A 121,934-nucleotide genomic window follows, 5' to 3' on the forward strand; every position below is an offset into this window, starting at 1 on the left:
CACAATTAAGATCATGCCGTTAAAATCGCAAGTTTCCATTTAGGTTCCTCCCAAAATTATCCACCTCTATTGCTTAATATCAACATTTAAAAGTCAAAATTATTTATTGAGTTATTATAACAATGTACAATGATCAGACTGCACAGCATTCATTAGAAAAGATGCCTTCATATTCCAGAGTTTATTTATCTGTTGATTATTCATGGTTTTGTTTTTGAAGATCAGAAGAGAATGATTAGCATGGAAACAGGACATTGGCCAAACATGTCCACACTGACCACCCTCTGAAGAGTAACCCACCCAGAGCCATTCCACTAACCTATATTTAACCCTGATTAATGCACTTAACACTATGGGCAATTTAGCATGGCCAATTCGCCTGCACATCTTTGGACTGTGGGAGGAAACCACAGCACCCAGAGGAAACCCACACGGACACGGAGAGAATGTCCACACAGATAGTCACTCAAGACTGGAATCGAACCCGAGTCCCTGGCACTGTGAGGCTAACAATTGAGTCACTGTGCCACCAATGGTTTAGACAAAGGTTATAAGGTATTAACAAAAACAGAAATAGCTGGAGAAGCTCAGCAGGTCTGGCAGCACTTATGATAAGAAAGCAGAGTTAACATTTTAAGTGTTCATCAGAACTTTTAACAACTAAAAATATTGGTATTTATGCTAAAGCTGAAGTTGGGGGAAGGAGGGGAAAGGGGAGAGTTATGAAAGGGGTAGTTAAACAGGGAGATAATGGATAACAGGGAAAAATAGGAAGAAAAGCTGAAGAAGTGATCATAAGATCTCAGAGTAGGAGACAATGGATGAGCTGCACTGAAAGAAGCCCATATAATGTGATCAGTAAACAAAAAATACTGGAGATCCAGCGTGTCAGACAGCATTCATGACCCACTGTGATCCCCACGATTTTTTTGTTTCAGTTCAGATTCCAGCAGATTCCAGTAATTTGCTCCTATATAATGTGACAATGGGCCCAGAGTAGGTGGGAATGGTGATTGTGTTAAAAGCAACCCATGTCAACATAGAACCAGGCGTGGGATAAGTAAAAAGCATAAGAAGGCTCCAAAGTTATTGAACTTGATGTTGAGTTCTACAGAATATTGCAGCAGGCCTGTGACAGAAATATTGGTATGGGAGCACATTGGTGTGTTGAAGTGGCAGGCAACTGGAAGCTTGGGGCTATTTTGTTTGGCAGAATATAGGTGTTCTGCGAAGCTATCATCCAGTCTGTGTATCATCTCCCCAGTGTTAAGGAGACGCATTACAAATTCAAGTGCTACATTGAATGAAGTACAGATAAATTGCTGCTTCATAAAGAAGGTATGTCTGGGACCTTAGATGGTGAGGAGGGAGGAGGTAAAGAGGTAACAATTTCATCTTCCGTGATTGCATGGAGAAATGAAGAGATGTTGGGAATGGAGGAAGAGTGGACCACCTGTAATAAAGTCATGCAGCATGGAAAGAGACTCTTCAGCCCAACTCGCCCATGCCAACCCAGCCCGTTCCTGTGATTGAGCTGAAAATAATGTCCTTAGTTACTCAAAAGAAACTTAGATTTAATATTATTAATTGGCATAATATCTAGAAAATAGAATATAGCATATTACAGTGTAGTACAGGCCCCTCAGCTCTCGATGTTGTGCCAAATAGAGAGTTAGGCACGAATTTAAAAATGAGGTCCTCAAGAACAGTAATATCTGGATTACTCCTGAGGCTATGAGCTAGTGAGGGCAGGAATAGGAGGATAGAGCAGATGAATGCATGGCGGAGGAGTTGGTGTATGGGAGAAGGGTTCACATTTTTGGATCATTGGAATCTCTTCTGGGATAAAGGTGGCCTGTACAAGAAGGACAGATTGTACCTGAATTGGAAGGGGACTAATATACTGGCAGGGAGATTTGCTAGAGCTGCTCGGGAGGACTTAAACTAGCAAGGTGGGGGTGGGGTGTGGGACCCAGGGAGATAGTGAGGAAAGAGATCAATCTGAGACTGGTACAGCTGAGAAAAGAAGTGAGTTAAAAAGTCAGGGCAGGCAGGGACAAACCAGAGAACAAGGTAGGACTGATAAATTAAACTGCATTTATTTCAATGCAAGAGGCCTAACAGGGAAGGGAGATGAATTCTGGGCATGGTTAGGAACATGGGACTGGGATGTCATAGCAATTACTGAAACATGGCTCAGGAATGCACCAGACTGGCAGCTTAATATTTTAGGATGCAAATGTGACAGGAAGGACAGAAAGGGAGGCATGAGAAGAGGGAGAGCGGCGTTTTTGATAAGGGATAGCATTACAGCTGTACTGAGGGAGGATATTCCTGGAAATACATCTAGGGAAGTTATTTGGGGGGAACTGAGAAATAAGAAAAGGATGATCACCTCATTGGGATTGTATTATGGATTCCCCCAATAGTCAGCGGGAAATTGAGAAACAAATTTGTAAGGAGATCTCAACTATCCGTAAGAATAATAGAGTGGTTATGGTAGGGGATTTTAACTTTCCAAACATAGACTGGGACTGCCATAATGTTTAGGGTTTAAATGGAGAGGAATTTGTTAAGTGTGTACAAGAAAATTTTTTTGTACTAGAGAAGGTGCAAAACTTAACCTATTCTTGGGAAATAAGGCAGGGCAGGTGACTGAGGTGTCAGTGGGGAAGCACTTGGGGGCCAGCGACCATAATTCTATTTGTTTTAAAATAGTGATGGAAAAGGACAGACCAGATATAACAGTTGAAGTTTAAACTGGAGGAAGGCCATTTTTAGGCAAGAACTTTCAAAAACTGTTTGTAGGCAGCTGTTCGCAGGTAAAGGGATAGCTGGAAAATGGGAAGCCTTCAGAAATGAGATAATGAGAGTCCAGAGAAAGTATATTCCTGTTAGGTGAAAGGAAAGACTGGTAGGTATAGGGAATGCTGGATGACTAAAGAAATTGAGGTTTTGGTTAAGAAAAAGAGGGAAGCTTATGTCAGGTATAGACAGGATAGATCAAATGAATCCTTAGAAGAGTATAAAGGCAGTAGGAGTATACTTAAGAGAGAAATAAGGAGGGCAAAAAAGGGGACATGAGATAGCTTTGGCAAATAGAGTTAAGGAGAATCCAAAGCGTTTTTACGAATACATTGAGAACAAAAACGTAACTAGGGAGAGAATAGGGCCCCTCAAAGATCAACAAGACGGCCTTTGTGTGGAGCCGCAGGAGATGGGGGAGATACTAAACGAATATTTTGCATTAGTATTTACTGTGGAAAAGGGCTTGGAAGATATAGAATATAGGGAAATAGATGGTGACATCTTGCAAAATGTCCAGATTACAGAGGAGGAAGTGCTGGATGTCGTGAAACACATAAAAGTGGATAAGTCCCCAGGATCTGATCAGGTGTACCCGAGAACTCTGTGGGAAGCTAGGGAAGTGATTGCTGGGCCTCTTACTGAGATAGTTGTATCATTGATAGTCAAAGGTGAGGTGCCTGAAGACTAGAGGTTGGCTAACGTGACGCCACTATTTAAGAAAGGTGGTAAGGACAAGCCAGGGAACTATAGACTGGTGAGCCTGACATTGGTGGTGGGCAAGTTATTGGAGGGAATCCTGAGGGACAGGATGTAAATGTATTTGGAAAGGCAAAGACTGATTAGGGATAGTCAACATGTCTTTGTATGTGGGAAATCATATCTCACAAACTTGATTGAGTTTTTTGAAGAAGTAACAAAGAGGATTGATGAGGGCAGAATGGTGGATCTGATCTATGTAGACTTCAGTAAGGCAGTCGACAAGGTTCCCCATGGGAGGCTGGTTAGCAAGGTTATATCTCCTGGAATACAGGGAGAACTAGCCATTTGGATACAGAACTGGCTCAAAGGTAGAAGACAGAAGGTGGTGGTGGAGGGTTGTTTTTCAGACTGGAGGCCTGTGACTAGTGGAGTGCCACAAGGATTGGTGCTGGGTCCACTACTTTCTATCATTTATATAAATGATTTGGATATGAGCATAAGATTAGTAAATTTGCAGATGATACCAAAATTGGCAGTGTAATGGACAGCGAAGAAGGTTATCTCAGATTACAATGGGATCTTGATCAGATGTGACAATGGGCTGAGAAGTGGCAGATGGAGTTTAATTTAGACAAATGTGAGGTGCTACATTTTGGGAAAGCAAATCTTAGCAGGACTTATACACTTATACACTTAATGGTAAGGTCCCCGGGAGTATTGCTGAACAAAGAGACTTTGGAGTGCAGGTTCATAGCTCCTTGAAAGTGGAGTTGCAGGTAGATAGGATAGTGAAGAAGGTGTTTGGTATGCTTTCCTTTATTGGTCAGAGTATTGAGTACAGGATTTGGCAGGTCATGTTGCGGCTGTATAGAACATTGGTTAAACCACTGTTGGAATATTGTGTGCAATTCTGGTCTCCTTCCTATTGGAAAGATGTTGTGAAACTTGAAAGGATTCAGAAAAGATTTACAAGGATGTTGCCAAGGTTGGAGGATTTGAGCTATAGGGAGAGGTTGAATAGGCTGTGGCTGTTTTCCCTTGAGCTTCGGATGCTGAGGGGTGATGTTGTAGAGGTTTACAAAATCGTGAGGGGCATGGATAAGGTAAATAGACAAAGTTTTTTTCCTTGGGTGGGAGAGTCCAGAACCAGAGGATATAGTTTTAAGGTGAGAGGGGAAAGATATAAAAGAGACCTAGGGGGCAACATTTTCACGCAGAGGGGGGTATATGTATGGAATGAGCTCACAGAGGAAGTGGTGGAGGCTAGTCCAATTGCAATATTTAAAGGCATCTGGATGGGTATATGAATAGGAAGGGATATGGGCCAGGTGCTGTCAGGTGGGAGTAGATCGCGGTGGGGTATCTGGTCAGCATGGATGAGTTGGACCGAAGGGTCTGTTTCCGTACTCTACATCTCTATAACTCTATGACTCTATAACTAGCCATTTGGATACAGATGTGGCTCAAAGATAAAAGACAGAGGATGGTGGTGGACAGTTGCTTTTCAGAGTGGAGGCCTGTGACCAGTGGAGTGGTCCAATACTTTTCGTCATTCATATAAATGATTTGGATGTGAGCATAAGAGGTATAGTTAGTAAATTTGCAGAAGACACCAAAATTGGAGGTATAGTGCACAGCGAAGAATGTTACCTCAGATTGCAACGAGATTTTGATCAAATGGGCCAATGTGCTGAGAAATGGCATATGGTGTTTAATTTAGATAAATGCAAGGTGCTCCATTTTACGATATCAAATCTTAGCAGGACTTATACACTTAATGGTAAGGTTCTAGGGAACAAAGAGACCATGGAGTACAGATTCATAGCTCCTTGAAAGTTGAGTTGCAGGTAGATAGGATAGTGAAGAACGTATTTGGTATGGTTTCCTTTATTGGTCAGAGTATTGAGTACAGGATTTGGGAGGTCATGTTGTGGCTGTACAGGATGTTGGTTAGGCCACTTTTGGAATATTGCTGGTGTCCTTCCTATCGGAACAATGTTGTAAAATGTGAAAGGGTTCAGAAAGGATTAACAAGAATGTTGACATATAGGGAGAGGTTGAGTAGGCTGGGGCTATTTTCCCTGGAGCGTTGGAGGCTGAGGGGTGACCTTATAGAGGTCTATAAAATCATTAGGGGCATGGATAGGGTAAATAGAAAAGGTTTTCTCTGTGGGGTGGGGGAGTCTGGAACTAGAAGGTATAGGTATAGGGTGAGAGGGGTAAGGGGCAACTTTTTCATGCAGAGGATGGTGCGTGTATGGAATGAGCTGCCAGAGGAAGTGATGGAGGTTAGTACAATTGCAACATTTAAAAGGCATCTAGGTGGGTATATGAACAGGAAGGGATTGGAGAGATATGGGCCGGGTGCTCGCAGGTGGGACTAGATTGGTTTGGGATATCTGGTCGGCATGGACGAGTTGGACCAAAAGGTCTGCTTCTGTGCTGTACATCTCTATGACTCTAATTATTACATACTAATAATCTGTAATAACCATCTGTTGGACTCTTCAAAAACCGTTTCTCATATCATGAGGGATAATATAAGCATTGCTTTAATGGGTAAAACATGCTACAAAAGGCAAAATCCACATCACTGAATAAGCACAATTTTAAAAGTTTATAACCTTTGTAAACTGTTAGCAGCAAACAAAATTGACATTTCTAAGACACTTAAACAAATGAAAATATTTTAGTGACGTGAAGATGCCCAACAATTAGGAGGATCACTGCAGTTTGTTAGTCTTGTCTGCTCTCCAATTTATTCACCTCTACCTTTCAACTAATTTTACTTTTTTTGACATTGTAAGATTCCTCGCCGAATATGTCATCCATGAGAACAAGTCATTTTTAAATTTCTGGATTTGTTTGACTCAAAGTTTCACGATATTAATTTTAGAAAATCAAGAAAAATGGAGAACTTCCCATAATGCCAAAATATGTTGGAGCTAAGCAAATAGCCGAAAGCAAAGACAGGCACTATCAAAGCATGATCTTGTCTTTCAACCATCTTTCTCAATACTTTGAAACATACCTTTGAGATCATGAGATAAATTGTTTTGCGTGATGCAAATGGTATAAATACACATTCCCAACATTTGTACATAATTATTGTGGGATTTTAGCTTGACAGAGGTGTCTGAAATGCATTCACATAATGCTTTCTTTGTAAAGTCAATTGTATAAAGCTGTTGAACCGGTTTCTTCTGAGTTTCTTTCATTAGTTTGGAGTCAGTTCACTAAATCAGTGAAATGCTGAAAGGTTGTCTCTGCGATATTGGATTTAATTTACCTTCCTTCCGCCACTATCTGCATAAAACTGAACATGACCTCAGACCAAAAGGTGTGTAATAAAGAAATAAAACCTCTTTCATTTTGCATTTTGTAGATTTGGCAATGATTTTATCAGTCAACTATAATGCATAGTAAATATTAGAAAATGATCGTGGATAAGGTAGTAGATAACCAAAGAGAGATTCAACTTGGGACACAAAATCATTTTCTCACTGATAAGGGGGAGACTTTCCTGAAAATAAACTTGTTGTTATGTGTGCAAATATGAACATAATGTAGTGAAAATGGCAGCAGAAAGCCCTTTTAGCAATGGAGAATATGAAAGGAATCAGGAAACAGGAAACAAAAGATAAAATGGTTCATAAGATTTTTCAGATCAATCAAAATGTAAATTATGATTTGGACTATCATGGGCTGTCATGCAAAACAAAGTACAGATGGTTGGAGGATACAGAATCTATTAGTACACGTTTGGTAGGAATCTTTAAGTTCCAATAACAATTAGATTACTTACAGTGTGGAAACAGGCCCTTTGGCCCAAATGTCCACACCGGCCCACAACATTTACCCCTTCACCTGACACTATGGGCAATTTCACATGGCCAATTCACCTAACCTGCACATTTTTGGACTGTGGGAGGAAACTGGAGCAAACCCATGGAGAATGTGCAAACTCCACACAGTCAGTCACCTGAGGCAGGAATTGAACCCAGGTCTCTGGCGTTGTGAGGCAGCAGTGCTAACTATTGTGCCACCATGCCACCTTAGTAAATGCTTACACTTCGTTCTTCTTTCTCAGAGCATTCAAATGCATAGGCAGAAGGTCTTTCATTAAAGCCAGGGTCTCAGAAAGAGTTCAATGAAACTTAAGATGTAAAGTAAGACCATCAGAAGGAGGAGATGAGGACTGCAGAAACTGGAGCTCAGAATCGAAGAGAGTGGTGCTGGAAAAGCACAGTTGGCCAGGCAGCATCCGAGGAGCAGGAGACTCAATGTTTTGAGCATAAGCTCTTCATCAGGAATTAAGCTTGTGGCCCAAGGCGACTGAGAGATAAATGGGAGGGGGCTTGGAGCTGAGGGGAAGGTAGCTGGGAATGTGATAGGTAGATGAAGGTGAAGGTGATAGGTTGGGGATGAGGGTGGAGGGGATAGGCGGCATGGAAAATGGACAAGTACAACAGTTCAAGTGGGTGGTATGGAGTTGGAAGATTGGATCTGGGAAGGGGGAAGGAGAAAGGAGGAAACTGTTGAAATCCACATTGACCCCATGGAGTTGGAGGGTCCCAAGGTGAAAGATGAGGCATTCTTCTTCCAGATGTCGGGTGGTTAGAGTTTGGTGGTGGAGGAGACACAGGACTTGCATGTCCTTGGTCGAGTGGGAGCGGGAGTTAAAGTGTTTGGCCATAGGGTGGTGGGGTTGTTTAGAGAATGTGTCCCAGAGATGTTTCTGAAACTTTCTGCAAGTTGGCGGGCTGTCTCCCCAATGTAGAGGAGACCACATGGGAGCAACGAACACAGCAGATGACGTGTGTTAGTACAGGTAAGTCTCTGTTGAATGTGGAAGGATCCTTTGGGGCCTCAGACGGATGTAAGGGGAGAGGGTTGCAGGTTTTGCATATCTTGCGGTGGCAGGGAAAGGTGGCAGGAGTGGAGGGTGGGTTGGTGGGGAGCATGATCCTAACAAGGGAATGGCAGAGGGAATGGTCTCCCTGGAATGCAGATAGGGGTGGGGAGGGAAACATATTCCTGGTGGTGGGGTCTGTTTGGCAGAATGGCAGAGGATGATGTGACGTATCTGGAGGTTGGTGGAGTGGAAGGTGAGGACGAGGGGGGTTCTGTCCTTGTTGTGATTGGAGAGGTGGTGTTCAAGGGCAGAGGTGCAGGAAGTGGAGGAGATGAGCTGGAGGACATCATCGGAGGGGAAATTGTGACCTTTGAAGAAGGAGGCCATCTGGGATGTTCTATGGTGGAATTAATCCTCCTGGGAGAAGATGTGGCGGAGGTGGAGGAATTGGGAATAAGGGATAGCATTTTTACAGGAGGCAGGGTGGGAGGGGTTGTAGTCCAAGCAGCTGTGGGAGTCGGTTTGTAGTAGATGTCCGTGTTGAGTCTGTCACCGTTTAAGAGAGATGGAGAGATTCAGGAAGGGGAAGGAGGTGTCCAAAATGATCAGGTGAACTTGAGATCAAGGTGGAAGGTATTAGTGAAGTTGATGAAGTGTTTAACCTTCTCTTGGGAGCACGAAGTGGCGTCGATACCGTCATCGATGTATTAGCGGAAAAGGTGGGGAATGGTACCAGTGAAGATGAAGCGTTGTTGGCCAGGGAAACAAAAGTCATGGAGGAAATGAAGGGCATGGGTGGTGTTCAGAACATAGATGGGAAGTTCCTGGACCAAGGGGGACAGGACGTGTCAAGGTATGCAGAGATAAGTTCCGTGGGGCAGGTGCAGGCCGAGACTATGAGTTGACCGGGCAGTCAGGTTTGTGAATTTTGGGTGGGAGGTAGAACCAGGCAGTGTGGGGTTCCCGGACTATAAGGTTGAAGGCTGTCAGAAACTAGTTTCAATCAAGGAAATATACTTTATTATAAGACAGAGGGGCTTAAAGAATGAAGAGACCAGGAAGGTTATTGGTAAAGATGGAATAAAAGTTGTATAGCATGGGAGTCAGATTGTCTAGGTAGACTCTTCAAGGTTGCTTAGAATGGATTACAAACTTACAGATGTTAATGGAATTACAGAAATTATTAAGAAACCACATACCTGTCATACTGAAATGCTGTACATATAACAAACTATCTGATGACAGGATGATCAGATGTCATGATAAAAACAAAGTCATTAGTCCCAAAGGAAATCTGCCAAAGTTTTGAAATGAAGTCAAAATTTACTAGTAGGGGACAGTCAATGGAGAAAAGTGACTACTAAAAGTAGAGCAAGGAAGACCACTGGAAAAATATAAAAGCTGTTTTCATATGCAGGATAAGGGGCAGGAGGTTAAGCTAATAGAGTGGGAATGTGAAGCACTTGATACTTCATGAGATCAGGTCATGATTGCATGGTGTGAGCTATGTAGACATGCTGATTATGTGGGAATTGAAGGACAATGTTAAATATTGACTAATCACTGGATTCTTGATCATTGAAATAGTCCTTCTGTTGGCCAGACATAATCGAATGGTGAATCACATCTGATATTAGACATTGAGTTGAGAATTTTGCAAGCATAATTGGTTGAATATGGTCAGTCACTCGTTGATTGTGAATAGTTGAAGGGAAATGCTGTTTGCTTTGATCTGTCAGTCGTTTGAGATATACGGCCTACATCCCTAGCATCTCACTGATACTGAAATTCATATGTACCATTACTCATTTGACTGATTGGTAGAATATCTTTTTGGCTTGACAGCAGCATCGTTAGTGGTGAAACTTATTCATGTTGTTACTGCAGAGTGAGAACCAACTTTGGATAGTTAGCTGGGCTCGCAGCTTGATACTCTTGTGTATATCAGAAGCTACATATATGAATACACAGAACCTGTTCTTTGCAGACAGAAAATGCATGCACTGCATCTGTTTCAACTCAACAAAAGGATGACAGCTTTCACTGATTAATTTCTCAAGGCAATTTCCCAACTGGTTTAAAATGCAAACAAAATCTGGCTATTAACCTGGCTTTACTAGCAAATAACTAATATTACACAAACCTTTGTTGTGCCTGAACATAAAGGTGCACATTAACTTCCTCACATGTTATAATAGCCTACATTGTCTCTCCCTTTCAATTCTGTCAAAATGCATCACCCTACACCTCTCCTATCACTTGCCTGTGCATTCTGCTTGTCTATGTCCCATTGCATCATTTGGATCATCCACATGTTTGCCATTTGATATGGAAAGTTTGGGATCATTAGCAATCTTTGAAATTTTAATCTGCATACCAATATCCAAATCTTTTATACAAAGCAATAAGGTGTCGTCCAAATGCATGTCTGAATTCATACAAAGTGCTGTTCAACCAGTATCTCATGCTCACTCACCTTCAGTGGCATCTGGTTCAGCAACATCTTACAAAATCTCTACTAATGTTTGCAAATTACTCCATGGCTTTGCTCATCCCTATCTTTGCAAACTCTGCCAGCCCAGCAACTACTGTTGTTCTGAAATGTTCCTTGTTGGGCACAATATGTTTATTTCAATGTGAAGTACATATACACTGTTTGTGCAGCTACACAAAGGGAGGATCTCATGTGTAGTGTGAGACCTGCCTGTAATATTCCAGACTGGTGCATATCCACATATGAACACTGCTTTAAGGAGCATTGTTTTCAATTCTCCACATCGCTTCTGATTTCACTAATCCCAGTCTTATACCCAACTTTCACTCTGGCTATTTAGCCACAGCAGCCTGCACCACCCTACACTGTGATTCAATAGCTGTGAGATCCAGTAACACATGACCAGGCTACCACAAATCAATCCATTTAGCCTGACTTAGGAGATGCAACTAACTTTGTCAGCTGCCCCAGACCTCGTGGCATCCAGCACTGCTGACCTCTTGAGGATGATGGCTGATGTCTCTTCTCAACTAATCCTTCCTTACCCGCACCATGCTAACTGTCATGCAATGAAAGATAAAGAAGCATGAGGTGACCATGAGCCTTGTGCCTTCTTTCCCCAAACCAATCTCTCAACCCAAGCCTTACCTTCTTATGTTTTTATGCTTCCAGATATCTAACAGTTAAAATGGATTATGAAAGGAAACTTGAAAGGAACATCAAAGTCAATAAGAAGAAATTTTATAGTTACAAAAAGAGAAAATAGGTGGTCAGAACTAATGTTAGCCCACTAAAGACTGGACGTGGGGTTATTGTTAATGACTATGGTGAAATGGCAGGCATGTTGAATAATTATTTTCCCTCAGTATTTACAGCAGAAATGGAGAATAGCTTACCAGATGTCCTTTTGGAGAGAGGAACTGAATAAAGTTAACTTAAGTAAACCATTGATAATGAGGAAATTAATGGAACCATAGAGTGACAAATCTCTAGGATCTGATTGTTTCCATTCAAGGGTGTTAAAGGAAATAGGGGACCATATTGTAGATGCCCTAAGCATAATCGTTCAGAAATTCCTAGATTCAAGAATTGCCCCTCTGGATCAGAAAATTTCATGTCTTTCCACTTTTTAAGAAGTGCAGAGACGAAAACTAGAGAATTGCAGACCATTTGACCTAAAATCTATGGAGGAGAGGTTGTTGGAGACTATGATCAAGAATAGGGTCACTGAACACCTTGAAATTTTTCAGTTAATTTTCAGAAAGCTTGTAGGGGCTTGCATGCATTCATGGCAGGACATGCCTGAAAATCCTCATTGATTTTTTTGAAAAGGTAATAAGGTAGTGGACAGGGTAATGTCTATAAATGCTGTTTATATGGACTTCCATTAGGTACTTGATAAAGTCCCATATAAAAGTCTATTATCTAAGATAAAAACTGGCAGAGTTGAGGGCACATTACTGACAGGGTCAAGAAAATGGTTGAGTGACAGGCAACAAGAAGTAGGGATAATGGATAGGGAATTGAAATTGACAGAATGTGACCAGTGGTGTCCCAAAATAATCTGTTGGATTTATTTATTTATTAACTTTTTGGACAAAGGCACAGAAAACCATATCTCCAAATTTTCTGATGATACGAAGTTATACAGCATTGTGGACAGTGTAGATGAGAGGGAAAAAATAAAAAGTGATGTTGATAGATGAAGTGAATAGAAAACGCTGTGGCAGGTAGAGTTCAATATAAGCAATTGTGAAGTTGTATATTTTGGAAGGAAAGGGTAGGTCATTGTACTTTTTTGATAGTATAAAGTTAAATACAGTAAATGTCCATAGAGACTTGAGGCTTCAGGTACATAGTTTTTATATATATATGTTATCATATTTAAAAAAAATTGACTCTTTTACAAAAAGAAAAAGATATAAAAATACAAAGATACAGAAAAATAGAAATAATATGACATTAATATATTACAATAATTTTAACAATAAACTACCTACTACTCCACAGGATACATTCGTCTCATACTTACTTAACTCAAGTTAAATTAAAATGAAATGAAATCGCAATCAAATTAAACTAAGTTACACTACATTACATTACATGACTCTACTCGCCACACCTCCACTGAAGCTCCTGTCCATGGGTCAACAGTTATTATAGCCATGTTTACTAGCCTCCTCCCCTTGGCGTCCCCAAACCACCATATACTGCAGTCACGTCTATATGAAAGCCCTAATTAGTATCACAGATAGATCCCTGTCTATGTAATTTAGAAAGGGCCGCCACATCTTATAAAATTACTCAGTTCCATGGTACACCATACTTGTCAGATAATCTTGGGGAACATACTCCATCACAAGTCTGTGCCACCCCGCAAGACCTGGGTGGGTTTTCTGATATCCAGTTCATTAGAATGTTCTACCTTGCACAGTATGTAAGGATGTTAAATAACCTCTTCTCATGTTCACCCAGAGAGGACAAATTCTGCAGTCATAAAAGAAGGGATATAGATCCGCCTTAACTTAAATTCCCAGGATCTTCTCCAGCTCATTCACTATGGCACCTCAGTATCCATGGATCTTGTACCAGGACCAAAAGCAATGTGTAAGGGGGCTATGCTAATTTTCATTTGAGACATCCTGGAGAAGATCCTTTCTTAAATTTTGATAAGCTTTCTGGTGCCATATGGGTTCTATGAAGGATCTTTGTCTCTTCTTCCTCAGGCAGCTGTGGAAGTTTAGCATGACAGCGGATACCCTTGCCAACCTTTATAGGTGTGCCATCGAGCGCATTCTGTCTGGTTGTATCACTACCTGGTATGGCAACTGTACCATTCAAGATTGAAGATGGTTACAGAGAGTGGTGAACTCCGACCGGACAATCACAAAGACCAACCTCCCATCTATAGAATCCATCTACCAGGCCTGCTGTCAAGGAAAGACCGCCAGCATTCTCAAAGCTCCATCCCACCCTGGCAATGTTTTTCTACAACATCTACCATTTGGGAGAAGGTACAGAAGCCTGAACACACGCACTAGCCAGTTTCATAACAGTTTCTACCCTACTGTTGTTAGAATACTGAATGAACTCACAAACTCTTAACATTTGCCTGTACCTGTGTTTTTGTTTTTGCCCTGTTTACCTATTATTTACTTATCTATGCTACTTAACTATGTGATCTGCCTGTATTGCTCACAAGACAAAGCTTTTCACTGTGCCTCAGTACATGTAACAATAGATTCAATTACATAACTTGTGCTTTATTGCACATTGAGATTTTCTTCACTTTCTCCCATATATCCCTCCATATTTCCGATGAAATCTCTTCTCCTAATTCCTGATTTCAGATCCCATGGAGTCTCTCCATATCCCACAAGGCACTCCCTCTCTGTAGATGGTATCCCTCCTGATACTAACCAAGAGAAGGCCTCCACATCGGAGCACTCTTCTGTCTATGCCCAACTTGTAGAGCTGAGCCAAGAGCATGGTCTTCTTCTGTATATAATCCCTAAACTGAAAGTATCGGAAAAGGTATCCTGTATTTCTGACTTAATTGGTTAAGAGACATCAAGACCTCCCCCTCAAATAAATCTTCCAAACAGCTGACGGAAGATGGGGATAATAAAAATTACCAGATAGAGAAAACCTTTCTGCGACCACCAAAAAGGAAACTGTGTTCTGTCCTTCCACCAATCCTCCCACGGGCATGACTTTCCACTTCGTAAAGTTTATCCTATATCCCAAAAAACTGCCGAATAATTTAATTTTTGTGTTAACCAGGGTACGGGTGTTTCCGGGTTATCCAGAAACAGCAGGACATCATCTGCATAAACAGTAATTTTGTGTTCCCCAATTCCCACCTTTGGTGCCACTATTTCAGGGTCCTTCCGGCTGGCCTCCGCCAACAGCTAAATTACCAAAGTAAATACAGTAGCAAGAGAGAACACCCCTGTTGGCTGCCTCTTCCAATACTAAAATTATCCAATTTGTGATAACCGCTGCCTTGGGGTCTCTATATAGCATTGCAACCCACCGAGCAAAGGCCCCCCCCCAAGACCAAAATGATCTAGAACACCAAAAAGATACAACCATTCCACTCGATCAAATGTCTTTTCCACATCCAGGGAGACTGCCAAGCCTGGAATCAATTTCTGCTGATGTACTTGCACTATATTTAGTACCCTCCTGATATTATTAGAAGAGCTATGGCCCTTCATAAAATCCATCTGGTGTTCTTTGATAATAACAAGCAGTATCTTTTCCAACCTCAGAATAAATACGCCTGGGTGGTCTCCCAAAGCACCGATGGATTACTGACCGTACTCCAATTGATGTCTCAGAAGGCCCTGAACTCGCTTGATAAAATTTTGAAGTCTACATTCAACACCAAGATAGGTCAGTATGAGGTGCAATGAGGTTTTTGCCTTTCTTTAAAATAAGGGAGATATTGGCCTCCCTAAGACAGGAAGGCAGTCCTGGCTATACATCCCCAGAAGTGGCTTAGTTAACATGTGTATAAACTCCTTGTAAAACTCACTCAAAAACCTGTCTGGACCGGGTGCCATGCCACTTTGGAGCTGCCTTCCTGCCTCTTGCACCTCTTGTAACATTAGTGTGCATTTTAAAGGGAGGCCTGATCTGCGTTTATATTGGAGAGGTCCATTCTCGCTAATCCATCCTCAGACTCCTCTGACTGGTATTACTCAGCATAGAATTCCTGAAATCTGGCATTAAACTTTTTCAACTCGCGAGTGATGTTACCAGTTCTCTCCCTAATAGACACAATGGACTGCTGAGTACTTTTCTTACTAGGCAGAATAGCCAGGTATCTACCTGGCTTATCCCCATATTCGAACAGTCTTTTCTTTGCAAAGGAAACCCCTCTGTTCACCACCTGTGTGAGCACTGAGTCGAGAGCAGCCTGGAGAGCCATGATCAGTTGTAACTTAACCACTGATGGGCTGTTATAATATGCCGACTCAGCTCCTTTCAGCCAAACCTCAAGCATCCCCTCTCTTCCTCTTTCTAGTTGTTGAAAATGAAATAATCAGACCTCTTAAGTACGCCTGGGTGGTCTCCCAAAGCACAGATGGATTACTGACCATACTCCAATTGATCTCTCAGAAGGCCCTGAACTCCCTTGTAATATATTGTACAAAGTTGCCATCCTGCAGCAGAAACGGATCCATGTGCTAATGCCATGTGTCTGTTCCACCACCCTTGGTCTTAACATCCAAGTACACTGCTGCATGGTCCAAAATAGTTATGCTCCCAATCCTGCAGGCCAACACCGAGTCCAAACAAATCGACAGAACATACCAATTCTTGTGTAATTGTGCAGTTTGGAGTAGAAGGTAAAATCCCTCCCATTAGGGTGGAGACACCTCCACACATCCACTAACCCCAACTCCCTACACAAGTCCACTATCTGTCTAGATTGTAGGGGTGTACATGACAGATCCCTTGGCGTCGTGTCTACCTAGGGTCCATGAGATGATTACAGACTTCTCCTATAATTCTACGGCACACCTCAACAGCCATTAATTTAGAGACTGCATCAACTAAGAATTTGAGAGGATGCACTGGGGGACAATAAATGTTCAGGATGCCATACTCCTGTCCATGTACCAGAGCCTTGAGAATGATGAACTGTCCATACTCATCCTTGATTTGATCTATCACCTGAAATGGGGTGGTTCCTTTGTACCAGTATGGCCACTCCTCTGCTTTTGGAGTTGAAGGAGGAGAAGAATACTCTATCATATCATCCCTGCTGTAACTTCAGATGTTCCCTATTAGTTAAGTGTGTCTCTTGTAGCAGAGCGATGTCAACCCTTTCCTTCTTAAGGTTTGAGAGAACCTTTCTCTTTTTAATGGGGGAATGGCTCCTTTTTATATTTCAGGTGCACCATCTGAACAAATTGCTAACCATGCCGGCCCACTACAGCCTGCGGACCCCCAAGAGGAAGAAGCCTGTTCAATGTGTGGTGAGTGGAAAAGGCACAGACTTTGTAAAATCTAAAAACTATCCCTACAAACCCTACTAAAGCTAAAAAACTAACCACTATTCCTAACTTGAACAATTAAACACATAAATCACAAATCACTACAGATCTTCCCACTCGTCCATAGCATTTACTCCAAACCTTACAACCATCCTGGCTCCTTCCACTTAGGGCCACACCGCAAACTCAGGCAATGCACAGACAGGAAAAAACAAATTATTTACACTCATGGAAGTTAACAATGGACACCCGTCCCTCCCCCTCCATACCTTAACTTCATACATCTTTACACAAAAGAAGTAACCGCCTCTCACCAAGAAAAAACAGTGAAATAACAGATAATTACCAAACGGATGTCATATTAAACAATCCAAAGCAATACTAAGTATATAGGACCAACAACCACAAAAGGGATAAGAACAAAGAAAGAGAAAAAAATATGCCATTGTATGCAAACATCTTTTCCTCTCCCACCCTCGATCCAAGTCAATTATTTCAGAGAGTTCACAAAATCGTTTGCTTTTTCTGTAGAGTCGAAGTTATAGACAGATCCCCCATGATTAAAACACAGTACTGCCAGGTACCTCAGAGAATATTGAATATTTAAGTCTCTTAATTTTTTTCTTAATATCATCAAAAGATTTCTTCATCTTAATTGTGGCCCCAGAAAAGTCTTGAAAAAACATTATTCTTGAACCTTTATATACCTGAGCCTGTGGATCCCTTCCCAGTCTTCTGGATGTTTCTATTATTAACTGCTTTTCTTTGTAATGCTGGAGTCACGCTCGGAACGGGCAGGGCGCTGATCTGACCCGGACCTGCGCATCGCAATCTGGTGGGCCCACTCCACACTCACCCGGCCTGACTCGATTTCTAGCCCCAACAACTCCAGGGAACACTGCTCCAGGAACTCAACCAGACTCTCGCCTTCCTCACGCTCTGGAAGACCCAGTACATGTAAGTTTTTCCTCCAACCTCAGTTTTCGAGTTCGTCAACCTGTTCCAGTAGGGCCCAAACCTGGCCTTCCAGAGTTCAGATCTGCCCCTCGGAGTTCTCCATAATGGTCTCCGACGCCATGGTCCTTTGCTCGACTGCTTCCATGTGTTGATCCAATGTCTGAATCTCCTGCTCATGCTTTTTCAGAATGGCAGAGATTGGCTCCAGTGCTGTTTAATATTTTCACTGAGTTTTGTAATCTCCAAGAGTAGATGCTGTTACTCCATTGGGCTCAAAGGTGTTTCCACAGGTGTCGACGCAGTGGCTACGGGTGTACCTAACACAGTGCCCTGCCTGCTGTGATCTTCTCGCTCTTTTGACTTATTAGTCTTCACCTTCATTCAAGAGCCTCCAGATCCAAATTTAAAAGATTCTAGGTATTTTGCCTGCTTTGTGCTAACAATTTTTCTTAGGGGTGGCTAATGAGGGGTGGGTGGTAGAAGCCCACCTTGCCTGGGGTATGGCATATAGCCCAACACAGCAGACTTTTCAGTCCACCGCCATCTTGAATCTTCTCAGATACATAGATCTTTAAAATACCATGAACATGTGCAGAAGATAATATGTCAGTCTCTCTTCATATGTCAATCCTGCTATCCCAGGAATCGGTCTGGTGAACCTTTGCTGGATTCCCTCAATAACAATAACGTCCTTCCTCAGACTAGGAGATCAAAACCGTACATAATACACAAGGTGAGGCCTCACTAAAGGCCTAGATAACTGCAGCAAGACATCATTACTCCAATAGCTGAGAATGTGTTGCTGAAAAAGAGCAGCAGGTCAGGCAGCATCCAAGGAACAGGAGAATCGATGTTTCGGGCATAAGCCCTTCTTCAGCAATTCATGTCTCACAAACTTGATTGAGTTTTTTGAAGAAGGGCTTATGCCCGAAATGTCGATTCTCCTGTTCCTTGGATGCTGCCTGACGTGCTGCGCTTTTCCAGCAACACATTCTCAGCTCTGATCTCCAGCATCTGCAACCCTCACTTTCTCCTCGAAGATCATTACTCCAATACTCAAATCCTTTTATTATGAAGGTCAGCATGCCATTAGCTTTTCTCACCACCTGGTGAACCAGCACGCTAATCTTCAGTGGCTATTCCACCATGACACCCATGAATTGCCACCATTCAGATAATAATCTGCCTTCCTGTTTTTGTAACCAAAGTGGGTAAGCTCACATTTATCCACAATATATTGTATTTGCCAAGTTTTTAGCCACTCAGCCAGCTTGTCCAAGTCATCCTGCAGCCTCTTAGCATCCTCCTCATAGTATATACTGCCACATAGCTTAGTGTCAGCAGCACATTTGGAGATATTAGATTAGATTAGATTACAGTGTGGATTAGATTAGATTACAGTGTGGAAACAGGCCCTTCGGCCCAACAAGTCCACACCGACCCGCCGAAGCGAAACCCACCCATACCCCTACATTTACCCCTTACCTAACTCTACGGGCAATTTAGTATGGCCAATTCACCTGACCTGCACATCTTTGGACTGTGGGAGGAAACCGGAGCACCCGGAGGAAACCCACGCAGACACGGGGAGAACGTGCAAACTCCACACAGTCAGTTGCCTGAGGCGGGAATTGAACCCAGGTCTCTGGTGCTGTGAGGCAGCAGTGCTAACCACTGTGCCACCGTGCCGCCCTCTGTCTGAATCGCCCCCAATGTATATTGTGAACAGCTGGTGTCCCAGCACTGAACTCTATGGTACCCCACTTGTCACTCCCTGCCACTCAGTAAAGGACCTCTTTATTTCAACTCTCTGCTTTCTGTCTGTCAACAGTTCTCGATCCATATCAACACATTACCTCCAATATAATGAGCTTTAATTTTGCTTTCTAATCTCTTATCAAAATAAGATAATGGAACCTTATCAAAATCTAGGACTGAAACTTACTTTTTGTTATTTCAAAAATATACTTTATTCATAAAATAATTTGATGGTCTGTACAGTTGGTCATGCCATACATACGTAAACATTTACATACAGAGATCAGAATTTATCATTTTTATATACAGGTCTGTACGTTTATGTCCATATATTTAGCTGAGGCATCAGCGAAGCCCAAATGACTGCGTGGGCTCTCCGTTCTTCTCAGACAGGCAGATGTTACATGGTGGTCTTTCCCCACCGCGCCTTGGCAGCAGCTGCCCCAAGCTTCAGCGCATCCCTCAACACGTAGTCCTGGACCTTGGAATGTGCCAGTCTGCAACACTCAGTCGGGGTCAACTCCTTCAGCTGGAAGATCAACAGGTTTCGGACCACCCAGAGAGTGTCCTTCACCGAGTTGATGATCCTCCAGGCACAGTTGATGTTCGTCTCGGTGTGCGTCCCGGGGAACAGGCCGTAGAGCACGGAGTCCCGCGTCACGGCGCTGCTCGGGACGAACCTCGACAAACACCACTCCATTCCTCTCCAGACTTCCTCTGCATAGGCACATTCCAGAAGGAGGTGTGTGACAGTCTCGTTCCCCCCACAGCCGCTCCGAGGGCAGCATGCAGTGCAGCTGAGAGTCTGGGCGTGCATAAAGGATCTCACAGGCAGAGCCCTTCTCACCACCAGCCAAGCCATGTCTTGGTGCTTGTTGGAAAGTTCTGGCGATGAGGCATTTTGCCAAATGACTTTGACAGTCTGCTCAGGGAACCACTCGATAGGATCCGCCCTCTCCTTTTACAGAAGGGTCTCAAGGACACTACTTGCTGACCACTTCCTGATGGACTTGTGGTCAAAGATGTTTTTCTTCATAAACTTCTCCACGAAGGACAGGTGATACGGAACGGTTCAACTACTTGGAGTGTTCCGCAGCAGCGAGGCCAGACCCATCCTTCGCAACACTGGGGACAGGTAGAACCTTAGTACGTAGTGACACTTGGTGTTTGCGTACCGGGGATCCACGCACAGCTTGATGCAGCCACAGACAAAGGTAGCCATCAGGGTGAGGGTGGCATTGGGTGTGATTTTCCCCCATTGCCCAGATCTTTGTTCAGACCCAGTCCATCTTTGACCTCCATATAAATTGGAAGATGGCTCGGGTGACTGCAGCGGCACAGGTTCTGGGAATAGGCCAGACCTGTGCCATGTATAACAGCAATGACAGTGCCTCACACCTGATGACCAGGTTTTTTCCCGCGATGGAGAGCGACCGTAGCGTCCATCTGCCCAGTTTCTGCCTCACTTTGCTGATACGCTCCTCCCAAGACTTGTCGCACGCCCCAGCCCCCCCGAACCAAATACCCAGCACCTTCAGGTGGTCGGTCCTGACGGTGAAGGGGATCGACGATTGGTCGGCCCAGTTCCCAAAGAGCATGGCCTCGCTCTTGCCTCGGTTTACCTTGGCCCTCGAGGCTTGTTCGAACTGGTCACATATGCACATGAGTCTGTGCACGGACAGCGGATCCAAGCAGAAAACGGCGACGTCATCCATGTACAGGGAGGCCTTAACCTGCAGGCCCCCGCTGTCAGGAATAGTCACCCCTCTCAGGCTTGCATCCTTCCTGATGGACTCGGCAAATGGCTCTATGCAGCACAAAAACAAGGCAGGAGAGAGAGGGCAGCCCTGCCTGACTCCAGATCTGACTGGGAAGCTATCTGATTCCCACCCATTGATTGAGACTGCACTGACAATGTTGGTGTAAAGCAGTCTAATCCAATTACTGATTCCCAAAGCCCATTTTGGAGAGGACATTCCTCATATAAGTATGCAATATCTGTCAAAGGCTTTCTCCTGGTCCAGGTTGATGAGGCAGGTGTCCACCCCCCTGTCCAAGGATGCAGATGTTATCCTGCAATTATGCAAAATGCTAGTCAAATGCCCCTTGCACTTCCAAGAGCAGAATTGGGCACCACATTTTTGTAAGGATAGATTGGCCTTGGAGAGTAAACAGCAGGTCTGCAAGAATGGTACCCAGGATCAAGAGTTAATGTATGAGGATACATTATACAAATTAGGCTTGTTTCCTCTAGATTTCAAAGGTTAATGAATGATCTGATTGATGTATTCAAATGTTCACTGGAAAAGACAGGGTAAATAAAGTTAATCCATTTCTACTGGATGGAGATTCTGGAACTGGGGTCACAGTCTAAATGTTAGGGCCATACTGTTCAGGAGAGATGTTAGGAAGCACTTGTACTCACAGAGGGTGGTAGATGTTTGGAACTCACTTCCACAAATGGCAGTTGATGCTAGATCAATTGTTAATTTCAAGTCTGAGATAAGTAAGTTTTATGTTAAGCAAAGGGATTTAAGGCCAAGGGCCAAAGGTAGATATACAGAGGTAGGCCACAGATCAGCCATGATCGCATTGAATGGCAGAACAAGCTCAAGGAGCTAAGTGACCAACTCCTGTTCCCATGTTCCTAAGAGATCCTTCCTGGCCAGCCTCAACATTGCCAGGATGAAGGTCAAGAGAGCAGCTGTACATCATGAATGAGTAAGCACCATCATTTGACCTCACAGTCATTGCTACTGGCTCAATTAATAGTACAGCATGTTCTTTGGGAACTAATGTATCATTGGGGGAATCTGCACATGATGAGTCACCATATTACAGCTTTAAGTCACTCACAGAATCCATCACGATGGAAATCCTTAATGCTGCAATCTGAGCATCCCTAGGAGAAGGAGAATATCTCAACATTGCAGTGGAAGGTTGATCTGAAGTCAAATGATCACTGCTTAATGTAAGGCAGATCTCGCTTGATGCCATGCTATCTTAGACTGCTGCTGTCATGTCTCCAAGTACCTGTGCTGAAAGGAGAATGCAGGTTTTAAAGGCAGTCCATCCAACTGGCCCTCAGCAGATCACCAGGGTGGCTGAGATGGTATCGTATAGGAGCACTGGCAGCTCTATGGTGTACAGACCTGCTGTCCTCTTTCAACATGACAATATTTGTCCTCCCACTTTTTCAGTGTCATTGCTGCTATCTCTCTACCAACCATCCCAAAGTGCTGCCACCTAAAGTTGTGCAATCTGAGGCCCAATAGTCAGTGTGAGACAACAGCCATTCTATATTGCTGAGGGGTAGTAATGCAAATGTGCACTAAGACAGAAAAAGACAACTGGGTCAGACATTAAAGGAATGCACAAGGGTGAATTGTTCATTCTCTTTGTCTAACTGGGTGTGTTATTAGTTAATGATGTTATGGTATGGCTTTCATTGGTGGCCTTGACTGATGATGGTGGCCAATTCAATTCTATTCTGTGGTGGCTCAGGACAATGGAGTGGGAAAGCTCAATCAGATGGGTTGAAGGACTTCTGCACTTTATGATCCTATGATGTACTGCTTGTCTTCAGTCAAAAGAAAGAGCCCAGGTGTTTTCTCCCTCTCATTGGCTGAGAGAATAATGCAGCACTAAACCACAAAATGTAATAGCAGAAGTAGGCCATTCAGTTCATTGAGTCTGCTCCACCATTTGTGGCTGTTGCCATTGGAGGGGAGATTCAGTGAAATAACCTCAGCAATATCACACCATCTAACCATTCGTAAAACTCTTTCTCTTTGATATGGGAGGACAAAGTGCCTTCTGTATACAAGCCAGTGGCAGCCCAGGCACTTTTAGGCATTTACACAGCCTGGCAAAGCCCAAAGCCCTTTCATCCTGTTCATTGCTCCTCAGCAAAAAGATCATGAACTCCCCACATCAGGAGTAAACAAACTCTGTCAGCTCTGTCAGCCACACTGGCACCCCCCCCCCCCACCTTTTCCTCCGCTACATCGATGACTGTATCGGCGCTGCCTTGTGCTCCCACGAGGAGGTTGAACAGTTCATCCACTTTACCAACACCTTCCGCCCCGACCTCAAATTCACCTGGACCGTCTCAGACTCCTCCCTCCCCTTCCTAGACCTTTCCATTTCTATCTCGGGCGACCGAATCAACACGGACATTTACTATAAATCGACCGACTCCCACAGCTACCTAGACTACACCTCCTCCCACCCTGCCCCCTGTAAAAAGGCCATCCCATATTCCCAATTCCTTCATCTCCGCCGCATCTGCTCCCAGGAGGACCAGTTCCAAAACCGTACAACCCAGATGGCCTCCTTCTTCAAGGAACGCAATTTCCCCCCAGACGTGGTCGACGATGCCCTCCACCGTATCTCTTCTACTTCCCGCTCCTCTGCCCTTGAGCCCCGCCCCTCCAACCGCCACCAGGACAGAACCCCACTGGTCCTCACCTACCATCCCACCAACCTCCATGTACAGCGTATCATCCGCCGTCATTTCCGCCACCTCCAAACGGACCCCACCACCAGGGATATATTCCCCTCCCCTCCCCTATCAGCATTCCGAAAAGACCACTCCCTCCGTGACTCCCTCGTCAGGTCCACTCCTGGCACCTTCCCCTGCAACCGCAAGAAATGCAAAACTTGCGCCCACACCTCCCCCCTTACTTCCCTCCAAGGCCCCAAGGGACACTTCCATATCCGCCACAAATTCACCTGCATCTCCACACACATCATCTATTGCATCCGCTGCACCCAATGTGGCCTCCTCTATATTGGGAAGACAGGCCGCCTACTTGCGGAACGTTTCAGAGAACACCTCTGGGACACCCGGACCAACCAACCCAACCACCGCGTGGCTCAAAACTTCAACTCCCCCTCCCACTCCGCCAAGGACGTGCAGGTCCTTGGACTCCTCCATCGCCAGACCATGGCAACACGACGGTTGGAGGAGGAGCGCCTCATCTTTCACCTGGGAACCCTCCAACCACAAGGGATGAACTCAGATTTCTCCAGTTTCCTCATTTCCCCTCCCCCCACCTTGTCTCAGTCAAATGCCTCGAACTCAGCACCGCCTTCCTAACCTGCAATCTTCTTCCTGACCTCTCCGCCCCCACCCCACTCCAGCCTATCACCCTCACCTTGACCTCCCTCCACCTATCGCATTTCCAACGCCCCTCCCCCAAGTCCCTCCTCCTTACCTTTTATCTTAGCCTGCTGGACACACTTTCCTCATTCCTGAAGAAGGGCTTATGCCCGAAACGTCGATTCTCCTGTTCCTTGGATGCTGCCTGACCTGCTGCGCTTTTCCAGCAACACATTTTCAGCTCTGATCTCCAGCATCTGCAGTCCTCACTTTCTCCTCCAATATGATGAGCATAACCCTGGAAAATGTTGCTGATATTTACCACTCCCACTCATCTATTGGACACCAGCAGGGCCTGACCCAGCTGTGAAGCTCCAGGTCCTTATTCAATCAATGTCACCTCAGACACTGTAACTGGGTGAAGTTACAAGAATATTCCTAAAAGGTCAGAGCCATCTAAAAAAAGGCCAATTTCGTCCTCCTCTATTTTATTCAGTCTTTCCTCTTCTTCCTCCTCCTTCCTTTTTTTTTGCTCATTCATGGGATGTGGGCTGCAGTTATTGATGATCCCTAGTTGCTCTTGAGAAGGTGTTGGGAGCTGTCTTCTTGAGTCGCTGCAGTCCATGTGCTCTTGGTACACCCACAATGCTGTTAGAAAGGGAGTTCTATGATTCTGATCCAGATACACTGAAGGAATATGATATATTTCCAAGGCAGGATGGTAAGTGGCTAGGAGTGGAACATGAATGTGGTGGTGTTCTCATGTATCTGAAGGCGTCGAGAAGGAAGTGATATTGGGTTTAGAAAGTGATGAATTTCTGCAGTGCATCTTGTAGATAGTACAAATTGCTGCTACTTAGCATCAATGGTGGAGGGAGTAGATATTTGTGGGTGTGATCCCAATCAAATGGGCTGCTTTGACTTGGATGATATTGAGTTTCTTGCGTGTTTTGGAGCTTCACTCATTCAGGCAAGTGTGAAATATTCCATCACACTCCTGATTTTTGCCTTGTCAATGGTGGACAGACTTTGTGAAACCAGGTGAGTTATTTGCTGTAAGATTCCTAGCCTGTGACCTACTCTGAGAGCCAAACTTATTAAATGGCTAGTCCAGTTCAGTTTCTGAGCAACAACAGAAGGAACTGGAGAAAATTGTCAGTCCCGTCGTCACAAATCTACATTATCGGGATGGAAGACCATCCATCTAGTAATCTCTTGGTGCTGACTCTGCTTCATCTGCTGCAGATGCATCATCCGGTCCAACAATTCAGGAGGTTGATGAAAGCACACTGCCACCATAGACCCCAATATGACAGTCAGGTCTACCTTTGCTCTAGCTGACTATGAAGATCAAAAAAATCAACTACAAACATACAACACACATAGGTAGGCCTTGTCCACAGCACAGCTATGTTTATAATACTGTACTTCAGCATGTTGACTGGCCATTGAAACAGTACTCACCTGAGGACCCGACTCACAGCAGGACATTTAATTGTTTTGAATGGCATACTAATGTGTTTAGTGACCCTGCATGGAGCAAATTTGTAATAAGGGTATCACATCAGCAAATGGGTTGTGTGCAGTTACAACCTCGCCACTTCAGTTCCTTGCAGGAGACATCCACATAAGCATCCTTTTCAAGTATTTGTCCCAACAGATGGTTTCTCATGTCAGCCTTGGGATAATAGGCAGAATTATTTTAACTTTTAAACACAAAAATTAAAAGGTTGAGGTAAAGAGGTAAGGGAGCGTTCAAAATTATCATGTCACAATGACACACCCAATTTTAGATTAAGGAACTTACATAGTGCAGACAAATAAATTTGTTTTCATCAAGCTAAACAGTCTTAAGCTAAATAGATTGCTTCCGTTTCAAATAAAATTTAAATGAAGGCAAAAAATTAGAAATAAAAACAGAAAGTGCCAGAGAAATTGAACTGGACTGGCAGCATCTATGGACAAAAGAACAGTGTTAATGTTTCGAGTCTGATATGACTCTTCTTTGGAGCCAAATCCTTAAACTCGGAAGGAGTCATACCAAATGTGAAATGTTAACTCAGTTTTTCTCTCTCCATAGATACTGCCAGACCTACTGAGTTTCTCCAACACTTTCTGTTTTATTTCAAAGAGAAGTTACTTTTCTGTAGGTGAGGAGTCATTACTGGATTTGGTGTGGCTACAATTGGATAAACAAAAGTGAAACAAAAGCAACATCATTGGACTCATGAGTCAATGAAAGAGGTTGGTGTGGCTGAACTGTTTTGAGGATTGCACAGTGACTGAAGGAGAATCATTCACAGTTGGGTCATAGTGACCAGACATCCACAGTACATCTCCCCACTGAATGTCCGAATGTCCCCTTCAATTTCCTAAAGATAGTTCAAATTCCCAATTTTCACCTTTTTGCTTTATATTTGGTCATTCTTCCTGTAACACTTCACTTATCATACCACAATGTGTGCAGCAGGACTTATATCCCTTCATAAACCATCCATGATGTTGCCCAACAGAGGGTTGTCACTGCCTGATCACTCCTTTGATGATGATGTCTATAAATTATGATAACCATTTCATCAGCTGTCTTGTTTTCTCATTTGCGATGTAACACCAGCATTGGCTCTCCAGAGCAAGGCCTACCATATCTTCCAATCAGGCATCAGTGGACAGAGACAGGATTTTCTTGAAATCAAGTCATAGGTATGTGGATATTGAGCTCAGCAAGAGCTCCCATGTGCACAGAGGACGGTGGCTCTGAGACTTGGCAACACCACTGAGGAGGAAAATCTGGAACTAAACATCTAATGATGACCATTAAATTGTAGTCAATTGTTGTAAACACCTGTCTGGTTCATTAGCGCCCTTTAGAGTAGGGGACTTACAACTATACCAGATCTGGCCTGCATTTGACTCCAGACCCACAGCAGTGTAGCTGACTTTTAACACCCCTCTGAAATGGCCTCATAAGATATTCAGTTACATCAACTGTGCTAGAAAGCCTCATGAAAGGAATTAAACCAGACAGACCACCTGTCATTGACTAAGGCAACAGAACTGACAATGGCTAGGCCAACCATATCAATTCTGCAAGGTCGTTCTTACCTACATAATAGGGTACAGGAATGGGTCTGGGTGGGTTACTCTTTGGAGGGTTGGTGTGGACTTATTGGGCTGAAGAGTCTGTTTCACACTGTAGGAATTCTATGATCACATTCTTCAGGCAAATCAATTCACTCCAGGGAATATCAAGAAATGGCTGCAGGCAGTGGATTCTGCAAAGGTTTTGGGCCTTGATAACATTCCGGCAATAGCACAGGAGATTGTGAGAAGGTTTGTGGCTCAGGTTGAGGTTCTGGGTATAAATTTGCTCGCTGAGCTGGAAGATTTATTTTCACATGTTTCGTCACCATACTAGGTAACATAATCAGTGAGCGTCCGGTGAAGCACTGGTGTTAGTGACCCGCTTTTTATTTATGTGTTTAGGTTTCCTTGGATTGGTGATGTCATTTGCTGTGGTGATGTCATTTCCTGTTCTTTTTGAGCAAACTTGAACAAACAGCTCTACCAACCATCCAACCCAAAATTGGATCCGCTACATGGATGACACCTTTGTCATCACTAAAAGAAACAATCAGAGGAAACCTTCAAGGCCATCAATAATATCCTTACTGGCATAAAATTCACTAAAGAAAAGGAAAATAACAACAAACTGCTATTCCTAGATATCACAGTAGAGCAAACTGCCAATGGGGAACTTTGGACCAGCGCCCACAGGAAAACAGCACAAACAGACCAAAAACTGAACTACAGAAGCAATCATCTCAACACCCATAAACGATTCTGCATTAGAACATTATTTCCAGGAACGAACATACACTGCCACATGGAGGAACTACGAAGAGCAGAGGAAAATCACCCATAAAAATGAACACAGTCTGCCGATTACTCAGCAACAAATCCAAACAAGCAGACAAAACGCATCCAGAAACCCTAGCCATTCTCCCCTACATCAAAGACATCTTGAAAATGACTGCCAGACTACTCAGACCTCTTGGCATCGTGGTAGCCCACAAACCCATCAATACACTAAAACTCCAGCTAATGAACTTGAAAGACGCTACACAGACAACAAGCAAAACTAATGTCACTTACAAATACCTTGCAAGAATTGTAACTAACACTACATTGGACAAACAGGCAGAAAACTAGCCGCCAGGATACGTGACAACCATCCATAAAAAGACAGGACCCACTTTCATTAGTATCCTTACATGCAGATGAGGAAGGACACCACTTCGACTGGGACAACACAGCCATCCTAGGACAAGCCAAACAGAAACACACGCGAGAATTCCTAGAAGCATGGCATTCCTAGAAGCCATTGACTTGGACCCCATTTACCAGCTTCAGAGGAAAAGAACAGGGAATAACATCACTACAGCAAATGACATCACCAACAAAGGAACCCTAAATACATAAACAAAAAGCGGGACACTAGCACCAATGCTTCACCAGAGGCTCATTGATGATGTTACCTAGTATGGTGATGAAACATCTGAAAACGAACCTTCCAGCTTAGTGAGCAAACTTACATCCAGTACAGGACAGCTGCACTCCAGAATTTGCTGCACACCTAGTTAAGCATGACGATACTGGCACCTACCTGACAATAAGGAAAATTGCCCAAGTATGGACTAAACATTAAAAACAGGAAACATCTAACCCAATCAGTCTATTCTCATCAGAAAAGTGATGGAAGGTGTCATCAATAGTGCAGCAGTACTTGTTCAGCAATATTTTGTTCACTAATACACAGTTTATGTTCTGCCGGGGCCACTCAGCTCCTGATTCATTGCGGCCTGTGTTGAAATATGGACAAAAAAGATTATCTTCGACATCAAGTCCACATTTGACCGAGTGTGACATCAGAAAACCCAAGCAAAACTTGAGTCCATAAGAATCAAGGGAAACTCACCACTGATTGTGGTCATACATGACAAAAACAGTGGTTATTGTTAGAGGTCAGTCATCACAGTTCCTGGAGATCTCTGCAATGGTTCCTCACAGTAGTACCTTAAACCTAACCATCTTCAGCTGCTTCATCAATACCTTCCCTTCCTTATTAGATCAGAAGTGGGGATGTCCACCATTTGCAGCTAGTCAGATAGTTGTAATAATTCCTGCATGACCGTTAATTTAAATAAATCAGACTATCTCAAAAAGGCAAATGATTTGCTAGTAGATACTGACATTTACCAGCAGATGGCAATAGACCTGACCCCACAGCTACTAAACAGAATCTCATCCTTTCTAACAGGACTTAAAAAATCAGGAGAATTAAACAGGACAGACTTCCAAAATATGAAACCAGATGGTCCAACACATCACACTTCTGCGGATTTCCAAAAATACAAAAACCTGGGGCTGCCCTCAGACTCAAAGTCTCCCTACCTGGTACACCAACATGCAGACTAGCCAAGGGAGTCCACCAAAAACGAAAACACCTTATTGAAGATTCATGCCACTCCATTCACTCCACCGAAAACTTCCTGAACACCACCAAAGACACCAAGATAGAAGAGGATGAAATAATGGTCTCCTTTGATATTACAGCCCTTCTCACATTAATTAACATCGACCTGGCCAAAGAAACACTGGTATTACTACCAGGAAAACCAGGATTACAAACACCAGACAGCACCAACTTCATCAGCAAACACAAGATCCTCCAAGCTAGTGGACCTGTGCCTCACCATCCACTTCACATTCAATAACAAAAACTACAAACAAGTCAATGGAACACCCATGGGATCACCAATATCAGGGCTCATAGCAGAAGCAGTAATGCAGAGACTTGAACAAACTGCCTCCCATCTATCCAACCCAAACTTTCAGTCCACTAAGTAGATGATACCTTTGTCATCACAAAATGGAACAAATTAGAGGAAACATACAACATCATCAACACTATCCTGACAGGCATAAAATTCACAAAAGAGGAGGAGAAGACAACAGACTCCCATTCCTAGACGTGACAATTGAATGTCAAGTTAATGGAGAGCTTCAAACCAGCGTCTACAGAAACACAATACACATGGATCAAATACTTAACTTCAGAAACAACCATCCCAACACTCACAAACAGAGCTGCATCAAGACATTATTTCAACGAGCTACATTATACTGCAGCTCCCAAGAACTATAAAAGCAGAAGAAAAATTTCTATACAATGTATTCAAGGAAAATGGATACACATTAAACACAATCCATTGATTCCTCAGAAACAAACTCAAACAAGCAGACACAATGCAATCAAAAACTATGACTTCCAGACTACTCAGACCTTTTGGCATCATGGTAACCCACAAACCTACCAACACACTTAAACAGTGACTAATGAAACTAAAGGATCCATTAGATACTACCAGCAAATCTAATGACATTTAGATACCATGTAAGAACTGTAAAACGCACTACAAAATTGACAAAGAAGCAGGAAATTTGCCACCAGGATACATGAACAGCATCTAGCCACCAAACGACATGACCCACTATCACTAGTTTCTATACATACAGTCAAAGAAGAACACCACTTTGACTGGAACAATACACACATTCTAGGACAGGCAAAACAATGACACACACACGAGAATTGTTAGATGTATGGTTTTCTAACCAAAAATCCATCAATAAACACATCAATTTACATGCTATCTACCTTCCCTTGAAAAAAAGAACTGGAAATGACATCATCCACCTTAAGAAACCAAGACCGATAAATAGAGAGGCAGGACATACCGCCAGTGCTTCACCGGAGATTCTCACTAATGATGTCACCTAGTATGGTGACAAAACATCTGACAACAAATTATCCAGCTCAGCCAGCTAACTTATATACTTATCATCAACCTGAGCTACAGATATTCTCAAAAATAAGCAAATATTTAAGCAGTGTATTTCCAAATGCAACAAAACCTGCACAGTATCCCGGCTTGGACTCAAATTGACAAGTAACATTCATGCCACAGAAATACCAAACACTGCATATCTCCAACAAGAAAGAATCTAAGTATTTCTCCTTGATATTCAATGGCATGACCATCGCTGAACCCCTGTTGTCAACATCCTGAGGATTACCATTGAACAGAAAGTGAACTCAACTAGCCATATAAATGCAGTGGTCACAAGAGCTTCCTAAAGAGCGAGGACCCTGCAGTGAATAACACATCTCGTGACTCCCCAGACCCTATCTATCAGGCACAAGGCAGAATCAGGAGTGTGGCTGACTACTTGTCGTATGCATCCGGAACACATCCAGAACAAAATAGCTTGCATATTGTCACCACACCCACTATACACTCACTCTCTCCACCATTGGCATTCAGTAGCAGCAGTGTGTACCATCTACAAGATGGACTGCTGAAATTTACTGAGGGTCTTTAGACAGCACCTTTTGAATTCATGACCACTACCATCTCAAAGGACAAGTGGAACAGATGCATGGGAGCACCACCACCTGCAAGTTCCCCTCCAAGCCATCTTGATTTACAAATGTATAACCATTCTTTCAGTGTCAGTTAAAACCTGGAGTTCCATCCTAATGGAATTGTGGGTACACCTACAGCAGATGGACTGAATGGTTCAAGAAGGCAGCTTACCACCATCTGTTCAAGGGCAACTGGAGATAGGCACTGAACGTTGGCCCAGCCAGTGATGTCCACATCCTAAGAATGAATTAGAAAAGGCTGTGATTGCTGCTGGAGGCAGGTGGGATTATGCAGCCCAAGGTGTCAGAAATGTGGTTTTTTGGATAGGAGTGGGATTAGGCTTTCTGGGATTGGAGGTCAGCTGGAAAGGAATGGCAGCAGAGGGGAGAGAAGGAAGCAAAGGCAGTCTGCTGGCTCTTAGAAACCACCCACCTTAACTACATTCAGTCTCTGAATCATGCAAAACTCGGTGCAAATCAAGTGGCACTGATCTCCTGTCGACAGCTGGACACACTGATTTACCACTTGGATGGGCCCTGCCTGAAACGTTGACTCTCCTGCTCCTCAGATCTGCCTGACCTGCTGTGCTTTTCCCAGCACCACACTTTAGCTACTCTACATTTTGTTGCCCAACCTGAAGCTATTTGCAGCCCAAGCAGGAGTTGATCTTAGTTGGGTCTTTACGTGGTCACTAATTGACCACGTAGGGGGCCTCAATTTGTTTCAGAGTGGGTAACTGGTGTTGGGCCTTCTCTTTTCAAGGCTAGCTAACTCCAGGACCGGAAGAACATTGCCTCTCTTGCTCCTCGGATGCTGCCTGACCTGCTGTGCTTTCCAGCACTTCATTTTTTGACTCTACTTTTTTTCATTATTTTATTTTTCCCACACACTACCTCCTAACAGCGGTTGTGCTTATTTTTCCCCAGCACCCATGCTGTGTGTGTGCAGGTGTGAGACACAGTGAAAGACACAAGGTATACAAATCTTTACCCAATACCCACCACCAGGAAGAAACACCCAAGTGGCCACTGACAAGCAGTGCCCTTCACATCAAAGGGCAATGCTGTGTGATCAAACAGTGAAGGGGAGGGCAGGGACCTCAGATTGTAAAGGGAAGTTGGGGATGAGATAATACTGAGGTAGGTCAGGTAAGGGTGGCTCTTTGGAGAGGACAAAGTGATTTTGAGACGTTATGAAATGGGAACAGATTGACATATCAGCTAGCACAGGTGCCAGAGAAAAATGTCAACATTTGCAGCAGGATTGCCAACCAACAGCTAAATAGATTCCTGGGGCTTTTATCATGTGCCTTGCCCACATGTTTTGGCCATTAGCCTGCCATCACATCACCCACTCACTTCCAACACCATGTGTAAGGCAAAAATACTAATTTACAATTATTAGCCAATTGCCACTGCTCCCTCCCTTCTTGGAATATTTTTAATTTTCAGAAAAGCAAGACTAATTAAAAAAACAAAAGTATCACTATCTATTTTACTTTTTTTGCAGAACCTTTGACACTTCTATGCCTTTTTTTGTTGTGAACAGAACCTCGAACACTCCTGTTTATTTTTTTTTTGATTTTTCTCCCCTTTGATTATCATTCTGCAGAGTTGTACCAGGGAGAGTCCTGAGACATTGACCTCCACTTGCTCCAGGCCAACGGTGGAGTGTTGGTAACCTGAGTTTAGGCGAGTAGAAGTAAAGCGTGTTGATGTAGCATTCCAGATGCCAGGGGAAATGCAACGACGAAGGAAGCAATAAGAGTTGGACGGAGGGGCCAGTTTCAGGTGGCGGGAGGGTTTGGATATAGAGGCTGCAGACCAGGATTTGTTCTACAGAAACAAAAAAGGAAAAAGAATACAATAAGGTACTACCCCCCTGTCCATCACCCGACTCCAAAACTGGCTGCAAACCCTTTTCAATTAAGCCAGTGTCTGTGTCATTAGCCCAGCCGCACACCCTGACGCCCGCCCCTACCTGTGCTAACCAACCAGCGGGTCCTCTCCGCTGTCAGTCACAGTAGACCCCGGAAGTACGGGAATGTTATCTGGCCCGTAGTGTGTTCAGATTTGGAACTGATTTCGTGGAGGTAAGTACGGATCCGAGACTTGTCTATCTGGTTGCTTCTTGGATGTATGCACTCTGTATTTCCCGGAGTTTTATCTGCGCGCATCCCATTCAGGAGAAAGCAACTGCTGTAGCTGGATGGCTGAGTTGTGGAATTGAGAATGCTTTTTGGTAGTGATGACTGAATGATTAAATCAATAAGTGAATGGACGGATGGATAATCGGTAGTCACTGCTCAAAGGCAGAGAACATTAACTGGTGCACAGAGCATCAAAAAAAAAAGCTGTACGGCAGGTATGGCTTCATCTGTGAAGAGAAGTCAGTGTTAGTGTTCCTGAGGACCCAAGCGTCACCGGAACTGAAATAATTAACTATGCTTTCTCTGCACAAATGCTGTAGATCTGCTGAGCTTTTCCAACAACGTTTTTTTGTTTTTGATTTGCAGTATCTGCAGTTTTGTTTTCAGGTTGTGAGAAACAAAGCTCACACACTTCAATAATTTCAGTCCGAGACAAAATCTGAATCAGTAGTGTCCTTTATTTTACTCTTGCAAGAGGGTGTGATGTCCACTGTCTACAAGGCAAGGGACACACACACCGAATTCATCCAATACACGATATTTATATAATTTGGTTTCTATTTTTTTATTTCATTGCTCCTCCCCATTTACATCTTCCACTTCTCTAAGACCGGCACCCATTACTCCTGTTTATCTCTTGCCTTATCTGTGACAAAATGCTTATTTCTGGCCTCACAAGGCCATTTGACCACATCCCGCTGTGGGTCATTGTTAGGCATATCCTTTCTTCACCATTATCTATTCCCTCCATCTGTGCCTTCCCCTACCATACTGATCCTTATGACCCTTTTAATTGGGATTTGTTCCTGTTTCTGTAAAAGTGGGAAACAGATGTCCATACCTACTGTTTGTATAGGCGTATCTGGCTTAACCTACAACCTCACAGCACCTTATCTATTTGTCTGTAACACCTACTATTGTTTTGTAGTCAAGTTTCATTCTTGCAGACAATTTTAGCCCATATGAAAACAATTATGTATTTCCTCCACATAGTTTGCATTCTAGTTGACTCAGCTCTTGGCTGAAACAATTACACACTGGTGTGAGTTCATTTACCTTGCATAAGTAATTATAATTGCAGAAGTAACACTACTTTACTTATATCCCACAAGGTTTTAACAATAAAAACTGTATCTACGTAGATGTGTAGAGTCGCAGGAGATGGGGGAGATACGAAATGAGTATTTTGCATCATTGTTTACTGTGGAGAAGGACATGGAAGATGTAGAATGTGGGGAAATAGATGGTGACATCTTGAAAAATGTCCATATTACAGAGGAGGTGCTGGATGTCATGAAATCCATAAAAGTGGATAAATCCCCAAGACCTGATCAGGTGTACCCTAGAACTCTGTGGGAAGCTAGGGAAGTGATTGCTGGGCCCCTACTGAGATATTTGTTTCGTCAATAGTCACAAGTGAGGAGCTGGAAGACTAGAGGTTGACTAATGTGCCACTATTTAAGAAAGGGGGTAAGGAAAAGCCAGAGAACTATAGACTGGTGAGCTTGACATCAGTGGTGGGCAAGCTGTTGGAGGGAATCCTGCGGGGCAGGATGTACATGTATTTGGAAAGGCAAGGACTGATTAGGGATAGTCAACATGGCTTTGTGCATGGGAAATCATGTCTCTCAAATTCGATTTGAGTTTTTTTTTGAAGAAGTAACAAAGAGGATTGATGAGGGCAGAGTGGTAGACGTGATCTATATAGATTTCAGTAAGATGTTCGACAGTTTCTCATGGGAGCCTGGTTAGCAAGGTTAGATCTCACGAAATACAGGGAGAACTAGTCATCTGGATGCGAAACTGGCTCGAAGGTTGAAGACAGAGGGTAGTGGTGGAGGGTTGCTTTTCAGACTGGGGGCCGGTGACCAGTGGAGTGCACAAAGATTGGTGCTGGGTCCATTACTTTTCGCCAATTATATAAATGAGTTGGATGTGAACGTAGGAGGTATAGTTAGTAAGTTTGCAGATGACACCAAAATTGGAAGTGTTGTGGACAGCGAAGAAGATTACCTCAGATTTCAACGGGATCTTGATCAGCTGGACCAATGGGCTGAAGAGTGGCAGTTGGAGTTAATTTAGATAAATGCGAGGTGCTGCATTTTGGAAAAGCAAATCGGATCAGGATTTAAACACTTAATGGTAAGGTCCTGGGGGAGTTGCTTTACAAAGAGGACTTGGAGTGCAGGATCATAGTTCCTCGAAAGTGGAGTCCTAGATAGCATAGTGAAGAAGGCATTGGGTACGCTTTTCTTTATTGGTCAGAGTATGGAGTATATGAGTTGGGAGGTCATGTTGCAGCTGTACAGGACATTGGTTAGGCCCTTTTTTGAAATATTGCATTCAATTTTGGTGTCCTTCCTATCAGAAGGATGTTGGGAAACCAGAAAGGGTTCAAAAAAAGATTTACAAGAATGTTGCCAGGGTTGAGAGTTTGAGCTAAAGGGAGAGACTGAATAGGCTGGGCTTGCTTACCCTGGAGCGTTGAAGGCTGAGGGGTGACCTTATAGAGGTTTATAAACTCATGAGGGGTGTGGATAGGATAAATAGACAAGGTCTTTTCTCTGGGGTGGAAGTGGCATGGTGGCTCACCAAGAACCTGGGCTCAATTCCATCCTCTGGTGACTGTCTGTATGGAGTTTGCACATTCTCCCCGTGTCTATGTGGGGTTCCTCTGGGTGCTCCGGGTTCCTCCACAATGCAAAGATGTGCAGGTTAGATGAATTGGTCATGCTAAATTGCCCGTAATGTTCAAGGATGTGTAGGTTAGGTGCATTAGTCAGAGATAAATAAAGGATAATAGAATAAGAGGAATGGGTCTGGACAAGCTACTCTTCGGAGGGTCGGTGTGGACTTTGTGGGGCCGAAGGGCCTGTTTTCACATCTTAAGTATTCTATGCCGTGCCGTGCCGTGCCGTCCCGTCCCATCCCCTTCACAGTGAGAGGGAAAAATATGAAAGGGACCTAAGGGGCAACCTTTTCACGTAGAGGGTGATGCGTGTGTGAAATGAACTGCCAGAGGAAGTGGTGGAGGCTGGTACAATTGCAGCATTTAAAAAGAATCTGGATGGGTTTATGAATAGGAAGGGTTTAGAGGGATATGGCCAAGTGCTGGCAAATGATACTTGATTAGATTAGGATATCTGGTTGGCATAAACGAGTTGGACCGAAGTGTCTTTTTCCATGCTGTACATCTCTATGACTCAAAGTTTGCAACTTGAAGCTAAGATGTTATGTGCAACCCCTTTTACAAGGTAATGTTATCCTTGCATTTTTTTTCAAAGAGAGGTTGAGAAGGCAGTGGTGCCGAAATGGCTGACAGAAACTGCCTAAGTCAACAATCACAGGAGGCCTTTAGGTTTTTTTTTAAAGAACAGTTGTACAATGAAAGGGGAGTGGCCAGTTCTCCCAGTTCAGGTTACCTCTAGTTTGGTTTAGTTTTAGCAGGCAGTCAAAAAACTGTTAGGGACCTAGAGAAGCAGCTCTGAAAAGGTTCCATGCTTCAACAGAGGTCTTGCCTGAACTTTCTCTCTGTAAACTCTCCAGCCCGTAAGAATCCGTGTTTGAATTTACCTTTTGCCAAGGGGTGTGTTTTTGGATGTTGCAGGGATTAGAACAGCTTCAATAAGTTGCAATATTGTCAGTTGGTTTATCAAATAAGTTACTCTAAATTGTTTTATTTTGTTTGTATTTCATCTGTAATGTTGAAATTAAATTCTGTTTTGTTTAAAGCAGAGTGGTTTGACCAGCTGCATCATTCCTCGAATATCTTGCATCTACCTAAAAGTAAATAAAATTTAGGGTCTGGCTTACCTTCTTAGAATAAGTTCAGGTTCATCAGACCATCTCACAGAAATGTTAACTCTAGTTTCACTCTTCACAAATACTGTCTGACCTACTTAATATTTCCATATTTTTATTTTCATATAGAATCAGAGACCTACAGCATGGAGACAAGCCCCTTGGTCCATGCTGGTCCATGCTGATCAAAATGTCTATCCTCGCTAACCCCATTTCCCTATACTTGGCCCATATCCTTGTAACTCTTCCTATCCATGTATTTGTGCTAATGCCTTTTAAATGCTGTTAATATAACTGCTTCAACCACTTCCACTGGCAGGTCATTCCATATGCATCCCCTCCTCTGTTTTAAAAAGAAGTTGCCTCTCAGGTTCGTTGTTTTTTTTTCCTTCTAACCTTAAACTGATGCCGTCAAATCCACAAGCCTGGGAAAAAGACTTGAGTGCTTTCACCCTATCCGTGCCTGGCATGATCTTATACACTTGTATAACCTGGACCCAGCACCAACCCCTGAGGTACTCCACTAGTCACAGGTCTCCAGTCCAACAAGTATCCTTCTGCTATTACCCTCTGCTTCCTACCATCAAGCCAAGTATGTATACAATTTGCCAGTTCACCCTGGATTCCGTGTGAACTAACCTTGCAGAGCAGCCGACCATGTGGAACCTTATCAAAGACCTTACTGAAATCCATAAAGACTAAGTCTACCACTCTGCCTTCGTCAGTCTTCCTGGTCACTTCATCACTTCATCACTGAGCTCTTAACAAATTTGTGAGGCACAATCTCCTAAGCACAAAGCCATGCTGACTATTCCTAATGAAACCTGGTCTTTCCAAATGCATGTATATTTTAGGGGTTTCTCCAAGTAATTTACCTCCCACAGATTTTAGGCTTACTGGTCTATACTTACCAGGATTTTCTTTGCAGCCCTCCTTGAATACGGGCACAACATTTGTTACCTTCAGTCTTCTGGGACCTTACCTGTGGCTAACGATGATGTAAAAATATCAGTCAGGGCCTCCACAATTTCTTCTCTGGACTCTTGCAGTGCTCTTGGATATATCTAGTCAGGACCAGGAGATTGATCCACCTTCATGCATTCTAATACATACATTCTAATACTGTGATTTGGAATATCCCCAAGATATGACCACTAACTTCCCAAGTCTTCATGTCTTTCTCTGCAATGAACAGAGGAACAATATTCATTGAGGATCTTGCAGTTCTACACATGACATGTCCCTTTGGTCCTTGAGGGGTCCTATACGCTCTCTAGTTATTCTTTTTCCTTTAGTATACTTTAAGAGCCTCTTTGGATTCACCCTAGCCTTGGCTGAGAAGACTATCTCATGCTCCCTTTTTGCCCTCCTGATTTCCTTCTTCAGTAAATTCCTGTATTCCCTGTATACCTCCAGGGATTCCCTTGATCCCAGCTGCCTGTACCTGAGCCATATCTGCTTTTTCTGGTCAAAGCCTCAATATCTGTTATCATCCAGGTTTCCCTATTCCTGCAAACCTATCTCACTTTTAAAGACCTTCCCCTTGCCAGAGGTCACTTTGCTTGCAAACAAATTACCCTGCAAGCTCCTGCCTAATTTCATGAAAAATTCACCTTGCCCCAATTTAAAACTTGAACCTGTGGATCAGTTTTGTCCCCTCCATAACTATTTTAAAATTAATAAAATGATGGTCACTGGTCCCAAAGTGCTCCGCCACTGTCACCTCAGCCCTATTTCCCAAGAGTAAGTTGAGTTTTGCCCCTTACTGAGTGATGAAACTTTCCTGATTGCGCTTAACAAATTCGACCCCATCAAAGCCCTTAATGTTATGGCAGTCCCAGTCTAAGTTAGGAAAATTAAAATGCCCTACTATGAAAACCCTATTGCTCCTGCAAGTATTCCCAAGCTCCCAATATATTTGTTCCTCTAATTCCTCTAATTGGCTATTTGGGGGCTTATAGTACAACGCAATTGTGTCACTTATTTCTTAGCTCTCCCCTCAAAGCCTCACTGGATGATTTCCCCCAGTTATTTCATCTGATTACTGCTGTGATACAGAGCTTAATCAAAAATGCCTTATAAAAGGCACCCCTTCCCCTCTTTCCACCACCTAAAGCACCTGCATCCTGGCATATTAAGCTGCCAGCCCTGTACCTCCCTCAGCCATGTTTCTGCAATGGCTATAATATCCCAGTCCCATGTGTCTATCCACACCCTGAGTTCATCAGCTTTACCTGTCAGCCCTCTTGCATTGAAATAATTGCAATTTATTCCAGCACACATTCCTTGTTCCCTGTCATGTTCCAGCCTGACCTGTCTCTTCACTTTACTATTTCTGAACCAACACATGATTTAATGTGTTTGTTATCTTTGGTTATCTGGAGCGTTTTGGATATTGAATCATGAATGGGGTGGCCAAAACTGCAGATACTGGAAATCTGAAATAAAAATAGAATATGCTGGAGAAACCCAGCAGGTCTGGCAGCATCAGTGGAGAGTGAAACAGTTAACATTTCGAGTCTGAGGAATAGACATACCAGTCTGGAAACCAGAGTTCCTCCAGCACTTTATGATGAAATATATTCTTCGAGGCTTTATCACCTCTTGCTCTCTACACTTCAGCCAACATGTTATCCTTGTGACACTCTGCCTTTCTACACCAATAGGATTAGATTACATTACAGTGTGGAAACAGGCCCTTCAGCCCAACAAGTCCACACCGACCCGCCGAAGCAAAACCCACCCCATACCCCTACATTTACCCCTTACCTAACACTACAGGCAATTTAGTATGGCCAATTCACCTGACCCTGCACATCTTTGGACTGTGGGAGGAAACCGGAGCACCCGGAGGAAACCCACGCAGACAACGTGCAAACTCCACACAGTCAGTCGCCTGAGGTGGGAACTGTACCCGGGTCTCTGGCACTGTGAGGCAGCAGTGCTAACCACTGTGCCACTGTGCCACCCACAAATGAGAGAAATATTTCTAAAAACATCTGAAGGAGCTGTAAAATATGTTACTATTAAACATACTGTTAAGAGGATTTTCAACTTGTAAGCAATGATTTAAAATAGCCAGGATATCTTAATATTTTGTTTCAGTATTTTACAGCAGTCATTCAGGATAGTTCCTTCTAAAGCAGTGCACTATCACTGCTCGCATAGGCCCCCCAAATATTTTTAATCAACTTGTTCAGACATGTTATAATACACCTCTAGGGCAGGTGGGAAATGAACCTGGGCTTCTTGGTTCAGAGGTAGGGATACTACCGCTGCATCTTAAGATGCTTTAGAAGGAACTGCTCAGCTTTAAAACGATTAAAGGAAAAATAGAACAGATGTAGAAAGATATTTATCTCTGATTATCTGAACTGCTGTCTATAGCTAACTTTTTAAATCAGGAGAGTAGTAATTTTTATTTCCTATTTGCTATGTATAAGCAAAACTGGGAATGAATAAATGGATTTATTTTTGCACAGGTATGAGTGACTGCTGCATTCTTTATTACTCACTTTTTTTAAATCAATTTTTGAGCCTTCGAGTTGAAGATTCTATTGGACGGAGAAGCCATTTATGAACAGAACAGAATCCCAACAGTGTGGAAACCGGCCATTCGTTTCAATAACTCCGCACAAACCCTCCGACGATCATCCCCCACCTAGCCACGTAATTCCCATGGCAAACGCACGTAACCCACATGTCCCTGAATACCGTGGGTACCTTAGTATGGCTAATCCACCGAACCTGCATATTTTCAGACTGTGGTAGGAAACGCGAGCACCCAGTGGAAACCCAAACAGACATAGGGCGAATGTGCAAACAGATAGTCTGCCCAAGGGTGGAATAGAACCCTGGTCCTTGTCACTGTGAGGCAGCAGTACTAATCACTGAGCCATCATGCCACCCCATGATTTGAGCTAATATTTCTCTTACTGTTAATTCCAGGTATGCCACAGGTGGGATGAGTTGATTAAGCTGAATTCTAGTTTGCATATTCAGGTGACCATTAAAGATCCCACAAAACAATTTTGCATCAACAGTGAGTTCCCCAGGAAGCAACACCAGCAAAGTAAGCAATTTAATGGCTCCTTCATTGTGATTGAGGGATGTTTAGTGCAGGTTCGATGCTACCTACATAATATCATCCATATTTCTTGCACTATAATAATCACCATGTTTTTAATATTCATGTTTTCTTTGAAGCTTCACAGATATTCATTATGATGAGATACTACTGTTGTTAATGCAGTATTTGATTTAGCATTTTCAAATGCATCTATTGTATTTCAAGATAAATTTTCTCTACTTATTCAACTTTGGCCCTACTTTACTGTTCTACCAAACATATTTACAGTTTACTCTGAGAAGGTTTATCCCTGTTCCTCCTGTGATTTCTAGAATATAATAAGACCATGAAGAAATAGGAATAGGAACAGGAACAGGCCATTCAGCCCTTCGAGCCTGCTCTGTCATTTAGCAGGATCAAGGCTGGTCCAACATTCGCCACATGCCCTTTCCCTGTAACCCATAATTCTCCTGCTGATCATGAATCTGTCCATCTCAGCCTTGAATATACAGGCCTCTGTGGCAAGAAGTTCCAAATCCTCTAAGACAAGAAATTCCTCCTCATTTCAGTCTTAAATTGTTGCCCCTTATTTCCCACAAGGGGAAGCATCTGCTCAGCATTTATCTTGTCAAGCTCCTTAAGAATCCAATATGTTTCAATGGGATTACCTCACCTTCTAAAATCTGGTGAGTAGACTCCCAACTTATTAAACCTTTGCTTATAAGACAATCCCTCCAAACCAGGGATCACCCTCGTGAACCTTCTTTGAACCGCCTCCAATGAAATTGTACCTTTGCTTAAATAAGGGTACCAATGTTGCTCTCACGAGCACCTTGTTCAGTTGCAGTACACTTCCTCACTCTTTTACTCAAACCTCCTTGAAATAAGGGCCAACATTTCATTAGCCTTCCTGATTACCTACTATACCTGGGTATTAGCTTTATTTGTTTCATGTATAAATACCCTGAAGTCTGTGTTGAAGCTTTCTGCAGTTTCCCTCTAAGTAGCACTCTGTTCTTTTATTCACCTTTCCAAAATGAACAACTTCATATTAATCGTCAGAACTGCAGATAAATCTGAGAAGCCTGCCTTCAGAAAATGATTTATGGTATTAATTCAGTGGCAAAGAGGATGTTGTGGGTCTTAGCTGCACCTCATTGAGCGTGTGCTGCTGGATAAGCACAATATGTTGGGCAGTATCTGAGGAGCAGGAGAATCAATGTTTCGGGCAAAAGCCCTTCATCAGGAATGAGAAGTTGTGCACTTTGGAAGAATTAGGCACCTTTTCCATCAGATTTATGGAATAAGTCTCTTTGTCATGCAACTCTGAGCCCCAAGTTGGAGTGTTTTCTGTTTCTTCCTTATCTTTTGCTGCCTCAGGTGTTTGTGTATGTGCTGAAAGTTGTCAAACCCTTCAGCACGTTTCTGCCAGTCTGTTGCCTAGGTAATCCCACATGCCTTTTGTTAAGCAATACACAAGTTTCAGGTTAATTGGTTTCTCTAGTTACTATCTTGCATTCACCATAGAGGTGGCTCTGACATGTCTAAGGTGACAGATCACCCAGTGGCCTGTGGGTCACAAGTTTGCATTTAGAGATGATGTGACACTTGATTTTGAAGAGACTATATTGATTGGTGCCTGAGCCAAACTCATGTCAAATTGGTAGGAAGTTTGTAGGCCAGCATCAGAGTTCACACAGTACTGCCTTAGTTAGCAGCTCCAACTAATACATCTTCAACTACGTCTTGCCTCTTAATGGCTGTCTCATTAAAAGTGTAATGCTCGACAAAGTTTTAATGATATGTAAATTAGAAGTAAAAGTTAGATTATAAACCTGAATGCTGCGTAATTAACTAAGATTAAACAATAGTTCAAGGACACAAATTTTAAACAAATGAATAAAGTTCATTTTGATTCCTGCAGATTGGAAGATTAGTTTTTGCATGTACCTTGTTCCCACAATCTTATCATACTTGTTCTGTTTATCTAAATTGCTAGTCCATTAACAATTACTTCTTTACAAAGGAATTTCCAACTCAATCATATAATCTTGCAACTTTGGATAAAGTAGTCACTTTAACTAGAGTGTTTTTAATGCAAATTTGAAATGGTTGTAGTAAAATTGTTAAGAGGTCACTTCGACTTCTGATAGGGAGTGGTTTACACAGAGTGCAAGTTAATTATTACCGAAACACATTTATTGTTTAACTCGAAATTTCTCTGTGCGGATGATATATTGTTTGTGCTAATTCAGGTTCTTAAGGTGTAATTTAACTTGTTTTAAGAGTTGAGCTATTTGGAAGAATTAGGCACCTTTTTCATCAGATTTTTGCTTCAGTGTTGTACAGTGGTCGACCCGATACTCCCCATGTTTAGTTTGGCCTGGCCTCATTTTCCCTGAAGTGCTGAACACAGTTTGAGCTCCTGAACCTTCATCAGACTTGAAAAATGCAGAATGTTTTTTTTTCTAATCTTTTACCTCCTGCAGACCATAGTGCAAAGACAACATTGCCTGGAGTTCATGCTTGATTGTACTTTTATTTTGCCAAAACTGATAAAACCTATGCAAAAAATTGCAGAGTCTTAAGCACATATTTAAATTCACTGCAGATCAAGTTTCTGTAGGTTTTGTGCTAGAAAATAGACTTGCCTCACAGGTCAGCCTTCATCCTTTGAAGTTATCTCTAATTGTACCTGTTTGCATGTCTTCATGGATACTCTTAATTTTAAGCTGTTTTAGGCACAAGGACATTGAGACCAATCATAAAAACCTGCTTCAAAATAAATGTGAGTTTTGAATCTATCAACTGAAAACCTTGTTTGAATTTCTTTAACAAAAGAAACTAAAGCTGCATTTCTTAAATTTAATATTTCACGGGGACATGGGCATTGCTGGCAAGACCAGCATTTTCTGCCCATCCCTAACTGCCCTTGAACTGAATGGTTTGCTAAGCCATTTCAGAGGGTGATGAAGAGTCATTACTGTGGGTCTGGAATTGCATGTAGACCTGACCAAGTAAGGATGACAGATTTCGTTCCCTAAAGAACATTAGTGAACCACATGGGTTTTTTTTGTGTCAATCAATGATGGTTTCATAGTCACCATTAGAGACTAGCTTTCAGTTCTAAAATTGATTGATTTTAGTGAATTAATTGAATTTAAATTTTACCAGTTGCCATTATAGGAATCAATCACATCCCCAGAGTTATGCCCTGGGAGTCTAGATTGCTAGTCCATTAACACTTACATTGTCTCCTTATGTTTAATGCCAGTAACTGGAGCTCACAGTCTAAGATGGTTACACAATTTGCTTCGTTCCTCCACACTCCAGTACAAGTTGAAATATAGTCAATCTGTCCAAAAAAAAATCCAATAAAACAATGTGAATGAACTGCATCCTCTTTCCATTACCAAACCATCTAAATACCCCATGGGTACAACTGGCTCCCATATATCTTGTACCGGATATAACCACTTGGCAAATCAGACCCTGGCGTGCAAGGTTTTTAAAATAAAGTATTCAATGTGATGTTGGTGTCACTTGCTGAAGTCCCTCCTGATGTCAGCAAAACAACCAGAAGGCAGAGAGGTTGTGCAGATTGGGAATATGTATCAGGAAATGCTGTGTCCCAAACAAATGATGGAAAGGAAATCAGGAACTAGGGATGAAGAGTCACTTGGTGCCTGTCAGGAAAGCCTTCACAGAATTTCTGATTTTTATGCACAAGGGACAACTGTGACTAACTTATGCCTGTGTTAAATCCTCTGTTAAGAACCTTGCAACACCAGTTTATAGTCCAATAGGTTTATTTGCAAATATAAGTGCTGTACTTCATCAGGTAGCAGGATCATAAAGCACAGAATTTATAGGAAAAGGGTCATCCAATTGATGTGATGTATTGAACAAACCTAGGTTGCTGTTAAGTCTTTAATCATTTAGAATGGGGATCCAGGTCTCAATAGATTGCTGTGTAATTCCCAGAGCTTCTTTCAAGTCACAGTCACAAGAAAAAGGTTTTATCAGTATGTAAAACAAAAAGTGACATGTCAGCTCAGATAATGCATTGAAGGTGTAAGGTTAGAGTCTGTTTGTATCCCAAACTTGAGTCAGAGTGTTTCCAAAATAAGAATTTATAAAATGTCACTTGGGTTGATTGCCTACAAATTGTGTGTTGTTTGGACAAAATAGAATGCATCTGCAAATACAAATCCGCAAATGCAAGTTCAGTCCATAGACGTGCGTGTGTGCGTCCATCCATGCGCGCATGTACACAGGTGTGTGGTGTGGCGGGGCAACCGTAGTGTGGCATGAACCCAAGGTCCCGGTTGAGGCCATCCTCATGGGTTCCAAACTTGGTTATCAACCTCTGCTTGGTGACTCTGTATTGTTGCTTATCACTAAGTCCGCTTGATCAAGAGCGTTTGGCCTCCGATCTTCAGGTGACTGTCCTCCAAGATGGATTTCAGGATGTGCATCAATGCAGAGTCACTGAGCAGAGGCTGATAGCCAAGTTCGGTACCCATGAAGATGGCCTCAACTGGGATCTTGGGTTCATGTCACACTACAGGTATCCCACTACACTATATACTTTCACACCCACCCCTCTCAGGCATATACTCTGTTATATTCATGCATACACTCTCACCTCCCCCCCACCACACACACACACACATCTATGGCTGAATTTGAATTTACAGATTTGTACTTGCCGATGCATTCTACTTTGTTCAAAGCACGCAATCTGTAGGCAGTTGGTACATGTGACATTTTATGAATTCCTGCTTTGGAAATAGAACCAATCTGACTCAAGGTTGGGATACAGAGACTCTAAACACACACCTTCAATGCATTATCTAAGCTGAGATGTCACTTTTTTTTTTACAAAACCTTCAGTTATCTCAGGACTGTGACTTGATAGAATTTCTGGGATTTATATATTTATTAATTAATTAATTGAAATCTGCATTCCTATTCAAAGTAATTAATGACTTGACAGGTTTGTTTAATATGTCACATCAATTCTATGACACTTTTACTACATATTCAGGGTCCTATGATCCTGCACCACTAGCTACCGGATGAAGGAACAGCATTCTGAAAACTTGTACTTCCCAATAAACCTGTTGGACTATAACCTGGTGTTGTGATTTTTTTTGTCCACCCTAGTCCAATAGTGGCACCTCCACTTCATTAGATCCTCCATGTAAGTGTGTATCTTTTTTATTCACTCACATAGAATATAGGAATCTTTGGCTGCATTACTCTGTATTGCCTATCACTAGTTACCCATGAGATGGTAGAGATAAGTTGCTTTCTTGAAGCACAAAACCACATGCTGGGAGTATACCCACACTGTTGTTAGGGAGGAATTTTGACTCAATAAACTGAAGGAATTATAATATATTTCCAAGTCAGGATGGTGAGTAGCTTGGAGGGGATCTTTGAGATGTTATTCTAATGTATTTGCTACTTTTCTCCTCCTCAATAATAAAGATTTGTGGGTTTGGAAAGTACTGAATTTTGAATTTCTGTTGTGGAGAATATAGACTGTGTGCATCAGTGGTGAAGCGACTGAATGATTTTGATTGTGGTGCCAGTCAAACAGGCTGCTTTGTTCTGAATGGTGTCAATTTTGCGTTGTTGGAGCTGCACACATCCAGACTAGTGGAAAGTTTTCCACCATGTTGCTGACTTGTCCCTTTGTAGATTTTGGACAGGGTTTGGTGAATCAAGAGATGTTGTTATTCGCTGCTGGGTTCCTTGCCTCTCGTCTGTTCTTGCAGCCACTGTATTAGTTTCACGGGTCCAGTTCAGTATCTGGTGAGTGGCAATACCCAGAATGGGAGTTCAGTGATGATGCCATTTAATAACAAAGGACGATGACAAGTTTGGAAATGCCTATTGCTTAATACATGTGCTGCGAATATGACAGAGCACTTTTCAGCCCAAGCCTTGGTATCCCAGGTTTTGCTGCATTTGGGCATAGAATGCTTCGTTAATTGAGGAGTCACAAATGGTGCTGAATATTGCGTAGTCATCAGGGACCATCCCCATTTCAGACGTTATAATGACGGGGAGGTCATTGATGAAGCAGCTGAAAGTAGTTGTGTCCAGGTCAAAAAATTAAGGAACTCCCACAAGATGTCCTGGAGTTCAGATAACTGGCCTCCAACAGCCATGACCATCTTCCTTCATGCCAATATGATTCCTACCAGCGGAGGTTTTCCCCATGATTCCCATTGACTCTAGTTTTGCCAATGCTCCTTGATGCTGCATTTGGTGAAAATGTAGCCTAGATGTTGAGGGCAGATACTCCTACCACACCTCAGTTCTTTTGTCCATGTTTGAACCAAAGCTGTAATGAGATTAGGAGCTGAGTGACCCAGGAGGAACCCAAACTGGATGTTACTGAGCAGATCATTGCTGAGCAAGTGCTCCTTGATATAGCACTGTTGTTGACATCTGCCATCACTTTACTGATTGTCAAGAGCAGCCAGGTTGAATTTGACCTGCTTTTTGTGTACAGGACATTTTTCAACATTATGGGCTAGATGCCAGTACTAGAACAGCTTGAGTTAGGGTGCAGCAAGTTCAGTGCCTTCAGCCATTTCTTGATATCACATGGAATGAATCAAATCTGGTGAAGCCTAGTATCTGCAATGCTAAGGATTTCTGGAGGATGCTGAAATGTATCATTTGCTCAGTATTTCTGGCTGAAGATTTGTGAATGCTTCCGCCTTATCTTTTGCACTTTAAGAGCTCTGCTCCCACATCATTTGAGGGTGGGGGTATTTATGGAGCTACGTCCAATAGAGTTGTTTCATTGTCCACCACCATCCACAATTGGATGTGTCAGGACAGCAAAGTATCGATCTGATCTGTTGTTCATTGGATTGCCTAGCCTTGTCCACCAGAGGCTGCACATACTGTTTGGTACGCAAGTAGTTCTATGTTGTAGCTTCACCAGGTTAGCACTTCATTTCTAGATATGCCCAGTGTGGCTTCAGACATGTTTTCCTCATTCCTCATTGAACTGGAACTGATTCCCTGTCTTTATGGAAATGGTAGAGTGAGGGATACGTTAGGCATGAAGCTGCAGATTGTGTTGGAGTCCAATTATATTACTACCATGGCCCAAGGCACGTTATGAATGTCCAGTCTTTATTTGCACAACCTGCTAAAAGTCTATTCCATTTAGCATAGTGATAGTCCCACAACGCAATGAAGAGTGTTCTCAGTGTGAAGGCAGGACTTCGTCTCTGCAAGGACTGTGTGGTAGTTACTTTTACTGAGACTGTCACGGAGAGTTGCATCTATGACATCCAGATTTGGTGAAGATGAAGTCAAGTATGTTTTTCCTGCTTGTTAGTCCCTCGCCACCAACTGTAGACCCAGTTTAGTAGCAATGACCTTTTCGACCCGACCAGTAGTGCTGCTGTGCCACTCTTGGTGGTAGACATTGTCCCCATCAAGAGTATGTTGTATGCCTCCTAGACTCGATGCTTTCTCCAAGTGATGTTCAACATGGAGGAATATTATTTCATCAGCCAAATGAGGAATGGTACATGGTAATCTGCAGGAGGTTCTCTACCCATGTTTCATGAGACTTCAATGTTGAGGACTTCTAGGCCATCTCTTTCCAAACTATACCATTGTACCCCCACCTTTGCTGCACCTGTCCTGTTAATAGGACAAGACGCAACTATGAATGATGTTGACTAGGACATTATCTATAAGGTATAATTCTGTCATTATGATATTCTGCTTGGATCCCAGCTATTTATGTGTTAATTATTAAATGAGGGATCTAAATGTAATATCTTTAAGTTTGCAGATGACACAACGCTGAGTGGGATGATGAGCTATGAGGAGGTTGAAGGGATGCTTCAGTGTGATTTAGATGGATGAAGTCAATTGATCATAACCTTTTAAAGCTTTGAAAATAATTTTACTTCAAAATGGTGGTATACCAAAGTAACCAACAATGTTTTGTATCATTTTAAGTTACTTTTAGTTTCATATTACTGTCACTTACAGATAGTGGACTATACAGTGAATAACAATTTTGAGAAGTCCAATTTCAGCTGGATGAATCAAACTGTCAATCTATTTCTCAAATATATCAAGGAATTGTTTTTGAAACAATTTATATTGAATATTTTGGTGGGGAATTTGATGAAGTTTTTCCTCTTGCACTTGTCTGGACAGTTTGCAGGCAATACCAATATAAAGGGAAAATAAAATATATAATGTATGAGAAGAACATACTGATGTTTTGAAACAGACTCTGATAGGTGTGTTTCATAAAAATACACCATTGGGTGGTGATTGAAAGTTAATTGCTAAGATAATGAAACAAAACTGTGGATGCCAGAGATCTGAAAAAATAGAAATTACGAGCAAAACTCAGCCGGCCTGGCAGCATCTGAGGGAAGGAAGCAAAGTTAACATTGAGTCCAGTGATTCTTCATCAGAGAGAGTGAGGGCTAGGTAAGTGAGGCTATGGATAGCCGGTCAGGAAAGAAGATAAACTAAATAAATGATAATAAGAGCTAAGATTAGAAGGGAATGGGTGAGCTGTATTTAAGCAACTCATAATGTGATAATAGACCTAAGAGTAAGTAACTGTTAGAATGAGTGACTGTGCTCTAAGTAATCCATATCATAGCAGGACTGGTATGTGGTGGGTAAAAAACATGGAAGGTCAGAATTAGGCTCGGCTCTAAAGTTATTGAAATCGATATTGAGTCTTAGAGGCTGCAGAATTCTGAAGTGGAAAGTGAGATGTTCTTTGAGTTTGTGTTGAGGCTCGCTAAAACACTGCAGCTGGCCTGCGACAGAAGTATTGATGTGGACACACTGGTCTGTTGAAGCAGCAGGCAAATGGGAGCTCGGGATCATTTTTGTGCACGAATGTAGGTGTTCTTCAAAGCAGTCACCCAGTCTACGTTTCACCACCTCAATGTAGAGGAAACCACACTGAACAGCGAATGCAGTACAGTAGATTGAATGAAGTATAAGTAAATTGCAGCTTTGCCTGGAAGATGTGTACAGGGCATTGGATGGTCCAGAAGAATTAATTGACAAGGTTTGTTTCAGATGGAAAGAAACCTTTTCAATCGGGTTGACTCTAGGTAAGGAATTACCCTGAGAAAAGAACCAAGAAATAGTGTGTGTGTGTGTGTGTGTGTGTCCCATCAATCATTCTCCACAGGTCTAAATACCTGGCATCACATTGGTACTAAAATTAATATACCACATTACTTGTTTGTGTGATAGGCAGAACTTTGTTTTTGGTTTGGTGTCAGTACTGTATTAGTGGTGAATACCATTCATGTTGCTACTGCATACTGCTATTTCAACAGTTACTGAAACTTTTCAGTTACCTTACACATCCCAGAGTAATTGGGCTAGATAAGGCACTTTTCAGGACCAGCAGTGATAGCCTTAGACTTATTTGTGAGTTTGTGCGATAAATGGCGAGAAATGATCTGTTCAGGGTAGCCCTTATCCCACAGGATGGTTTTGATGCACCCCACTTCAGTATCAAGCTTGCAGAAGAAATGACTATTTAAAAGTTGTTAATAAGGCCAATCTTAAAGCGGAGAAAGTGAGGACTGCAGATGCTGGAGATCAGAAAATGTGTTGCTGGAAAAGTGCAGCAGGTCAGGCAGCATCCAAGGAGCAGGAGAATCGATGTTTCGGGCATGAGCCCTTCTTAAGGCAATCTTAAAGCCTGTGGATTTATAGGAATCCTAATGTGCACAGTATTTGTGAAGGTATGTTTGTGATAAACAGCAGTAGAGAACCCGAATCAAATACCTCACCAGGACCTCTAGAAAAGTGGGCTGAGTTGATTGTTCTATTTCAACCTTGACCTCTTTCCACCTATCACATTTCCAACTCCCCTCCTCCAAGTCCCTCCTCCCTACCTTTTATCTTCTCCTGCTGAACACTCTCTGCTCATTCCTGAAGAAGGGCCTGTGCCCGAAACGTCGAATCTCCTGTTCCCTGGATGCTGCCTGACCTGCTGTGCTGTTCCAGCAATAAAGTTTCAACTTTGATCTCCAGCATCTGCAGACCTCACTTTCTCCTGTTCTATTTCAAAGGCAAGTACAAGTTGGAGTTCATTAAAACACAAATTTTTATGCACAATTATTGATTCAAATATAGCACAGGTATTGCCAATATATCAGAAATATGCAAGGGATAAGTATCATTCATGGAGGGCAGATTTCTCATGGAGCCCAACAAAAATGTTTGAGAGATGGGCCTAAAGGGAATCCCATGGAAACACTTGATTTGGACATGTGTGGTGATGTTAAAACTTGCACCACTGCTGCTGAGATGGCGGTTTCAACAAATGGTGATTCATACACTAGTGGCAAGTCTAGATCACCACGGCATACAGCTTCAGGGCAGGTGTCTGTGGCTCTTTTTGCTAGTCTACTCGCCATGTATCACTCAACGTCAAATGAGCACATGGACACTGTATTGTGATTGACATGGAAGTACTGCTTAGTCTTTGCAGATGTGGAGGAATCCTTTACTGTGTGGAGAACTTTGCTCAAAACTGAAACAGTTCATTCAACCATTTGACAAGTTCATCATTATAGATAGGAAAGCATAAAGAGACATCACTTTGTGTGTGTTTTGGATAGTCTGTACTTGGGTGGATGCACAAAGCCATGAAGACGAACCCTACCAAATAACACCTGACAGCTCAGTTCATGGGTGCAGCAACCTTCTATCTTGCTTTTGAGTAAGACTGTCCAGGCACGATAAGCAGCAGGTCCAATGCATGAATTTAGAATCTTCATTGAGAATGACTTCATGTTGTTGTTATGGTGGGTCATGGTGTTAAGAACAGTAGTTTGGATGATCACATCTACAGTAATTGTCACCTGTCTGACCAGCTTGATTGCTGTGTTTTGGTGCTTAAACTTAGCTACAGGCACAGTTGCATGGATAGCATGTTTTGAGATGTGATCCTCCATCCCATACCTTAAGGATATGCTGTCAGTAAGGGAATGAGTGATCAGCAGGCAGAAGGAGGGATGCTGACAGGCAGTCAGGAAGGCCAAACTATGCATCTTGCTCAATAGATTTTTTTGTGTTGGACAATGGTAAGAGTAATGATTCCTCCGGGGAGTGAAGCCAGAGCCTAGCTGCACAAAGGAAAGTTGAAAGAGAACTATAGTGGCAGGAGGTTCAATGAAAGGTACAGACAGGTTTTTTTCAACAGCTGTGTGACTCCATTGTGGTGTGTTACCTCCCTGGGGCCAGGCCAAACATGTCCCTGAGCAGCACTAGGGTATTCTGAAGCAGAAGGCAAACAAATCAGATATCGTGGTTCATAATGGGACCATATGGAGTACACCTTGAATGGATGGACCCAAGGATGTACAGAGGATCAGAGGGACCTCATTGTGCATGTCATAAATCCTCGAAGGTAGCAGGTCATCTAGATAAGGTTTTTAAGAACACATTTGGGTACTTGCCTTCATTAGTTGAGACAGTGAACACAAGGAGGTCATGATAGAGCTGTATATGTTAGTTAGTGCACAGCTGGAGTGCTGTGTGCAGTTTTGATCCCCAGATTATAGGAAAGATGTGTTTGCACTAGAAAGGGTGAGGAAGAGATTCACCAGGATGTTGCCCGGACTAGAGCAATTCACCTATGAAGAAAGTTTAAGTATCCAGGGGTTGTTTGCCTTAGAAGGCGGTTGAATTGGGACCTGAATGAGGTGTATAAAATTGAGGGGCATAAATATCTACCATAGCAAGAAACCTTTCTCCTCTGTAAAGGAGTCAGTAAACAGGGGAAATAGATTTAATATAAAGGTTTAGAAGGCATTTGAGAAAAGATTTTGTTACACCCAGAAGGAAGTGGGCATCTGGAACTCATTGCCTGAAAGGATGGTAGAGGTGGGAACCCTTGCAAAATTTAAATATTTAGTTGAACTCTTGAAATGACATAGGATACAAGGCTACAGGCTAGGTACTGGAAAACAGAACAAGAATAGATTGCTATTTGATGACTGACATAGTCATCATGATGGGTTGAAAGGTTTCTTTCTGTGCTGTAAAAATAACTCTCTGCCTATCCCAATGCCTTTGGATTTTCAGATATGTCGGTATGGCTCAGAAGCCTTGTGACACTGCCACACGATCATGTTTTGTGTGAAAGTCAGACAAGTTGTCTAGAATCCCACAATATACATGCACCAAATTAACCCTGCGTTCTTGAAATGAATTATCAAGCTGGTTTGTGGCAGAATAACCAACTTATATTCTAAACCATTGGCCAATTAGGGACATTTAAGCGACTCTTGGATAGACACATGGAAGATAGTACAATGAAGGGGATATAAGTGATTCTGATCTTAGAGTAGGATAAAAGGCTGGCACAACATGGAGGGCTGAAGGGTCTGTACTGTGCTGTATTGTTCTATGTTCTAGTTAGGCAGTTTCATGGCAAATTTTACATGTGCTGATATGCTAATGGTTTTGACATTAATTGAGGGAGAGGTACTTCTCAGAACTAGCACAATTAGTGCCTGATCCACAATTGGGCACACATTAGAGACTAGCTTTTCAACATCTACAGTTTGTTTTTTTTCATAAATAACTTTTGTCTACTTAGACCACAGAGTGAAGGAGCAGTAAGTAGAAGCAAATATTGCATCTGCTGTGCACCATTCAGTGAGATCATGGCTTTAGGCCTGCAAGTTGAAAACAATGAAGGGATCTGTCCTTTATGAGACATGTGAAAGCAAAGTTTTGTGTGGCTGCATCAAAGTGTGCATCGACCCTTAGTATGCAAACACCAAGTATCACTGCATGGAGGTTCTACCTGTCCCCAGTGTTATGAAGGATTGGACTGGCATCATTGCCTTGGAATGCTCCATAGTTGGACAGTCCCCTGTCACTTGTTCCTCGTGGAGAAATTTGCAAAGAAAAACACCGTTGACTACAAGTCCATCAGGAAGTGGTCAGCATGGAGCACCCTTGAGACTCTGTGGGAAAAGGAGAGGGTGGATCCTATCATGTGGTTCCCTGAGCTGAGTCAGTCATTTGGCAGAATGCTTCACCACCGGAACTTTCCAACAAACACCAAAATATTGTTTGGCTGGTGGTGAGAAGAGCACTACCTGCACGATCTTTCCTGTGAGACCGGTTAGTCTGCCCTTGAAGCAACTGGGGGGATTTGAGTGTATCGAACATCGCATTCTGAAATGTGCCTTTGCAAAGGGAAGTCTGCCGAGAGCTACAATGGTTTTTGTTGATGTTTGTCCTTAGCAGCTCCATGATGCAGAACTCTGCTTTAATGTCTGTTCCCTGAGACAAACATGGACTGCGCTTGGAGAACTATCAACTCAACTATTTGGTCTGCCTGAAACTTGTTGGTCTTCCAGAGCAAAAAGTTGATGTGGACTGAGTGTTGAGACTGGCACATTCCAAGGTCCAGGGACGCACTAAAGCTTGAGGCAGCTTCGAGAAGGCACAGTAGGTATGACCACAGTCTGAGGTCTTCATGCTGTTCAGTTATTGGACACTCCTACTATCTCAAATACACCTAAATATAATCTAGTTCAAGTAAGCATTTGGTTTGTTTGGATACAGTCAAACGTCGATATTTGTTTGATATGCTGCTTTACAGAACCGAACTGTGTTTGTGACTAGTACATTTTTAATTTTTTTTATTAATAAAGTATACTTTTCAATAAAATGTGTAAGCAATGTGGGTTTACAAACTTTCCAGTATGAATAAATGTCACTTTTCTCCCCTCTTATTTATAGCTGTTTCAGATTGGAGGACGACTCTGTTTTCTGTTTCCTCGTTATTGTTCCTTACTGTGGGTGAATTCTCCCCTGCTATGTTGGTGACCTGTTGTGATTAATGTGACATCACACAGCAGACGTAATAAGAATATTTCAGAGTGATGGTGTTTGACATGCCAGAATAGAACTGGATGGAGCGCTTATGCAATTTAACTTTTTTTTTTAAAGCAGGAAAGATTTTGCATTGCTGTCACCTTTTGATTTCTTTTTGGTTTTGTCTGAAAGGGTAAATAGAGGGTTAATAATAATCTTGCCGCGTCTTAAATTCAGATGTTGCGGTGCGTGGCTGGGCGGTGCTTCAGCATTGCCTGGCCTTATAAACGGCAAGATGCTATCTTCAGTGACATTACTCAGCACTATTGTTGTTTCAGAATTTCAGCCGCTCTCTGCTTTCTGGGGCCATGGCAAACCTTGACAAACTTTTCAATTACATTGATGCTAACCAAGAGCTGTACGTAAAAGTAAGTTACTTTGTTGTTGGTGCACTTTGTAGCTGTTAATCTGTTCTCCATAACTCTATATTTTATATTTCCTTAGACTAAAGTTTTTTTTTGGAAATGTTCTGCAGTATGTTAAAGGAGCATTTATAATCTGAGCAAGATGAGAGGAAAATTAGTGTGACATCTAGCACTGCTGCCTCTCAGCACCAGGATCCCAGGTTCGATTTCGGCCTCGGGCGACTGTCTGTGCGGAGTTTGCACATCCCCCCTGCGTCTGCGTGGGTTTCCTCCGGGTACTCCGGTTTCCTCCCACAGTCACAAAGATGTGCAGATCAGGTGAATTGGCCATGCTAAATTGCCCATAATGTTAGGTGCATTAGTCAGAGGGAAATGGGTCTGGATAGGTTACTCTTTGGAGGGTCAGTGTGGACTGGTTGGGCTGAAGGGCTTGTTTCCACACTGTAGGGAATGTACTCTAAATCTAATCTGTTGATTGTGAGTCATTGCTGGGAATGAGACGTGTTGTAATGTATATAGCTGCATTGCATAAGACCTGAGGAACTTTCCTGCTTTTTCCCAGCATGTGATCAAATATGATCTGCACTCAGTACTTGTGTAACCCCTGAGTGTAGAGCAGACACCTCTGCAACTATAATTTCAACAGAAAAGTTTTGACACTGTGTGCAGCTGGTATGATGCAAAGGTGCCGGTGTTGGACTGGGTGGATAGTTTGAAAATCGCACAACATTGGTTATAGTCCAATAAGTTTATTTGGAAGTACAAGCTCTTGGAGCACTGCGCCTTCATTAGGTGACTAGCTACAGGAACTTGTACTTCCAAATAAACCTGTCGGACAATAACTTGGTGTTGTGTGATTTTTAAACTTTGCAGTTAGTATGTTCAACTTTATTATTTCGGTTAGAAGACTGGATGCAGTAGGGAGACAGTGTCTGTTGTCAGGAGTAGGATGTGGCAAGATCTGATTTTATCTCTGCTGTCAGACTACTGTATCACCTTCATATGACATCTTGAAATGGTTTTGAGAAGAAAAACACAAATTCCTGGGGTGCAGGCAACCAAACAGATTGTGTGAAAGACATGAAGTGGTGAGTGTGGATGGAGTGATATAAAATTTGTAAAACTTGCATCACTGTCCTTACTGGCCTGATGACACTGAGAGATAAGGAGGACAAGGCAAGTACTAGACTGTCTGGGCATGGTGTAAGCCGCAGTTTCAGATGAGGGAGGAGCTTGCAATCCTACATTCTGTCTGTTTGACCCTCCGCTATGCTCCCAGCTACAGTCTTTAGAGCTGCTGCTCTATATTCAGAAGTACATTGAGTAGAATGGAGTCTTCCACACAAACTGAACAGTTGCCCTAACAAGTCTGCACTTGTGTTTTCTCCCCCTTGTAAACCTCCTTTTAAGTGCGCTTCATTGACCCCTATCAGCAGGTTTTTCCATTTGTATCTCCCATATGCTTTTATCAGGCTTCTCTTTAACTGATTCTGCTGTTTGTCTGTATACCCTAATGGTGGTGCATTTCATTTTCTTGCCACTGATTAGGAAAACTGCTTCTCCTGAATTCAATCACTGAAATTAGTGACTAGCTTATGATTTCTAATTTGGAGACCCCAATAAATGGAATCATTTTCTGACCATCTACCCTCTGAAACACTTTCCAAATCTTGAAGGCCATTATCAGCTCATCCCTCAGTTTTCTCATCTAGAAAAAAGGAGTTGTTACATGTTCAACCTTCCGCAGTAAGTTCTCACCATCCTTTTTTGCACCCTCCCAAGTGCTTCTGTACTATTGCAGTGTGGAAACCAAAGACTATGCACTCTGATTAATTTAATGCAAAATTAACATAACTTCTGTACTTTTCAATTCTGTCCCTCTAGAAATGAACCTCTGTGCTTAGTTTGGAAATTTTCTTGTGTACTGATTTGATGACTGTTAATTTGTTCAAGTTGTTCTCTATGTATTTTTTTTTTCGTCTTGATATAACATTTAAAACTGAATTTGTGCTCTCTCATTTCTAGTCATCCCAGCTTCTCACTATTTAGACTGGCGAGACTCTGTTAAAATGTTACTGTTCCAGGAAATAAAAAGCCAGAGTACTAAATTTCTCCTTTGTGTGGAAGTGTTATGTTTGGTTCTTATTACAGTATTGTGTTAGCACACTGGAAATCCAGCCCCACTATTCCTAGTGTTGTCATGAAAGTTAATGATTTTAAAAATGCATGAAATTCCTCAATTCTCTGATCTTTCAGACCGAGGTTGCCAGAAAGCAAGGATTGTGATTCTGGTTTCACAAGAAAATACTATTTATGCCAAAGAAATGGACTCTAGGTACAGGTATTATGAACCATTAGCATATAACTCCATTAGTCAAAAGGAAAACTCCCTTTATAAACTCCCACCTATATATACATACACACACACGCACACGCTTGTTTAGGGAAAGAAAACTTGGGTGTTATGGGCAGAAGGAAAAACTAGGAAGGCACTTCACTGGTCCCTGTTCACATGATCAGCGGAGATAATTCTTGGGCCGATTGGAATGCTGTTTCTCAGTCCTTTTCCAGATATTTTTGCTGGTTTTCAGGAGGTGCATAGGACTGATTCGCACATAAGAAAGGCCTCCTATTTATTATTTAAGTCAAATTTTACAGCACCTGTTGAATTTAAAAAAAAAAGTTTTCTTCAGCCTTTTAAGTGGGTTTTGCTGCAGAGAACTGGCACCATTCCTGAGCTGCTGGAAATCTGATTGCTTCTGTCTCTCTTGTTCAAATCTGCAAGCTGTTCAGTTAGCACCGAACCAATCGCATGGTTGGTTGAAGGCTTTTGTCATCACTAGTTTATCATTAATCCACAGATCAATCAGCTACTAGTTGTTAACCAGAGCTCCATTTGTACACAACCCTTTGGCTCCAGCTCACCTGCAAACTACTGTCCAACTACTACTGGAACAAGCGGATGTGTGAACAGTGTTTACAACAAGGGGTCCGGTTATTTGCTTTCAAAAACACGTAGTGCTCCTTGGCTTTGATACAGTTCTTTTCCCCTTTCAGTCCACCATTAATAACACAAAAAAAAAGTTGTGGTCTTTACATTCAATACTGCGCAGTGCTTTGCAGAATGCAGCCTTTAATCCAGCCACTTAATCTTATTTGAAACTTCATTTCTTTTTCGATACAAATTCCCAACGTAACCTCAGTTGATGTGTAATTCCACCTTAAATATGAAAATCATGACTTTGTTTTTATTAAAATCTAATTTACTTGACTGTCTGGTTTCCCTAGCGTCTCGCAGATTGGGTGGCCATTCAGAGTGTCTCAGCATGGCCAGAGAAGAGAGACGAAACCCGAAGAATGGTGGAGTTTGTGGGCAAAGAGATAGAGAAACTGGGGGGATCTGTGGAACTAGTTGATATTGGGCAACAAACGGTGAGAACCAAAGTTTAATATGAAACTTCCTTCAAGTTTTTGTAAGCCTGTCAGTTCCAATATTTTCCTCCTTACTCTTTCCTTCTCAAAGTGACGTGAATTCCTTGGGGCTGACAACCCACTTATGCTTTTTGGTATCTCAACAGTTTTATTCATGTAGTCAGTTCTTTTGGAATTCTACATCCAAAATGGCTCTCTCTCGCTCTTGTTTGTTCTCGCTTGCTCTGTCTGTCGCTCGATCGCTCGCTCTCATCCATCTGTCTCTGCAGCAACAGTCTACCGTAAATTTAGCATCTCATTGAATACAATGTGCTTTTTCTTTATTTTAAATTAGCTGCCTGATGGATCAAAGATCCCTCTTCCTCCCATCCTATTGGCGACACTAGGCAATGATCCAAAAAAGAAGACCGTATGTATCTATGGTCACCTGGATGTTCAACCTGCACAAGTTGAGGATGGATGGGACACTGAACCCTTCACACTGGTTGAGAAAGATGGTGAGAGGGTTTCTGTTTATCTATAGTCAGCACTGAAAATCCTTTGCTAGCTTGCATTCTGGAACCAGACATTGACGAAAGCAGGCTTGGTCGCTTGGTCTCTGACCTTTCACTTCATTCTGACCAGGTAAATCTGCAAAACAGTTCAAGTTTCCAAAAAATAATAATCCGAGCTGGTCAGTAAGAGAAGCGAAAGTGAATAAAGAGAAACCTTTTCATTCAGCAAGTGGTTCAGATCTGGAAATTACTGCCGAAGAATGTGCTGGAGGCAAGTTCAGTTGAGGCATTATACCAGTGGTATTGACACTGGACCCGTGATTCTGAGACCCAAGCTAATACTCTGTGGACAAGAGTTCAAATTACATTGTGATGGATCAGATGGTAAAATTTGAATCAATGAAAATCTTGAATTTTTAAAAATCTAATAACAATCACTGCTGTCAAAACCCAACTGGTTCACAAACATCCTTCAAAGGAAGGAAATTTTCCATCCTTACTTGGTCAGGTCTGCATGTGACTCCAAACCCACAATTACATAGCTGACTCCCAGCCCTGCCCTGACATGACCCGAGAAGCCACTCAGCTCAAGAATGTTTAGGGATGGGCAACTGTTTAATCTATAAACTAGTTCAGTACTGAACTCTGTTTTACAACTTGTGAAATTTGCACACTCATCATTTAGGTTGTAAGTTCCATAGCACACGACTGAGGCATTCTACCTTCACTTCCCTTGTAGTAGTAAAGCATTAATCAAAGCAGTGTATGTATTAATCTCTCTTTTCTGTACATACTTTCATGGAGACTACATCTCAGTCCAAATTGCTATTATTCAATCATGTGTAGCATTATTACTTTGTCTAGTTTCCTTGAAGGAGCAATTTTGAGTTTCAATTTTGGCCTTAGGAAATGTGTTTCAACATTTTAATGCAGTTTTGTTTTGTTCATATTCAGATCCTGTTCTCAGCAGTTTTCTTTTTAGAATGCAGCTGGTCATCACTTTAAAATCATGAGAAAGAATGTGGTGAAATAATCTGGAACTGAAAACTATTTTTTGTTTAACTAAAGTCATGTGAATATTTGTCGTTATTGGTTTGCTGATACTTTCAAAGTATCAGCAATTTGTCAAAGACTGAGTTTTGCACATATCCAAAAATCTATTAGTCACTGACATTTCCCCTTCCTGGATTTTCTGAGGCTGCTCTACTTATATTTTTACATAATATATTAGTCTTTATTTTGATAATACACTCAGCAATTTGATACTTTCAGTTTTACACTTGGCTATGCATTGAAAATGCTAAAATTGTTCTTTCAGCGACTGCCTGACTCTTGGACTTATCACATAATTTTCTGTTTTTGTTTTTAATGTCAGGATCTGCTCCCGTTAGTCATGCCAACATGCTAGTCATTGCTGTCTTTCCTTTGAAGGTACCCTTTATATTAACATTGATCTGGACAAGACAGCAGAATAATGATGTGAGGTTTCTTTACAAGACTATCTGTAACAAGCAATGTGTTGAGGAGACCTGCCAGATCTATAAAGGGGATATTCAAATAACTAGTGCAGCTTTTGAGATTACCTCTTGATGTCTAGGTGAGGAGGCTAGATGGGAAGTCTGTTAATTGGGGATATCTTTAGACCTCTGCATGGAGTAGAAGTCAGAATTAATTAAATTTTAGGTTTTTGCTACTTAAAATGGATGGGAAATTATGTTGGGAATATCGCTCTTCTTTAGCAATTTACTACTACTGTCCCTGAGTGTGTTTACAGGGAAACTACATGAGTTCATGAAGAAGAGAGAAATTGATGATGCTACTCGTGTGGGATGAGGTAACATGTGCAGCATAAACAATGAATGGATTGGTTTAAATTTAATCATTTATATTGTCACATGTATTCAATATAAAATACAGTGAAAAGTTTATACGGTCGCCATTCTCACTAACTTAAAATAAAGAAAGATAATTTTGTGTTGTAATTAAGACCATAAGACAGAGGAGCAGCAGTTAGACCATTTAGTCCATCAGGTCTGCTCTGGCGTTCAATGACGGTTGTTAAGTTTCTCAGCCCCATTCTCCCTGGAACCCCATGATACTCAAAAACCTATCTATCTCAGTCTTAAATACACTCAATGACCTGGCCTCCCCTATCTTACATTGCATGGAAGTATGTCATTCTCAAACTTTTCACTTGTCCTCTATAGCTAGAACATAAGACATTGGAGCAGATGTAAGCCATTGAGCCCATTGGATCTGCTCCAACATTTGATTAAATCATGACTGGTCTGATGTTACTCAACTCTACTTCCCTGCTTTTCCCCCCACAGCCCTTGATTCCCTTGCAGATTAAAAATCTGTCTACTGATTGGCCATCCACTGAGTTGGATTTGGTCAGAATCATAGAGATATACAGCACGGAAACGGACCCCTTTGGTCCAACTTGTCCCCTGATGACCAGATATCCTAACCTAAAAGAACATTACAGCGCAGTACAGGCCCTTTGGCCTTCGATGTTGCACCCACCTGTGAAATTAATCTGATGCCCTCTGACCTACACCGTTCCAATATTATCCATATACATGTCCAATGCCCTTAACATCGGCAAGTCTATTACTGTTGCAGGCAGACCGTTCCACACCCCTACTACTCTGAGTAAAGAAACTGCCCCGATATCTGTCCTAAATCTGTCAATGTAAAGCTATGTCCCCTCGTGTTAGCCTTCACTCTCTGAGGAAAACTCACTGTCCACCCTAATTAACCCTCTGATTATCTAAATGTCTCGATTTAAGTCACCTGTCAATTTCTTCTCTCCAATGAAAACAGCCTCAGTTCCCTCAGCCTTTCCTCGTGAGACCTTCCTTCCATGCCGGGCAACATCCTAGTAAATCTCCTCTGAACCCTTTCTAAAGCTTCCACACCATTCCTATAATGTGGTGAACAGAATTGTACACAATACTCCAAGTGCGGCCTTGCCAGTGTCTTGTACAGCTGAAGCATGACCTCGTGGCTCCAAGACTCAATCCCTCAACCAATAAACGATAACACACCATATGCATTCTTAACAACTCTATCAACCTAGGTGGCAACTTTCAGGGATTTATGCGCTTGGACACTGAGATCTCACTATTCATCTACACTGCCAAGAGTTTTACCATTAGCCCAGTACTCTGCATTCCTGTTACTACTTCCAAAGTGAACTACCTCACACTTCTCTGCATTAAACGCCATTTGCCATTTCTCAGCCCAACTCTGCAACTTATCTATGTCCCTCTGTAACCCACAACATACTTTGGCACTATCCACAACTCTGCCTTCCTTAGTGTCATCTGCAAGTTTACTAACCAAATTTAGTCACTTACCTTCCCCCAGTTATACTTCTTTCCCTGTGGTATATACCTACCCCTGCCCATTGCTATTGTAAACATAAGCAAATTATGGTCACTATCACCAAAGTGCTCACCTACCTCCAAATCTAACACCTGGCTGGGTTCATTCCCCAGTACCAAATCCAATATGGCATCATCCTTATTGGCCTGTTTACGTACTCTGTCTGAAAACCCTTCTGCACTCATTGAACAAAAACTGACCCATGCAAACTATAGTATTCCCAGTCAATATTGGGCAAGATAAAGTCCCCCATAATAACTACTGTTACTGTCACTCCTATCGCGAATCATCTTTACTATTCTTTCCTCTACATCCCTGGAACAATTCGGAGGCCTGTGGAAAACCCCCAGTAGGGTGACCTCTCCTTTCCTGTTTCTAATCTCAGTCCAAACTACTTCAGCCGATGAGTCCTCAAACGTTATCTCAGCTGCTGTAACACTACTCTTGATCAACAATGCCACAACCCTACCACTTTTACCATCTTTGCTGTTCTTGCTGAAACATCTAAATCCCAGAATTTAGCCGTGGGCGGCACGGTGGCACAGTGGTTAGCACTACTGCCTCACAGCACCAGAGACCCGGGTTCAATTCCCATCTCAGGCGACTGACTGTGTGGAGTTTGCACATTCTCCCCGTGTTTGCGTGGGTTTCCTCTGGGTACTCCGGTTTCCTCCCACAGTCCAAAGATGTGCAGGTCAGGTAAATTGGCCATGCTAAATTGCCCGTAGTGTTAGGTGAAGAGGTAAATGTAGGGGAATGGGTCTGGATGGGTTGCGCTTCGGCGGGTCGGTGTGGACTTGTTGGGCCGAAGGGCCTGTTTCCACACTGTAATCTAATCTAGAATCTGTAACAACCATCCCAGTCTCTTCTCTAGCCATGTTGTGGCCATTTCAGAGACATCAAAGTCCAGGATACCAACCCATGCTGCAAGTTCATCCACCTTATTCCGGATGCTCCTGGCATTGAAGTACACACATTTCAAACCAACGTCCTGATTCCCGGTGCCCTCTCGCGACCTTGTAAACTATCCTTGACCTCACCAACCTCAACCTCCTGTATACTGGAACTACAATTTAGGTTCCCATCTCCTTGCTCCATTAATTTAAATGCCCCCAAAAAACATGAGCAAATTTCCCCCCAGGATTTTGGTACCATCCTGTTTGTAGAGGTCCCACCTTTCCCAGAAGGAGCTCCAATTATCCAAGAATCCAAAACTCTCCCTCCTGCACCATCCCTGCAGCCACGTGTTCAGCTCTGCTCTCTCTCTGTTCTTTCCTTCACTAGCACGTGGCACAGGCAACAAACCAGAGATGATAACTCTGTTTGTTTGTTCTAGCTCTAAACTTCCATCCTAGCTCCCTCAATTTCTGCCTTAAATCCGCGCATTTTTTCCTACCTATGTCATTGGTGCCTGTGTGGACCATGATTTAGGGCTGCTCCCCATCCCCCTCAAAAATCCTGAAAACACAATCAGAGACATCACGAACCCTGGCACCTGGGCAGCAATACACCTCATTCCCACAAAACCACCAATTTGTCTCCCTAACTATGGAGTCCCCAATGACTAAAGATCTGCTCCTCTTCCTCCTTCCCCTTTGGGCAACAGGGACAGTATCTGCGCCAGAGCCCTGTGCCCCATTGCTTACCCCGGTAAGGCAAGCCCCACACAGAAATCCAAAACTGTATACTTGTTGAGGGGAACCACCACAGGAGATACCTGCACTGCCTGCTGGTTCCCTTTCTTACCCCTGACAGTAACCCATCTACCTTCACGTGGCTGTGGGGTAACTACCTCCCTGTAATTCCTTTCAATAAACCCCCTCCGCTTCCTGAATGATCTGAAGTTCATCCAGCTCCAGTTCCCTAACACGGTACTTGAGGAGCTGTACTTCGGTGCACTTTGCACAGATGCAGTCAGCAGGGACACTAGAGGTGACACTTACCTCCCACATACTGCAAGAGGAACATTCAACTGCCCTAACCTCCATTCCTATTATTCTAAATTCCCAAAAAGACCACTGTAAAAAACATGAAACATGAAAGAAAACACATGTCACATTACCAACTGATGCATGGAACTTTTTTTTTGTTTGGAGGAGGATGGGTGGGAAATACTACCTTAGTGTTTCAGGTAAAGCAACCGCCCAAATATGTAACCTCGTGACCTCTCCAACTGCCTCCAGTTCTTTTCAGGAACTGAAAAGAAAACCAGAACTAAAATAAATTTAAACTGTGTACTCAAGTATCCCGACAGGCTCCACTGCTCCCTGATGACCTTGTGACCTCTCCGACAGCCTCCTGGAACCTAATCTAGTCCCATTTGGCAGCACTTGGCCCATATCCCTCAACCTTTACTATTCAGATACCCATCCAGATGCCTTTTAAATGTTGCAATTGTACTCTCCTCCACCACTTCCTTTGGCAGCTCATTCCATACATGTACCAACCTTTGTGTGAAAATGTTGCCCCTTTGGTCTCTTTTATATCTTTTCCCCTCTCACCCTAAACCTATGCCCTCTTGTTCTGGACTCCCTCCACCCCAGGGAAAAAAACTTTGTCTCTTTATCCTATCCATGCCCCTCATAATTTTGTAAACCTCTATAAGGTCACCCCTCAGCCTCTAACATTCCATGGAAAACAGCCCCAGCCTATTCAGCCTCTCCATATAGCTCAAATCCCCCAACCCTGGTAATATCCTTGCAATTCTTTTCTGAACCTTTTCAAGTTTCACAACATCCTTCTGATAGCAAGGTGATCAGAATTGCATGTAATATTCCAAATGTGGCCGAACCAATGTCCTGCAACATAACCTCCCAACTCCTGTACTCAGTGCTCAGACCAATAAGGGAAAGCATACCAAAAGCCGCCTTCACTATCCTATCTACCTGTGACTCCACTTTCAAGGAACTATGAACCTGCACTCCAAGGTCTCTTTGTTCAGCAATACTCCTGAGGACCGAGGACCTTACCATTAAGTGTATAAGTCCTGCTAAGATTTGCTTTTCCAAAATGCAGCACCTTGCATTTATCTAAACTCCATCTTCCACTCTTCAGCCCATTGGTGCATCTGATCAAGATCCCATTGTAAACTGAGGTAACCACCTTCGCTGTTTATTTTGCTAACACTCTGTTTAGTGTTTTGTTTTAAACTACTTTAATAATGCTCTCCTTTTACAGTCACTCTCCCATTCCACTCAACTCAATTCCCACAGTGGTTTGCTGTGCTCTGTGTTCCAGCCATCTTCAGCAAACTCAATTTCAATCTGTGGCCTCTGTTTGCTAACTTTTTTCATAGTTCAAGATTTCTGTTGTGAGAAACAAAGCTCACACACTTCAATAATTTCAGTTCAAGACAAAATCTGAATCAGTAGTGTCCTTTATTTTACTCTTGCAAGAGGGTGTGATGTCCACTGTCTACAAGGCAAGGGACACACACACCGAATTCATCTAATACACGATATTTATATAATTTGGTTTCTATTTTTTTATTTCATTGCTCCTCCCCGTTTACATCTTCCACTTCTCTAAGACCGGCACCCATTACTTTTGTTTATCTCTTGCCTTATCCGGCCTTATCTGTGACAAAATGCTTATTTCTGGCCTCACAAGGCCGTTTGACCACATCCTGCTGTGGGTCATTGTTAGGCATATCCTTTCTTCACCATTATCTACTCCCTCCATCTGTGCCTTCCCCTACCATACTGATCCTTATGACCCTTTTAATTGGGGTTTGTTCCTGTGTTTCTGTAAAAGTGGGAAACAGATGTCCATACCTACTGTTTGTACAGGCGTATCTGGCTTAACCTACATCCTCACAGCACCTTATCTATTTGTCTGTAACATCTACCATTGTTTTGCAGTCACGTTTCATTCTTGCACACAATTCTAGCTAATACAAAACAATTATGTATTTCCTCCACATAGTTTGCATTCTAGTTGACTCAGCTCTTGGCTGAAACAATTACACACTGGTGTGAGTTCATTTACCTTGCATAAGTAATTATAATTGCAGAAGTATCACTACTTTACCTATATCTCACAATTTCCCCTTTTTCTTTAATTACCATTTGTTATCTTCTGCATGTTTCCTTTAAGCATCGCCCCGAAATTCGCAAGCATCATTCCAGAGATTTCATCTATCTTGGTCTCACTCATCCCCTCATTGTTTAGTCGAAAGAGTTTCTCTGCCTGATTCCCTTGTAGGAGCATCTGTTTCATTAAGGCTGTCTCAACTAGTCTTTTGGTGAGCCCTCGTGTACAGGGTATGATACAACAGCCAATGACCACCAATACCCCGACTACTACTATCAGGGAAGTAAGGATGGAAACCACCACCCCCTTCCATTTTCCAAACCATGATTCAAGCCATCCCGTGAGAGATGTCTACTCCTGAATTCTCAGCCAGTTCCTCTGCTAATGTAGTCAATCCCCTTAAGGCCCGAGTAATTGAACCATCAGGCACGGTATTATTAGGAATCAAGATACAACAGCTTCTTCCTAATATCACACACCCTTTTTCTGCTAAAATTATATCAAGGGCCATTCTGTTTTCCTATGCCATCCTACTTGTCGCATCAAGCTGTTCTGTTATTCCTTTAACCACATCTCTTGTATAATTTATAAATCGCTGTTGATTATAGAAAATGTAATTTATCCAATCTACATTTTTATTAATTGTTACCCACCAGAAGAGAGCTGACTCAAAGCCTGCTGCAATCTGGTTGCGAGCCTTGAACTCATCAGGTACCCACCAAGGGACTCCTATAGAATCGAGATAAATCCTGTCATCGAAAGAAGTGTCTAACAGTAATCTCTTACCCATTCCCTTTTTCCCTACTATCTTTTCCTTCTCAAATGCCAGGGTAAATGGAATTGCCAATTGTACAATTGCTCTCCAATCCGGAGGTAGCGTGGGTCTCAATATTTTGCCTCCACAGTACCACCACAGATCCGCTCGGGGAACATTTAGTGCTGAGTAGTTCCCTCTCTTGTCCGTTTCAGTGACATTCTTAATCTCTGTACACAATTTCAGCTCCCCCAAATCTCTAGACCGATTTGTATCTCGTCTACGCACACATGACGTGTGATTTCCAACTGCGGCTGAAAACGGGGGGGGGGGGGGTGCTTTTAAATCTTTCTTCAAGGGAGGGAACTTCAGAGATAGGGAGGTACAATTCCTATCATTCATGCAGTCTCATCCTGATACAGAGCTATCATACATTTCATGCCCCTCCTGTCTTGCTTCCACCCGAGTGGAAAGGGATCCGCCTGGGCCACTGGCCTACCGGAGGCACATGCATAGCAATTGCTTTTGTTCAGACTTTTTACAGTATACTTTACCCATTCAACCCAGGCATTTGCATCCCTGTACCCATTTTCTATTTCGATGGTCTGTTTCAAGCCCTTTACCTCTATAATTTTTACTACTTTAGGATCATCAGGAGGGGTGAAAGGTTGTCTTATTATCCAGTAGTTCTGCCCGTTTTCCCTGTCCTACGCTAATTCAAAAACAACAGCCTGAGAAATCCTTCCCGTTTGCTTTAATTTCTATCCCAAATGTTTCATCTAATTGTATCTCATAGGTGCCCCCCCCCCCCGCCCCCAGACTTGCTTTAGTGCCACGTAGTTTTCTTTATTATTAGGTATATTGGGTTACACTTTTTATCGGGACAATCGCGAGCTGGTCGGAAGGGGGCCTGGTGTACTGTGACGAGACCATTATACCCAGTACCATCCCCGTAGGACTTGAGATGTATCTTTGAGCTGCGGTACTGTCTCTACTTATCTACATCCCCACAATTTACTAAGCTGCATGCATCAGCGTCTATTACTTGTAGATGATCAGACTCCGGAACCATTAATAATATATATGAAGATGATATTTGACAAAATCCCAATACTAAGAGGGCTAACATCATAACTCTAAGCATTCCTAGTATTCTAAAAATCATGCTGAAGCACAAAAAGACTTAATATACAATCCTACAGAAATGATCCCGCGCTCGCCTCGCCACTGTATAATCAGTTACTCATAGTCTCTTTAGTCTGAGTTTCAGTGGGTCTTGCGTTGACTCGGCTGTCCAGACTTCTTCCTCAACTGGAGATTCCACTGGCCCTTTGATCTGAGTGTAGTGAGTCCAGCCTTTCTCCGCCGTCCTTATTGCCGTTTCGGTAGTCAAAAGAGCCTGATACGACCCTTCCCAGTCCGGTTGCAATTTAGTCCCTGTCCATGATCTTACTAAGACCCAATCGCCCGGCCGGATGGGATGAACGGTGAATTCAAGGGGTGGAGTCTGTGCCAAGAAACCCTGTTTCCTGAGGAAAGACAAAGAGGAGGACAAGCCCAGTATATACTTCTTTAAGAACAAATCTTTAGTTTCTGGGATTGGCAGTGGCCAGAGATAGGAATTTCCCGAGGACCTGGACAGTAGGTATTAGGGGATAAACCACCACTTCCTGTGGATTCAGAGCTGCTTCTTTCGTTACCTCATCAGCCAGTAATGTAGCTTTCCATTCTTTAATTTACAATGAATTAATGCAGTCATGTTTTACATTAACCAGGAATCAATATGAAAGTCACTGAGACTGCGTGAAGGGATCCTGCCAATTAATATTGATTCAGGCTAACGCAATCGATTTATTGTAAATATTAATTATTAATTATATATTATATAAATTATAAAAATCATTATGTAATTCAGGGTGGAAACACAAAAAAATGACCAAAACATTTTTAAAACTGTAATTGCGCAATTCTATTTGTTTACCAGTCACTTGTGCTTTCTCATTCTGTTTCTGTAATTGTTTTGCTCGAGCACACTCCTTTTTAAGAACCTCCACAAATTTCAGAGCACCATTTGGGCGGCACGGTGGCACAGTGGTTAGCACTGCTGCCTTACTGCGCCAGAGACCCGGGTTCAATTCCCGCCTCAGTCGACTGACTGTGTGGAGTTTGCACGTTCTCCCCGTGTCTGCGTGGGTTTCCTCCGGATTCTCCGGTTTCCTCCCACAGTCCAAAGATGTGCAGGGTCAGGTGAATTGGCCATACTAAATTGCCCGTAGTGTTAGGTAAGGGGTAAATGTAGGGGTATGGGTGGGTTTCGCTTCGGCGGGTCGGTGTGGACTTGTTGGGCCGAAGGGCCTGTTTCCACACTGTAATCTAATCTAATTTGCAGTTACTGCAGTCCCAATTTGGTGGCAGTATTTTGTCATGAGCGCAAAACTGATTCTTCGTGCCTCTCGTCACAAAACTGTCACCATAATCCAACTAACTCTTTTGTTCCCCGTACCTTGGGCTCAAATTTTAAGGATGACCTTGCTGCCCCTGTATCAACTAGGAAAACTACGTCCTCTTTATAAAGTCCCACCTTTAAATTTATCAAGGATTCCTGATGGGTCCCCGGGGGCAGGAACTCCTGACACCTCTATTTTTCATCAAGGTTCATAAACAGTACTGTCTTTACTTCCTTTTTCAAATTTGGACACTCTGTTAAAGTGACCCGTCCTTTCATAGTAATAACATCCCGCCTGTGGGGATTTCCACTTCGATCCTTGTTCCTGTCCACCAGACCCCTTAACATCCCCTCCTCGACAATTCCGGTTTCTTTCTCCTTTTAGTTTTGTGCTTTCCTTTATTATCTCATCAACCGTGGGCTATCATTATTTTTGCCTTTTGTTTCTACTTCTCATGTTATGTTGCCAAATCAATTGCTGACCCGATTTAACCAACTGAACAGCTTTAGGGCCACCTAATGGTAATTCTTATCACCCAATGTTTTATTTAGACCTTGAGAATTTTTGTTTTTTTTTAAAAGAAATTTTGCAATATTTCTTGCTCCCCAGAACTTCAAATACCAATTCATCAATTCATGCTTGACTAACTTTAAACCCTGTTCCTAAATATTTATATATTTACATTCATTTATTCAGTATTTAATATTTAAAATGTAAAATGCATACAGTTCCCAACTTTGAAATCCACTATAATTACTCAGTTTTAGTCCCTTAATTTAAATCCAAAATTAGTTTTCTTAAGTAGTCCTGACCAATCATTGCTCAATTACAATGCTATAGATCGTGAAATAATCAGAGCTGCCTTAAAAGGATTTGTCTATTCAAGTTTAAAAAAAACTTCTAATGCATGAAAAATGGCCGAGTCCAAGGTCACAGATATTAACTATAGGATTTTGTTTTTACTACAATCTAATGTTGAACTGAAACTTCAACTGTCCTCCATAAATCGCTTTTATGTAAGGATAAAAGATTAGTTAGAAACTAATAGTAAGGCAGTCATGACCTGTAAAAAGAACAGGAGTTATCATTTTTTTTTCATAATCACTATAGAATCCTTAACCTTAAAAGAAATCATGTTAAGTTTTCATAATAAAAATCGGATTCAAAACAGTCCTGGAACTCAAGCTCCAGGGAATAAAGCGCAAACATTCAATCACCAACAAACAAATGTGCATTCAAACCAAATCACAAAGGGTTAAACTTTCTACCAGCTGTACAGCTCTTTTCATTCTCTCTCTTTCACACACCATATCTCACAGACACTTTCTGAGCTTCCCGCAACAACACCTCTGGGTGCTCCTCGCTTCAGCCCTCTATCTTTTGAATATTTTCCTGGATGTCTGGCCATGATTTAGTTACAAAGTGTACCCTCAGTAGCCCTTCAGCCACTAGCCCTTCCGACTTGAAGCATAATCTGATTCCTCCTGAATGTAAGGCTGTTTTCCATTCACATATAAATTCAAATATTTACAAACCCAGTCTTCGTCCGACCCGTACTTTGGCCAGAAGACGGCGGGACGAAGAATGGATTCCTTAGTCCATACAAAGCAACAATATTTAATCATCTTTATCCCTTGTACAAGTATTATTTTTCCAATTCCACAACATCCTGCCCAACGGACTTTCTGGAGGTATGTTGTAAGAGACCCTGCCTCCATTTCCATTGCCTTTATCTTTTGCTCTCCTGGAGGCTTTTTCCTTACCAAGGCACAACCCATATTGAATTCCTTCATTAGTCCCTTATTAACTACTAAAACTCAATCCCGGCCACCAAGGCAGTACTTAAAAGTCAATTTTCCTACCCTGGTCTGTGCACAGAATTGCCTGGACCCTTTTTGCCATATTTTCTATCGACCTCCTAGCACTGTCTGATTCAGATGTCTCTCTAGTGGGATGCGTACCAGTCGCCCAAGGGAGCGGACGCAACCGGCACACGAGACCGCTCCTCAATTGGGAACGGGACGCGTCTTCCCAGTGTCCAGGGCCAGCCACTCCCCACGGCGATAGAAGAACATCCCTGACAGCCCCCAGTTGTGAGAAACAAAGCTCACACACTTCAATAATTTCAGTCCGAGACAAAATCTGAATCAGTAGTGTCCTTTATTTTACTCTTGCAAGAGGGTGTGATGTCCACTGTCTACAAGGCAAGGGACACACACACCGAATTCATCCAATACACGATATTTATATAGTTTGGTTTCTATTTTTTTATTTCATTGCTCCACCCCATTTACATCTTCCACTTCTCTAAGACTGACACCCATTACTCTTGTTTATCTCTTGCCTTATCCGGCCTTATCTGTGACACAATGCTTATTTCTGGCCTCACAAGGCCGTTTGACCACATCCCGCTGTGGGTCATTGTTAGGCATATCCTTTCTTCACCATTATCTATTCCCTCCATCTGTGCCTTCCCCTACCATACTGATCCTTATGACCCTTTTAATTGGGGTTTGTTCCTGTTTCTGTAAAAGTGGGAAACCGATGTCCATACCTACTGTTTATACAGGCGTATCTGGTTTAACCTACATCCTCACAGCACCTTATCTATTTGTCTGTAACATCTACCATTGTTTTGCAGTCACGTTTCATTCATGCATACAATTTTAGCTAATACAAAAACAATTATGTATTTCCTCCACATAGTTTGCATTCTAGTTGACTCAGCTCTTGGCTGAAACAATTACACACTGGTGTGTTCATTTACCTTGCATAAGTAATTATAATTGCAGAAGTAACACTACTTTACCTATATCCCACACTGCTTATTGATATCAGTAATGCTCCTTTCTACTGTCTTCATAGGTTCAGCATTCTGTTGGACAAGATTTGCTCAAGTTCATAAAACTCAATATTGTTCTGGAAATTGTTGCATAATCAGACTTCTACCTGACTGCCAGATTTTTATTGCTAAAGTTAGGCAGCATGGTGACTCAGTGATTAGCATTGTTGCCTCAGCGCCAGGGACCTGGCTTCTACTCCATACTGTCTGTGTAGAGTTTGCACATTCTCAGTGTCTGTATGGGTTTCCTCACACAGTACATAGATGTGCAGGTTGGGTGGATTGGCCATGCTAAATTGCCCACAGTGTTCAGGGATGTGCAGGCTAGATGAATTAGCCATGAGAAATGCAGGGTAACAGGGATAGGGTAGGGATTTGGATTGGGTGGAATGCTCCTCAGAGGATCTGTAATTCGATGGGCTGAATGGCCTGCCTCTGCACTAAAAGAATTTTGGACAATTCATCCCACCCAGACCCCACCCACCATCTCTGTTACCATGCATTTCCCATGGCTAATCCACCTAACCTACACACCCCTGGACACCATAGGCAATTTAGCAAGACCAATCGACCTAACCTGCACATTGCTAGATTGTGAGAGGAAACCAGAGCACCTGGAGGAAGCCCACGCAGACTGGGGAGTACATGCAGACTGCACATAGATAGTTGCCAAGGGTGGAATTGAACTGGCGCTGAGGCAGCTTTGCTAATCGTTGAGTAACTGTGCTGCCCAACTTCAGCAAAAAAACTCTGACAAATCTGATTATTTAACAATTTCCAGAACAATATTGAGTTTTATGAACTTGGGCAAATCTTGTCCAACAGAATGCTGAACCTCTGAAGACAGTAGAAAGGAGCATTATTGATATCAATAAGCAGGAATCTTGAACTATGAGAAGTTAGCAAACAGAGGCCACAGATTGAAACTGAGTTTTATGGATGTGGCTGGAACACACCAAAGAGCACAGCAAGCCACTGTGGGAATTGAGCTGAGTGGAATGGGAGAGTGACTGTAAAAGGAAAGCATTATTAAAGCAGTTTAAAACAAAACACTAAACAGAGTATTACCAAAACAGTCTTATTTGATCAGTCCAACCTGGGTCCCTGGCACTGAGGCACTATTACAGCAATTTACTTTGAGATGCTTCTGAAACTTGCACATTTTGAGTAAAGTCCCGTTTTTGTCAAGAGAAAGCATTTAGTGTCTGTCACTTGGTTCCTAGTTGTGCTCTTTTAAATATTTTTAGGGGAAATTCCTCTCTGTCCCTGCATCAGACCACAAACAATTGGTGATCATCATTTTATTTAAATCCTGTTTCTGCTGGAAAGCAACATGAAGTCAGGGCTTTTGTTTTGTGCTCTTCAGGACTAGGATGCAAGAAAACCAGTTAAAAAGAGAACATCAATTTCTCTGTCAGGAGAATAGGGTGCTGATTGATTGGACTGCCATGAGCATAGAGATGCAGCCTGTTAACTGTTAACTACGCTGTTAACAGTGTAGACTGTTAACTATCAATCTTGGATCTTGACCTTCAGTTACTGGGCTCAAAATGTGACATGCTTGCGCATTCTAGGAACTAAATTTTAAGACACCGTACCCTGTTCTGTGTTGGCGAAAATATTTATATACACATTGTACCTTTTCTCACTGGGAAAGAGTGAAGGAGACTGTGTTAATCTTGGTACTTTCCATGGCAACACCCTGACTTATCAATGTCTACCTGCTTGGTCTAAGAAGTAAGATTGAAAGTTAGTTGTTTTTGCTATGTATCCATGCCAATGGTGGCTCAGCAGGTGCAGGTAAATGTGATTAATTTAGTTTGGTATTGTTGGTCCATACAGACATGGTGGGCTGAAAGGTCTGCTTCTATATGACTCTATCTCTAACTGAACAGCACCCTCATGCCAGAAAGAAAGTTTCAACTTCTTGTGTCCTTTTAGCTCTGTTTAATTTCTGTATTACCAAGCAATTCTAGATCTTTTTAATCAACTTCTTCGTTCATGATATGACATACCTCTGGAGCAAGTGGAATTTATACCCAAGCCTCCTGGGACATGAACACTGCACAACCAAAGCGGAGTAATTATTTATTTATATCCTACCTCTCTTCAGACTTTTTAAACCTCTTCTTACCTCGAAGTACAAACAGGCATTTGCAAAAGTGCTTAAAGTTTAAATGGCTCCAACATTTTAGAGGTAGTCCGTTTTTAAGAAGGGTCAATGGTTGTTAGACTTGTTGATTAGTATTTGTGGAAATTTCTTCAGAAGAAGGTTACTGTTAAGATTCTATTTTTCTCTGTACTCCTCTCCAATTTTTCTTCATAATAATGCAAACTCATTTTTATGAGAAGACTGCAGCAGTTCAAGGCAGTAGCTCACCACCCCCTTCTTGAAGGTAACTAGGGATGGTCAGTAGATGCTCCGATACGATTAATGAATTTAAAGAAAAGTAGAAATGATTGCACAGTGCTTAACACCATTTCTAACTCCTCACATCGAGAAGTGAGTTGTGCACAGCTACGTGCAGCAAGATCTGGGCAGCACACCGGATCGAGCCAATTAAATGGCAAGTCACATTGATGCCAGATAATGACCATTTTCAACATTGAAGTGTAACCATCTTCCCTTGACATTCAGTGTCATTACCAACATTGCAACTCCCCACTCACCCAAACTTAACATGCCATAGTTGTTGCCCCCTTCTCGAAGGTGCTTGGGGATGGGCAATAAAAAGCTGACCTTGCCAGTTATTGCTGCCACATGTGTTTGAATGAATTTAAAAATAAAAGATTGCCACCTTGCTTCTTTAAAATATTTTTAATATTTGACATTTTAATAGGAAAACTATATGGCAGAGGGTCTACAGATGACAAAGGACCAGTGCTGGCATGGCTGAACTGTATTGAAGCTCTTCAAAAACTAAATCAGGTAATAAACTTTTTATCTTTCTGGCTTTTACGAAAAGAAATTGGCTGGGATGCATTATCTCCAGAAGGCAAAGAACAGTTCAAAGTTTTATGCTTACAACAGTCTTTCTTGGCCAGATAATAAACTTGCCCTCCTAAAATTGGTGCACAATTTAATGTTGGACCACAGTTGTTGTGTGGGCACATCATGGACTATGAACTTTGAGTAACCACTTTTGTACATTTCCTCATAGTTTTGACACTGCATTTTGCAGTGTTTACTCAGTGACAATTCACATTTCATTGCAAAGGGATGGGAATGAATTTTAATATTATACAGATTAGTTTCTTATTAAGTCATTGACTCCAGATTTGACTCCATTTTTGAAGGTTGTCAATCAGAGAGTCGATTACTTTTTGAAAACAAAATGATCCTGACCAGTTCAGTTTTGGAATGTTTGTACAGATCTTACTTTTAGCATGCCAGCAATCTAACTTTTTTTCTTTTTTATTCTTCCTTTTTCCTCATTACCTTCTATTTTCTCCACTACTTTCTCAACTTCTGCTTGGATGCAATTTCACACAGGATTTGCAGTTGGGACACAGACTGGCATTCCCATGTTAGGGAATCACAACCATATTTAATCCTGTCACAGAGTCATAGAGATGTACAGCACAGAAACAGAACCTTTGGTCCAACTTATCCATGCTGACCAGATATCCCAACCCAATCTAGTCCCACCTGCCAACGCCTGGCCATATCCCTCCAAAACCTTACTATTCATATCCCCATCCAGATGCCTTTTAAATGTTGCAATTGTACCAGACTCCACCACTTTCTCTGGCAGTTCATTGCACACAGGCACCAGCCTCTGTGTGGAAAAGTTGCTCCTTAGGTTTCCTTTTTTTTAAATATCTTTCCCCTCTTGCCCTTAACCTATGTCCTCTAGTTCTGGACTCCCCCATCCCAGGGAAAAGACTTTGTCTATTTACCCTATCAATGCCCCTCATGATTTTATAAACCTCTATAAGGTTACCCCTCAGCCTCCGACGTTCCAGGGAAGACCGCCCCAGCCTATTCAGCCTCTCTATAGCTCAAATCCTCCATCCTTGTAAATCTTTTCTGAACCCTTTCAAGTTGTGCTACATCCTTCCGATAGGAAGGAGACAAGAATTGCACATAACATTTCAAAAGTGGCCTAACCAATGTCCTGTACAGCCGTAACATGACCTCCCAACTCCTCCTGTACTCAATACTCTGACCAATAAAGGAAAACATAACAATCGCTGCCTTCTCTATCCTATCTACCTGTGACTCGACTTTCAGGGAGCTATGAATCTCCACTCCCAGGTCTCATTGTTCAGCAACACTCCCTAGAACCTTACCATTAAGTGTATATGTCCTGCTAAGAATTGCTTTCCCAAAATGCAGCACCTCACATTTATCTAAATTAAACTTCATCTGCCACTCCTCGGTCCATTGGCTCATCTGATCAAGATCCCGTTGTACTCTGACCTCTACACCTCTAATTTTGGTGTCATCTGCAAACCTACTAACTGTACCTCTTATGCTGGCATCCAAAGTCTTTATACAAATGACGAAAAGTAGTGGTCCCGGCACCGATCCTTGTTTCACTCCACTGGTCACAGGCCTCCAATTTGAAAACAACCTTCCACCACCACCCTCTACCTTCTACCTTTGAGCCAGTTCTGTATCCAAACGGCTAGTAGTCCCTGTATTCCATGAGATCTAACCTTACTAACCAGTCTCCCATGGGGAACCTTATCAAAACTTTACTGAAGTCCATATAGATCACGTCCACTGCTCTGCCCTCATCAATCATCTTTGTTACTTCTTCAAAAAATGCAATCAAGTTTATGAGACATGATTTCCCATGCACAAAGCCATGTTGACTATTCCTAATCAGTCCTTGCCTTTCCAAGTACATGTATATCCTGTCCCTCAGGATTCCCGTCAGGCTCACTGGTCTATAGTTCCCTGGCTTGTCCTTACCGCCTTTCTTAAACAGTGGCACCACGTTCGCCAACCTCCAGTCTTCCGGCACTTCTCCTCTTCTAGGAAGCAATTTGAGAGCAGTCTTGAGTAGGGACATTGGTCACTTTAATGCTATCCTAATGAGGGCAGATGGGCCAGTATGGGCTAGAGCTGAAGCTTTGGCAACTTTCTAGTTTGGTTGAGTAACAACATGATCTGTAATCCAGAGTTATGGAGTTATTACAGTGCAGAAAGAGGCCATTCAGCCCAACATGACTGCACTGGCAAACCAAATGAGCATCTCCCCTAGTGCCACTTTTTTTGGCCTTCTCCCTATAAAGCCGACTTTTTTTTTTAAAAAGTACAGTGTAATTCCCTTCTGAATGCTTCATTTGAATGCTGTACGTTCCAGAACCTAACCATTCAATTGGCAAAAAACCTTTCTGTCATCTCATTTTAATTTCTGCCAATTACCCCAATTCTTTGTCCTCTCATTCACAATCCTTTCAGGAGTAGGAACAGTTTTTCTCTAACTGCTCTGTCTGGACCACTCATAAATTTGAATACTTCTATTAAATCATCTCTCCACTTTCTCTTCCAAGGCAAATATATTGGAGAACTCAGGGCTATTATCTGAACTGAAGTTTCTCATCTTTCGAACCACTCCTATGAATCTGTTCTGCATTCCCTCCAGCGCCTTCACTCCCTCCAGTGCCTTCACTGTCTCACAAAGTGTGACATCCGGAACTTGATGCAATGCTCCCAGTAAAGCCAAACTAATGATTTTGTATGCTGTTTGAATTCTGGGTTTACAACAAGTTCAGTGTCCCTGAGAAGATAACTACTGAAGCAGATGGTACAATGACACTAAACACAATAAATTTGGACACCCGACCCTGCTCAATAATACCGATTTATTGTTCGTTTATCAGCCATATTGATGAGTTAGCCACTTTGTGTTACGTAGAATCTTATTGACAGTGCTTGTGATGTAAGTATGGATGGCTTTCCGTAGCAGTACAAAGCAGCTCTCTGAAAATTGTAGAGTTATTATACCTGGTACTCATGTCCAGATTCATATGCAAAAATGACCAAAGATAATGCTGGTCTTATTATCAGTATATGAGTCAATTAATTTTGTGCATCAAATGCAGTTCTCAGTGGTACTTCATTAAGCCAGATTAATTCATCATTTTTAGATCTATGAACAGGTTGTTCTTTCGGTTTTTGTTTCTTAAATTTAAAGAAAAGGCTACATCAGTAATGACCATGTAACTACTCCCAATTGTTGGAAAAACTCATCTGGTTCACTCATGTCCTTACGTGGTCTGACCTAGATATGATATGGAGATGTCAGTGTTGGACTGGGGTGTACAAAGTTAAAGAAGGTGGTTGTGACCAGCTGATGAAGGAGCAGCGCTCCGAAAGCTAGTGCTTCCAAATAAACCTGTTGGACTATAACCTGGTGTTGTGTGATTGTTAACTTTGACCTAGATATGACTCCAGAGGTGTAGCGATGTGGTTGAGTCTTAACTGCCATTTGAACAATTTAGGAACGGACATTAACTACTGGCCCAGTCAGCAAAGCCTTTGATCAAATTTCTTTTAGAAAAAATGTGAATATAATTTTTCTGTATCACATGCCCCCTGTATAACTCATTTTGGAGGCTGTGATTCACATTCACTGCATTTGCAGTGTCAGATAAATTCTTACACTGGGGAGCTGTGACTGATTTCTTTGTGCCCTTTCTGAAGGAAATCCCTGTCAATATCAAGTTCTGCTTTGAAGGGATGGAGGAATCTGGTTCAGAGGGTCTTGATGACCTAGTGTTTGCCCGCAAAGACACCTTTTTCAAGAGTGTGGATTTTGTCTGTATTTCTGACAACTACTGGCTTGGCAAGAAAAAACCCTGCATAACATATGGACTTCGCGGCATCTGCTACTTCTTTGTGGAGGTACATTTTTTGCATTTTTTTTATTTTGCACCTTAGTATTTCTTTTCATTTTTCAAATGTTGTAAATTGTACACTTGTTAAATTCACTGTTCCTTCTTGTAGATACTAGCAATGTTTTTAAATTTCCGATTCAATGTGCAGTAGAAGCCTTTGACAAAAACCGAAAATGCTGGAGAGCCATCAGCCAGTCAAGTAGCTCCTTGATTGATGCCCTTTCACAGGATTGGAGAATCTCCACTTACCGGCTCCTCCTAAGCAATATAGAGGCAGAAGAAAAAGTATAGTGGGAGGAAAGCACAGAACGGAATGGCAGGTGGATAAAATGAGGTGATGGGGAGTGAAGAAACTGATGATTGTGCTCTTGGAATAGAATGAGTAGAAACAAAAGTTGGAGACTGAGAACAAATCAGATTTCAGGATGAGCATTCTGATTCATTTTTTTAAAATTCTGGAACCCTGGTACGATGCCTTCAGTCAATGACCAGTGCTGCATCTGTTGGACTTGATATGACCTGTATTTGAAGGTCTGCAATGAAGCGGAGTGCCCAATCCTTCTCTAATCATTGATGGATTTGCCCATCACTTTGACAGATGAATCTTCAGCAAAAAAAGTCTGGTTAACAGTCCTGGTGGATGTTGTTTGTGCTTGACGTTAGACCCAGTCTTGATTGTGCACAATCAATGGCTGATCCCCTGAATGATGACAATATGGAAGGATGGTTAGAGGCATTGAATTTCTACTACACTCCGTTCTCTCCATTCCTTAATGAAAGACACTCCTTCATTTTGATTTGTCCAAGGTGTTTTCTTTTCAGAGGCTTTGCTGGAGTAACCTGACTGTAAGGAGTTGGAAGTTGCTGTGTAAATACGGAGTATTTGAGGCTAACATGTTATGGTTTCAATGCAGGTTGAATGCTCGAACAAGGATCTGCATTCCGGTGTCTTTGGCGGTTCTGTGCACGAAGCGATGACAGACTTGATCTATCTATTAAGTAAGAGCTCCTGGATTACTGCCATCAAAATCGTTGTAGGTGACCTTACATTAGTGAATTCTCAAAGCCTAGTAGGGACAGCAAGAAATACTGATCCAGCCAGTCACACCCACTTCCCATGAGAGAATTTATAAAACATAGTGCATCCCTCTGATTTGCAAACTACGTTCTAAGTGCTGGTGTGAGTAAAGGGGCAGAAAATACAGACATTATGAGAAATGTGTTACCAAGGACTGCATTTCCTGTAATGTAAACTTTTTTTTACACATTTATTCCATTTATACAGTGGACCAGCTTCCTTAAAACCCTTTATTTGTCTCTGCACAAACAGGCTGTGTCTCCTCCACCCATCTGGCCTCATCTACCACTCCTCACGCTCGCTCCTGTTACTCATTCTACCCCCCCCCCATTCAGTTCCCGCTCTCGCACGCTCCCCCCGCCCTCGCACACTCCCCCCGCCCATTCGCGCACCTCCCCGCGCTCTCCACCACCACCCCCCTCCAGCTTTCTCTCTGCTCTTGCTTTCTTGCTCTCGCTCTCGCTCTTCTCACTTTCCCTCCTCTTCCTTGCACAGATATCCATTATGTGCTTGGCCCTTCTCTTCTAACACCATTACCTTCTGGCAAGATTTAGGATGAAGCTTGGGTTTCATCTCCGTCACCAACAACAAACCTGAAATCGACAATTTACTGTTTGTCGCAAACATACTCCCATAAGTCTGTGTGTGTAACAGATTCCTAAATGTTTGTTAATTATCCAGGCTTTCAGCACGAGTTGCAGATCATTCACCTGATTAACTTTGTTGTGCTGTTATTATAAATTAAGATTTTGTTTAATATTATTAGTAAATATTAGTTGATATAGGGATATGAAGTTGTGTGGACATGTCTGATAAGCTGTCTAACCAAAGCCCTGGTTTGAATAGGCAAGTTGGTAGACAAGAAAGGAAAAATTCTCATTCCTGGTATTGATGAATCAGTAGCACCACTCACTGAGGAGGAAAAGGCGTTGTATGAGAAAATAGACTTTGATGTGGAAGAATATTGCAAAGATACAGGTGGCTGCCAACTGCTGCATACCACTAAGGTATGTTTATTTACAATTTAACATTCTGTAGACAGTTATTGTAATATTCAAGTGCAAACTCTGTTCCTGACAATCTCTTCAAATTACGCATTTGCCTTCGTGGATGGACTGATGTAGATTTGTGAAAGGTGGGATTCTGAAGGAAATTAAAAGTTTGATCATTAAGCAGATATTCCTCCATGGGATCTGTGCATCATGGGTAAAACCAGCATTTGTTACCCATCCCGAGGGTAACCCCTTTGCTGTATACCTGAAGTCACATGTAGGACAAACCAGGGAAAGACAGCAATTTCCTTCCCTAAAAGTCATTAGTGAATCGATGGGCTTTTATGATGATCGTTGTCATAGTCACCATGACTAAGTGGCTTTATTTTCTATGTTTACTGATTGAACAATGTTAGCCTCAGCCTCTGGATTATCACTGCAGTGACAGTACCACCAAACACTTGATTTTGCAAGCAGTGATGAATGGACAGCACTGCTATTACGCAGACACTTGCTAACCGGTTTTTACATTTAAACCTGTCATTTCAGCACTGCACCATCTGCACGAGATCTATCACCTTCACAATCAATCAGACCGAATAATATTCATTGAGGTATATAGTGTTCAACACCTGAAACAAATTAGAATACTTTAATTCAATGTTAGATCATGTCTAAGGCAAAATAAAGTGAAGAAAAGAGGAATGGGGACTAAGTGAGAAAGAGTCAAGTAAATAAGTGCTTTAACTTTTATAGCTGCCTGATTATTAATACAAGTTAGAAGGAATTAATTCCATACTTCAGGGTTCATCAGTAATGAGAATATTTATTTCTCAATTAATATTCAAGTACTCTTAATAGAGAAGGTCTAATCTTTTATGGGTATCTTTAGTGGGTAACTCTTGTTTAAGTACTGCAACTTCAACTTCACAGCTCTTGTGCTGAGTATCTTAACACTAATGTTGCAAAACTGTGGAGGAGATTTGTTGTATCTGTGGGGACACCAATAGTTACTGACTGATTTACTTCTGAATAATAGTTAGCCTTGACAACCTCTGAGGAAAAATCCAGACCATTAATTTACAAATTTTTATACTCTGAAGATCTACGTACTTAGCTATTAAGTGAAAAGTTAGAAATTTTTAATGTGACCAGCTGACACCTCTTTCGAATAATAGTGAATACTTAACTACAGGTACAGGTGTTCTGGAAAAAAATGACTTTTAACATGAAGGAGTTGACAGTATTTTTAAAAAAAAGGAAGCTTTTTTCCATCCATTTACTTAAATTTAGCAAGCAATTGTATAAGTAGTTAAGTTGACAAGACATGTTGACAAAGGTCAAACAGTTTGATTTCAGTGAGGCATTTGGTAAGGTTCCCCACGGTAGGCTCATTCAGAAAATTAGGAAGTATGGGATACAGAGAAATTTGGCTGTCTGGATACAGAATTGACTGGTCAAAAGAAGACAGCAAGTGGTAATGGATGGGAAGTATTTCATCTGGAGGTCAGTGACCAGTGGAGTCCCGCAGGAATCTGTTCTTGGGCCTCTGCTCTTTGTAATTTTTATAAATGACTTGGATGAAGAAGTGGAAGGATGGGTTATAAGTTTGCCAGTGACACACAGGTCAGTGGTGTTGTATATGATGTCAGGGGCTGTTGAAGGCTACACCATGTCATTGACAGGATGCGGAACTGGGCTAAGAAGTGGCAGATGGAGTTCAACCTGGATAAATGCGAAGTGATTCGTTTTGGAAAGTTAAATTTGAATGCTGAATTAAAGACAGAATTCTTTGCAGTGTGGAAGAACAGCAGGATCTTGGAGTCCATGCACATAGATCCCTCGAAGTTGTTACCCAAGTTGATAGGTTTGTTGAGAAACTGTATGGTGTTTTGACTTTCATTAACAGGGGATTGAGCTTAAGAGCCGTGAGATTTTGCTGCAGCTCTACAAAACCCTGGTTAGACAACACTTGGAATATAATGTCCAGTTCTGATCACCTTGTTACAGGAAAGATATAGATGCTTTAGAGAAGGTGCAGAGGAGATTTACCAGGATGCTGCCTGGATTGGAGGACATTTCCTATGAAGAGAGGTTGAGTGAGCTAGGGCTTTCCACACTGGAGAGAAGTAGGAAGAAAGGTGACTTGATAAAGCTATACAAGGTGATGAGAAGCATAGATAGAGTAGATAGCAAGAAGCCTTTCCCCAGGTCAGAAATGTCACAAGGTCTCATAATTTTAAGGTGATTGAAGGAAGGTATGGGGGAATGGCAGAAGTAGGTTATTTACAGAGTGGTGGGTGCATGGAATGCACTGCCAGCAGTGGTAGTAGAGTCAGAGACATTAGGGACATTTAAGCGACTGCTGGACTAGCACGTGGACAGCAGTAAATTGAGGGGTGTGTAAGTTAGAATAAATAGAATCCATAGAGTGTGGAAACAGGCCCTTTGGCCCATCAAGTCCACACCAACCCTCCGAAGAGTATTCCATCCAAACCCATTCCCCAACCCTAATAGTCTACATTTATCCCAGGCCAATGCACCCAATCTACATATTCCTGAACACTATGGGCAATTTAGCATGGCCAATTCACCTAACCTGCACGTCTTTGGATTGTGGGAGGAAACCAGAGCACCTGGAGGAAACCCACGCAGACATGGGGAGAATTGTGCAAACTCCACATAGACAGTCAAACAAGACTGGAATTGAATCTGGGGTACCTGGCACTGAGAGGCAGCAGTGCTAACCACTAAGCCACTGTGCTGCTGTGGTTAGGTTGATTTTAGATTAAGATGAATTCTTGGCACATCACCGTGGGCCAAAGAGCCTGTATTATGCAGTACTGTTCTATCTTTAGAACTATTTCCAAAGAAAACTTTGGGATTAGATATGAATGCTGAATTAAACCAAAAAAGTTAACTTTGTACTAAAGTGTAAGTGTTGCAGCACTGTTTGATTTGCTCTGATATGGCAACCTGACACTACAGCAAGGAATGCTGAAATCCAGAACAAGCATGTTTTTAATGTAAAATACATCTGACTTTTACGTTAATGTTTGAGACAAGAAAAGATGTTTCTTTTTTCAAGCTTATTGCACAACTGGTATGTTTTGTTGGTCACTGCTTATTAAACTATGGTACCCCTTTTGATAATGTCTTCACAGGAACAAATTCTGATGCACAGGTGGAGATATCCATGCTTGTCTTTACATGGCATTGAGGGAGCTTTTGCTGGTTTGGGAGCTAAAACTGTAATTCCTAGGAAAGTTATTGGAAAGTTTTCCATTCGATTGGTACCTAATATGGATCCAGTAATGGTGGAGAAGCAGGTATGGAGCTTTTATTCAGAAAGCAACAGATGTTTGCTTCAGACTTTGCTGTCCCACTTTAGATCCACATACACTTTGTATAATCTCCTTCGCCCCTTTTCCTTCTTATTTACTTCTACATCCTATTCACCCTCATACAAAATATCTGGTACATCTAACTCTGAAGTTACTGGAATACATCTGATCAAATCTCTCACTAGCAGTTTAACAGTAAAGATAAGATACTATTGATGCTGGAAATCTGAAACAAACATGGTGCTGGAGAAACTCAGGTTTGCCAACTTCTGTTCACGTTTCAAGCCCAAAATGCCTTTTTGGAATGGTTTGAGTGTCATTTTGGCATTTCTTTTCGATTTGATCAAAAGATAAGTTGAGCTGTTCTGTTATCAGTGTATGGAAATGTGTTGCTGGAAAAGCGCAGCAGGTCAGGCAGCATCCAGGAAACAGGAGAATCGACGTTTCGGGCATAAGCCCTTCTTCAGGAAGGGCTTATGCCCGAAACGTCGATTCTCCTGTTCCCTGGATGCTGCCTGACCTGCGCTTTTCCAGCAACACATTTCCAGCTCTGATCTCCAGCATCTGCAGACCTCACTTTCTCCTCATGTTATCAGTGTATGACTAAAACCTAGTTGATCTTAACTGTGTTAGCACAATGTCCTTTATCAGCAGTTCAAAACCAGCCAAGATCAATAGATTCAAAGTCCTCTCCTTTTGTAAGCAAGGTTTGGTGGTATGATTTTGCTTCCAAGTAGAAATGAGAGACCCTTGCTTGACCAAACTTTTTTGAATTCTGTGAGGAGCTACAGATTGGATGATGGTAAAATGTATATGTAATTGGTCTGGATTTTCTAAAGGCCTTTGATATGGTCCTCCATAATAGACAAATTAATAAAATCAGGGAATATGGGATTAGGAGACTAGTGGCAGAATGAGTTCATCCTAGCCAAAAAGGCTTGCCAAATCCAATCCATCCAATTACCGTCCTTTTACTGTTGAATAATATTAGACAGCACTGTCTCACTGTACCCACTAAACACTTGCTCACTAATGCTCAATTTACATTTTACCAGGACCATTTACTCTTGAGTTCACTAAATCCTTAGTTCAAATATGGACAAGGTGCAAAATTACAGAGATGAGGTCAGAGCGAGTGCCCTTGGCATCAATTCTACGTTTGATCGTGAGATTGTATTGACCTAGCAAAACTGGAGTCATTGGAAATAAGGGGGAAAACTCTCAGCTGGTTAGAGCCAGACCAGGCACACAGGAAGATGGTTGTAGTTGTTCAAGGTCAACCCATCTCAGCTATAGGACATCTCTACAGGAGTTCCTCAGGATACTGTCCTCTAGTCGAATGTGTGTTGCTGGAAAAGCACAGCAGGTCTGGCAGCATCTGAGGAGCAGGAAAATCAATGTTTCAGGCCGGAGCTCTTCATTAGGAATGAGGCTGGGAACCTCTGGGATGGAGGGATAAATGGGAGGAGGAGGGGGATGGGGCTGGGGAGAAGGTAGCTGAAAGTGCAATAGGTGGATGGAGGTAGGGGTAAAGGTGATAGAGCAGAGAGGAGGGTGGAGCGGATAGGTGGGAAGGAAGATTTGACGGGTGGGACAGGTCATGAGGGCAATGCTGAGCTGGAAAGTTGAAACTGGGGTGGGGGGGGGGGGAGGGAGAAATGAGGAAACTCGTGAAGTCCACGTTGATTCCCTGGGATTGTAGGGTCCCGAGGTGGAAGATAAGATGTTCTTTCTCCAGGTGTTGCGTGGTGAGGGAGTAGCGATGGAGGAGGCCCAGAACCTGTCTGCTCTACATTGGGGAAACTGGACACGTTCTCGCAGAGCACTTCGGAGAACATCTCCGGGACACTCTCACCAACCAACCCCACCGCCCCCTTGGCCGAACGTTTCAACTCCTCCTCTCACTCTGCTGAGGACATGCAGGTGTTGGGCCTCCTATCGCCACTCCCTCACCACCCGACACCTGGACAAAGAATGCTTTATTTTCCACCTCAGGGCACTTCAACCCCAGGGCATCAATGTGGACTTCACTCGTTTCCTCATTTCCCCTCGCTCCACCTTTACCCCAGTTCCAACCTTCCAGCTCAGTACCACCCTCATGACCTGTCCCACTTGTGAATCTTCCTTCCCACCTATCCACAGCAACCACCTCACTGACCTATCACCATTTCCCCCACCTCCATCCACTTATTGCACTCTTAGCTACCCTCTCCCCAGCCTCACCTCCCTCCCCCCCCCACTCCCATTTATTTCTCCACTCCCGAGGCTCCCAGCCACATTTCTGATGAAGAGCTCCAGCATGAAATGTCAATTTTCCTGCACCTCGGATGCTGCCTGACCTGCTGTGCATTTCCAACAACACACTGTCAAGTTTGATCTCCAGCATCTGCAAACTTCACTGTCTCCATAGTGTCCTAGGGTCCAATCGATAGCTGCTTTGCTATAACAAGGTCCTCTTGTAAAATCCCACACTGTGATAAAGCAAACTTCCTCTGAACCTGCTTGCAGCTTAATTTGGATTAACAGTTACAGAGGAATTAAATGTTTTCCCTTTAGCATAACTGGCAACTTTCCAGATTTTTCTTCCCCTCCCCCTTCTCACGCTCTTAAGAATTAATTTGCACTGTCTAGGTTGTAGGTTATATCAAGAAGACTTTTGCTGAATATGGAAGTCCGAACAAACTGAATGCCTACATGAGTCACGGTACAAAGGCCTGGCTGGGAAACTATAACCATCCTCACTTTAATGCTGGCAGGAATGCAATGAAAACAGGTTGGTGAAGGCATCTTATTTAAATATTTGTTTTCCATTCACAGCAAACTTAACATGCAATAACTGGGCAAGCATCCACATTTTACAGTTAATCTGTTATAGACCAGGCCAAACCCCCTCAAGACATCTTAAGGTTGCCCAGATCCTAACATTTTCTTTATTTTAAAGGCAGATGTAAGGTGGATATTCCAGAAGTGATGCAACTGGTCAAACCACTCTGCTTTCAACAAGACAGAATTTATTTAAACATTATGGATGAAACACAAACAAAAGAAAAGAGTTTTTGATAACCCATCCAATATGATATCACAACTTAACAAAGTTGTTCCAATCCCTGCAACATCCCATACATACACCCCTTAGCAAAAGGTAAATTCAAACATAGGTTCTTACAGGCAGGAGAGATTTCAGAGAGAAAACCCAGGCAAGACCTCTGTTGAAGTATGGAATCTCTCTTCACTGGAGAAGTTTCTCTGCCACCAGCAGTTTTCTGACTCCCTGCTGAAAAAACTAAACCAAGCCTGAACTGCGAGAACTGGCCACTCCCCTGCCATTGTTTTTAAGTAAATATTTCCAGACATAACAGCATGTCTGCCTTTATGACTCCTCTTGAAAAAAAAACTAAAGACAATATAACCTTGTTAAAGAGGCAGCATTGTCACAAGTCATACTGACTTAACTCAGTTTTGAAATTGGGTCACTGGAAGCAAAATATTAACCCTGCTTTCTCTCCAAAGATGTTGCCAAACCTGCTGAGCTTCTCTGGCAATTTCCAGCATCCTCAGTTAGAGTCATAAGCATGTACAGTAGGGAAACAGACCCTTTGGTCCAATCCGTCCATGCCAACCAAATCTTCTAACCTAATCCAGTTCCATTTGCCAGCACTTGATCCATAGCCATCTAAAACCTTCCTATTCATGTACCCATCAGATGCCTTTTAAATGTTGTAATTGTACCAGCCTGCACCACTTCCTCTGGCGGCTCATTTTATACATGCACCACCCTCTATGTGAAAATGTTGCTCTTCAGATCCCTTTTAAATCTTTACCCTCTTACTAACACCTATGCCCTCTAATTCTGGACTCCACCACCTCAGGGAAAAGGCCTGAAAGGCAACCCTCACCACCACCACTTTCTCTTCTACCTTCGACCAGTTCTGTATCCAAATGGCTAGTTCTCACTGTATTCCTTGTGATCTAACCTTGCTAATCAGTGTACCATGAGGAACATTATTAAATGACTCATTGAAGTCCATATAGATCACATCCACCACTCTGCCCTCATCCTCTTCATTACTACTTCAAAAAACTCAATCAAGTTCGTGAGACATGATTTTCCATGCATAAAGCTATGCTGACTGTCCCTAATAAGTCCTTGTCTTTCCAAATACACGTACATCCTGTACCTCAGGATTCCTTCCAGCCACTTGACCCCCACTGATGTCAAGCTCACCAGTCCAAAGTTCCCTGGCTTATCCTTATCACCTTTCTTTAAATAGTGGCACCACATTCGACAACCTCCAGTCTTCCGGTACCTCACCTGTGACTATTGATGATACAAATATCTCAGCAAGTGGCCCAGCAATCATTTGCCTAGCTCCCACAGAGTTCTATGGTATGCCTGATCAGGTCGTGTGGATTTATCCACTTTTATGAGTTTCAAGACATCCAGCACCACCACCTCTGTAATGTGGACATTTTTCAAGATGTTACCATCAATTTTACCACATTCTATATCCTCCATCTACTTCTCCACAGTAAACACTGATGCAAAATACCTATCTCCTGTGGCTCCACACAAAGGCTGCCTTGCTGATCTTCAAGGCGTCCTATTCTTTCTCTAGTTATGCATTTGTCCTTAATGTATTTATAAAAAACTTTTGGATTATCTTTAACTCTATTTGCCAAAGCTATCTCATGTCTGCTTTTTGCCTTCCTGATTTCACTCTTAAGTATACTCCTACTGCCATTATACTCTTCTAAGGATTCACTCAATCTCTGCTGTCAATACCTGATATGTTTCCTTCCTCCTCTTAACCAAAGCCTCAATATCTCTAATTATCCAGCATTCCCTGTACCTTGCCTTGCATTGTTTTTCACCCTAACAGGAATATACTTTCTCTGGATTCTCGTTATCTCATTTTTGAAGGCTTCCCATTTTCCAGCTGACCCTTTACCTGCGAATATCTTCACCCAATCAACTTTTGAAAGTTCTTGCGTAATACCGTCAAAATTGGTCTTCCTCCAATTTAGAACTTCAACTTTTAGATCCGGTCTATCCTTTGCCATCACTATTTTAAAACGAATAGAATTATGGTCGCCAGCCCAAAGTGCTCCCCCACTGACCCCTCAGTCACCTACGTTGCCTTATTTCCCAAGAGTAGGTCATGTTTTGCATTTTATCTAGTATGTGCATCCACATACTGAACCAAAAATGTTATTATGACATACACTTAACAAATTTCTCTCCATCTAAACCATTACCACTAATGCAGTTCTAGTCTGTTTGGAAAGTTAAAATCTTCTACCATAACTACCCTATTATTCTGACAAATAACAGAGATCTCCTTACAAATTTGTTTCTCAAATTTCCACTGACTATTGGGGGGGGGGGGGTCTGTAATACAATCCCAAAAAGGTAATCATCCCTTTCTTATTTCCACCCAAATAACCTCCCTGGATGTAGTCCCAGGAAGAGCCTCCCTAAGTACAGCCATAATGTTATGCCTTATCAAAAACATCACTCCACCTCCTCTCTTGCCCCCTTTCTATGCTTCTTATAGCATTTGTATCCTGGAACGTAAAGCTGTCAGTCCTGTCCATCCCTGAGCTGCATCTAAGTAATTGCTATGATATCCCAGACCCATGTTCCTAGTCATGCCCTGAGCTCATCTCCCTTCCCTCTTGGGTGTCTTGCATTGAAGTAAATGCAGTTTAATTTATCAGTCCCATTTTGTTCTCTTTGTCCCTGCCTGTCTTGATTTTGACTTGCTCTTTCTCCCAAATGTACCAGTCTCAGATTGATTTCTTTTCTCACTATCTCCCTGACACACACACACACACACACACACACACACACACACACACACACACACACACACACACACTCACTCCACTCTCCTTATTAAATCCTCCTGAGCAACTCTAGCAAATCTCCCCGCCAGTATATTAGATTCCTTCCAATTCAGGTGCAATTCATTCTCCTTATTCAGGTCATTTCTACCCAAGGAGAGATTCCAATGATCCAAAAATGTGAACCTTTCTCCCCTGCACCAGCTCCTCGGTCTCTGCTCTTCAGTAGCCTTCACTAGCTCGTAGCGTTGGGAGTAATCTAGATATTAGTACCCTCACGAACCTCCTTTATAAATTCATGATTAAGTTCCTATATTCTCCCTTCAGAATCTCATCCTTTTCTTTTCCGATATCATTAATTCCAATGTGCATAGCAACCCCTGTTGGTCCCTCTCCTCTTTGAGAATATTCTGCTCTCTGTCCTGATACCCTTTATCCTGGCACCAGGGAGGCAACACACCGGTCTGACTTCTCGCTACTGGCCGCTGAAATGTCTGTCTGTGCCTCTGACCAGACCCCTATCACAATCAATCACTTGGGACTGAACATATCCCTTGCAACATTACAGCCAGTCTTGGTACCAGAAACTTGGCTGTTCATGCTACGTTCCCCTAGTTTGCATGGGTTTCTTCGGGGTGCTCTGGTTTCCTCCCACAGTCCAAAAAAGTGCAGGTTAGGTGAATTGGCCATGCTAAATTGCCCGTAGTGTTAGGTGAAGGGGTAAATGTAGGGGAATGGGTCTGGGTGGGTTGCACTTCGGCAGGTCGGTGTAGACTTGTTGGGTCGAAGGGCCTGTTTCCACACTAAGTAATCTAATCTAATCTAAGTAAGAGTCCAACACCCCCTACATTTTCCAAAACAGCATCATTGCTTGAGATGGGGATAGCCACAGGAGACTCCTGCACTACCTGCCATCCTCTCCGACCTTTCCTGGAGGCAACCCATCTACCTGACCTGTATCTGTGGTTTTTCTCCCTTTCTATAACTGCCATCCATCACATCCCCTAGCTCCTGTAAATTCTTCATTGCCTCTAGCAGCCACTTCAGCTGATCCATGCGATCTGATAGGATGCAGAACTAAATACACTTCCTACAGACATAATCATCAGTAATATGGAAACTCTCCCTAGACTACCACATCTGTCAGGAAGAGCACATCACTCTACTGAAGGCCATCTTTGCTCCTTAATCTTTAGGCCCAGAAAATAGCCCCATCTTACTGCTCTAAAACACACTGCTCCAAGCTAATTTAGTCCTATGTTTTATACTTTTAAAATTTTAATCACAAGACCAATCTCAATAAAACATATAATTAAGGAAGAACCCACTCTACTCACTATTGTAGACTTACAGCAAGGTTACTCTTAAAAACTAAGCACTTAGCTTCTCCTGTGCTGAGAGCTCTCCTACACAGGTTCCTCCAAGGTCAGTTGAGTTTTGCTGTTAGTTTTTTTTTTAAGTTAACTGGTTTGTATTTGTCTAGACTTGCTCTATCACCCATTTTTGTTAACATCAGTTGATTGACAAGCAGCTAATGTTATTTCCTTTCCTAGTAAACTACTGTAATAATGTCTCTGCTGTCCCTTCATTAGATTACATCCATACTCATTAGAAATAGTTAATGAACCAGATTTTAATACTTTAACATCCTTTCTCCTTTGCAAACAGTAGAGTACTGTGGATGCTGGAAATCTGAAATACAACGAGGGAAAGAAGCTAGAAGTCTGGTTAGCATTTGGGGACAGAAACAGGACTAATGTGTCGTGACAATGAGCATTCACCAAACCTGAGGGACTTTAGAGATGTGAGGTTTAAAGGAAAAAGAGGAGTGTGGGGAAAAAGACAGAGGTTCTGTGATCAAAAAGGAATAAGGAAGTGGCAAAAGGCTCGATGCGTAGTCAGAGAATGAGAATAGCATAACAGAATTTTTGAGATGGTGTGAATGGACCAACACTTTTTGAAAGCAAGAAAGGAGACAAACAAGAACACTACAAATTGCTGAAGTAAGATCTATTTTCACCCTGACTCCAAGAGGTAAGTATGTCAGATTCCAGGATGTCCCCTAAACCCTGCAGTTTAGACTATTTGACAAATTGGATCCAACAATCTTTTGTGACATTTATCTAATTGTAATAAAGAGAGAATAAATATTGAATTGAAAAGGCTGGGGTTGGAGGCATTGATTTCTGACAATATCTTATGCAAGGACTTCCATTTCTTGAAATTCTAGTAGGTAGATTAATTTTTTTAGGAATAAAAAATAGAGCAGAAGTTATCCTAGAGCATTGTTTATAGAGAAGTAAGACTGTGCTATTTTCTGGAGATTGTTTAAGGTGCAGAGATGGCCTTTTGTAGAGTGATGTGGTGTTCTTGTCAGGTGTGGAAGATCGGGGAGAATTTCAATGTTCCTGATCATTATGACTGAAGAAATGTTTTGTTGCAAATCATACCAGATCACATGAATAGGTTATAGCAGCAAGTAGAAGCAATGAGGAGTTGAGAGGAGCCAGGAGATCTGATGGTTAGCAGTTTGAGGAAGGTAGAAAAATCACAGATACAGTCAGATCAATGGGTTACCTCTAGGAACGGTAGGAGAGTAGGCAGGTAGTGCAGGCGTCTTCTGTGGCAATCCCCTTCTCAAACAATTATATTGTTTTGGAAAATGTGAGGAGGGATGGATTCTTTGGTATCATAGCTATTGCAGAAATGTGACCCAGGGAAGTGCAAGGCTGGCAGCTTAATGCTCCAGATTATAGAAAATAGAGAAAGGAGGGCAGGAGAAGAGGGGATGTGGAGTTTTTGGTTAGTGATAACTTTGTGGCTGTATATTTGGGGTGAAATGAGAAATAAGAAAGGGATGAGCAGCTCATTGGGATTGTACTATAGGCGCCCCCCCACCCCAAATTTAAGAGGCAGCAGGAAATTGAGAAACTAATTTTTAAGGAGACATCTGATATCTATAAGAATAGTAGGTTTGTAAAGGTAGGCAGTTTTAATTTTCCAAACATAGCCTGGAACTGCCATAATATTAAGGGCTTGGATGAAGAGGAATTTTAAGCGTATACAAAATGTTCTTATTCGAAGGAACAAAATTTGACTTTCTCTTGGGAAATCAAACAAGGTAAGTGACTGAGGTGTCTGTGGGGGAGCACTTTGTGGCCAATGGTTATAATTCTATTTAGTTTTAAAATGGCTATGGAAACGGATAGACCTGATTTAAAGGTTAAAGTTCTAAATTGGAGTAAGGCCAATTGCAATGGTATTAGGCAAGAACTTTCAAAAACTAAGTTCATTAGCTCTGATGAGTCATCTAGATTTGAAATGTTAGCTTGCTCTCTGTCCATGGATGCTGCCTGAACCCACTGAGATTTCTACAAATTTACAATATCTGCAGTAAATTTGCCCTAACTTTCAAAATTGATTGGGAGGTGAAAAGCTGGTTGGAAAGTGGGAGGCCTTCAAAAATGAGACAGAGAACAGGAATTCTGTCTGGTCCTGTTAGTGTGAAAGGCAAGCCTGTTAGGTGTAAGGAATGCTGAAGACTAGAGAAATTGAGGCTCTGGTAAAGAAAAAGGAGGAGACATATGTCAGGTATAGACTGGTCAACAAGGTTAGATCACATGGAATCCAGGAAGTGCTAGCCGTTAGATATAAAGTTAGCTTGAAGGTAAAAGACAGAAGGTGGTGGCGATGGAGGGTTGTTTTTTTGGACTGGAGGCCTGTGATCGGAGGTGTGCTCCAAGGATCATGACTTGGTTCACTGCTCTTTGTCATGTTTATTGATGATTTGGATGTGAATATAGGAGGTATGTTTATTAAGTTTGCAGATGACACCAAAATTGGTGGTTTAATGGATAGCCAAGAAGGTTATCTCCGAGTACGATGGGACCTTGATCTGATGGACCGAGGAGTGGCAGATGGAGTTTAATTTGGAGAATGTGAGGTGTTGGTATTTTAGTGAGGCAATTCAGTTTATACTTATTGAACCTCGGAGCAGGTGCATTGTTCCTTGAAAGTGGAGTCTCAGGTAATTACGGTAGTGAAGAAGGTATTTGGTACGCTTGCCTTTCTTGGTCGATGCATTGAGTACCGGAGTGGAAGTTAGAAACACAGGAGCAGAGGGAGGCCATTCAGCCTTTTGAGCCCGCTTTGCCATTCTTCGCAATCATGGCTGCTCATCCAACTCTAACTTAATCCTGCCTTCTCCCCATAATCTTTTGATCCCATTTGCTCCAAGTGCTACATCCAGCTGCCTCTTGAATACATTGTGTTTTGGCATCAACTACTTCCTGCGGTAATGAAGTCCACAGGCTCATCTCTCTTTGGGTGAAGAAATGTCTCCTCATCTCCATCCTAAATAGTCCCCCAGAATCCTCAGTGTAACCCCTGGTTCTGGATGCACTCCCTATCAGAAACATCCTCCCTGCATCTGCACTGTCCAGTCGTTTTAAAATTTTATAAGTCTGAGATTCCCCCCACCTCACCATGCAGTCACTCAAGTAGACAGAGGTCAAAGAAAATCTTTGGCACACTTGCTTTCATTGGTCAGAGCATTGAATGCAGGAGTTGGGAGTGAGGCGCAGAGCTGAGTATGGATGCCATCACCAAGGAGAAGCAGCTAGAATAAACTGAATGGCCTGAAGGTGGATAACAATCCTAACATTGTCAGTCTCTCTTTATACGTCAGTCCTGCCACCCCCTGAATCAGCCTGGTAAACCTTCGCTGCACTCCCTCGAAAGCAAGAGCATCCTTCCTCGGAAAAGGGAAACCAAAACTGCGCACAATATTCTAGATGCGGCCTTATCAAGGCCCTGTATAACTACAACAACACACCCCTGCTCCTGTACTCAAAACCCCTCGCAATGAAGGGCAACACACCATCTGCTTTCTTTACCGCCTGCCTACCTTCAGCAACTGGTATGCAAGGACACCCAGGTCCTGCTGTACACTCCCATCTTCCAATTTTTATAGCCATTCAGGTAGTAATCTGCTTTCTTGTTTTTGCTTCCAAAATGAATACCTTGCAATTATCCAAATCATACAGCATCTGCCATTGATTTGCCCACCCAACCTGCCCGGATCACGCTGAAGGACCTCTGCATCCTCATAGTTCACCCTCCCAACTAACTTGGTATCATTTGCAAACTTTGAGACGTTACATTTTGTTCTCACGTACAAATCATTAATAGATATTGTGAATAGTTGGGGTCCCAGCCCTGATCCTGTGGCAACTCACTAATTGGAAAGGGGTCCGTGGACTCCTACTCTTTGTTTCCTCTCTGCCAACCAGTTTTCTATTCATTTTGTTAGACTTCCCCCGATGCCAGGCATTTTATTCTTGCACAATAATTTCTTATGTGGGACTTTGGACTTTTAGAAAGCATTTGACAAATATACCACTGACTCTCCCTTGTCAACTTCACCAGTTACAACTTCATAAAATTCCAACAGATTTCTCAAGTATTATTTCCCCTTCATAGATCCATGATAACTGTCTGATTCTGCCACTGCTTTCTAAATGCTCCACTATAAAGTCCTTAATAATGGATTTGAGAATTTTCCCCACTACCGATGTTAGGCTTACTGGTCTCATTCCCTGGTTTCTCCCTATTTCCCTTCTTGAATATTGGAGTAGCATTAGCTACCCTCCGATCTGCAGGGACTCTTCCAGAGTCTACAGAATACTAGAACATGATCACCGATACATCCATTATTTCTAGAGCCTCTTCCTTAAGTGTTCTGGGATGTAGATTATCATGCCCTGAGGATTTATCCACTTTCAATTTTCCCAGTGTCGTTTCTCAACTAATACTGATCTCCCTCAGTTCTTCCCTGTCACTAAGTCTTGCATTCTCCAACATTCCTGGTATCTGATTTGTGTCGATTTTTGTGAAGACAGAACCAACATGTGTTCAGTTGCTCAGCCATTTCTTTATCCCTTATTATACATACCCCCATTTCTGGCTGTAGGGAATCCACATTTGTCTTCACCAATCTCTTTCTCTTCACATAACTATAGATATTCTTAGTCTCAGTCTTTATGTTCCCTTACTTTCATACTGTATTTTCCACTTCTTAATCAATTCCTTGGTCCTTTGCTGAATTCTAAATTGCTCCCAAACCTCTGATCTATTATTTTCTTGGGCAATCTGTGCGCTTCTCCCTTCTTCCTTGTTATGGCTGAACAGGACATTGGTTTTGACATATTGCATTCAATTCTGGTCTCCCTGCTATAGGAAAGATATTGTTAAACTTGAAAGAATTCAGAAAAGACTTGCAAGAATATTGCCAAGATTGGAAGATTTGAGGTATAGGAAGAGGCTGAATAGGCTGGGGCTATTTTCCCTGGAGTATCAAAGACTGCGGGGTGACCTTATAGAGGTTTATAAAATCATAAGGGGCATGGGTAGGGTGAATAGCCAAGGTCTCTTTCCCAGGGTAGGTGAGTCCAAAACAACATGGTGTAGGTTTAAGGTGAGGAGAATAAAAGAAACGTGAGTTACAAGTTTTTCATTTCAAAAGTGTGTATGCAATGAAATGCTGAAGGAAGTGGTGGTGGCTTGTACAATGACAACATTTCAAAGGCACCTGGATGGGTACACGAGTAGGAAGGGTTTAGTGGGATATGGGCCAAATGCGAGAAAATGGGACTAGATTAATTTAGGATATCTAGTCAGTGTGGACGAGTTGGACTGAAGGGTCTATTTCAGTGATATACAACTCTGACTCTAGGTCACTGGATCCTGAGTAGTGATAATGCAACTGGCTAATGCTTGCAGTGTATTTTTAATCTTGTTTTTAATGACAAACCTATAAACATTCTTTTCTTTTCTTTCCTGAAGTATTTGGAATTGAACCAGACATGACCAGGGAAGGTGGGAGTATTCCAGTTACCCTGACATTCCAGGAAGCTACAGGAAAAAGTGTTCTGTTACTGCCGGTTGGAGCTGCAGATGATGGTGCTCATTCACAGAATGAGAAAATCAACCGGTAAGAGATAATACTTTGCTTAAGTATTGTCCCCAATCACCTCTTTGAGTTTGTTATTTCAGTACTTCTGTTAATTTGTGCATCTCTACAATTACATTCAGACAAAATAATGTTAGCTTCTTCCCGCTCAGCGTTTTCTTCCTATAAATACTGACGAGTGTCTGTGGCTTTTGCTGCCCTGTATTGGGAGGATGTATTTCTAGGATATTCACATAGGCTTGCAGAGTAAGCAAGAATACAGATACGTTTTAGGGGCAGCATGGTGGCTCAGTGGTTAGCACTGCAGTCTCACAGCACCAGGGTCCCAGGTTCGATTCATTCTTCCCGTGTCTGCGTGGGTTTCCTCTGGGTACTCCGGTTTCCTCCCACAGTCCAAAGATGTGAAGTTCAGGTGAATTGGCCATGCTAAATTGCCCATAGTGTTAGGTGCATTAGTCGGAGGGAAACGGGTCTGGGTGGATTATCCTTCGGAGGGCCTGTGTGGACTGATTGGGCCTAAGGGCCTGTTTCCACACTGTAGGGAATCTAATATGTTTGTTTTAATTATGTCCTTAACCCATTTCCTGCCCTTCCCACCATCACCTCCCATCCTGACCAACCAATAGCTCAGGACACTCCGCCAATCAGATTTTGTCTTATTGTCTAGTTAGTCTGCTACTCTTTTTATGTAAGTACATGCACACATTCCATTAATGTTCTCAATTACTCCTCTCATTTCTTAATGCCAATTCCCCCTACCTGTATAACACAACACAACACATGAGGTGGATATAGACAATTCCCTTCTTTCTGAGAGGGTCAGTTATTTTTTATTCAGTACATTTGCAACCTCTCTGATCTACTCTTCATGATCAGTCAAAATACTTAGGAAAAAATAAGCTGCTTCAGGTTGATATATGGTTGAAATCTATGTTCTCAAAATGAAAACAGAATTAAGCTGCATTTAGGAATATATCTGTGTATAAAAGTAACAATTTACAGTAGGTAAATGTTTGTACGCCTACACCACAACAGCACTTTCCACAAGCAAGGGTAACGGATACATGGGAACATCACCTGCAAATTCCCCTCCACTCCACTCCCCAACCTCATTTGGATTTGTTTCACAATTCCTTCAGTGCTGCTAGGTCAAAATCCTGGAACTTCCAACCTAAGATCATAGCCAGTGTCCCTAGGCAGCTCATCACTTTCTTGAGGGCACTTGAGGATGGGCAACAAATTCTGGCCTAGTCAGCGAAGCCCACATCCCATGAATTTTTAATGGTTAATGCTGCTGAATATCTTTCCACCCCATTTCATCTGCTCATAACAGCATGACTATCTATAAAAGCAAAATATTACAAATGCTGAAAATCTGAAACAAACACAATGCTGGAGAAATTCAGTCGGTCTGGCAGCATTTATGGGGAGAGAAATGGAATTGACATTGAGTCCAATGTGATCCCAGCTCCAACTAAGTTAAATCACAGAATCCCTACAGTGTGGAAATAGCCCCTTCGGCCCAACGAGTCCACACCGACCCTCCAAAGAAATCCACCCAGACCCATTCCCCTACACTATTATCCCATATTTACCCCTAACTAATGCACCTAACCTGACCATTATGGACAATTTAGCATGGCATATTTACCTAACCTGCACATCTTTGGATTGTGGGAGGAAACCAGAGCACCCGGAGGAAACCCACACAGACACTTCTTTTCACTTTCCATAAATGCAGCCAGATCTACTGATTGTCTCCAATATTTTCTATTTTTTATGTTAGCAGGCACTTCTAATTCCTTTCTGCAGCTAGTAAGCTAGCTTCCCCTAATGCATCAATGTAACCAAGCACCAAACCAGTAGCAGCCTCCACTTCATAAAAGTAATTATGCTTTTGTATCTTTTTCCATTTTTATTTGCCCTATTTAGATTTTTGTAAACCTGCTCGATCACTACTAATGTTTGGCATAATACTTTGCAAGTTATATAGAATGTCAGTTTCTATTTATATAAAGCCTTTCCTGTAGGACAACATCTCGGGGCATTTCCCCAAGGAGGAATCAAGTGAAGGAACATTGAGTCAAATTGGGGCAGAGAGGCTGTACCAAATTCTTGGTCAAAGACTGGATTTTAAGGGCAGAGTTGGAATGTGAAAGCCTAGGTGTGGAAGCTGTTGCCATCTGTAGTAAAGCAAAGACTGGATGAATGCAATTTGAGGGGCACTCTTCAAACTTTTGAAACTGATGATGGGCAGGAGTCAAGCCATAACAGAGACTTAAATATGGGAGAAAGTGAGGATTGCAGATGCTGTAGTATCAGAGTCAGAGTGTGGTGCTGGAAAAGCACAGCTGGTCAGGCAGCATCTGAGGAGCTGGAAAATCGATGTTTCCTGAAGAAGAGCTAATGCTCAATGTTGATTCTCCTGCTCCTCAGATGCTGCCTGATCAGAGAGACTTTAATATATATTCTTACAATTTTTATTGTTCCTTCAACAGGTCTAACTACATTCAGGGAATCAAAGTGCTTGGTGCCTACTTCTATGAACTTTCTTCTTTGAAATAATGACTACTGGTTTGATAGCTTGCTGAAATTGTTTCTAAAATTCTAGATCCAACGGAATTATTTTAGTTGTACACTATATGAAGGCATTATTACTGAATTTAACTTGTATCAATAAATAACACTGCAATAAAAGTGTTAACTGTATTTGTTTCTTTCTTGATTTAATATTAGAACAAATCAACATGGTTTTCTTAAAGGGACTCCTTCATAATTTTTTTAAAGAGTATACCTAACAAGGTCAGCTTTGATTTAAAAAAATCTTAATCTGTTCAGGGATATTATTATGCCTCTCGAAAGTAGATGGGACTTAAACGCAGGCTCCTGGCCCAGAGGTAAGGAAACAATCATTTCACCACAACAGCCCCTGCACCAAAATGAAACAAGGATTCATAGTCAAATTTCTGCTTTGCTTCAGAAATGTAGGTTGGAATTTAACATAACAGACCAGCCACAGTGAAACCTGTAGCAATACAAACCAACGTTCTAGACACTATACCAACACCTCCCCCACATGATCATCTTAAAGGGGAGCCAGAACATGTTTTCCATAAGGTTTTTAATAAGGTGTCGCACTAAAGGTTAATGGTCAAGATAACTTAGTGAGTTGGGATGATAGCATGGATAGAGGATTGGGTAATGGTCAAGAAACTGGAAACAGTGTATTTTCACATTTGGTATGCAGTAAAGAGTGGAGTGCCATAAGACCATAGCATGATGGAGTTGCTCAATGATGAGAGGCTGAGTCAATTAGGTCTCTGCCCTCTGATGTTTAGAAGAATGAGATGAGCGCAATCTCATTGGAACATTCAAGATTCTGATGGGACTCCACAGGGAGTTTCTGTTTATCAGGGAATCTTAAAATACAGGTCACAGTTTCATGGTAAGGGATTGATCATTTAGGGTTGATTTGAGGAAAAATCTCTTTATTCAGTTGAGAAATTCTCTACTCCAGAGGTTGTGGAGTCTCCAATATTGAGTATATGTAAAGCTGGGATAGTTTGCAAAACATTTGAGATTTTAACCTTTTGTAAAGGTATTGACTGTAAAAGCAGGGATGTCCACAAATAAAATATTAAATTATATGAACTAGCAAGACCATGATTAAGAAGACCATTTCCATTAAATTATACAGTAGAAGCGGAGGAATTGGGAGTAAGGGATCACGGGAGGAATTTTAGGGGGGAGATGGTAGGAGGTATAGTCAAGGTAACCATCGGAGTTGGTGGGTTTGAAGTAGATGTCAGTGTTGAGTCAGTTCCCAGAGACAGACTGAGAGGTCTAGGGAAGCGGAGTGAGCTGTTGGGAGATTGTTTTCTTAGTCATTGTCTTGCTAGTTGAAATAGTTTAATGTTTTATTTGTGGCAAGGGTAATTATGAGTTTAATTTCTGTATTCATGTGAGAGCATGCTAAATATTTTGTGGACAGATCCATTGCCCCTTCATAAATATTGGGATGTGTAGTTGATATTGTGAAAGACAAACCATTAATATTTGAAGTAAAAAAGAAGGATTGGCCATGATTAGGTGCCAATTTTTTTAATATTTCTAGCACATACCAGTCTTTTTTCAGAACTTCAGCACTTGTCTGTTACTTCTGATCTCCTTATCCTTTTTTTGCACATGTCTTAAAATAGATTAGATTATATTCCCTACAGTGTGGAAACAGACCCTTTGGCCCAACCAGTCCACACCGACCCTCCAAAGAGAGCAACCCATCCAGACCCATTTCCCTCTGACTAATGCACCTAACATTATGGACAATTTAGCATGGCCAATTCACCTGACCTGCTACTTTTGGACTGGGAGGAAACCGGAGCATCCGGAGGAAATCCACGCATACACTGGAATGACTATGCAAACTCCACACAGCCTGAGGATGGAATCGAACCTGGGACCCTGGTGCTATAAGGCTAATTCTCATCAACATGTGAGGTTGCTTGTCATAAAATTGCAGGAAGATTTATATTGGAAAGTACAAGTAGTTCTTCTACAACACTATGGTTGCATTCCAGGAGAAAGTGAGGACTGCAGACGCTGAAGATCAGAGTTGAGAGTGTGGTGCTGGAAAAGCACAGCAGGTCAGGTAGCATCTGAGGAGCAGCGGAATCGATGTTTCGGTCATAAGTCCTTCATCAGGAATGAGGCTTGTGGATCATGGCTGAGATAAATGGGAGGGGGTAGAGTTGGAGGGAGGTAACTGGGAAAGTGATAGGTGGCTGAAGATGAGAGAGAAGGTGATAGGTCATAGGGGACAGTGATGGACGGGTCCAGAGGGCAATGCTGAGTTGGAGGCTTGGGACTGGGATCATGTGGGGGGAGGGGAAATCCACATTTATCCTGTTTGGTTGCAAGGTCCCAAGGCAGAATATGAGGTGTTCCTCCAGGCGTTGGGTGGCAACAGTTTGGTAGTGGATGAGGCCCAGGACCTGCATGTCCTTGACAAAGTGGGAGGGGGAGTTGAAGTGTTCAGCCACGGGGCAGTGGGGTGCGGGTGCCCCAGAGATGTTCTCTGAAATGATCCACAAGAAGGCGTCCTGTCTCCTCGATGTAGGCAAGACCACACTGGATGCAACGGATGCAGTAGATGAAATTGGTAAAAGTACAGGTAAACTTCTGACATGTGGAAGGATCCCTTGGGGCCTTGGACAGAGGTGAGGGGAGTGGTGTGCGTGCAGGTTTTGCACTTCCTGCAGTGGTAGGGAATGGTGCCAGGTGTGTGGTGTAGGCTGGTGGGGGGTGTGGATATGATGAGGGAGTCACAGAGGGAATGGTCTTTTCAGAATGCTGATGGGGTGGGGAGGGAAATCTCTGGTGGTGGGGTCCATTTGGAGGTGGCGGAAATGGTGGAGGATGATGCGTTGTATGCGGAGGTGGGGAGGGGGCTGTGGAAGTTGAGGACCAGTGGGGTTCTGTTCTTGTTGCATTGGGGAGGTGGGGTTCAAGGGCGGTGGTGTGTGAAGTGGAGGAGATGCAGTGGAGGGAATCGTCAACAATGTGAGAAGGGAAGTTGTGATCGTGGAAGGAGGCGGCCATCTGGGACTTTCTGAGGTGAAATTGGTTATCCTGGGAACAGATCCGGTGGAGACGGAGGAATTGGGAATAAGGCATGGTATTTTTACAGGAGGTAGGGTGGGTGTAGGTGTTGTCTAAGTAGCTGTGAGAGTTAGTGGGCTTGTAGTATATGTCTGTGGTTAGTCTGCCGCCAGAGACAGTGATGGAGAGGTCCAGGAAGGGGAGAGAGGTTGCCGAGATGGTCCAGGTGAATTTGAGGTTGAGGTGGAAAGTGTTGGTAAAGTTGATGAACTGTTCGATCTCTTCGTGTGAGCACGAGGCAGCGCCTATACAGTCATCGATGTAGTGGAGGAACAGGTTGGGGGGGGGGGGGGGGGGGCGGGTGGCGGTGCCAGTAACTGCGGAAGGTGGACTGTTGCACATATCTGACAAACGGGCAGGCATAGCTGGGTCCCATGCAGGTGTCCATGGCTACCCCTTTGGTTTGGAGGAAGTGGAGGATTGGAAGGACAAGTTGTTGAGGGTGAAGGCCAGTTCAGCCAGGCAGATGAGGGTGTTAGTGGAACGGTACTGGTTGGGATGGCGTGAGAGGAAGAAACGGAGTGCTTGGAGGCCTTTGTCGTGGTGGATCGATGTGTACAGGGACTGGATGTCCATGGTGAAGATGAGGCTTTGGAGGCTGGGGAAACAAAAGTCTTGGAGGAGGTGAAGGGTATGGGGGAGGCCACGAACATAGGTGGGCAGTTCCTGGACTAAGGGAGACAGAACAGTGTCGAGGTAGGAAGGAATGAGTTCGGTGGGACAGGCACAGGATGAGACAATGGGTCGATTGGGGCAGTCAGGTTTGTGAATCTTAGGAAGGACAATGTGGTTGGAGGCTGTGGATGAGAGATGCCCAGAGGTGATGAGGTTGTGGATAGCCTGGGAGATGATTGGGTGATGGGAGGTGAGGTTGTGATCAAGGGGGCAGTAGGAGGAGGTGTCTGCGAGTTGGCGCCTGGCTTCAGCAGTGTAGAGGTCAGTGCGCCACATTTCTACTGCACCCCCCTTGTCTGCAGGTTTGATGGTGAGGTTGGGGTTGGAGTGGAGGGAGTTGCATTCCAGAGAAGCCTTGTTTAATAGAAAGTAGCGTAATAGAAATAATGGGGTCTATGGAAAAAGTGGGGTTGGGGCAGACTAGCAAAAGTTTTCATTCATAATCACCCAAAAGTCGATTGCAAAGTATGGCACAGCTCAAATGAAGGCTGAAATCATATTTATAAATGAAATAAAAGTAGATTTGATATAATACATTTAAAAAATGTAAGAAAGCTACTCTCTGTAAAGTACCTTTCCCAGAAAGTTGCTCCAACAGTAGCTGACATCAGTGCATGCGCAGTACGGTATGAAGACCACACTGATGTTGTACATGCCAAAACAGAGTGAAGCTTTTAGCGCGACATCAGCACATGCGTAGAATGAAGTGCATGAACTGATCCCTGCTGGAATCACGCTATTGTCAACGGAGGTAAACGTTCTCCAAAATTCTGTTCCCCAATTCTTCAGTGACATTATAGCCAAATCGTGCTGCCAAACTGTGTGTTAACCCAGAACTACCTGTATATAATTCAGTTGGCCTTGTGAATATTAATACTGTAACAGGGATAAAGTGGTACAAAGTCTTCCTTTCTTCATCACCAGCACACTTCATTTACGTGATATAGAAACCAATCAGTCAATAACATGCTCATCATTTTTTACACTTGCATGATTTGCTCATCTCCTGCAATCTGCCTTGTGATTCCAAAATGATTTGTGCAGCGGTAATGTATTATTTCGAATGACTTATCCATTAAAATCAGAAATGGACAGGGAAAGAAACTGTGCAAGGGGGTATAATAAAGGTTAATGCTTCATTGGAGAAAGTGAGGACTGCAGATGCTGGAGATCAGAGTCAAGAGTGTGGCGCTGGAGAATCACAGCAGGTCAGGCAGCATCTGAGGAGGAGGAGAATCAACATTTTGGGCATAAGCCCTTCATCAGGAAGGGCTTATGCCCAAAATGTCGATTTTCCGGCTCCTTGGATGCTGTTAATGCTTCATTGCTCTACTTCAACGCATTAATAATAAGTCGGGTTAATTTGCATAAGAGACACAATGCTGTGCAATCTCAATCATGAATATACCCCATTCCACAAGCATTTTACATTGTGAACTTCGTTTTCCATATTCTTGTAGCTTAGACTCAGTTTAACTGGAAGATTACCAATGGTTATTTTAGAAAAGACTGGCTGCTGCAGTTTTCTTGGTTTGTGTGTCTAGAAAGCAAAAGCTGAATGTTAAAATTTATAACTTAGAAATAATGCGAATAAGAATACTTGAAATATTAGTTTATAGGTCCCAAACTTATTTTTTGTCATAAACTGGTTTTAAACATGCATTTTAAACAGTTGAATTCAATTTTCATATTCTGATTTTATATGTTGGTATCACAGGCATTATGTAGTTCTTTGAAGTTTATGTTTTGTACCAGAACCACAAGTTAATTGGACTACATGAGATTAGGCTGTAATTAAACTGTTGAAACTAGTCAAACAAGTCCGCAGTTTCACAATAAATCTCCTTATTGATGAAAGAGTAGCAAGTATTATCAAAATCAAATAGTGGAAATCTGAGAAAAAAATGAAAGTGCAGGAAACACTCAGTAGATCAGGCAGAATTGATGGGAAAAAAAGAGGAGTTAACATTGGAACCATACACCTTCAGCCAAAATTAAATAAAGGTTGTGTTCTGCTGTGTATGGTTGTCTGTGAATTGGTGAGAAACATCTTGTCTAATATTTGTCAAAATATGGCTGTGCTATCAGAAATATTAAAGTCAATTTCTCTGAGCTGTCCTTTCCCACATGTCCTTTATGATTGTTTCTGATGCTTTCAGTATGTACAATATCATGAGTCAGACATTAGAGGGCACTGCTGTACAAGGATTTCAGTTTTGATTCAAGAATTTTGTTTCTTGAGTCTCAAGAACTTTCTGCACTCAATTTCCCAACCCTCAGTGTTCACACAATATAACAGCATTAAATATTTCAGCAGCAATTTCAGTAAGTCTGTGGCATCATTTCTTATATTTAGTAAGGATGAAGGACAATGCTTTAGCAATATCAAAGATTTGGACTAATCAAGTCACCAAACTGTATCACATCAGCGAAAAAGAACTTTTCACACTCAACTAAAATATTGCAATCTTTTAGTCAAACCTTTCTCTATTTAATCTCTATGTGAGATTCATTCATGTCTTTTGGAGAAAGCAGGGACCTAATGGAAGTAACTTCAGGCAGATTGGTCAGGTCCTGTTAATCATTTAGCTGTACAAGTCTAAAATAATTTGTTGTTAATATTAATGGATATTTATATGGTAATCCTATCCCAACTTAGACCAAGTTATTTCACTCAGGGTAGGATTTCCCATTTCTCAGTTAAAGCGTTGTCATGTGAAATTCATTACACTGGGTCTGCCATGACTTGTAGCAACTTTTCTGATCTTTATTCATGGAAGGGGTTTTGAGGCACATTACTCAGGGAATCACACACAGGGAAGGTGGAATCGCTCATCCTTTCTAAGACCTTACAGTGTTCATGCCAAAGTTTTAAACCCCAGCGTTTAAACCCCTGCTGCTCACTACTTCAGATGCTGCAAGCTAAGACCTAACCTCTAATTTGTGCTACACTTACCTTTACATTCAAAACATACACGAGAAGAAAGGAAAGCTGATTCTCTGCTTCACAGAGAGGGATCTGGATGTTCTGGTAGATAGGTAGTAAAGAGGAAGGCAGTCTTTTTTCCTGTCTATCACCAGACACAGCAAACTTGCACCCTGTTCAGTGCCGAGTCATAGAGTCATAGAGATGTACAGCATGGAAACAGACCCTTCGGTCTAATTCATCCATACTGACCAGATATCCTAACCCAATCTAGTCCCATTTGCCAGCTGGCCCATATCTAAACCCTTCTTATTCATATACCCATCCAGATGCCTTTTAAATTTTGTAATTGTACCAGCCTCCATCACTTTCCTAGCAGCTCATTCTGTACATGCACTACCTTCTGCATGGAAAATTTGCCCCTTCGGTCTCTTTTAAATCTTCCCCCTCACCCTTTTCCCCTCTAGTTCTGGACACTCCACCCAAGGGAAAAGATCTTGACTATTTATCCTATCCATGCTCCTCATGATTTTATAAACCTCTATAAGGTCACCCCTCAGCCTCCGATGCTTCATGGAAAACAGCCCCAGCCTATTCAGCCACCCCCTATAGCTCAAATCCTCCAACCCTGGCAACATCCTTGTAAATCTTTTCTGAACCATTTCAAGTTTCACAACATACTTCTTATAGCAGGGAGACTAGAATTGCATGCAATATTACAAAAGTGGCTGAACTAATGTCCTGGACAGCTACAAAATGAACTCCCAACTCCTATACTCAATGCTCTGGCCAAAAAAAGAAAGTATACTAAAAACCTTCTTCACTACCCTTTCAACCTGCAAATCTACTTTCAAGGAGCTATGAGCTTGTACTCCAAGGTTTCTTTTTTTCAGCAACACTACCCAGGAGTTTACCATTATGTGTATATGTCCTGCCCTGATTTGCCTTTCCAAGATGTATATCACATGAGAAGTGGGACGTCTAGCAGTTTGGGAAGAAAGTCAATGGTCTCCTGTGCTCCACATCTTCTCTATGCTACCTCACCCTCACAGGGCCATCACTGACTGTAATTCTGCCACATCACATGCCTCTCACCAAGGCTCATTGACTACAATGGTCACCACTGCATCACGTAAACCCAACAGCTCTCACCTATCTCATCCTTCCAAACAAAAAACCTTGCCTAGGAGAAAGTGAGGACTGCAGATGCTGGATATCAGAGTCGTGAATGTGTTGCTGGGAAAGCAGAGCAAGTCAGGCAGCATCCGCCTGAGAAGGAGCAGGAGAATCGACGTTTCAGGCATAAGCCCTTCATCATTCCTGACGAAGCACTTATGCCCGAAACGTCAATTCTCCTTCTCCCCGGATGTTGCCTGACTTGCTGTGCTTTCCCAGCAACACATTCTTGACAATAAACCTTGCCTGTCGCTTTGCTTCCTACTCACTCACTGTGGACATCTCTCCACCTCTCTTGCTCCTGCATCAACAATGACTGCTCTTCTATCTACTTCCATCATAACTAATCCCTTTCTCATTGGAGAAAAAGGTGGCCTACACTCCTGATTGATGTTTCCACAATGCCCTGATTGACCTACCCATAATTCTCACTTTGGTGGTACTTGAGCTGCAGGATTGACTGGCCAATTCCCCAGACTGTAAGGAAACAGATTCCTGCACCCTGAGAAGGCCAAGAGTCTGTTTGACCATGACCAAGCCCCTGGATTGGAATCGGATGAAATTCTTGACTGACCACTAAGAACTGCTTCTTACATGACCTTCCCACCTTCCCACATGACCATTTGCTTGAAGCACAAGCAACTTAAACCACTGACACAGGCTGAATGTGTGACATTAATGTACAGCACAGCAACCTGTCAATCCTCTTGACTGTGCAGTACTCCCAGCTAGACAAGCTACTTGTCTCTCTGTCTGCGCTAAAGAACAATGCAAGGTTTAGAAGTTGACATCCTGCAACTCAGCGCTGAAGATCCTGTGCTCTAAGAAAACATTGTGAGCCACACAGAGTCAGTGAATGTGTGTTTATTATGTGGAGCATATAGAGATTGGCAGCTTTTAGGTAAGTACAACGTGAGTGAGTGCAAAGAAATAAAGTCTTAGAGCCATAACATGCATGCTGTGCAAGTGCATAAAATGAGTGGCTGTCCCTAAACACAAAGTAACCTGACAGAACCATCTAGTCAGAAGTGGAAAACGTAACATGTTAAAGAGCTGAAGTCCTCAGAACAACCAAAGAAAAATAACACTGGATTTGAAAACTAACTCTGTTTACCTCTGTACAAATGTTGCAAGATCTGCTGAGTTCCTGATGAAGTGTTTATGCCTGAAACATCGATTCTCCTTCTCCTCGGATACTGCCTGATCGGCTGTGCTTTCCCAGCACCACACCCTTCGACTCTGATCTCCAACATTTGCAGTCCTCACTTTCTCCTACTGAGTTTCTCCAACAGTTAACTCTGTGGGAAGCTAGAGAAGTGATTGCTGGGCCTCTTGCTGAGATATTTGTATCATCAATAGTCACAGGTGAGGTGCCAGAAGACTGGAGGTTGGCTAAAGTGATGCCACTGTTTAAAAAGGGTGGTAAGGATAAGCCAGGAAACTATAGACCAGTGAGCCTAACCTCGGTGGTGGGCAAGTTGTTGGAGAGAATCCTGAGGGACAGGATGAAGAACATGTATTTGGAAAGGCAAGGACTGATTAGGGATAGTCAACATGGCTTTGTGCATGGGAAATCATGTCTCACAAACTTGATTGAGTTTTTCGAAGAAGTAACAAAGAGGATTGATGAGGGCTGAGCAGTAGACATGATCTATATGGACTTCAGTAAGGCGATCAACATGAGAGACTGATTAGCAAGGTTAGATCTCACAGAATACAGGGAGAACTCACCATTTGGATACAGAACTCGCTCAAAGGGAGAAGACAGAGGATGGTGGTGGAGGGTTGTTTTTCAGACTGGAGGCCTGTGACCAGTGGAGTGCCACAAGGAACGGTGCTGGGTCCTCCACTTTTTGTCATTTATATAAATTATTTGGATGCTAGCATAAGAGGTATGGTTAGTAAGTTTGCAGATGACACCAAAATTGGAGGTGTGGTGGACAGCGAAGAAGGTTACCTCAGATTGCAACAGAATCTTGATCAGATGGGCCAATGGGCTGAGAAGTGGCAGATGGAGTTTAATTCAGATAAATGCGAGTTGCTGCATTTTGGGAAAGCATTTTGGTAAGGTCCTAGTGAGTGTTGCTGAACAAAGAGACCTTGGAGTGCAGGTTCATAGCTCTTTGAAAGTGGAGTCGCAGGTAGGTAGGATAGTGAAGAAGGTGTTTTATATGCTTCCCTTATTGGTCAGAGTATTGAGTACAGGAGTTGGGAGGTCATGTTGCGGCTATACAGGTCATTGGTTAGGCCACTGTTGGAATATTGTGTGCAATTCTGGTCTCCTTCCTATTGGAAAGATGTTGTGAAACTTGGAAGGGTTCAGAAAAGATTTACAAGGATATTGTCAGGTTGGAGGATTTGAGCCATAAGGAGAGCTGAACGGGCTGGGGCTATTTTCCCTGCAGCGTCGGAGGCTGAGGGGTGACCTTATAGAGGTTTACAAAATTATGAAGGGCACGGATAGGGTAAATAGACAAAGTGTTTTCCCTGGGGCCGGGGAGTCCAGAACTAGAGGGCAGAGGTTTAGGGTGAGAGTGGAAAAATATAAAAGAGACCTAAGGGGCAACCTTTTCACACAGAGGGTGGTACACATATGGAATGAGCTACCAGAGGAAGTGGTGGAGGCTGGTACAATTGCAACATTTAAAAGGCATTTGGATGGGCATATGAATAGGAAGGATTTGGAGGGATATGGGCCGGGTGCTGGCAGGTGGACGGGCTGGACCGAAGGGTCTGTTTCCATGCTGTACATCTCTATGACTCTATGGATATATTTTTTGCAATATGATGAACAGAAATTAACAAAACTTTCCAGATATGGCTTTACAAGCATTCCAAAAGAAGGTCTTGTGGAGCATTGGATAATATCTGTGCCTCTGAGCTAGAAGCCATCAACTTGTAAATCCCCCTCTGTGAGTTACGGCACACAGTGATAATCGTAAAGTCTCCTAGTCGGTCCTATTTATGTGAATTGATACTAGCCTCAAGTTACAGGTATGGTTGGAACAGGTGAATGTGCCAGGGAAATATAGCTGTGAAAACAGAACGAAACATGAGAATAATAGGTGAAGCTTTGTAATCCTGCAGATGAAGGTACTGATGGGTAGATTTCTGTTATATAAACATATAAGGCACTGAAATAGTCAATGCTGAGGAGTGCATTAAACATGATCATGTCACATTGACCAAGGTGCAGAAAGTTTTGGACCTTGAAGGAGTAATTATCAAGGTTTCCCTCATAGTCCTATAATAATATTAATCTTGGAACCTAATTGCAATCATGCAGTAAGCTACATTTTGTTTAAAACAGGAGCTCACCTCAGACTGCCAAGTAGTTTTCCTCTATCACACAAGACCAAGAAAACCCTACGGGACAGTGGCAGCAAATCTACCAAATAGATCATTGACCATGATGAGCTGTGGTGAGGATCCATCATACAGCAAGTTCCTTAGGGAAAAGCTTGCTGTGCAGCTAAGCTGCAATCCATTAACCTTATTTTTGAAATAGCAGATGAAGTTCGGAAATATAATCAGTTCGAGCAATATAGGTGGTTTGTATGTCAATAAAACCAAGTGACGAAATCAGTTTAAACAAAGCAACCATTTCCTCTGGCACTAAGAGTTAATGAAACAAGACATCTGCTGGTTAGATAAAATATATGAGCAAATTACTATGGCCAGGTGAGGGAGGAAAATTGATTCCTCTCTTCTAAACACCTCATCGGTTAGTTGCAACATATGTGCATGTTAGAACATTACCTGCTCAGAAAAGCTGAATGTTTGAGGCAATTCTCCTCACAGTATTCATATGAGGAGAATTTACTTATCAAAACAAATCAATCAAACCAGCAAACAAAAATCACTTACTTATCAAAAGGTCTACAATAGATATCTGCAGTGCAGATGAAAAAGGTGACTTAGATATACTCTTACCTGTAAGGATCTACATTAGTCACTCAAGGGGTGGTTGCATGTATGAATCTCTTGTAACATAGTTACGTATTACTTTAAGTAGTGGAAATAATGAGTCAAGATTTAAACCTGCCTTAAGGATAATAAAATCTGAAAGATGAAATTTAAATGTTCTGAGTAATTTCTCATAAATTTGATCTTGACTCAGTCACCTGTAAGTCTCAGACTCTTTCAACCACAATGCCATTAGGAAGAAATTTTCTGGATTTTGACCCAGTGATGTGATGTTCCCATGTATCTGTTGCCATTGTCATTCTTGATTATGGAGATCACAGCTTTGGAAGGTGCTGTTGGAGGAGCTGTGGTGAGTTGTTGCAATGTATCTTTTAGATAGTAGACACTGCTGCCACTGTGCATCTAATAATAGGCACTAGCATTACTGATGTTTGCATAAATAACAAATAGTATGGTTCCTGCCAATCATTGGGAACTATTCTTGAATTAACAGAATTCTGAAAGATCAAAGCCAATGCATTAACAATCTCAGCAGTTAACTCCTTTAAATCCTAGGATGGAGATTGTGAGGTTTTTGGCATTTGTTCCTATAAATGTTTCCAGTACCATTTCTTTAATTATGTAGATTCCTTAAGATCCTCATTCTCACTAGATCCTCATTTATTAATTACAGAGTGGTTTTGTGTATCCTAGAGGAATGACTTGAATGAAGAGACCAAATGTATGATTGCTAAATCTGTTCCTGTTTTAAACTGTGAGGCAGATGCAATGAATCTACAGAAAGATATGGACAAGTCAAGTGAGTGGACCAAAAATTGGCAGATGTAATATAATGTGGGAAAATGTGAAATTTACAACTTTGGCAGGAAGGAAAGAAGATCAAAATATTATTTAAATGAGAAGGACTCATTTAATGCCAGGATATAAAGAGATTTGGACGTTCTGGTACATGATTCACAAAAAGCCAGTGTGTGGGGATAGCAAGTGTAGGAAAACCAAATACAATGTGAGGAAGTGATGTATTAAAAAATGTAAGATTGCAACTGGTGTACTATTTACAGTTTTGGTCTCCTTCTTCAAGAAGGGATATATCTACAATGGAAAGCAATGTTTAGAGATGGAAGACTCAACTGATCCCTGAGCTAAAAAGAGCTGTCTTATGAGGAAAGGTAGAGCAGGTTAAGTTCAATGCAGGTTGAAAGAATGATAGATGATCTGATTTAAACTCATGAGATAAGGGAGCATCTGTGGAGAGAAACGATGCTAATATTCCAGGGTGGTGACCTTACATCAGGACTCAAGAAAAATAGAAATGTTTTGAAGATTCTGAAAGAGTGAGGACGCTGCCTTGTTATGGCAAGTCTGGAAGTAAGAGGCATGATTTAAAAATAAATGGTCTCCAAATTAAGACAGAATTAAGAAGAATTTATTTTTCTCATAGTGGGTTATTCATTTTTAGAATTGTCTTCCATGGAGGGAAGTGGATCATTAAATATATTTAAGGCTGAATTAGACACGTTTTTGATTGAGAAGAGAGTGAAGTGTTATGATATGGGAGGCTTGGTAGGAAGCAGGGAAGTGGGGTTATGGCCACATTTGGCTCAGCCAAGCTGTACTGGAATGGTAGACCTGGCTTTCCCTTTCTCTCTCCATATCAATCCCTGGGTTCTCCTTTGGTAAATTCTAAGATCCTCTCAAACATAAGGAGAATTAATTTTTCGGCAATGTTGTAATTTTTTTCCTTGGACCTAATATTATCTTTAACTCCACTTGTTAACCATGCTTAGAACACATATTTGTGGGATTTTGTGCCTTAAAGGAATATATATTACTTTCCAATTATGTATTCATTTTTTAGATGCTAGCCATTGCTCATATTTCACTTTGTTTATACATTGAAGGCTCTAGTTTTGCATTTAACTAAATCACTTTGGAAGGGGTCATTTATAATGCTGTCAACTTGCAAGGAATAACCTGCTCACTGATCCTCAGAACGTGTTATATCAGAACCATTCGGTTCTTCACCTCAATACAGCCTTTGACCAAATTTGGACTGAAATCCGATTTCAGAGGTGAAGGAGGAGTAACTGCATTTGACATCAAGGTTGCATTTGATAGAGTTGGCATCAAGGAGCATTAGCAAAACTAGAATCAATGGGAATCATGGGAGAATGCTCCACTGGTTAGAATTATACCTGACACAAAGGAAAATGGTTGTGTTGCTGGAGGTCAATCATCTCAGATTCAATATATTTCTGGAGACTTCCTAAAGGTAGCACCCTAGGCTCAATCATCTTAAGTTCCTTCATGAACTACCTTCAATCCATCATAAAGTCATAAATCACAGATGATTGCTCAATATTCAGTACCATTCATGACTCCTGCAATACTGAATAGCCTGTGTCCCTATGTGGCAAGACCTGAACAATGACCAGGCTACAAAAGTGTAGTGATTGGAATGAGGTCAGCCAGGTGGATTTCATAAAGTTAAAAATCACACAACACTAGGTTATAGTCCAATAGGTTTATTTGGAAGCACTAGCTTTCAGAGTACTGTCCCTTCAGCTGTTGGACAATAACCTGGTGTTGTGTGATTTTTAACTTTGTACACCCCAGTCCAACACCGGCATCTCCAAATCAGGATCTCATAAAGTATGAGTTCCCCTTTAGGGGCTGTTAACCCAGTCCAATCAGGAAGTCCTGGCTGACAGATATAAATAGGATGGTAAGGGCACTGCTTGTCACTGGCCACTCAGGTGTCTCCTTTCTGCCTGGTGGTGGAAGCTGTATAAAGATTTGTACACCTTTTGTGTCTTTCACTGTGCTCACACCTGCACACACACAACATGGGTCATGGTGAAAATATAAGCACTACCACAGTTAGGCAATAGTGTGGCAAAGAAAAGAAAGAAGAAAAAAAATAAACAGGGGAAAAAAGAAGAAAAAAGAAAAAGGAACAGGAGTGTCAGCCATCCTGTCACTCTGAGAGCTTCCTCTGAGGGGGCTGGATCAGTGAGGAGTAAAGGACTCTTCTCTTTTTCCTGGGTTAAAAAAGGAGGATTCTGTTGGTGTCTTCCCCTTGAGGAGGAAGAGTTTATTTTGAAGTTTTTTTCATTTCATCTTTATTGTTTATTGTGACTGGTTGTAAAAAAACAGAAAAGAAAAAAGAAAAAATAGAAAAAAATAAATAGAATGGTAAGGGCACTGCTTTCACTGGCCACTCAGGTGTTTTCCTTTCTTCTTGGTGGTGGAAATTGAATAAAGATTCATGCACCTTGTGTCTCTCACTGTGTCTCACACCTGCACACACACAACATGGGTGCTGGGGAAAAAAATAAGCACTACCGCAGTTAGGCGGTTAAAAAAAGAAAAGATGGTAAAAATAAGCACCACAAAAAGAGAAAAAAAAATAGGATGGTGTTGACCGTGACGGTTTGGAGTTCGCCCTCAAGACGGCTGTCTGTCTTTTACCAGGACCTGATCACTGTCTGGAACATGGTCAAATCGCGTCGTGCCGACCCTCCGGCAGGAGTAGCAGCTGTCGTCAGGGAGCCGTTGCTCAGGAATCCGCACCTTCGTACTCTTGGGTTCAAGTGGCTGTCGAAGGGGAGGGCCGTGGTGGCAAGGGTGACCAGGGTCGGGGACATGCTGGGTGCCAGAGGCCTGGGCTGGATGCTGCCGCAGAACCTAGTGAGCAGGGCAGTGGTAGACACCCAGTATGTGGCCACCGCCATCCGACGCCTTACAACGGCGGTGCTCGGACCCGACGTAGTGCACCTGTTGGAGGATGCTCAGGTGTGCGGTGGGATCCCGTCCGCGCTCACCCCAGCCCGGAAGGAATTTCACATTGGACCCAAGGTCGCGTACTTCCCGCGAGAGCCTGTGCCCCACAACCTGAGCCGCCTCCAGAATTTTTATTTTGTCCCTTTTAAGGATGTAAAAAGGAAAGCCCTGTATAGACTGCTGCTGCACACCGTCCACCTCTTCTCCCTCATCCACCGTCTGGACACGCCTTGGCGTGCCCATTTGCCACCGGGCGGTGGGGATCCCCAGTGGAGGGCTCTCTACGCGGGAGTCCTCCCCCTTTCTCTCGGGGATCTGGGGTGGAGGGTGCTGCACGCAGCGGTCCCCTGCAACCGCAGATTGCAGTGGTTCACGGACTCCCAGCCCAACTGCTTGTTCTGTGGTGCTCTGGAGTCGGTGGAACACGTGTATATTGGGTGTGGATGTTTGCACTCCCTTTTTGATTTTCTTAAAAACCTCCTCCTCTGTTTTTGGCTGCACTTCAGTCCCACGCTCCTCATCTTCGGGCACCCAGTATGGAGGAGGGAGGGCGGGTCTGAAGACCTCCTCGTGGGTCTTCTCCTGGGCCTGGCCAAACTGGCCATAAACAGGTCCAGGCAGCGGGTGGTGGAAGGGGTCGTTAGGGCCGACTGCCTGCCCCTCTTCCGCGGTTACGTTAGAGCCCACCAACACCCTGGAGTTGTTCAGGGAGAGGTGGGCGCCGCAGGGAGTGGAGTGCATTACTTCCCCCTCCAACTCTATTTTGATTTAATCCCTGCCCTCCCCTATACTGTTTGATCACACAGCATTGCCTTTTGGGCACTGCTTGTTCCTGGCCACTCGGGTGTTTTCCTTTCTTCCTGGTGGTGAAAATTGAATAAAGATTCGTACACCTTGTGTCTCTCACTATGTCTCACACCTGCACACACACAACATGGGTGCTGGGGAAAAAATAAGCACTACCGCAGTTAGGCGGGAGTGTGGGGATTAAAAGAAAAAAAAAATAAACGGGAGTGTCTGCATCTCTTCCACGAAAAAAATATTAAATAGGATGGTCAGGAGTTTTGCTCACTCAAAGAGCCAGCTCTGAACTAACTCGGTCAGTGTCATATATAATGTATATGCAAATAAAGGGTGACTTGGTGATGGCATACCAGGCTTCATGGAGGTATTTCAGAATTAAGAGGAAAATAACATTCATGCCTCACAGGTGCCAGGCAAGGACCATCTTCAATGAGAGACCTCACACCTCCACTGAATGCCTTTTCATGTTCAACAGCATTCCCGTCACTGATATTAGTACCTTTAGGATTAGTATTGAATAGAAACTGAACTGGACCTGCTATATAACAGCAAGCCAGAGACTAGGAAATTTGCAGCACATTAGTGGGCGGCACGGTGGCACAGTGGTTAGCACTGCTGTCTCACAGCGCCTGAGACCCGGGTTCAATTCCCGCCTCAGGCGACTGACTGTGTGGAGTTTGCACGTTCTCCCTGTGTCTGCGTGGGTTTCCTCCGGGTGCTCCGGTTTCCTCCCACAGTCCAAAGATGTGCAGGTCAGGTGAATTGGCCATGCTAAATTGCCCGTCGTGTTAGGTAAGGGGTAAATGTAGGGGTATGGATGGGTTGCGCTTTGGCTGGTCGGTGTGGACTTGTTGGGCCGAAGGGCCTGTTTCCACACTGTAATGTAACCTAATCTAATCTAATAATTTAGTTCCTGTGTTCCAAAAACCTGTCCACCATTCGCATAAATCGGAATGTGATGGTATTCTCTCCATTTACCTGGATGGGTGCAGCTCCAACAACACTAAAGAAGCTTGACACTATCCTGGACAAAGCTGCCCACTTGATTATCATCCTATCTCCCATCCTCGACATTTACTCCCTTCACCATTAATGCACAGTAGCAGCAATGTGTACCATCTACAAAATACAAAATGAATTTCAGCAATTCACCAAGGCCTCTATGACAGCACTTTCCAAACCTGAAGTCATTACGATCTAAAGGACATGGGGAGGTGATATTTTAGGACATCAGTTCCCCTTCAAGCCACACACTGTCCTAACTTAGAAACATATCACAATTCCTTCACTCTCTCTGTATGAAAATCCCAGAAACTCCTGGATAGCATAGTGGGAATCTTTACACCAAATGAACAGGAGCATTTCAAAAAGGCAGCTCACCCCATCTTCTCAAATTAGAGTCCAGCCAGCAACAGTTGCATCTTAGGATAAGTAAACATCCAACTCAATGTAAGGTTTTATCATATTTTGGGCACTTTTCCATTGAGATTGCTTTACTTCAAGTTACAACTCATTCACAGCATGTGGGTCCCACTGACAAAATTAGCAGAAGGCAGCTCTGATTTTGGGTTTTGAGAGACATGTAGGCCAGACCAGACCAGCTAAAACTGCCAGAGTTCCATCCTTATAGGGTACAACATTAAAGTTGATCGAAACTAACCATTCCTTTAATTAGATCCTTGACATAATTGTTGGAGAAATCTATCCTGTACCCGTGAACATGTCCTCCATGAACCCATTCTCCACATTATTACAGCGAACATGGTTTGTCCAATCTTTATTAAGATGCTTAGAATCCTCACAATGTGGAAACAGGCCAGTTGACCCAACAAGTCCACACCAATTCTCTGGAGAGCATCCCACCCAGACACACATTCGATAGAGTTGACATCAAGGAGCTCTAGCAAAACATCCAGAGCAATGTAAACACTAGATGCAGGAGTAGGCAACACAGCCCCTTGAGCCTCCTCATTTCTGATCTCATCTTGGCTCATCTCCACTTTGCTGCCCAGTCTCCATAACCCTTTAACAGATTACTAATTAAAAATCTGTCTATCTCATCCTTAAACTTACTCAAGGTCACAGCATCCGACACACTCTGGGTAGTAAATTCCACAGATTCACAAACCTTTGAGAAATAATCTCTTCTCAGCTCTGTTTTAAGTCTGCTACCCCATAAACCAAACCTGTGACCTCATTCTAGATTACCCCAAAAGAGGAAACATCCTCTCTACATCAACTTTGTTAAACCCCTTTAGCATCTTATATACTTTGATTAGATTTCCCCTAATTTTTCTAGACTCGAGAGAGTATAAGTCTAAACTACTCAGTCTCTCTTCATCCAACAAACCTCGTATCTTGGAAATCAATCTTGTGAACGTTCTCTGAACTGCCTCCAATATAACTACATCTCTCCTCAAGTAGGGAAACCAATACTGAACAAAATACTCAAGGTGCCGTCTCACTAATGTCTTGCACAGCTGCAGCAACATTTCCCTACATTTCCCTTCCATTCCTTTGGCAATAAATGCCAAAATTCCTTTGTGTGATGTACCTGTATACTATTTTCTGTGATTAGACCATAAAATCATAAGATATACAAGCAGAATTAGGCCAATCAACCCATTAATCATGGCTGATATATTTCTCAGTCCCATTCTTCTGCCTTCTCCCCAAATTCATGTATGAGGACACCAGATCCTTCTGCATTAAAACACTGTGAAGTTTCTCCCCATTTAGATAAGAAATTGTCTTTCTATTCTTCTCATCAAAATGGTTAAGTTCACATTCATCTATTAAACTCCATCTGTCAAATTTTTATCCGTTCACCTAACCTAACTACATTATTTGTAAATGCCTTATTTCTTTGTTGCAACTTACTTTCCTACCTGATTTAGTATCATCAGTAAATTTGGCTCTTGTAAATTCTAACCTCGCATCCATATCATTAACATAGATTATAAATGATTGGGGCCCATGGACCAAACCCCATGATGGACAATTAATTATATCTTATCAATTAGGAAAAAGGCCCATTTATACTGAATCTCGGTTTTCTGTTGGTTAGCTAAGCCTCTATTCAAGCCAATAAATTACCCCTAACTCTATCTGATTCTACCTTGTGTATTAACGTTTTGTGTGGCATTTTGTCAAATGCTTTCTGGAAGCCCAGATGTGGTACATTTGCAGTATCCTCATTTACCCACTTTGCTTATTATATCTTCAAGGAACACTAGCAAATTGGTCAAACATGATTTACACTTCATAAAACCATGCTAACTCTCTTGGATTGTGTTTTAACTCTCCAAATGTCCTGTTAGTACTTCTTCAATAATAGATTCTAAGAACTTCCCAATGAAAGATGTTAAAATAACTGGCCTATTGTTTCCTGGGGGGGGGGGGGGGGAGTACACCTTGACATTGACTCCCCCTTCTTTTATCCATGGGTAGGAGATTAGCTGTATGCATTGCACCATCATCCTGACACCACATTGGTGGAAAACTTTGCCTACTGTTTGAACTTGAGGCTAGAACCCACAATCCATTATGGACTAGAGAACTTTATCTACTATTTGAGCTTGATGACACTCTCAAATACAACCAACAATGAAGAACTATTGTGGTGAACAAAATCAAAGATGCTGAAATGAAAAGATGGTTCATAATGAATTGTGGGTTTCAGACTCAAGTTCAAACAATAAAGTTCGATTAATTAGACTTTCATATTAAATATTGACACTAAAGGTAATTGTTGTATTCCGGACTCTGACTTATAGTTGCATTCATTATAGGTTAATCTATGATCTTATCTCTCAAATCCCCATCTGCATTTTTCCAATTCGCCCACTTAGCCTCCACATGAGGGCATCCCACATGATTTGCGCCTCCCCGGGCAACTCCTAAGTGTGTCTTCACTTGTCTTGTTCAATGACTTCCCTTAGTAGCGCTACTCCAATCAGAAACAGAACGCTGGGGAGAAACTAGAACCTGTGAAGCATCATTCTATACTTCCAAACATG

At 42.4% G+C, this 121,934-nt stretch overlaps 1 protein-coding gene across 2 annotated transcripts; it reads left to right on the forward strand.

Moving 5' to 3' along the window:
- Nucleotides 1–34,243: 34,243 nt before the first annotated feature.
- cndp2 (carnosine dipeptidase 2) lies at nt 34,244–101,675 on the forward strand. Of its 2 annotated transcripts, none has more exons than XM_043688443.2 (12): nt 34,244–34,262; nt 56,409–56,498; nt 59,784–59,927; nt 60,262–60,424; nt 76,727–76,815; nt 80,545–80,745; nt 81,653–81,737; nt 82,663–82,823; nt 85,973–86,137; nt 88,784–88,925; nt 98,840–98,987; nt 101,465–101,675. In XM_043688443.2, the coding sequence occupies exons 2-12, from the start codon at nt 56,439–56,441 to the stop codon at nt 101,529–101,531; spliced, it is 1,425 nt and encodes a 474-aa protein (XP_043544378.1). In that variant the 5' UTR covers nt 34,244–34,262; nt 56,409–56,438; the 3' UTR covers nt 101,532–101,675. The 2 variants fall into 2 exon arrangements, with proteins under 2 accessions (XP_043544378.1, XP_043544377.1); XM_043688442.2 differs by lacking the exon at nt 34,244–34,262 and adding an exon at nt 42,153–42,192.
- Nucleotides 101,676–121,934: the final 20,259 nt, after the last annotated feature.

The sequence above is a fragment of the Chiloscyllium plagiosum genome, unplaced genomic scaffold (assembly GCF_037043375.1).
Source record: "Chiloscyllium plagiosum isolate Xiang-an unplaced genomic scaffold, Cpla_swu_hap1 HiC_scaffold_4, whole genome shotgun sequence".
Lineage (NCBI taxonomy): Eukaryota > Metazoa > Chordata > Chondrichthyes > Orectolobiformes > Hemiscylliidae > Chiloscyllium > Chiloscyllium plagiosum.

Coding starts and splice junctions, on each gene's coding strand:
- cndp2 (XM_043688443.2), top strand. CDS start 56,439: ATGGCAAACCTTGACAAACTTTTCAATTACATTGATGCTAACCAAGAG. Junction 59,928..60,261: donor TTGATATTGGGCAACAAACG/GTGAGAACCAAA, acceptor ATTTTAAATTAG/CTGCCTGATGGATCAAAGAT. Junction 98,988..101,464: donor CAGAATGAGAAAATCAACCG/GTAAGAGATAAT, acceptor TTCCTTCAACAG/GTCTAACTACATTCAGGGAA.